This window comes from Schistocerca cancellata, chromosome 1, assembly GCF_023864275.1.
Source record: "Schistocerca cancellata isolate TAMUIC-IGC-003103 chromosome 1, iqSchCanc2.1, whole genome shotgun sequence".
In the NCBI taxonomy this organism is placed as follows: Eukaryota; Metazoa; Arthropoda; class Insecta; order Orthoptera; family Acrididae; genus Schistocerca; species Schistocerca cancellata.
Window position 1 is genome coordinate 1,111,842,780 of NC_064626.1, and position 144,179 is coordinate 1,111,986,958.

At 41.9% G+C, this 144,179-nt stretch overlaps 1 protein-coding gene across 2 annotated transcripts; it reads right to left on the reverse strand.

Annotated features, from left to right (window-relative positions):
- Positions 1-59,331: 59,331 nt before the first annotated feature.
- Positions 59,332-106,621, reverse strand: LOC126163032 (uncharacterized). Of its 2 annotated transcripts, none has more exons than XM_049919909.1 (4): positions 106,518-106,621; positions 77,279-77,372; positions 65,466-65,809; positions 59,332-59,572 (listed from the first exon to the last, which is right to left on the reverse strand). In XM_049919909.1, the coding sequence occupies exons 1-4, from the start codon at positions 106,549-106,551 to the stop codon at positions 59,502-59,504; spliced, it is 543 nt and encodes a 180-aa protein (XP_049775866.1). In that variant the 5' UTR covers positions 106,552-106,621; the 3' UTR covers positions 59,332-59,501. The 2 variants fall into 2 exon arrangements, with proteins under 2 accessions (XP_049775866.1, XP_049775875.1); XM_049919918.1 differs by lacking the exon at positions 77,279-77,372 and adding an exon at positions 82,011-82,104.
- Positions 106,622-144,179: the final 37,558 nt, after the last annotated feature.

Genomic DNA, 144,179 nt, shown 5'->3' on the forward strand with positions numbered 1-144,179 from the left:
AACTGCACGAAATCGCTTCCAAAACTGGACTACAGATCTCTTACGAAAAGACACAGTTTATGAGCACAAAGAAACTCTCATCTCTGAACACAAAGTATGGCACGATTTACAAAACAGCAAACGTCAAATACCTCGGTGAAACACTACAAATGAGTGGACATAACAGAGACTCAAATGAAGAAAGAAAGACTAAACTGGACAAGGCATACAAAGTAGTATGGAATCATTACAACAAGAAGTCTATCTCACAAAAAGCCAAATTACGCCATTACGACACGGTGGTGCTCCCCGAGGCACTATATGCAGCAGAGACCACACTAATCCGAGGGCATACACGTATCAGACAATTAGAAAAAGTAGAACGGAAAATACTTAGGAAAATATTTGGCGCAACTAACAACAATGGAATATGGATCAAGAAACCTACAGAGGAACTGTACAAACATACGGAGACAATCACAGAAAAGATTAGAAAACGCAGACTACAATTCTATGGACACCTATACAGAATGCCATCACACAGGCTGACCAAACAGATCTTTGACTGGGTAACCACTAGAAACAACAAATGGGTGGCAGAGGTAGAAAACGACCTGAACCAGCTCAACATAACAGCAGACACAATAAACGACAGAATAAAGTTCAGAAACATCATTAAGAAAAGTAAACTACATGAGATACAATGCGACAAACGAACAGGCATAAAATGGACCGAAGAACGAAAGCAAGATCACAGCCAGAAGATGAAAGAAATATGGGCAACCAAAAAGGCAATCAAGATGAAGCCGAAGACACGAAGCCGACAAGAAGCATGGACAGAGGACCGGAAACAGAAACACAGCGAGCGAATGAGGGAAGTTTGGGCAGCAAGGAAGGCAGCAAAAGGAACTGGCCATGTAGTTTAGTCCAAATGCGCTCTTTAAGGGCAAAACACCAATAATAATAATAATATATATATATCACAGACGTGCAGAAAATTACTTTCAATTAATAACCATTAACATAAAATGACACATGGCATATGCTAGCTGCGTTGGATCCACGTCTTCCGCTACGCGATACTGACCAAGCTATCTGACAACTTACTCTGTAACGAAATGTCTGCTGCTTCACGAAGTACTCAAGTAATTACATTGCAGTTACAGTAATATTAAATGCTGACTTATGCGAAATATTGATATTAACTACAAAGTACGATAATAATCGTTTGTAATTTTTAAGTACGAGCGTGAAATGCGCCAACTACAACTCAGTGGTTCTGATGTGGCGCCCGTCTCTTTAACCTTCTACAGTTCGGTGCCAGCAATTTCCCCTGCAGATAAGATTTAGTTTCTCTTCCACTTATATTCCATTATGATATTAATAGCTCGTTAACCGATAAATAAGTTCAGGCGGATTCGAGTGCACTATAAACGAAAAAACAAGAAAATAAGAGACTGATCATTAGAATGTTTTGCACTCGTAACATATCGACCACTTCGTATTCGTCTTTAGCACGTTCTTTAACTGTTTCAGAACAAAATCAGTACCGGTTGCGAAATTATTTTAACGTCAATGACGCGTTTCACGCGTATCATCAGATTGTGTGAATGTAGTTGGATACGCGACCCATCAGTCATAAAACTACCTATAATGTAAAATGGGCACCAACGTAACAGAATATATAATCCATCCGTCATGAAACCCCTAAACCATGAAGTGGATCCTGAGTACAACAGCAGACTCCTCCGTGACAGTACAAGATTGGGCCACGCTTACAAAACCGCGGTAAGAGGCGCACACGGCACAATGCGTGTATTCTCGTAGTAACGTTTGTGCGCGTGCCAATATTCCTCCACAGGTACGCGGGCATTGAAAGTGTCCCCAGCAGAGTTCAAGCCGCCATAAAGACGAAGCGTGGACACACCCCATGTTAGTGTCCACTAATAGGCGTCCGATTACTTTTTATCAGATAGTGTGTAGGTGGGTATAACCAGTGGGAAGTAGAGCTGGGGGGGTGGAAGATAGGCAGATATACAAACGTCTCTGGGATGTGGGATGGGACACGGAGTGGAAGAGGGAAAGAGATGGAGGAGTGAATCACTGATGTTGGGTGTTATGTGAGCTGATAAGACGGATAAAAACTGGAGCATATTTCATTGCCTTGGGTAAGGGGGGGGGGAGGGGTTAAAGTTACGTTGAGCTGGTTGGTTGGTTGGTTGATTTGAAGAGGCGGCCAAACAGCGAGATTTATCGGTCGCATCGGATTAGGGAAGGATGGGGAAGGAAGTCGGCCATGCCCTTTCAAAGGAACTATCCTGGCATTTGGCTGAAGCTATTTAGGGAAATCAGGATGGCCGACGCAGGTTTGTACCGTCGCCCTCCCGAATGCGAGTTCAGTGTACTAACCACTGCGCCACCTCACTCGGTCACGTTGGGATAATGTACGGATTGGGTTTAGTTATAGAGACGCTAAGGTGTTTTGTCAGTTTGCCAGGATTGTTGACCACAGAGGAAACAATGCGGTTGTTGGAATGTAATTCGCGGGTAGTGCAGGATTCTAGACCAATGCAGCGTGTTGTTTGAAATGTGTCCATAGCCATTGTAACCGTGAGTGCAAACGTCATGGTTGCAATAAAAACTTGTACGACTAACACAATTAGTACGATAGCACGTCACAAATTCAGACTTACATGTATTACCAGATAGCATCACCCTGAGCTTAAACGCAATGTCCGCCCGTTAGTTAATGAGGCCTGAGGACGCTCTTCAGATACGCCATATTAAAGAGACCTCGATGAAGCCCACATAGCTATTTATGTGAGAGAAATTAGCCTTGGCAGTGTATGTTAAAGAGATAAAAAAAGGGTATGTGACAGTCTTCTTCATGCGCTAAGAATTAGTTGTCTGAATTTAAGAGATTCCTCTCAAGGTGAGTACATGTGGAACCATTCCATAGATAGTTGCATCCTCTCGGATTTACTGTGTGATATCCAAATTACGACAACCGAACACAAAACAGTAGTGAATCATCTTCTTCCTCCACGGCATTATGTTTGCACTTTTGGTTTTGAAATTGCCATGGGCATTCTGTACTCGTTTGTTAACACAACAGGGCTGTGTGACTTATATATCACCGTGCGTAGACAATAGGAGAAGCAGTATTGCCACCATCCGTTAAAACTTACTTTTCTTACGTTTTACGTAAATGCAAACTTCCACGCGTCCACACAGATGGCTTCCGTAGTACGCGCTCACGAATCAAGATGACCACTGCTGCCCTCTGTTCTTAGATATCTCGCAGCAGACTGCTTAGCTATAATGAATTGCTCAACTGATTTATTATACATGTCACGTACAAACATAAGCACAAGCATGACTCATGTCCCTGTATGTAAGCTCCTCTAAGGGGAAATAATATTTCACAGATGATAGCCTTGGTCCTGTAGTGGTAAACATACGGATAATATTTACAGCGAACGATTTCATATGTTTCCCAGTTGGCAGTGGAAGTTCACTAGTGACCGAGTTTTTCGGTTTACAGTAAACAATCCTGTCTTATGAAGATAGCTCAAGGTACCGCAATAATATGTTTTGCTGTCTCCAACACTGTTTGATAGTTTTGGTGTCTAGACCTACCACGTCCTAAGAGAATTAATGGCACTGAGCATGTGACGTCACAAAGGCAGGACGGGGGAAGGCTAGCCATTAGAATTTAGCGCCTCCCCGAGATTGGGATGAGTTGGATAAGAAGTTGAATGTAGTTACTGCATTCACTACCGTTGTAACGCTCTAGCGCAGTATACTCAAATTTGTTAGTATGGGTGTCATATAGAACAAAATATCGTGTCAAATGGCCTTGGGGTCCAATGCTGCAGTTCGAGAGCCATACGCCTCTTATGGATGAATGGTTCAAATGGCTCTGAGCACTATGGGACTTAACATCTATGGTCATCAGTCCCTTAGAACTTAGAACTACTTAAACCTAACTAACCTAAGGACAGCACACGACACCCAGCCATCACGAGGCAGAGAAAATCCCTGACCCCGCCGGGAATCGAACCCGGGAACCCGGGCGTGGGAAGCGAGAACGCTACCGCACGACCACGAGATGCGGGCCTCTTATGGATGATGGACCGTCGAGGCAGCTGAGTGTTAAGGAATGTGCTTACAAGCAGACCTCAGTCCAGGTGGTTGTGCTCCACCAATTGAAAAATGAAATTTTCTGAATTTTCTCACAGCTGAGGAAGAAAAAAGCATACCTATCATATACACACTAAGATAAAAAAAACATGAAGGAATAATCCGAACTGGACGAAAATCTGTAGATGCTATGAAAATATACAGAAGAACAAATGGTTACAATTTCAGTAAAATTAGATGTTTGATTCAAGAGAAAGAGCTTTACAAATCGAGCAAGTCAATAACGCATTGCTCCACCTCTCGCCCTTATTTGGCTTAGCATTGATTGATAGAGTTGTTGCCTGCCCTCCGGAGGGATGTCGTGCCAAATTCTGTCCAATTGGAGCGTTGGATCGTCAAGATCCCGGGCTAGGTGGACGGCCCTGCCCATAATGCTCCAAACACAGCCTTCCGAAATTCCTACACCAAAGAAGACGACGTAAATCCTCTAGAATTCGAATCAAGAACAGCTGCCAACATGACTAACGCAAAAACAGATATCCTCGGAGTAGTGAAGCAACTTAAATCACTTAACAGAAACAAGTCTTCCGGTCAGACTGTACACCAGTTAGGTTCCTTTCAAAGTATGCTTATACAATAGCTTTATACTTAACAATCATATACAGCTCTTCGCTCGACGAAAGATTCGTACCTGAAGATTGAAGAGTTGCACAGGTCACACTACTAATATTCAAAAAAGGTGCTAGGAGCAATTCAGTAAATTACAGGCCCATATCACTAACGTCGATATGCAGCAGGATTTTGGAACATACGGTATATTGTATTCAAACATTATGAATTACCCCGAAGAGAACGGTCTACTGACACACAGTCAATACGGATTTAGAAGTATCGTTCCTGTGAAACACAATTAGCTCTTTACTCATGAAGTGCTGAGTGCTATTGACGAGGGATTTCAAATTGATTCCGTATTTCTAGATTTCCAGAAGGTTTTTGACACAGCGGCTTGTAGTGAAATTGCGTGCTTCTGGAATACCGTCTCAGTTATGTGACTGGATTCGTGATTTCCTATCAGAAAGGTAGTAGTTGACGGAAAGTCATCGAGTAAAACAGATGTGATTTCTCAAGATAGTGTTATAGGCTCTTTGCTGATGTAGGAGAGAATATGAGCAACCGTCTTAGGTTGTTTGCGGATGACACTGTCGTTTATCGACTAATAAAGTCATCCGAAGGTTTAAAAAAATTGCAAAACGATTTAGAAAAGATATCTGTATGGTGCACAAATTGGCAATTGACCCTCAGTAACGAAAAGTGTGAGGTCATCCATATGAGTGCTAAAAGGAATCCGTTAAACATCGGTTACACGATAAATCAGTCAGATCTAAAGGCCGTAAATTCAACTAAATACCTAGGTATTACAATTAAAAACAACTTAAATTGGAAGGAACACATGGAATATGTTGTGGGGAAGGCTAATTAAAGGCTGCGCTTTATTGACAGGACTCTTAGAAAATGTAATAGATCTACTAAAGAGACTGCCTACACTTCGGTTGTCCTTCCTCTTTTAGAATACTGCTGCGCGACATGGGATCCTTAACAGATAGGACTGACGGAGAACATCGAGAAAGTTCAAAGAAGGGCAGCACGTTTTCTATTAGGGCTAAATAGGGGAGAGAGTGTTAGTGAAATGATACAGGATTTGGGGTGGACATTAATAAAACAAAGGTGTTTTTCGTTGCAGGAGAATCTTCTCACGAAATTTCAATCACCAGTTTTTTCCTCCGAATCCGAAAATATTTTATATTGACGCTGACCTATATAGGAAGAAACGATCAACATAATAAAACAAGGGAAATCAGAGCTCGCACGGAATTCCGCGCGCTTTACGAGGTTGGAATAATAGAGAACTATTTTGAAAATGATTCGATGAATCCTCTGCCAGGCACTTGAATGTCATTTGCAGAGCATCCATGCAGAATTGGGGGGAGATCCGGCGACCTTGCTGGCCAAGATAGGATTTGGCAAGCACAAAGACAAGCAGTAGAAACTCCCGCCGTATGTCCCAGGATTGCTTGCCATGGAGGGAAACAAAACAGTGCGTTGAATAGCGTCGACGTACCGCTGTGTTGTAAGGACGCCGCGGATGGAAACCAGAGGGGTCCTACTATAAAATGAAATGGCACCCCAGACCGTCACTCCTGGGTGTCGTGTTGTATGGCGGGCGAATGTCAAATTGGTATCCCATCGCTGCCCGGAGCGTCTCCGAGCCGAATAACTGCTTGTATAAGGGCCAGAGGTGGACCAACGCGTTAATGATTTGTTCAGTTTGTGCAGCCCCTTCACTTGAAAAAAGCATCCATTTTATATGAAATTGTACTCTGTACGCGCACGACACATCTAACACTTTCCTTTCCATTAGTATAATTCCTTCGTAGAGGATCCTTTCGTTTTATAGTTATTCAGGTGTATGATTACTCTAACTCTCTTTTCCGCGAACTCATACTTCTGGGGGAACGCTGCAAAACACATGAAGCTTTGGAGAGTCTGTCTCGTGCTCGACAGTGGTATGTGGCTGCAGTGTTCCTCACATCCTTAAGCTATCGCGGTTTACTTTTCCACTTTAATGAAATGTAGCCGCATCAATGAACACTAAATGTGAAAGGAGATTGTTATCTACCACCAGCTACACTCACTGTTATCACCAGAACGAAGGACTTATTGAATACCATATGATTTGAAAAAAAAAAAGAAAAACGACGCCGTACAACAATCCAAACAGGCATCTGAGGACTGGCTAACTCCTAGCTTGCACGTCAAGTGGACTTAAGTGGACAGAATTTGCAAATTGGTGGTAAGGACTATGGGACTAAGAACGTCCGGTTAGCCGTGCTGTCTAACGCACGTCGGACTTGTGTGGAGGTCCGGTGAGCCGGCCAGTCTGTGGATGGTTTTTAGGCGGTTGTCCATCTGCCACAGCGGATGCGCGCTCGTTCCCCTTATTGCGCCTTATCTACATTATGTCAGCGATTGCTGCGCAAACGAGTTCTCCACGTACGCGTACACCACCATTACCGCGCAAACATAGGGACTACACTCGTCTAGTGTGAGACGTTCCCTGGGGGATCCACCGGGGGCCGAACCGCACAATAACCCTGGGTTCGGTGTGGGGCGGCGGAGGGGTGAAGTGGACTGCGTTGTAGTCCGGTCATTGGCGGATTGTACTCTGCGGCAATCGGCCGAAGCGAAGTCGATATCAGCGCCACCCGTGGCGTAGGTGGAACTCGCACAAGTGGCGAGCCCCTATGGCACTGGCACCACCTAGCGTCTTTGCGGCTATGGTGCTTTAGCCCTGGCCGTGTCTTGTTCGGACGACACAACAGAAACTCCTTACATTCTTTAACCCTACGGTTCTACAAATAATATTTTTCGTCTTTAGTTAGCCTGAAATCGATGTTGCTATGCATAAACAGTTCTTAACTTTTCTATAGAACCATCTTTAGATGTTCTTATAAATGTGTGAAACACATAAATTGTAAGCACTTAAACCCTAATTTTTGTCCTCCTACGTAACAACTCTGTATTATGAGAGTGTTGAATCATGTAGGTAATATCTGAATGAAAAATATTGTGAACAGCATATATTTTGGCGTAAGGTGCGCAGCCACTGTCGTAGTTTGAAATTGCTAATTCTTTCCGATGGTGGAAACGGTTCGTAGTCCACGGTGATAATAGTGTGACTAATCGAATATTGAAACGTGATAGCAAATATTGGTTGTAATGAATAATTGGCATAACCTACATTGAAAGATGCCAACAGCAGCATTAAGAAACGTACGAGGTATCTGAGCGCGCACGTATTCGCTCTTGTATGGAACTGAAAGCCGACGGCAGCAGCCACAGCATGTCTGCTACGGTACAATATTGCCGGAGTACTGCAGTCTCGATTAGGATATAGTCAAATTGTGCTGTAACCGCTCAGTAGCTACGGACACTTTTAATGTCAAACTACAAGTGATTTGAATCAAAATTGTCTTTGTAGCTCAGCGCAGAATTAATTTGTGTAAAACTAGTCTGCATTAACCGTTATCGTTTCTGTATTTGAAGGGTTCTCTTAGAGAAACAGTTACTAAGGGCTTGCACCCATTTTTCTTGTTTCGGAATTAAAAAACTATGTCAATCAAAATGACTTTGCATTTTGCCTAGCAGCTTACATTTGAAATTACGGTATATAGTTCTCATTAACTGCTATACTTACTGCTTCATGTACTTCGGTTTTTTTGATTGTGAAGTGACATTGACGTTGTCCTTGCTTGTACAAATGTATACATTAGGCGTTTCTTCCATCACGTTATGTGATGAAATGTTACTGTATTGTCTGGCAAAAGACTTTACTGACAGGAGTCATAGGGCAAATGTTCAGTAGAGAATATTTTGTCGTATGTTCACTACAGAAGCAAGCCTTCACCACAAAAAATTTAGGAGGACTAGGGAAAGACTGGCTCATCATCTCCAGGCTAGAGAAAGCTTCCTTCCCATCTCCCCCGCCCCCCCCCCGCCCCCCCCCGCCCCCCAACCCCTCGTATCAAAAGCAAGATACGAAATAAAGCTGAAAATTGACAGATGTAGTAAACCTTTCAGGGATGGCGAGTTCATATAAGAGCACACTGTTGGGGCAGGGGGAGCTACAGAAATTTTCCGAAATTAGTCCTTCGAACCAATAATAACTCGCCGCATAGCTGTCAAGGTAGTGGGTGTCCACAGGTGACAATCCCAGCAAGTTCACAGCATTATTGATTGCTTTAGATGTGTCGATCGACATTTCGGACACGGCGCAGCTTGCGATTTATGTTCGTGGAGTCGACAGCAGCTTGCACGTGGCAGAAGAACCGTCGGATCTGGTGTCAAGAACGACACAACGCGAGGGATCGACTTGCTGAAGAGGCAACTGAAGCCGTTGGCCGAATTAGTAGAACGTGTTGGTCTCAGATACGGCCGATGGAGCGTTAGCGATATGAAGGGCACAAAATGGGCTCGTAGCATTGTTGCGCAAAAAACTGCAACTATCAACAGACGATTTGTACGGATGTCAGTATTTCGCACATTAAGAAGCACTTTGTGCAAAATTTTCAAGTATGGAGCATGTCATGAAAGTGATGGTTCGAACAGTAAATTATCTAAGCCACGTGGGTTATTACATCGTCAGTTTAAACTGATTTTGATGGAACTGCAGGAACAGAACAGTGACGTGATTTATTACTCTGACGTACATTGGAAAGATTTTTCAAGTTAGATCTGCTATTGTTCGATTTATGATGAAAAAAGGAAATCAGGAATGGACTGCAGACCTCGCATTTTTCGTTGACTTGACTGCACACTTGAGTACCCTCAATAAGACCTTACGAGATGAGAAGCAATTAGTACCTCATTCATTGGGAAGGGTGGATGCATTTAAAATGAAGGTCACGCTGTGGAAGAGGCAACTTCTGAGAAAGAACTTCGTCCATTTCCATTAGATCTCTGGTGTTAAAGGAAAGACCATTTGCCGTATAAATTGAAAGGGCCCCTATTCATTTTCAGATTGAACTAATCGATCTGTGATGTAATTTCCAATAAAAAGACAAAATCTATTACATTAAAACTGTCCAGGAGTTCTGCGAAGATTTTTCTCAGGAAGAGTTTTCACATCTCCATAATGAGACTGCAAAAGTGATATCTATGTTTGGATCAACTTGTGTGTGGGTGAACGATATTTTTCAATAATTAAAATAATCTAGTCATGATTACATGGTCGTTTGAATGACGACAATCTGATAAACTGCCTGCGCCTGTCAGTATGCCGACGGTTTATATCAGATATCAATTTTATTACGTCTTCAGTGAACAAAAAACAATTAATGATGAAAATTATTTTCTGATATATTTTGTTGAGAATTGTAGCTACAGCACTGTCACTAGAGAAGTGCTAGATAGTATATTTTTTCTTTCACATGCGGTTATGGTCATTTATTCCATCCCTAAGGGCATGCTATAGAGACTATTTGTTTTTGCATCTTTTTATGTATCTAAGCTGAAATGTTGTAAGAATTTTACGTGGAACTAATTGATTCACACAATGTTAGTGATGTAATATTATTGCAAATTCAACTTCATTTTAATTTTTTCATTTTTGTAGTTGTACGCGCTTGTACAAACAGTTAGTGTAATACCGCTCTAGCCGGCCGGAGTGGCCGTGCGGCTCTATGCGCTACAGTCTGGAACCGAGCGACCGCTACGGTCGCAGGTTCGAATCCTGCCTCGGGCATGGATGTGTGTGATGTCCTTAGGTTAGTTAATTTTAAGTAGTTCTAAGTTTTAGGGGACTGATGACCTCCGATGTAAGTCCTATAGTGCTCAGAGCCATTTGAACCATTTTTGTACTTCGACCATCAACAGTTATTTTGCTCCCCAAATAGCAAAACTCATTTACTACTTTAAGTGTCTCATTTCCTAATCTAATTCCCACAGCATCGTCTAACTTAATTCGACTACATTCCATTATCTTCGTTTTGATTTTGTCGATGTTCATCTTATATCCTCCTTTCAAGACACTGTCAATTCCGTTCAACTGCTCTTCCAAGTCCTTTGCTGTCTCTGACAGAATTACAATGCCATCGGCGAACCTCAAAGTTTTTATTTCTTCTCCATTGATTTTAATACCTACTCCGAATTTTTCTTTCGTTTCCTTTACTGCTTGCTCAATATATACAGATTGAGTTCTGAGTTCTAGGCGGCTGATGACCTCAGAAGTTAAGTCGCATAGTGCTCAGAGCCTTTTGAACCAATACCGCTCTTCACGATTCATAGCTTAATTTCTTCGAATTTCCTAATATGCCAAAATATGAAACCGAGACGCATGCAAGCCGATCTGTGCTCAGTATGCGACTGTTAAACCATCTAAGCGGTGCGTCTGCAGTTCCACCGCCGTTCCCGCTGATAGCATAGCGGGGTGGTAGGGGAAACGCGCACTGAGACGAGAGAGGGTGGCCCACGCGCCAAAGGGCCGCCTGCGTGCCGAGTTTCTCGCCACCGCTGGTTTAGATGACAGCAGCAAAGCTTTGACAGATCCTCGGAAAGGACTGTCTGCTACATGCCCACTATAGGTATGTTGTCACTTATGCTGTAGGAGGGAAATTTGGGTGATCCATTCATCCTGTTAACACACTATTTCCCAAAAATCTTGGATAATACACAAAACTTTAAAACTCGGACCCCATTCGTTAGAACGTTACTTAAAATAGGGGACAGACCCAGCGGCAAATCCTACGCGGCCCGCTAATGCTTTGCTGTCTTGTTATGCCGCCGAATAGGATGGAAGAGATTACTATTTTATTATAATCATTTACATTCTGGAACTGTATTCATATAATCGGTGTGTTCATCGGCTTTTGGTTTCGTTCATTCATAGTGGTGGTCCCACTATTTTTGTCTGATGTTGGTAAATGCTCCTTTGAGCGTATTGTTTGGCACTGACATCCTCCTATGCCATTTTTAAGAATTGGATTTGTTTGTATTTTGTATGTGAGATATGTACACTATGTGATCAAAAATATCCGGACAACCTCAAAAACATACGCCTTTCATATTACGTGCATTGTGCTGCCACCTACTGCCAGATACTCCATATCAGCTACCTCAGCACTCCTGAACGTCCAAAGGTCCACTGTTTCCGATGTGAAAGTGGAGTGGAAACGTGAAGGGACAGGTATAGCACAAAAGCGTATAGGCCGATCTCGTCTGTTGACTGACAGAGACCGCCGATAGTTGAAGAGGGTCGTAATGTGTAATAAGCAGTCATCTATTCAGACCATCACACAGGAATTACACACTGCATCAGGGTACACTGCAAGTACTACGACAGTTATGCGAGAGGTGAAACAACTTGGATTTCATGGTCGATCGGATAAGCCACACATCACACCAGTAATCGCGCGACTGCCCCCGTCGGAGGTTCGAGTCCTCCCTTGGTCATGTGTTTGTATGTGTGTGTGTGTGTGTGTGTGTGTGTGTGTGTGTGTGTGTGTGTGTTGTCCTTTGCGTAAGTTTAAGTTTGATTAAGTAGTGTGTAAGCCTAGGGACCGATGACATCAGCAGTTTGGTCACATAGAACTTACCACAAATTTCCATTTCATGCCGGTAAACGCCAAACGACGCCTCGCTTGGTGTAAGGAGCATAAGCATTTGACGATTGAACAGTGGAAAAATGTTGATTAGAATGACGAATCACGGAACACAATGTGGCGATCCGATGGTGGGATTTAGGTATGACGAATTCCTGGTGAACGTCATCTGCTAGCGTGTGTAGTGCCAACAGTAAAATTCGGAGGTGGTGATGTTGTGGTGTGGACCTGTTTTTCATGAGGGAGGGGGGAGGGCTTGCACCCCTTGTTGTTTTGCGTGGCACTATCACAGCATAGGCCTACATTGATGTTTTAAGCACCTTCTTGCTTCCCACTGTTGAAGAGCAATGTGGGGATGGCGATTGCATCTTCCAACACGATCGAGCACCTGTTCATAATGCACGACCTGTGGTGGAGTGATTACACGACAATAACGTCCCTGTAATGGACTGGCCTACACAGAGTCCTGACCTGAATCCTATAACACACTTTGGGATGTTTTGGAAGTGCAGCACTCCGTGAAGAATGGACTGCCATTCCCCAAGAAACCTTCCAGCACCTGATTGAACGTATGCCTGTGAAAGTGGAAGCTGTCATCATGGTTAAGGGTGGGCCAACACCATATTGAATTCCAGCATTACCGATGGAGAGCGCCACGAACTAGTAAGTCATTTTCAGCTAGGTGTCCCGGTACTTTTGATCACATAGTGTATTTACGTACTTTATTTTAATGAATGCTCTTTTTTATCTTAAATTTTTTATATTCAGGAAAACTGGTGAACGAAGAAATTTAACTGCAGTTTCTTTTAAGTAAAAAAAGATATTTTGTGAGCTTCGATGTTTAGAAGACAAGTCTGTTGTGATAGATTAAAAAAACTGTCACTGATGACCTACTGTTGCTATTAAGTTATTGGAATACTTTTTCATTTTACCGTAACTGATTTACATTTTAAATGGGCTTTTCTCCAGCATCACATAGTTATCTGGGCGTTTCCTTTTCATGTTTAAATATCTTGAAAGGTATCTGCATAAGCCACAGCCTTTCATCATCACAAAATATTTACGCTCGTCTGCCGTGCAGTAAATGATCAGGGTGATTGAGCTCTCATTCTGTTTGTGTCGAACACGAGTGTCGAATGTTATACAGTTTGAAAAGAAACGCGCCATTCACAAACCAAGAGAAACTATTATAGCAACTTCTTAGCGGAGAATCCTGAAGGAGCGCGAAGACAACATTTGAGTAGAACGCACAAACGTATCCGAACAGTGTCCAATGAGAATAACAAGTCAGTAAATGTGCATAGAATTGTCAATGGTCGCCCATTGAGATACTACGCGGAGGGTAAGCAACAAGTTTGCTGCGTGTGGAGTAAACGAAACAGATGTACTGGTAACGGTTGCTCATAATCCATATGTTAGCGCGCGACTGCTACGGTCGCAGGTTCGAATCCTGTCTCGGGCATGGATGTGTGTGATGTCCTTAGGTTAGTTAGGTTTAAGTAGTTCTAAGTTCTAGGGGACTGATGACCACAGCTGTTAAGTCCCATAGTGCTCAGAGCCATTTGAACCATATGTTAGCTACAGAGAAACTGTGAGTGCCTCTGGAATAGGTCAGCTCAGCATTGTTCAGATTTTGAACACAAACAGCTTCCATCCCTGTAATGTGGTACTTCACCGGCGGGTTAACCAGCTGAATTGCAGAAGACTCACGGAATTCTGTCGTTCGGATCTGAAGCAACATCAAGGCAATAGGTTCTGTCTTCAAAGAATTATCTTTACTAGCGAAGCTGCCTTCAGAAATCATAGAAAGCTGCATGCATTATTGGTTCGTTGCGAATCTGCAATGGCTGAGGCAGACTGAACGTCAGAGGCAGTGGAACTGGAACGTCTGGTCGTCGTCACATTACTGAAGAAACCTTAACGGTTACAAGCTAAGGGCAGTACCGTAGCGAAGTGCTACCGGCTCTCCTAGGCGAACTACAACTTGAAATATGCAGATGAATGTGGTAACACCACCCCGATGGGAGCCCGGTTCATTACTCGCCTGTGGCTGGATAGCGCACACCAATCTCTCTCCTGGTCGCTGGAGAGAACTTGTTTCGTCAGTTGGCCTGCATGTTCGCCTGATTTGACGCCAGTGGTTTTTTTCCTCTGGGTAAACTCAACGATGAAGTCTATCACAGTTTTCGACGACCCAACAAGATTTAAAACCGCATTGTTGTATCATGTGCACTGATATCGAATGAATCTCTTTCGAAAGCCGTTGTACCAGCGATTGCAGACGTGTACTGCAGTAGACCGTGGGCATTTCGATAACTTTATGGAATTTTAAGGAAGTGTTTGTGACCACATTCTTTTGTGATTCACTTTTTGTTGCTATTGGTGATGTAATTTTGCAATATATATATATATGTAGGCGTTGATATCACACTTATGACGCTGTTATTTAACAATCTTTATACCTCAGTTCCACGTTTTACAAACCCTTTCAGTTTCTGACGTGTAGTTTTCTTTCGAGGCTCTGGCAGAAAAAACAGTATAGTTGTTGCCGTAGTTAACTGGTGAGTCACCCTTGGATATCACTTCGTTTGCCTTCATATTGGTGTGTCGGTCCAAACAAGGTCCGTTGGCCAGTAACTGTTCTGTGCTGCTATTATATGCCCGAGGCCCACGAGAAAGACAGGCCGCGGCGCGTACGTCACGAAGGTGGTCCTGAACTCGCTCGCTCGTTCAGCTCAGCAGACAAAATGCGTTTCTAAACCTGTTAACTCGCGGCTGGGCGTGTAAGTACTAAAGAGAATTGCATCTTCCACTGGAATCTGCTATTATGAAGTCTTACTAATTAACAGTACTACAACAAAATTTAATTTAATATCAATACTCGACGTAAGTTGTAGAACGGCTTATTTATAGCATTTAGTCTCCTCTGGTTAACAGTTTTCATTTCATACAAGAAGTGGTGCGTAATGCAACTGATAATCATGTCCGCATGATTTTAATTTTGTTGTAGCCCAGTAAAGACTTAAGAAATTATAAGTAGGCCTATGTACCACCGATCATTGTAGGAGTAATAAAAGTAAGACTCCATAATAGCGGATTCCAGCAGAAGATGCAATCGTTCGTACGTACACACCTAATTACTAGTTAACAGTGTAGAAACATAGTTTGTCTGCCGAGTTGAGCGAGGGGACGAGCTCTGGCCTATTTTCGTGCCGGCCGGAGTGGCTGAGCGGTTATAGGCGCTACAGTCAGGCACTGCGCGACCGCTACGGTCGCAGGTCCGAATCCTGCCTCGCGCATGGATGTGTGTGATGTCCTTAGTTTGGTTAGGTTTAAGTAGTTGTAAGTTCTCGGGGACTGACGACCTCAGATGTTAAGTCTCATAGTGCTCAGAGCCATTTGAACCTATTTTCGTGACGTACGCGCAGCGGCCTGTCTTTCTCGTAGGCCTCGTTACAAGCCGCTGTGACGTCTGCCTCGTGAACAGTGCTTAAGCATGTGGGCCTAGCATTTATGAAACGTATTTTTTGTAAATTTGTGGTAAGTTCCTATGGGGCCAAACTGCTGAGTCATCGGTCCCTAGGCTTACACACTACTTAAACTTTACTTACGCTAGGGACAACACCCACCCACCCATGCCCGAGGGAGGACTCGAACCTCCGACGGGGGAAGCCGCGCGAACCGTTGCATGGCGCCTTAGACCGCGCGAACCATGGCAAGGCCCCTGAGACCGTGCGGCTACACCACACGGCGCGATGTATTTGTTTTATGTTTTAGTTACTACTGCAATAATGAAATGTAAATTGCCACTATGCTACTACTAGAATATTATTGCTACATTCTGTAAGTTATCGAGCTTTTAAGCAGTCGCTGCTAACTTGAAAAAAAAATCTAATATCTGTAGAATCGAAACATGAAAAGAGCGAGAGAGAGACAGAAATCGTAAAGATAGTCTTTTCTTGTAGTTTAATGTCAAAGGTAAAGGATCCAAACGAGCATGCAATTTTCTAAGCTGACTCTGAAATAAGTTTTATAGAGTAAACAACATATATATGACGCTCATTTTCATTTTGTATTCATCAGAAGTTTAAAAAAACTGCAATTAGTAGGTGTCAGTCTCTTTTTCACACATCAAATATGGAAGTGCATTATTTGTGGAAAGCATTTGAATTAGCTAATCGAACTAAAATTCTTCCTGAGTGACAACTGGAACAGCGGTTTATCTGAGAACGCAAGATTGACAGGGCAAGTAGTCGATATCCAATTTTTTTTCTCTCAAACGACTCGCAAAGCAACCGACCTCAAAATGTCTTCTTCAACCCATAAAACCCGTTTTGACCCCTGAAGCAAAGTTCTGATTTGATTAGGTGAGGCCGACCGGAGTTGCCAAGCGGTTCTAGGCGCTATAGTCTGGAACCGCGCGACCGATAAGGTCAAAGGTTCGAATCCTGCATCGGGAATGGATGCGTATGATGTCCTTAGGTTAGTTAGGTTTAAGTAGTTCTGAGTTCTAGGAGACTGATGACCACAGCAGTTAAGTCCCATAGTGCTCAGAGCCATTTTTTGATTAGGTGAAAATATTTTGTCTAGTATTCATTTAATTTTGCGACACAAAAGTCCATTTACATCGCTTTCTTCATCGTACAAACGTCGTTTCGTTAATGACAACTGACTTCGAAGTTATTTATTACTTGCTCTCAGCTTCATGTATATGGTTGTCACATGTGCATTTCTCCTCTGTAATGCTGCTACGAAAATTTTTAAACTGACATGATTGAATCATTACATACAACGTCATCCGTAAATGTACATTTATGATCACTCTTGTGAAAGATTTTCTAAATTTCCTGTGAGTCTTCTACGAATCCCAAATTAGTTGGAAAGTTCCTTCTTTCCCTCTGTTGTGCTATTAATGGCGCTATTACTATAAGGAAAATTGCATGATGGAAATGCGCCACTGTTAAGTATTCGGTTCCGAGGTAAAATTAGCATTTCCGACCGCAAGCTTCTAACATAATCAGTTTCTTTCCAGTGACGAGAAAATATTCTAGGATTTGCAAAATTCTCAAAGTCTGTTCTGCAGCATTAAGACAGCCAAACCTTTTGCAAACGTGCATCACAGGCATGAAACACTACTTGTGGTCGTTTAGCGTTGCGATTGTGAGAATTGCGGCCAACATCAGCCTAACATGGCATTGCTTGCACACACTGAAAACACTTTTATTTGTAGAACAATCACTGCTTAAAAGTAACTAAGCGAAAAGTCCAGCACTGACACTGACGAAATGAAACAACCTCCAACTGTAAGTTTTCTATTAAAAAAATCGTCTCTATGTGAGAGAAATGAATATATCAATTTCAAAAATCTCTCACAAGCAACTATGAATGAGAAGGTGCACTGTCGTGATGCAAATGCCATGAATTGTTTTTCCATAAATCCGGAAGCTTTTTGCGTATTGTTTCTCGCTAACGGCGCATAACATCAAGGTAATACTCCTTATTGATCGTACGACCTTGAGGCAAAAATCTATGATGGACTACGCCACGGTAACTGAAAAAAAAAACAGTTAGCAAAACTTTGACATTTGATCGAACTTTTCGTGCTTCTTTCGTTCTTGGCTCTCCGGGCTGCTTCCATTGGGACGATTGGACTTTGGTTTCGACGTCATAATAGTAAACCCATGTTCCATCACCAGTTATAACCCTTTTGAGCAAATCAAGATCCTCATTGACGTCATTCAAGAGCTCCTGAGCGATGCTCGTGCGACGGTTCTTCGCTGACACATGTCTCATGCCCAAAACACCCGAAAAAATGCATGACACGAGCCGACCGATATGTCAACATCTTCAGCGACTTCTCTTACGGTAATTCGACGATTTTCCAAAACAATTTTCTTCACAGCTTCGACGTTATCATCTGTTTTGATGTGCTGGGGCGTCCAGAACGAGGTTCGTCATTGGCATCTTCTCGGCCATCTTGGAAGAGCTTTTACCACTCGTAAACATTTTTTGTTACTTGGAGCAGACTCAGCGTATACCACTGTCAACACTTCAGGTGTTTTACAGCACTTGATTCCATTTTTCACTCAATCTTTGGTGCAAATTGTTTGCTCCATTTTTTATAATAATCGAAAATTGCCGAGCACACTAAAACACGTCTAACCTTTCTATCTGGACACTTGAAACTGTGAACATTCGTTCGGGACACGTGTACCAACATAACAAAAAAAAAGTCGGTAGTCGAACGTATTTTGGCCGCGCAATTTGAAAAGTCACTTTACTTTTTGAACAGCCCTCGTATGCGTGGATCAAAAACGGTTAATTTGCTGCTAGGTCTACGGACTGGATTTACAAAATATCGTTGCTTTCTTTGCATGACGGACAGCCGAGACAGGTACTGAAACCAGAATGTACGGTCCACACGCGAGACTCTCCAAGCCGGTAAACCAAATATTGTCAATGATTCAGTTGTCAGTCAAGAAAAAGTAATTTCCCCTCCACTCCATATCAGACTTTGTTTGATTAAACAGTTTATTAAAGCATTAGATATATACTGTTAATGTCTCCAACATATAGTCAGTGCTCTTCCCGGTTTTACCTTGGGAAGATCAAGGCAGGTGTGTTTAATGGACCGCAGGTTTTGACATTTGTACGTGGTAAGGAAATTGTCACAAAGATGAACTTCAAGGGAAGGGCTGCATGGGTGTCATTCGTGTCGTGGCGGTAACGGGAAAGTTTGTTGGTAGTAAAAAAGCTGCTAACTATGCAGGTGTCGCCGGCCGGAGTGGCCGAGCGGTTAAATGCGCTACAGTCTGGAACCGCACGACCGCTACGGTCGCAGGTTCGAATCCTGCCTCGGGCATGGATGTGTGTGATGTCCTTAGGTTAGTTAGGTTTAAGTAGTTCTAAGTTCTAGGGGACTTATGACCACAGCAGTTGAGTCCCATAGTGCTCAGAGCCGTTTTTTTTATGCAGGTGTCACAGCTGATATGCTACCAAGATTTCATGTTTTCCGGTGTAATAAGAGTGTTGAACTCTGTTTCTTCTATAGGCATCATGATAACTTCCCTGACGACTTAGAAGGCATCAATAGCGACCGAGGCGAGCGATTCCGTCATGACATCGAGACTATGGAAGAACGCTATCAAGGGCTATGGGACAAACATATGATGGAAGACTATTGCTGGAGTATGAAGCGAAATCTCCTTGAAGTAGACCACAGGCGGAAGAGCTTGAAACGAAAATTTCTCCCTCAATAGAATGTGTCAGTTATGAGTCACTTTTCTCTAACTGTAGCCTTCTTTGTGATGGAATATTTTTCAACTTTTGTCACTGAATAGATTTAAATTGTGTTTCTACTTAATTTACTTTAATTTGTATCACTCAGGTAAGTTCAAGAGACGTAACGCAAATATTTACCCGCTTTCATTATGGTTTAACGGCAAAAACGAGAAGTATTGACATTTGGCGATTGTAAAAAGAAAACTGGAGCACTCAGGAAAATACCAACCTCAGATCTGAAATCAGCACCCTTAAATTGCTGATAGCAGTGGAGAAAATATTGTTGACCAGTGTTATAGATGCTCAATGTGAGCACCGCTTGTGACACAGGAAATGTAAATACATGCATGCACACAAGTCATTGAAGTCGCTGGGACGCATTGCTTGGGTGGGGGGAGGGGGGGGGGGTGACAGCAGCCCACTTTGAAAATCTTTTTATTCTCTTGCCTGTTGCCTGCCATCAGGCGCGAACTAATTGGACATGACATTACGGAGCGGATGAATGTCTGTACGTTCTGACATGCCTGCCACTGTGCAACTACTCTGTAGCACACATTATGAATTGGTACTTGGAGAGACACTGCACGTGTTATTTTTCGCACAGTCTCTGCTGGATCCGTTGAAGTACTTATGAATAACCCTGTATATTGCACCAGAGAGAGTATAGTGAAGTTGGACATTGTCTGCATTTATTTTGATTTAGAGGCCGTACGTGAAGAGAGAGTTTAGAGAGAAATAATGATACTCTGACAGTTAACGTTTTGTATCGTATTATCGAAAAGCTGGGCCTCTGCTGTGTCCAGCGTGACCAAGAAGCGTGGCCGTTTAGCGTTTCACAGCCGTACCACGTACGCACCACGACCTATGTACAGCATAGGGCCACATTAATTCTGACATCCTACAGATTCTCTGATTGACGATTCGATATAGACGTGCACAACACACGCCACTGATGATGGGCGCTCTGCCTGAATACCGGTCTGTCTGTCAAATATTGTACATGCAGCTCTTGGTGTACAGCAGAATGTATTTTAACAAATACAATCTACGGAGCGCCAAAATCATGAATTTCACGTTTTATTCACATTTCGTACTACTATTCGTTCGCAAACTATTAGTACTTTCGTTTGTAATGTGTGTTATTTCAATTTTCTCGAACTTTTAAAATAGTATTAAATCCAAAACATATATTTTCTACTACTTTTGAAATCTGATATATTAACAATTACCCTTTTCATAACATGATGTGTTCCAGTAGGCCGCTTTTAGAGTTTTATCTCATAAAAACTGGCTCTCTATTACATATTTTAAATGAAGTTTAGAGAGAAATATTTTGGAAAAATTAGAAAGAATAACATTATCACTAGCATTTTTATTGATACTAGAAATAAACACAGATGGTCACTGTTAATGACATAATGTAACTAAAATTCTAATATTTTCGGAAAACGCTTGGAACAAAACTGGTATTACGTCAAAATTATTACTTACATGTTTAATTTTATTTACGTGATTGTAACAAAAAGTTGACTGCGTGGATCAAATAATAGGAATGTTTACGAATGAAACAAAATTATGTAAAAAAATTGAAATGTCGTAAAACACTCACATCATTGGGAGCTCTCGACATACGGAATTTTTTCAAATCAGTTCAAGTCTGGACTCAGTGCAGACAAGATGCTTACGTCAGGAATTGTTTTGAAAAGGAGGAAATTTTGTGAAACAGTCGATGTTAGCATGTCTGAATGTTGTTGGAAAGAATAAAATTTTGGGAACATTTAAAGAGAAAGCCTGAAGTATTTCATTTATGGTGGTAAGGTAACACGTTAAAATCTATTGAATATTTAGCAGCAAGCAATCATTCCTTCGACGACTAAAGTATCAGGAACTACAACTGAATGAGGACGATCCAAAAATTTTCATATGTGTAGGAAGTATTTTCACTTATCTTGATATAATAAGTTTACTGCAGCCAAATAGCCATACAGTTTCAAAGTAAAATGATAACAGTAGACGAAATTAGAAATTTTACATGTTGTGATTTGTATGGTTGCTTATTGACCTTCTCTTTTTGGTACAGAGTCCTATATAGTAACGTTTACATATCTGATGATACAGTTTACACTCACATATTGTGTTTGGTTCATGGTATCGCTTGTTGTTGCAAATAAGGTAGTGAAAACCATGGACTGCTGTTCTGGTGATCACATGTCTCATTTCGAAGTATTCCTTTGTCCATGTTCGGTCAATCATGGCGCCTGTGCTGTAAAATTCTGGAGGTACGTCTTCCCTTTTTTGCTTCAATTTCCGAAGCGCTGGTGTTAGGTAGCATCAGGTTTGTCCGTAGGTCTTCAACGAGGGATAGTTCCCTCGCCACCAGTATACAACCTGGATCATGTTGTTTTGGTCACTCCTGTTGCTTTCTTTGTATAGGTCGCCTTTACTCTTTTAGTGTCTTTAGGTTTTTCACTGTAAGATGTGGTCCGATAAATTTGTTACCATACGTCAGTACTGGGAAGATTTTGGCTCTGAACACTGTCGTTGCTGTCTCTAAGCTGAAGGATCTAATGTATTCTATTTCATGGATTGCCGTTATTGTTTACATTTCTTTCTCTGTTACAAGTTTTGTGAAATATTTTGCAGTTGTTTGTATTAGGACCCCTAGGTACTTGAAGTCTGGTACAATTTTCTGTGTTCCTCCCCTATGAAGATCTCGCCTGATGCAGGTGCTCTTCGCCCAATTTGAAAAGGTATCCAAGTTATATTTCAATATCAAACATTTACCATTGAATTATGTGACAATGTAAATTGGTTTGTCAATCAGCAACAAAGAATTTATTCTGGCAGGTTAGCAGGGATAATTGCTGCAGAGTTGAGTCGTACATGAATTCAAAAAAAATGGTTCAAATGGCTCTGAGCACTATGGGACTCAACTGCTGTGGTCATAAGTCCCCTAGAACTTAGAACTACTTAAACTTAACTAACCTAAGGACATCACACACACCCATGCCCGAGGCAGGATTCGAACCTGCGACCGTAGCGGTCGTGCGGTTCCAGACTGTAGCGCCTTTAACCGCTCGGCCACTCCGGCCGGCGTACATGAATTCCTTGCGAAACTTTTGCGCCTAAAGTTAATGAAGCAGTTTGCATGTTTTATTATACCTATATGTTTGTCTCACAAGGGGACCTTCCATACTGTAAATCACGGATTTTGAAGCCCTTCAAATATGTTGTAGAGGCACTTACCCTGAGCACCTGACTATCCGGTTTTTTAGCGACGGGAGTTCATTGCGAGCTTTCTATATCCATAACTTTAGAACTGTTTCGAGTATGGCAGCGTAGCGCAGCGGTGGAGCTTTATGGCAACCGTGTTGTAGGTACCGTGTTCGAATCCTGCTCGTGTAATTTATTTTTTTTTCAAAATCGACCCAATTTTTCAGTTTTGTTTTAAAAGAATATCAACAAACAGTGTAAGGTGTGCGAAATTATAAAGATGTATTCAGTTATTAATTTTTTCAAATTTCATCCCGTTTGTGTTTCTCATCATATTCTCCCAATTCATCTTCTTCGTTGAAATCTATCAATTCATCATCAATAATGAGCTATCTTTCGGCCAAGAGATCCTGTGTCGCGATACATATCTCATCGCCAATTGCAACGGAATAGGCAGATATCACGCTAGGCGGTGTATTCGTTACGAGATTCAAATCGCGGAGTAGATTTTCGGCGTATTTAATGGAATTTGTGATTTCGCCTTTTCATTCTTCGTTCAACTCCTCTACTTATGGATCTTCTTCTAACTGCACTACTGCAGTAACACTTAGTTCTTCCATTTCACAGAATTTTTCTAACACACGGCACTAGAGACGCTTTGCGAGCAACTGACGCTGTAGTCAGATGCGAACGTAAAGGAATGCAACTCGCATCCTCGTTGTCCTAGGAGCTGGGGTTCCCGTTAGAGCTAACGGTTTTCACGGGAGAGGGGGCGATAATGGGCGGACATCGATTTCAGTTAATACAAGAAGCGACCGTTGTACGAACGTTTGGAACTCCAACTGCGAATCACAAATGGAATGAATATTTGAAAAATTAATAACTGAATACAACTTTATAATTTCGCACACCTTACGCTGTTTGTAGATATTCTTTGAAATAAAATTGAAAAATTCGGTCGATTTTGAAAAAAAAAGTACACGAGCAGGATTCGAACACAGTCACTCCCCAGCCATAAACCTGCACCGCTGCGCTACGCTGACATACTCAAAATATCTCTCATGTTACGGATGTACAAAGCACGCAATGGACTTCAAAATCGATTTTCTCAAAAACCAAGAGGCCCGTCGCTAAATAAACGGATAGCCAGGTAGTCAGGGTAAGTGCCTCTACAACATATTTGAAGCGCATCAAAATCAGTGATTTACACTATGGAGTGTCTCCTTGTCAGTTTAAACCATTATGGGCCTCACTATTAATCACGATGGTGTGCTCGCTGTATCTTAAGTAATTTTATTTTACGCAAACTGTCTAGTTTATTATAGGTATAGTAATTTTTCAGGTCGTGTTAGTAAGGGACCTGTGAGAGGATCAAGACGGTATACTCGCAAACTGATGACTGAATCTGTCCCTCTGAAACAGGTAGCGCGGTGAGCAAACATTCCCCGTATGACACTTTGTTCTCGTAGAGACATTATCGTAATGCATCGCCACGGAAGCGCAGGTGACACGCTAGGAGGGTGGTCGTGGTGGTGTGGGGCCGCCTGTGGAGGGGGCCGGCCGCCGCGCCAGTGTCAACAAGTAGTTGACCCAGCAGGCATGTCTGGGCGTCTCGCGGGCCGCTTGACCCCGCCCAGTGTCAACTGTCAATTGCGGGAAACTCCGGAACGCGACGTCTCGACGCTGTCAATTCCTTCGAGAAATAACTGTGCCATTGCATCAACCGAAGCGTCAGCCATCAGAAATAAAACTGATTCCACGCTCCGCTGCCACTGCCGCCGCAGGATTCCGAGAGCTGTGGCTGCTAAGTGATCATCGCGTCGCGTCGCCGGCGCCTGTTAACCCTGGGGCTGATCAGGCGAGGCAGTGAGCAGTTCCGCGTCGGCCGCCTCGCGCTGGTTAAGCATAGTGGGTGGACAAGAGCTCGCTCTAGGACGAATTCTTGTCATATATTGCAAGGAGCATATACCTGTTTTAATGAGGAGTCAGTTACGAGCAGAGTTGTAAAACTACCGTAGTCTACCGTAGACCATTGTAAGTAAGCGTAGACGACGGTAATTTTCCTGATATATTTGGTCATTTTCGATTGCAGTCGCGTTACGTGTACGTTAGGCGTGTTGCATACCTACTAGGCGTTACCTAATTTCGACCTTTTTGTCTGCGTATGCACTCAGTCTCCTACTAGATTCCCCTAGAAACCGGAAACGGCGAACCATCTAGAAACTAAGCGAGGATATATGAAGGGCCACTTAAACCTACAGAAGCCTGTTACTTAAAAATAAACAGTATTTACAGCAAACTTGTTGATTTGAAATGTGAAACAGAGGAATGTTATAGTAACAATAAAAAATACAGATCTGTCATATGTTGCTAGAAAACGCAGTTTCCTGATTAAAAAGTAAAAATGAAAAAAAACGTGAAAAACAAAAACATAACATTGCTTCAATATTTTGTGAGCTTACTTAAAATATGTTTCTGTTACTGTTACACAACTTTTCCAGTTATGAATGATAAAAGAAAGCCTCTTGCCTTTGATTATGATGAAGAACGTTCTACTGAGTACGATATAACAACAATAAATACAGACATTTTTCTGTTTGTGTATGTAAACAGTACTTGTATCACAAGTATTTACTTTAGTTACATAAAAGTGCAGAATTTACGTGAACAGCTAATTTTTGTAACTTATAAAATACAATTTATACGCAATGGACTAACACTGAATGGTGTGCGGTTCAAACTACAGGCAAAACAAACAAACAAAAAGCAAAATCGTCGGCCCCCGTTTCTTCTCGCAGACATTCATTTATGTTTCTTTTCTTAGCAGTGCTACCAATACTACCGGTAATACTACCATTTAACACGTCATTTATGTACTATACCGAAAGTATTAAGCTGAAGTTTTGGTAGAGCGCAAGTCTAGTTGCGAGAAGCCTGCGCATAACGGGGGCTCCTTAATGGCTGAAATTAGTACAGTAGGTCTCGAATGTAGATCAGAGGTCTCAGTTAACTTGCTTCATTAACATAAGAGGGAAATTATAATCAAATTGATGTTAGACCTTATCTGTAATGTAATTTATCTTTCAGGGAATCGTTTACAATGGAAAGTAACAATGAGAGCTCCGTAGAGGAACACAGATGGAAGATTTCTACATTTTGTATATTGAAGGCGTAGCTTAGAGGAACACAGATGGAAGATTTCTACATTTTGTATATTGAAGGCGTAGCCACTTATGCAAAGTGAAATGTGTTCCTCAAGAATGTTAATACATAACATCAATCCAATGTAGTAAACAAATTATTCGGAGATATTTGTCTACTTTTAAAGACAGTCGGTAGCTATGATTCAACTGAGAAATCTTAATATTTTTCCGCGAACTTTCATCACTGTCCTTCGTAGTTTTTCCGTTAAAATTCCACAGCGAAAATACAACATTAATAAGCAGCATGTTCGAATAAATTGCATCAAACAGTTAGGTAGAAGGGAATGAGAGCTGAATCGTAATATAAAGGGAATTACAGTCTAACTGGACACTTTACCGGCGTACAATACTGCAAATGCTGAAATGGTCTCCATTCAAGCTAAACTATTCATAAAGCAAAAGGAACTGGGAAGGTTTCACAATAAAATGTTCACCGTCTGTGACAGTAAAACACTCCTGCATCCTAGATATCATACTACTTTGAAAAATTTGCCTTCTCAGTTTGCGATCACCCTGTAAAATGCTAATACAGTTTCAAGATTCTAATTTTGCCTTTCCTACATGTAAATGTTCTCAGAGGTCGTTGGTTAACAACTTAGATCTCCCACTTTATTTCGTTGTACACTGTCCTTTCTTCTCTTAACAGACTTTTTTATTTCTTTCTGTGAGTTCCCAGCACTCACTCCCATAGCCTGTTCTTAGTTCAACGATGAATTTGTACACATAAATTTTACCGTTAAACTCATTTTTGAGGACCGTAGTACAGGTTTTAATGTTTGGATAACCACCCTTTCCTGCCTGAACCGTTGTTGCATATCTCTGTCACATCTTCCATCACATGATAGGACACTACCAAGGTACTTAAGCATTTCACATACTGTAATAAAACGTCTGTGAATGTCCACGTTATGTCCCTCTTCTCCGTAACATACATAGTCTTTCTTCTCAAAATTAATTTTCAAATACCACTTTTCATACTCCTCCAACAACTTCCTTAGAACGTAAGATACATCTTCCTCATCAATGAGCTTAGTAGAGAAGTATGGAAACAGCATCAAAGCTGTCTTAATTACCAAAAGAAAAAGAATTTACTCTTGGTTTTTTAGCAAATGAGTTTCATCATTCGCTGTGGCCAAGCGGTTCTAGGCGCTTCAGTTCGGAACCGCGCTGCTGCTACGGTCGCAGGTTCGAATCCTGCCTCGGCCATGGATGTGTGTGATGTCCTTAGGTTAGTTAGGTTTAAGTAGTTCTAAGTCTAGGGGACTGATGATCTCAGATGTTAAGTCCCATAGTGCTTAGAGCCATTTGAATTTAGTTTCATCATTTGAAGCAATACAACATACTACATTACACAGATAGAGATAAAAGGCTACCGTCGACAGACTGATTTGAGGCAGCTCTGTACACCACACCATTCTTCTGTGCAAGCCTCTTCATCTGCAAATAACTGCTTCAGCCTACATCACCTGTACCTGCTTACTGTCTTCATCCCTTTTTCACTCTCACAATTTTTACCCAACGTTTCGCCGTCACCTACACTTCCCTACTTTACCAAGTGACAATTCTACCATGCTTCAGGAAGTGTCCTATTGACTGACCCCCTTATTTAATCAAATTGCGTTATAAATTTGTTTTTTTTTCGATTAAGTTCAGTATCTCCTCATTAGTTGCTCGACTTGCCCATCTAATATTCTGCAGGACCACATTTTATAAGCTTCTGTTATTCTCATCTTGTCTGAACTGCTTATGGTCGACGTCTCACTTTCGTACAAGGCAGCACTCTAGCCAAATACCTTCATAATAGACGTCCTAACAATTAAATATATTATTACATGTTTAAAAATTCGTCTTTTTTCAAAAATGATTTTAGTTATATGGCAAGTCTACATTTCGCATTCTCACTGCTTCCTCCAAATTCAGTTGTTTTGCTGCCAAAATAACAACATTCACCGGCCGTAGTGGCCGAGCGGTTCTAAGCGCTACAGTTTGGAACCGCGCAACCGCTAAGGTCGCAGATTCGAATCCTGCCTCGGGCATGGATGTATGTGACGTCGTTAGGTTAGTTGGGTTTAAGTAGTTCTAAATTGTAGGGGACTGATGACATCAGAAGTTAAGTCCCATAGTGCTTGGAGCCATTTGAACCATAACAACACTCATTACTATTTTCAGTGCCTGATTTCCTAATGAAATTCCTTGAGCATCAGCTGCTTTAATTCTACATCATCCCATTAACCTTGCTTTACTTTTGTTGATGTTCATCTTACAAATTTTTGTCAAGACACTCCCCATTCCACTGACCTTGTGTTCCAGAAACTATGCAATCCCTGACACAATTGCAGTGTCATAGGCAAACCTCAAAGCTTTTCTTTCTTCCTCCTGAACTTTATCTCTTTAGATTTCTCCTTTTTTTTCCTTCACAGCTTATTGAATGCACAGATTTAACGTTGTCTGTCAAGAGACATCGCCTTACGGTAGCAGTGTCCGTGTAGGCGAGGGGGATTGCGTGTTTCAGTTAAGTGGAGGGTACACCGGCGGCGGCGTAGCTGCTGGCGCGGTCTCCCAAGCCGGCCAAGCATCTGCGAAGGAACCGTACGAAGAGTGTCTCACAAGGTCTCATCTTTCCAACATCCAGATCTGTTTTTTCCTTTGTTTTATTTGTTGGACGACCCGAGCTCGAAACCCTGGGAAGGCGGTCACCCTAGGGAAAGGCAACCTCAAATACTGTGCGGTCCTCCACGGTGGGGATAGAAAAGTTGGGACAACTCCCCAGTAGCTGTAAAAAAAAAACATTCCTCGGCTATAGATAGTAGTCAAATGCCTCAGAAAAATAACGGGTTTGGATCACCAAGGAGACGAAAAAGGCTACGGAATAGGACTATTTGTAACTACATGGGAAAGAGAAATATTCCAGGAACTAACGAGGCTGATGGTAGATGAGGGTGTCCTCAGTCAGACTAAGGTGAAGGGGAAGGGAAATGAAAATATAGCAGGTCACATTCATTTTTACAGTGGCGTTAATATGGAGGAAAGGGCCAAGAGAGGAATTTCAACAGCCGTCCACAAGAAGCAGAGACGAGATCTTAAATGCTGGGAGGAAACTGACGAGAGGATCATGACCGCAGAAATCTCCACAATTCGCCGCAAACTGATAACTGTCGAGGCTTATGCACTTAAAAATGACGCTGACAGCAAAGTCAAGTTTTATTAAAAATTAAAAAGAGTGCTAGAGAGCATAAGTGCCCACAAAGAAATGATTTTAATGGGAGATTGTAATGGAAAAGTAATGTTGGTTACTGATAGTGGAGCAGTGGAAAGTTATGGAGATGACACAGTAAATTAACAATGAAGAAAGATTGGTGGATACGTGTGAGATATTGTCCTTGAAGAATTTAAATGATTTCTTTCCTCACAAGCAGATCCACAAGTATGCATGCGAGAGTCCTTTAAGAAATAACAGGTCAGTAATGTAGTTGTTGTGGTCTTCGGCCCAGAGATTGGTTTGATGCAGCTCTCCATGCTACTCCATCCTGTGCAAGCTTCTTCATCTCCCAGTACCTACTGCAACCTACATCCTTCTGAATCTGCTTAGTGTATTCATCTCTTGGTCTCCCCCTACGATTTGTACCCTCCACGCCGCCCTCCAATACTAAATTGGTGATCCCTTGATGCCTCAGAACATGTCCTACCAACCGATCCCTTCTTCTGGTCGAGTTGTGCCACAAACTTCTCTTCTCCCCAATCCTATTCAATACTTCCTCATTAGTTATGTGATTTACCCATCTAATCTTCAGCATTCTTCTGTAGCACCACATTTCAAAAGCCTCTATTCTCTTCTTGTCCAAACTATTTACCGTCCATGTTTCACTTCCATACATGGCTACACTCCATACAAATACTTTCAGAAATGACTTCCTGACACTTAAATCTATACTCGATGTTAACAAATTTCTCTTCTTCAGAAACGCTTTCCTTGCCATTGCCAGTCTACATTTTATATCCTCTCTACTTCGACCATCATCAGTTATTTTGCTCCCCAAATAGCAAAACTCCTTTACTACTTTAAGTGTCTCATTTCCTAATCCAATTCCCTCAGCATCACCCGACTTAATTCGACTACATTCCATTATCCTCGTTTTGCTTTTGTTGATGTTCATCTTATATCCTCCTTTCAAGACACCAGATCAGTAATAGACTCTACAGACACTAGAATGATTTGTTCCCATGTTCAAATTTTTATTTTGAATAAAGTTGTCAGGTCAGTAATAGACAACATTATTCAAATTAAAAATTTGAACACGGGAACAAGTCATTCTAGAGTCTATAGAGGTGCAGAATGTGGTGCAGATCACTTCCTGTTAGGTGCAAAGAATGATAGTAACGTCCAAGAGCCAAAGATGAATTAAAGAGGCAAATATTACCACTAGGACAGTGGATACTAAGAAATGCAACTTAGATAGCTTGAAACAACAGTCTGTACAATTTCTTTATAGTTACGGTTGTCAAACAAACTGTTGCACTTGGAAGAAGAAAAGGGGAAGCATATGTACCAAGGAAATAAAAAATGCATACATGAAGCAGCATTTGAAGCATCGAGGCAGCAAGAGGAAGTAAGAAAGCAGCACCCATATTGGTGGACTCAAAGGTTTGAAGAAAAAGTAAACCTAAAAAAATGTTCTATAATAATTGGTTGAGAACACGGGACAAATATGATGAGTCTTGTATGTTAGAATGAATGATGAAGTAAAAAAGGACACCTGCATCAGAAAAATACGGGGGGGGGGGGGGGGGCACAAAAGTGGCAGCAGCATTGAAAATGATTGCAGGAAAGAGGTAAAAGAAAGTGCAAACTTGCCGATCTCCAGTCTGGTAGAGTGAGACAGGAGTTTTAAAGACATTTTTGCAGAAGAAAGGACAGAATACAAGGAAACAAAGTGGGAGATAGGGGATAACCAGGAAGCTGAAAAGACACTGAAAGTATTGCGAGAGGGGTACAGAAGGCGGCTACAGAAATAGAAATTGGGAAATAACCAGGGCCTGGAAATGTATCAATACAAGTAGTGAGGTATGGCCCTAGTATTCTGTATGAATATCTAAGAAAGTTATTTATGTATGTGGGACGGGAGTAAACTGCAGTAGAGTTGAACTTAGCGTGTCAAAACCTCATGCATAAAAAAGGAAGCAAAAAGGTATGTAGCAATTATGGTGACATAAATGTCACAAGGAGAACTAGCAAGCTGTACGGGGGGATTTTAAAATCAAGTACGGAAAATTTCGTAAATGAAGCGAAAGAATGAAATGGTTTTAGAAAAGGCACGTCATGTGTAGATGACATCTTTACCGTAAGACAGATCACGGAGAAGAAATTGGAAAAGGATCGAAACAATCATTTGGTTTTTATAGATCTTGAGAAAGCATAAGACAGAGTGACACTAAAGCTATTGTTCGAGGTGCTGCAGTCAGGGGACCTGCCAGAACTCTAAGAAGCATCATAAACCTCTAGAAGTTAGCAGACTGTGTCATTAAAGTAGGATAATAAAGCCCTAGAAAGATCTTCAGAACAACTAAATGACTGAAGCAAGGATGTTGTCTGTCTCCCACACTCTTTAAGATGTATGTGGAGACGGAACTGGATCTGTGGTGTAGACCTTGCAGCAAACGATGAAGAAGCTGTAGCTTAACAAGACTGGTAAGTTGTGTGGAGGAGTATGAAAAGCAGGGGTTTGAAAACTAATTTTGAGAAGACGGAATATCTATGTTGCGTAGAAGAGAGAATTAACCTGGACAATGACAGACATCTTATTTCAGTGAGTCAAGAATTTAAGTACGTGGATAGTATCCTATCAAGTGATGAAAGATGTGACAGAGATGAGCAACTCTCCTTCTCTCCCCGTAGGGTTGGGTTTGAGAGAGAGGAATTAGAGTTTTACAAATGTTGACCCAAATATTAATTTTTCCTACAGATTCGGTTAAGTTTGGGTCAACATTTGGAAAACTCTAATTCCTCTCTCTCAAACCCCACCCTATGGGGAGAAAGGGAGAGTTTTAGTTATAGCGAATCAAAATTTACGAAGTAAATAAGTATTTGTTATTTATCCGTAACCATTTTCCACGCAAAAATAAGAACATGGATTTTCTTGAATTACAGCGCCAACTACCAAGAATCAAAACAAATGTTTAAGACAAAATGTAGGTAGTTTTTTTTTATGTAGAATCTGATTCTGCAATAAAAAAATGGGGGTTCTCGTTTGAAATTTTAAAGTTGCCTCCCGCTCCACCCACAGGGGACTGGGGTGACGGGCTAATTTCAGCACCAGCAGATGTCCCCCTAGAAAATAATCATCTTCGGATTCTACACATTTTTTCGTGTGGAGCTCATTTTTCGAGTTATTCTGGTTTGTCACCTTAAAATTTACACTCTGTATAGAACCGTTAGGGTAAATAAAACTAAGCACAATGACTCACGTTCGAATGATGATGGTGTCCCTGGGGTATGCATATAGTCGGGTGGAAACTGCGACAGTGAGGGCTGTTTACTGTTGCATAGATCAAAATGGTTCAAATGGCTCTGAGCACTATGCGACTTAACTTCTGAGGTCATCAGTCATCTAGAACTTAGAACTAATTAAACCTAACTAACCTAAGGACATCACACACATCCATGCCCGAGGCAGGATTCGAACCTGCGACCGTAGCGGTCGCTCGTGTTGCATAGAATAAAAGTATAGTCAGGCACGTAGCAAATTGGAAATTTGTGGTAAGGTCTTATGGGATCCAACTGCTGAGGTCATCGGTCCCTAAGCTTACGTACTACTTAATCTAACTTAAACTAACTTACGCTAAGGAGGACACACACACCCATGCCCGAGGGAGGACTCGAACCTCCGACGGGGGGAGCCGCGCGGACCGTGACAAGACGCCCCAGACCTCGCGGCTACCCAGCGAGGCACGTAGCAATCAGGCAGCTGTAGCTTTATTTGGTTATGGGTTCGGAAAGGATAAATTAAAAGAGCAGCTGAACATTGTGGTAATGCCAATGGGCCACTAGGATGAAACTTGTCTAGGAGGCTAGTTAGGTCTTACAAAGAGGTGAGTTCTTAAGTCTTCATGAAAAGGCATTCTGGTGTTTTCTTTTTATTGTTGTGATTGGTGTATTTAAATCAGTTTGTGACGAGAAGTGTAAGTGTTTGCTTTATCGTGAAGTTAGGAGGTAAGAATGCTTACTTAGGTTGTCACCCACAGATTAGTTGACTTGGATGAGTGGGTAGTGTGGAATAGCATTTCACTCCATTCATTTGCAACATGCCCCGTTACAATATTTGTAATGCTACACGTTTAGATACCAAAATACATAAAGAACGAGCCTAATTATAACGAGTTAAATAGTATGGACGAACAGTATTAACAATAGGAAACTTCTGTATGACCGACGTAAGGACGTCAGGAAGAATATGATGAAAAATATACTAATAATTATATTCACTACAGTATACTTTTGTATGATCCATATAAGGTTTTCAGGTAGAACAATTTTTAACGTACAATAACGTAATTATTTATAGCTTAGCAAATGTTATTAACGTATAAAATTTGTGAAATTCATGTATAGCTTTACTAAAAGTGATTTATCGACCGGGCAGCTCCCTCCCTTTTCTGCAATACCCTTCCTTAGGGCATCTCTCTCTGTATTAAGTTTGCGACACACTGATGACAAGTAACCTAATGTTTGATTACCATCTGTGCACGCACAAGCAGCTTTTGTGTCTAGCCTGAACAGATGGTAGTAGGTCATGCTCGGTTAATATTGTTGTAAGACTAGATGACTGCGGTAACTTTATGGAAAGACTTATGTTGAACAGTCGGAAAAAATCTTTTGTAATTTCAGTCTAAATCGGTGGACAGCCTGCCAGTACGTATTTTATCATATTAGTAAAAAGTCCACCTACACTCACATAACCTGTTTCGATATTTCGATTCAATAATTTACAGGCGTGACTCAGTGATTACCGGCGGCGTATTAGGGAGTCCTGGTGATGGGCGCGGATAAAGAAGCAGCAGATCTACTGAGTTTTTGTATTTCATGACTTTGCCAGAGGGGCAGGAACCTTAGGGAGATAGAACGATTAGGTATGTGAGTAACAGTTGCTTTTTTCAAGGTTTGATGTAGTAGTCAGTTCCAGGTTTTTGTAAAGGGGCAAGCTATCTTCTGATTAGTAGAAAACGTTCCCAGTAGTCGGTCTGGTTGTTGTAATGGTAAACTTTGAGTAGTCTAGAAGAATATTGGAGATAGTGAGCAGTCAAATTTGTTGGTGTGGAATTGGTTACTTTATGACCATTTCTGATTAATTCAAGAACCTATGTCTTTGTGATATTATTACACCAACGGTGGAGGAGCAGGATGGATGTGATAGGGAATAGAGGCTAAGTCTCCTAAGAGGAAGATGATACGATGATGCCACATGTTGCCGTTGTTGTGGGAGTGATTACAGGTATGACGTCAGTGATGATATTGTCGCAGAAGAAGCTAGGTAACACCGTGGTGTAGTGGTTATGATATTAAACTTTTGCATGGAGGGTCGAGAATAATGTCACGTATAAGAAGGTGTAATTAGACGAATGACGAACACTAACTTCGCTTAACGAAGGTTTATTCAACACTTGCACGTATAAGAGCGCGGAGCGAATTGCCTCCGGCCAGAACACATACAGTATATATACAGCTACAGAACATTCCAGTACAATGATTCTTGACATTTGTGGATACTTCTAGAATGCACTCGAATCGAATACAGAAATTAAAATTGTACAGTCCACGTGATTTCTGAACTCACGACCCTCCAGTTTAGTATCATAATCACTACACCACGGTGCTACTCAGCTTCTTCTGCGATATTGCTCCCTCTGTGAGATAACAGCGTCTCGGTGTTACGTCGTCCTAGTCCGGGAACGAGTCATCGGTCCTGCAATTCTTCTGGCGCGGGCGTCATCAAATATCAGCCGCAGTTTCTCGACAATAGCGCACCACATGTCCCTGTCGTCCGCAGTGGAAACATACTGGTTGGTTATCCTCGGTCCTCCAGACGTCAGTCTTCCTTGGTGCCCAAACAGGTTCCTCATACAGCATTGTAGGAACGTAACTCCGCCTGGGTCTCGACTTTTTCACCGTTTTAAAGGGAGGTGAAGGACGAGAGATTGAGTTCAATGTCTGTTCCACTTCCTCCCTTATGACCTCATGAAGAGGTACTGAGATCGATACCCAGCGTCTAATGTCGCAATAGAAGTTGCGTATGCTAAAATTGCCGGCACGGTAACTCAGGGCGTTCGCTCAGAGGGTTAGCTGCCCTCTGCAATAAAAAACTGAGTTAATGGATCAACGACCAACTGAAACGGGTGTCTTGCGACGTCCGCCAGGAGCAGATGCAACGAACGAAAACGAACAAAATGAAAATTTTTTTAAAGAAAAAAGAGAAAAGAATACCTGTTGCATGGAGGGTCGTGAGTTCAAACCTCACCTGGACTGTAGAATTTTAATTCCTATATTCGGTTTGAGTAAATTCTAGAAGTATCCACAAATGTTAAGTATCAGCCCGGTTGAAAAAGAAGGAGGGGGAGGAGTAACACCTCGTTAAAAAAACCTTGGTTCACCTGGCCCGGGTGATAGTATCTCGGGCCCCTAGCCTGGGATATGGTGAAGACTTCAACGGCAGCGAAGGCGGAGAAGATAGACTTTGGTACGGCGGAGCTGGCGGAAGAGGCACCTTTTCTCTTTGGGTACAAAAAGAGTACAAGTAGTGACTGAACCCCAGAGGGGCGGCTACAGACAGCGTCTGACTAATGGTGAGCGGCTGACTTAAGGCTGGCCATCCTACTGCCTATGTGGAAAGTAACGGGAAACTACCACATTACATTCCCAAGCAGTACATGGTATGTCTCTCCATGTGAAAGATTCCGGAGTTAAAACTTCCCCTCATTCTGATCTCCGGGAGGGGAACACATTGAGAGTAGACATATTTGAAAGGAAGAAAGGGACAGTGAAGGGAGGAAAGATACGGATTGGAACATGGAATGTGAGGACACTTCTGCAAGCAGGAAAGCTAGAGAATGCAAAGCAGGAGATGAAAAGGAACAGATTAGATGCCCTCGGTTTGTGTGAAATGATATGGGGAGAGAATGGGGAGATAGAAAGTGGAGATTATAAACTCTTTTACTCAGGGGAAATCAAGAGTGGTGAAAACGGAGTAAAAATATTGATAAGGCAAAAGTTGAAAAATAATGTAATGAAGGTACAATATATTGATGGAAGACTGATGACGATACGACTGAAGGGTAGTTCAAAAGATTTGGTATTAATACAGGTATATATGCCAACCAGCCAGCTCAGAGATGAAGTGGAAGAATATTATGAGAAAATACAACAACTCATCGAGAAAGAAAATAGAAATGCCTGCGTTATCATAATGGGGGACTGGAATGCAGTGGTGGGTGAAGGAAGAGATGAAGATGCAGTAGGAAAATTTGGATTAGGAATAAGAAATGAGAGAGGTGAACGACTAATTAGTTTCTGTACAGAAAAATCATTAGCAGTTGGTAACACGTTATTTGAACACCACAAAAGGAGACGTTACACATGGATATCAAATTGGAATAGGGAAAGATATCAGTCGGACTACATCCTGATACAGAAAAGGTTGAGGAACTGTTTGAAGATTGCTAAAGCTTATCGAGGAGCGGATATAAATTCAGACCACAACCAAGTAATGGGAGAAATACAAGTAAAGTTGAAAAAGGTCTGGAGAGGTAAGGAAAAGCAAAGACTAAATATAGAAAGACTCAAAGAGGTAGGAAAGGCATCAGATTTGGAGGATAGATTTATGGAAAAATGGCAAAGAGGCAGTGTTGATGAAGGTGTTAATGACAAATGGATAAAATTGAGGGAAGGACTCATGGACTCTGCCAAAAAAATACTAGGAATTAGAATATCCCAAAGCACCAGGAACGAATGGATAACAGAAAATATGTTGAAAAAGATGGAAGAGCGGAGAAAGTGGAAAAGTGTAGAAACTGAAGAAGGTAAAAGGAGATAAGGGAAACTGAATAATGAATTAAGAAGAGAAACTGAAGAAGCAAGAGAAAAATGGATGAAACAGAAATGCGATGAAATAGAGAAAATGGAGAAAGAGGGAAAGTATGAAATGATGTATAGACTGGCTAGTGAGATAGTTTTTGAACGTAAGAGAAAGACGAATAACATGGAAATAGAAAGAGCGGATGGTAATCTAGCAGAAGAACCACAGGAGGTTTTGAACAGATGGCAAGAATATATTGACTGTCTGTATAAGGGGGATGAAATGCAAAGCGAAATTAAGGTTGAAGAGGAACAATATGTGCCGGAAGATGGAAAGGGATTTACCATCTTGGAAGCAGAGGTAGGAAAGGCGCTGAAGGAGATGAAGAATAGGAAAGCATGTGGAATTGATGATTTACCAGCAGAACTGTTGAAGGGTCTGGGAAACAAGGCAAGAAAAGAAATAGTCTACCTCTGTAACGAGATAAATGACAAAGGGGAATGGCCTGAGGACTTCCGTGCAACAGTTATGATACAAATAGAGGAAAAGAGAAACACTAGAAAATGTGCAGAGCACCGGACCATCAGTCTAATTTCTCATGCAGCTAAAGTCTTGCTGAGAGTGTTGAATAGAAGGCTATATGGCAAGCTGGATAGAGGGATCGCAGAGGAGCAGTTCGTATTTAGAAGAGGAAAAGGAACAAGAGATGCTATCGGCCTATTAAGAACTATAGTGGAAAGATATATAGGAAAAGGTAGAGAAATCTTTGCTGTTTTTATAGATTTAGAAAAGGCTTTTTACAGAGTTCAGTGGAACAAGTTGGTGGATATTTTGAAGAGGAAAGGAGTAGATTGGAAAGAGAGACGACTGATTCATAATCTATAATTACATCAGAAAGTAAGCATAAGGATTGGAAATGAAATGTCAGAAGGAAGCAGCATTGGACGAGGTGTTAGACAAGGTTGTTGCCTTTCCCTGCTGTTGTTTAACATATACCTTGAAGAGATTATTGCGAAAAGCTTAGATGGGAAAAGAGGAATATGTATTGGTGGAAAGAGAATATATACGATTTGCTGATGACATGGTATTAGTGGCAGAAAGTGAGCGGACAGTGAATAACATGCTGAAAGATCTGAATGAAGCTTGTGTGGAATATGGGATGCAAATAAACACAGCAAAAACAAAGATTATGGTCATCAGTACAAGATGCAGACTGTCCAATATTAAAATAGGACAAGCTACCATTAGCCAAGTAAGTGCATTTAAATATCTTGGAAGCACAATAGCCGGCCGGAGTGACCGAGCGGTTCTAGGCGCCACAGTCTGGAACCGCGCGACCGCTACGGTCGCAGGTTCGAATCCTGTCTCGGGCATGGACGTGTGTGCTGTCCTTAGGTTAGGTAGGTTTAAGTAGTTCTAAGTTCTATGCAACTGATGACCTTAGGAGTTAAATCCCATAGTGTTCAGAGCCATTTGAACCATTTTTGAAGCATAATAACTGAAGACTTGAGGTGTCACCATGACGTGAAAAATCGAATTGCCATAGTGAAGGAGGCATTCAACAGAAAGAGGAGACTCTTATGTGGTAAATTAGATAAAGGACTAAGGAAAAGGCTTGGCAAATGTTTTGTCTGGAGTGTGACACTATATGGGGCGGAAACAATGTCGCTGAGACGTGAGGATGAAAAAAAGTTAGAAGCATTTGATATGTGGATGTGGAGGAGAATGGAGAGAATAAGCTGGATAGAAAGAGTGAGTAATGAAAGAGTATTGGAAAGGTTTGGTGAGAGAAGATGTCTGCTGAAGGTTGTGAGAGAAAGGAAAAAGAACTGGTTGGGACATTCATTGAGTAGGGAGTACTTGCTGGCAGATGCTTTGGAAGGATTGGTTTGTGGGAAAAGACTGAGTGGAAGAAGGAGATACAAGATGTTAGACGACATAAAGGGAAGAGGAAATTATGCAGACCTGAAGAGGATGGCAGAAGACCGGACGGCCTGGAGAACTACCATGTGAAAACCTGCCTTTTGGCAGAACACTGATGATTATGGTGATGATTGTACTGGAATGTTCTGTAGCTGTATATATACTGTATGTGATCTGGCCGAAGGCAGTTCGCTCTGTGCTCTTGTATGTGCAACTGCTGAATAAATCTTCTTTAAGTGAGGTTAGTGTTCGTCATTCATTTACACCTTCTTCTACGTGACATTATTCTAGGGGAGGCGTTGGGTACTGGAACTTGTGATAGCGCACATTATCGACGACACAGTGGCTCCCATCAGGCCACGACAGAGCCGCCGTTTACGTGGCGAGAAACCCGAGTTAGAGCCATATTCAAAAGATCGCACTCTATCGGAGACAGAGGAAGAAGAGGACGTTAGGATGACAGCAACTGTATACCACCACATGAGACAGCCTTCCGGGTTCTCTGGTGACGATGGCCAAGATCCAAACAAGTGGCTGAAGGTATATGAGGGCATAGCCAATTTTAAAAAATTGGATGACACCGTGTGTTTGACTAACGTATTTTTCTACTTGGAGGCCACTGCCAAGCAATGGTACGAGAACGAGGAGAAGTTCACAAGCTCGGAAGTATTCCAGGCGGAACTGCGCAAGTATTTCGGCGACACACAATGACAGAAGTGTAAGGTTGAAATTAAACTAAAGTGCAGGCCACAGCGTCCAGAAAAAACTACAGCATCCTACATTCAAAACGTCTTGGAGCTGTGTAAAATTGTGGATCCTAGAATGAAGGAGGAAGATAAGGTTGCACATCTCATGAAGGGTGTTGCTGAGGACATGTATCAAGCCCTACTCCTGAAGGAGGTTTCGACAGTAGACGACTTCATAAAATGGTGTCAGAATATCGAGACAATGCATCAAAAAAGAATTACACGCAAGAAATTTGAACGGCTTTCAAACTTCGTATCAATGTCTGTGATGGAGGAAGCGACTGATTTCACAAGTGTCCTTCGTCAGATAGTGAGAGAGGAAGTTCAGAAGGCACTTGGGTTGCACGGTGAGCAAAAAACCGAGACGCTTCAAGAGGGCATAAGGGAGGAAGTGGAACAGACGTTGAACCGAATCTGTCGTCCATCATTTCCCTTTTAAACGGTGGAAAAGTCGAGACCCAGGCGGAGTTACGTTCCTACAATGCCGCATGAGGAACCTCTCTGGGCAACAAAGAAGACTGACGTCTGAAAAACCCAGGATAACCAGCCAGTATGTTTCCACTGTGGACCATCGTGCCATGTGATGCACTATTGTAGAGAAAGGCAGCTGATATTTGATGACGCCCGCGCCAGAAGACAGCAGACCGACCTTAGTCGACGCCAATTCCGGGACAACGAAGATGAACAAGAAGTGTGGGTGCAGGACGACGTAGGTCACCATCGCCGCAAGCTAGCCGCTGGAGAGGACGCTCACCATTACGCCGATTAAGGTCTCCATCGCCGTTTAGAAGCTCCAGTAGATCACCTAGCCGCCGCAACCTGGAAAACTAAAGGGTGCGACCTTCCTTGGAGGTGAGGCCGCTGAAGAGAAAAATCCTCCGCCGTCCATCACAACAGAAATGACAGAAAACTACGTCGATATCGTCATGGATGGCCAACCAGTCCAAGCTTTTGTGGAATCTGGAACATCATATTCAGTCATTTCGCCAGTTGCAGAAAACCGTATTCGTCGACAGAAAAACATCTCTGCTGAAGGTGGCTAATGGGAAATATGTAAAACCTACAGGAAGATGTATGATTCGTGTGGGTATAAGTGGACATACTAAGCCCTTAGAATTCATCGTCTTACAAGCGTGTAGTCATGACGTCATTCTAGGATGGGAGATTTTGAAAGTTTTTCGGGCAATTATAGATTGTGGTCGCTCGAAGATTATGCTAGCCGAGATGAGGTACTGTGGACAGGAATATGTGCATCCGAGTGTGTGGAGACTATGAGTGCTGGATGATGTGATCATTCCTGCAGTCAGCGATAGAAAGGTAACTGTATCAACCCATGGATCTTGTAGTGGAATGTAAGAGAAGCATATCACTGAAGAATAACTTGGTCATCCCAGCCTCTGTCGTCTCGTTTAAGAACTTATTCAGTGAATTGTGTATAGTTAACTGTCGCCGAGAACCGAAATTCCTTCCAAGACGCTTGTGCGTAGCAAATGCTGAGCCGTTAATTACAGAACTGCTGAGCGTCATAGAAACCTCCCATGCCGAGTCTGTGGGCGAAATTAGCGCTACCACTACGAGACAAGATCTTCTTCTGAGACAAAATTGTAAGTTGAGAATTATTGCCGCATAGAGGTGAGGCAGTACATAGTGTTACAACTGACGGTTAAAGGGATGACAGAAGGTAATGAAAAGTTATATATAAGGATGGTTTTCAGGTATTCTTTGGCGACTTTGCTTATGACCACAGCGTGATGGTTGACTCTTTGAAGGGACACATGCGGACAGTGCGATAGGGCTCAAGGAAGAATTTCTTTTCATATAAGCTATTTCTGGAGATGCACGTAGTTTTGAGACTACACATAGAATTAGTAGTGATATATTGGGACGTCTATCAGGAATACGGCGCTAAAATGCCCGTCTATTTGAGGCTTGCACAAACAGCAGGCGAAAGTTGGAAGGTTAGAGTTTAACGTCCCTTCCACGTCGTAAAGTCATTTGATCTCGTACACAGATATGAGATAGCAAAGCAGCCGGGATCTTTGCGAAAGAATAATCCTTTTTTCCTGAATAGTTTTAACGATGGTCTGACAGGGCTCTTGGTCTCCACCTTCTCGTTGGCGTATGAAGACTACAATAACCCAAGACTGCAGTGAACAACTCTCATGCCTACATCCTCTCTGACAAATAAGGGGTGTCACTAACAGACGATTAACTAACAATGATCACTTCACCAACTGTGTGCTAACGTTACCGTCATCAGCTGAACAATTTAGGATGACGTACAGAGCTGTTCCGTATCGTGTAATCATAATGCAGCGTCACTGTGTAGTATATATATAGTGTTAGACATCATGGCAGCTTTTGTTTGTACTCGCCTCATAAAAGATACGTTCCATAGATGATTCTACTTAAAATGAAGGAAGGAATATAGCTCAACGTCCCGTCGACATCGAGGTCTTTAGAGACGGAGCACAAAGTCTGATTCGGGAAGTATTGGAAAGCAAATCGGCCTGACCCTATTCAAACGAACCCACTCGGCATTTTTTTAAAACTAACTTAGGGAAATCACCGAAAACCTAAACGTGACTGGTCGGGCGGGTATTTGAGCCGTCGTCCTCCCGAATGTTCTGTTTAAAACGTATTTCATATTAATCTTTTAGTCAATAACAAGTGTCTGTAATACTAACATTACTATAAATTACTAACATAGCTAGAGTTTGTTGATTTTTATTGTATATCACATACTTATTCCTAAATTCACCATCGAAGTGCAAAAGTGTAATTCAAGATCTCACAATTGACATTCACATTTTCTGAATACAGTTTCAGTCGAAAAATAGAAATGCTTCTGTGAACATTTTTAAGCAAAAATAGTAATTTTATACAAAGAAGTGCTAAGAACAAGGTGTTGATAATGTAACTGTAGTGAAGCTACTTCGACCCTCTGGGCGTACGGGGCCGAAAGGGTCAAGCACAGTGAAAGAAACAACTAGAAAGCCAAATAAACAAAGGCGATAACGCCAAAGTATTTTGTGACCAGCTATTATACTTTTTTTCGTTGTTATTAATTTACTCCCTCATACAACGAGGATGGGGCAGCAGCGATACTGCTTACAAATTAAGTTAGCTGCTGAAAAGCATGGAATGAACACAGCAGTTACTGGTTTGGCTGCAAAGTGATAGTCATTAAGCAAAAAGCATTGAAGTACAGGGCAGAAACTGAAGGTACGTAAAAATTTGCAGTAAATCGCGTCTAGAGGAGATGATAGGTAGTTGTCTGAATGTTAACTAACGTAGACGCACGTTTCGCGTATGTAATACCGCCAGCGCGCTCCTGCGGCTGTCTTCATTACCAACTACAGGCGACATGGAGCCGTAGTTGATACAGTCGGCTCTCAGATGGCACTGCCGACCACAGCGTTTACACACAGCTGAGTGTCACAAACGCACAACGCTGATACGCACAACACTTGAGACGCTGGAATCGAGATTAGATCATCGGTTCAGATGTTTTTTAAGATTACGAGAACAGCTGACTAAAGCAAAAATACGTAAACTGTAATCACAGCTTTATGGGACTCTGTGTGGGGTATTACACTTGGGAAACAGGCGAAGTTGGAAACTGAGTTTTAAAGTGAATATTCTTTGAGTTTTCCGTCACGATGTATTGGCATTCTGCATATATTTATTTTGGTTTTCCTTGCTTGCGGAGTTTAGTACTTGAATATTTGTTTGTAGCGAACATCTATTCACTTTTATGGTGAGCTGGAAAGTAACTTTCTCAAAGAATGATATAGTATTCGTTATATCCGGCGTAATTTCATTTTCGTTGTTTTCTCAGCAAACATTATTTAATAGTTAAAGTAACCGATGTGTTATTATACGATGTATGCAACGTTTATTTAGTTCCGCGGTTCCTTCGTTTATTTTCTAGGTTGTATTGTCATGCGAGTACTTTTCTCATAGCATTAACCTGCTATTTACATCTTTGCATAACTATTGGGGTTTTCTGATATTATTTTTGCCTCTTTCATTGTTCCAATACAACTGAATGAAACATACAGCAACATTGAGAAAAGAGATTTTCATTTTTATTCATTATTGCAAGCAGAGACCCCCGCCTTTTCCAGAAAAACTACCTTTCTGCAATTTTTCTGTATAAGTAAAGGAAATTTGTAACCTAGGTTTGATGCAAATGACCGTTACTGAAAAATATTACATAAATGAGCTATGTAGACTAAAAATATTACACATAGCAAATTAAATATTTCATCCTTTGAAGTAAATAAATTACAATTTGTACAAGCTTTCTAAAACAATTTAAATTACAACAAAATCTATGTCTTAATTTTTTGCGGCAGCTACGGTCAAATGATTTTATCATGATGTATAATAAAGAACAGATCTTTTTTGCCCCTATTAAATTATTAATAGTGCATGAATCATTAATAGGAAATGAAACCTACAATTAAGTGTTGGGAACACATTTCTTTCCAAGAATTGTGTTATTATTATTTGACTTTCTAGCTGCTTGTTTTGAGCGCATCAAAATCGTTGATAATGTCACTGAAGTCAAATTTAGGAGCTGTGTCGTACTGTTTCGACGAGACTGAATTTGACAATCTGCTTCACCTATACTCGATATTTAAGTTGCTGAAACTGCACTGAAATTGATATAAATATCCTCAAAACTATTTCAATGTTTCGATAAGCATCGCATATCCCATATTTCAAAGAAAAAAATCAAAATATTCAAATGGGAATCTGTGTCAGTGCTCTTGATCAGCTATATCATAACTAGCTCAGCTGTATCGATGTTTCTGTTATATTTGGTACTAAAATCTGTTGCACATAATTCAGACTAAGATATTGAGCTCCCATTTAACTCTTTCCAGGAAATTAAAGTGAGGTGAAATGTTGTGTTATACGTAAAACCTGTTTCCCATTTCACTCATTATTACATTAAATATTTTGAAGCAGTCCGGCTTACACAGTTTCACTGCATTCCTAGTAGGCGGAAATCGGCAAAAATAGGAATCTTTCTGTTAAACAGCGTATTATTTGCTTCTAGACCCGGTGACTAACCTTGGAGATCCCATTTTGTTGGTGCATAAGTTCGTAGAGTTTTTGTCTTGCATGTTGGTATTCCAGTTGCTATGGGTTTGTTTATCGATTGTAGTTTTTTATTTGTAGTTCACTGTTGCTATCTGAGTTTTCATGTTGTCATTTTGTCATTTGGGATAGTGGGTGGAGCTGTGGACGCTAGAAAATAGAGTTCCAAGTGCAGAAAATGGAACATTTCCATCATATTCTTCTGTTTAAGTTCCGTAGAGGGGTAATAGCAGCAAAGACAGAAACATTTGTGCCGTGTATGGAGATAATACCATTGGACAAAGCGCTACAAGAAAATGGTTTTCTCGTTTTAAGAAGAATCGTTTTGGTACTGGTGGATCTCTACGTTCAGGAAGGATTGTTTTGAACTCATTACTACACAATAATCCACAACAGTGCATTCTCGAGCTGGCAAATGTGATGAATTTTTGTCATTGTTACGTCATACGACATTAACATGTAATGGGGAAGTTTCAAAAATCGAGTGTACGGGTACTTAAAGCTAAGCCAAAATCAAAAAATCACTGGGTGGCTATATGTGCATCTCTGCTTGCTCGTCATAGGTTGAGTCGTAAACAGAACCGATAGTTCACACCCGGTCTCGTTATTGGTGACGAGAAATGGTTTCTTTATGCGAACATAAGGAAAGGAAAGCAATGGTCAAGCCCAAACAAAGCAGCGACTCCTCTTACAAAGACCTGTGCGCATCCACTAAAAATAATGTTTTGCATCTGGCGGAACAGCGACGTTTTGGTGTATTACGAATTGCTTACCAGAGGTGTAACCATCATTGGTGACATTAATTGTCAACAATTGAGACGTCTTGCAGGCGCAGTCCGAGAAAGACGCTCAGGAAGACTACGTGAAGTGATGCTACTTCACACTAATATTCGCCAGCATTCTGCTTGAGTGCAAAAAAAAAATACTGTACAGGACTTGGGTTAGGAAATCATCCAGCATACACCTAATTAACGTGACGCTGCGCCCTCAGATTTCACCTTTTCCGCTCTCTGTCGAACAATATTCAAGGAATTTCCTTTCCGAATAAAAGTACTCTCCAAACATGGCTCGACGAGTTCTACGCTTCAAAACCACGTGATTTCTACAGTCACCGAAAAGTTACCCCAGCGTGGCAGACATTTCCATATAGTGATGGAGAATATACAGGGTGTTACAAAAAGGTACGGCCAAACTTTCAGGAAACATTCCTCACACACAAAGAAAAAAAAAATGTTATGTGGACATGTGTCCGGAAACGCCTACTATCCATGTTAGAGCTCATTTTATTACTTCTCTTCAAATCACATTAATCATGGAATGGAAACACACAGCAACAGAACGTACCAGCGTGACTTCAAACACTTTGTTACAGGAAATGTTCAAAGTGTCCTCCGTTAGCGAGGATACATGCATCCACCCTCCATCGCATGGAATCCCTGATGCGCTGATGCAGCCCTGGAGAATGGCGTATTGTATCACAGCCGTCCACAATACGAGCACGAAGAGTCTCTACATTTGGTACCGGGGTTGCGTAGACAAGAGCTTTCAAATGCCCCCATAAATGAAAGTCAAGATGGTTGAGGTCAGGAGAGCGTGGAGGCCATGGAATTGGTCCGCCTCTACCAATCCATCGGTCACCGAATCTGTTGTTGAGAAGCGTACGAACACTTCGACGGAAATGTGCAGGAGCTCCATCGTGCATGAACCACATGTTGTGTCGTACTTGTAAAGGGTCATGTTCTAGCAGCACAGGTAGAGTATCCCGTATGAAATCATGATAACGTGCTCCATTGAGCATAGGTGGAAGAACATGGGGCCCAATCAAGACATCACCAACAATACCTGCCCAAACGTTCAATCTGTGTTGATGACATGATTGCACAATTGCGTGCGGATTCTCGTCTGCCCACACATGTTGATTGTGAAAATTTACGATTTGATCACGTTGGAATGAAGCCTCATCCGTAAAGAGAACATTTGCACTGAAATGAGGATTGACACATTGTTGGATGAACCATTCGCAGAAGTGTACCCGTGGAGGCCAATCAGCTGCTGATACGTGCCTGCACACGCTGTACATGGTACGGAAACAACTGGTTCTCCCGTAGCACTCTCCATACAGTGACGTGGTCAACGTTACCTTGTACAGCAGCAACTTCTCTGACGCTGACATTAGGGCTATCGTCAACTGCACGAAGAATTGCCTCGTCCATTGCAGGTGTCCTCGTCGTTCTAGGTCTTTCCCAGTCGCGAGTCATAGGATGGAATGTTCCGTGCTCCCTAAGACGTCGAACAATTGCTTCGAACGTCTTCCTGTCGGGACATCTTCGTTCTGGAAATCTGTCTCGATACAAACGTACCGCGCCACGGCTATTGCCCTGTGCTAATCCATACATAAATGGGCATCTGCCAACTCCGCTTTTGTAAACATTGCACTGACTGCAAAGCCACGTTCGTGATTAACACTAACCTGTTGATGCTACGTACTGATGTGCTTGATGCTAGTACTGTAGAGCAAAGAGTCGCATGTGAACACAAGCACCGAAGTCAACATTACCTTCCTTCAATTGGGCCAACTGGCGGTGAATCGAGGAAGTACAGTACATGCTGACGAAACTAAAATGAGCTCTAACATGGAAATTAAGCGTTTCCGGACACATGTCCACATAACATCATTTCTTTATTTGTGTTTGAGGAATGTTTCCTGAAAGTTTGGCCATACCTTTTTGTAACACCCTGTATTATTGATCACTGAAGTCTCCGTCATGTGTCTCTGTTGTGTTTATTAAAAAATTTATGGAAAAACTCTAAGAATTTATGCACCAATCTAATACAATACTGTAGCGGAAGGAGCAGCAAAAACAGCTTTGTTGACACACAGCCCAAGTGACGCATGTTCGGTAGTAGCTATTCCTTTCTGTGCTACTTGAACAAAATGACAGTGACAACAGCGTGCGTTTCTAATCTCGGGCCGACGCTTCCTCTCGCCGGTGGAGCAGGAGAATTCGCGTGCCTCTGCCAGTTAATTTGTTAAGTCGTCTTCCTCATTTTTTTTAACTGGTCAGTGTTTAAGCCCGTGTGCCTGCACCCTTGGCAGGGGCATATCTCGCCATGGCCTCGGTACAGTCCCGATTGCAAGTCAAAAAAGGTGTGGCTGTACGATTACTGCAAGTAAATTAATTTATCTGCACTTAATTTAAGCACAAGTGCTACTCCTGTTTGCTAGACAATATTTATAAATAATATACATTAAATGCAGTATTGTCCATTAAATTCTCTTACGTCTGCCCCATCGACAGTGTTTATTGAATTAGCTACAGCAGATATAGATTCAAGTACAATTCTCTTTTAGAGCCATGAAAAACTGGTATTGTCAGAATTTGGACATAATCTCCAAATCATCACAGAGAGCACCAAAAAGACGTTGATCTTCAAATCTCTCCACTGTTTCCCACGGACTGCGAGAGTCCATCTTGAGTAAAGTGGGAATCGAAGCTGGGACTGATTTTGGTAATTTCCAAGAATGATTGTCTCTCGAAGTCGCGGCGTCCAAACGATACATATCGAACGTGCGATCCTAAACGATCACGCGACTCTGGTGGCGGGCGTTATGAGTATGTTTACGGTAGTCACTACAGCAACGACAAAAGCAGTGCGTAAAGAAAATACTTGTAATTACAAAGGAGACGACTTACCTTGCACGTTGTCGGTGTTGTCGTCATGTGAAAGTCCATGTGATGTGTACGATAAGGGAACAATTCCCTTTTTGCCTTTAATTCGCGGAGGTGTGTAACTTGTAGCAAGCAAGGGAACGACGGAAAACAGATAAAAATGACGATCACAAATAAGTGATGATAACTCCCGCCACCAGAGTCGCGTGATCGATTTAGGATCGTACGTTCGATAAGTATCGTTTGGACCCCGCGACTTCGACAGGCAATCATTCTTGGAAATTACCCTGCTTTTATACCGCTCATTGCTCGGAATGCAACAATGCTCTGTAATTGTTAGACATCATTAAAGCTTACAACGAAATGAAAAGTAGCCGAATGACAATATAACAAACATAATCTAAAACATAGGCACACTTATAGTTGCCGTATAATAATAATACTCGTAAATCTTAAAAGTTAGAAAATAGTATTAGCTTAGGTAACTACACACACCTTTCAACAATCAGTTGTTCATGCCCCCATACTTCTGTGATGAATCAGTTTGATTCCGTGGATGTTTGCTTTCCTTAAAAAGTCATAAAATTCGGAACAGCTGTATTGCAGATTAGCTTTCACCATCAATTATGTTTTCTCCTCTTACGTTTGAGTTTTCTCAGACGTCCATCTCTTAATCATCAAAGAAAAGACACGTTCAACTGCTGCATTTGCACGGGGAAGATATTATGGAAATTCCACAATCTTAGAAATATTTTCAGAAGAAATGTGTTTAAATGTGAAGTGATAGAACATTTGTAACTAACACTTATGAATGACAGTTTTCTATTCTAGGCTGACATTTCTCTGTTTGCTGAAGTGCGACAAATTGCTGCACATTAACACACCCTTAGTACAAGTAATTATCATTAAATTTGAAGTTTTAAAAATAAATAAATAATAATGTGTGAGAGTCTGTTTGTTTAAATTTAATTCAATTAAAAACAGATTTATATTACATTGTTTATCACATTCAATTATGAAACGTAAGTTACCACCCTGAAGTTCCGATTTGAGAATGCAGTGTCGTTTAGGCATTACGGACTTGGTTACAGCCTAAATAAAGTGAAATAAGAACCTATTAGTTGTACTGTACATCTTACAATAGTCACGCCAGCGAAATACATACGAAAGCATCGGGGTTACCGCTAAGCAAATCCAGCACAGTAATACCAAATTCAGCGCAAGTATTACTGAACTCTCTAACTCGAACATATCATCAAGCAGGCTGTGTAAAAGCATTTCATAATGCGGCGCGACATGGCGTCTTAGATTAGGGATGCGATATTGAAATAAACTACAGATACTTTTAACAACGCCCGAAATGTAAAAATATATTTGTTGAAACCTCACATGACCGATAATTTTATTTGATTTCTGAAAGTCGGAACATTTAGGACTCACCGGCGGCATCCAGTGGGGACAGAGGGGACCGGACTCCAAAAAATGGGAGCTGTACCGGGCCAATAGGAACGTGTGGTCACTTGAAGGTGTGGTAAAATCGACGTCTGAAATTTGAGGGGAAGAGGCAATATTCTGGCTCCAGTTTTCATAATTCTGAGCCCTCCTGTATTCTCCAACGTCTTCTTAAGACATTATACAACTTTATGTTCAGTGCTCACTTATAACGATGATGAAATGACAGTAATCTAAAATACGCTGAACATCTGTACTTACATTTATGCACTCGGAAAGCGAGTTTACAATTTCTGGAGAAAAATTCTTCGGATATCAGTACAATTGCCTGCCTTTCCATTCCCATTCGCGAGTAGCGATCGGGTCGAAATACTATCGCTGAGCCAACATATGATCTCGAATTTTTCCGATTTTTCCATCAGACATTTCGTAGGATATATGGCAGAAGAAATGACATATTGATGTACTCTTCTTAAAACTCTCGTTCTCTGAATTTTAATTTCAAACTTCCAAATTTCTCCTTACGACTTCCTGTCCTATCGTGGTTCGAGCGAAAAAAGCCCACCTTCGAAAACTGCGCAAATTACTCAGACAAACAGCTGAGATCCCCTCGCCGATCTAGTAGCGAACAAGATCGTACAATTAGTTAGATGTTGTTGTTCTTGTAGTTTCCACTCCGAAAATTAGTTCGATGCAGCTCTCAACGCTTGGTTTTCATGTACAAGCCTCTCCATCCCTGCACAACCGCTACAACTAGTTAGATTTGAACCTGCTTAAGTTAGGCAAGTTTTGGCCACATCTTCAACAGTTACCCTCCACACTTCCCTCTTGACGCCTAAGGACGTGTTCTGTCAACCGATCCTTTAATTTAGGCAATATGTAACAAAACTTTCTTTCTCCATTTCGTTCCAGTACCTCCTCATTTGTTATTCGATCTACCCACCTGATCTTCATCATTAATGTACCGCACAACATTTCAAAAACTTCTAATCTTGTCTTGTCTGAACTCTTTACCATCCATGTTTCACTTCCATATAAGGCTACAGTCCAGAGAAATATCTTTCTGCACTGTATTTTTATTTGCTCCAGACGGGTTTCGCCTTTTACACAAAGGTATCTCCAGTGAATTTAATCTGGATTGACAAAATCTTGTGCTTATGTGTGAATATGTAGATTAGAAAAAAGTACATGTCAATTTACATGTTCTGAGAGGTGGCACACCACGCTCTACTTATCAGTCAGATTAAAGTTCACATTTTAGGTCATGATTTCCGTGTTCCGCAGTAATACATTTGGTATGTCTGATTTATGACTTTTTTACTTGGGGAAATTGTGGGCAGAATGTTCTTATAGCTGCATGTGCAATATGCAGACCTGATAGCCAATCCAGACACAGCACAGGTTTTCCCACACAGGGGGAGCAAGCCTTCACGTTGAATATCCTAAGAGGAGCCAAACAGTGACTTCTAATCTCTCTCGTGTGAAACTTCTATGCGAGGGGCTGTAGTGAAGATGATGGAGAAGAGGGAGAGAGATGAATGGGGGCCATAAATGCTGAGTTTAGTGACCTGGCTGTGTGGGTGATTCTGCGAAGCAGCACTCAGTGGCCGAAGCATTCACCTCCTTCCATTTAAGGTCAGTCAGAAGGTCTCGCAAAATATTTTACCTGGGCCAAGTGGTAGTCTGTCGCAAAGGTGGCCAGTTGGAGGAAAGTGGGTGGAGGAAACCATTTAAGAGAGAGTGCTGTAAAATGAGCCTTTGTGCAAACGGTGGGAAGGCCACAAAACTCCGTGCATTCTCATGTTAGAAGCTGGCACAATAGCGACAGAGCAGCTGGTGCACGCCAGGAAGTGGCCAGGTTCTTTTAGTCAGTGGCAAAATATTTATTTCATGGGCACGAATGACTATGAAGCTTAAAATTCTTCTTTCAGAAATTGAAAATGGTCAGCCCGGAGAGATTAGATCTCTCCATAAATGAGGTACTGTGGTCCTGTCTAGTTGGATGTCTTTTTTTTTTGTCAAAGCTTGACTATGCTTACCGTGAGAATGACGCATGCCTAGTCTAAGATCTTGTTTTTTCAGACAAGATAAATTTGGAACAGCTGATTGGCTTCTCTCAGGATATGCAAAGTGGAGGCTTGCTCCCCCAAGCGTGGGAAACCCCTTGCTGTGTCTGCATTGGCTACCAGGCCAACAAAATAGTCAAGAGGGGAGATTCAATGACTAGAGGATAGTTTGAGTGGTTTGTGCAATGTGGGAGCGGTTTAGTTTTTGCTACACTCATGCTCATAAATTAATGACAATGCTGATACATGGTGAAACAACGCTCTGATGGGCGGTTTGCGGGTTTAAATCACCTCGGGGTATGACCATGCGGTGCATTTGACCTGCGATCGTCGCACGGTGGCGCTGGCAGCAGTCCACATAGGCAGAGGTGTGTTAGTGCATGTCAGAGTATGGTGCAGTGAGTAAGTGTGCAGATGTTTTCAGACGTGCTAAAAGTGTCTGTGTGTTGAAAATGGCTCAAGAAATACATACTGATGATGTTATGAGGGGAAGAATACTAGGACGACTAGAGGCTGGTCAAACACAGCAGGTCGTAAAACGGGCCCTTCATGTGCCACAAAGTGTGATCTCAAGATTATGGCAACGATTCCAGCAGACAGGAAACGTGTCCACGCGCTACAGTACGGGACGTCCACGGCGTACAACACCACAAGAAGACCGATATCTCACCATCAGTGCCGCAGCCAAGGGAACAATTGTCTCCAGACACACAGTCTATAGACAACTGAACAGACATGGCTTTTTCGCCCGGAGACATGCAAGGTGCATTCCACTGACCCCTGGTCATTGGAACAGTGGTCCCAGGTTATGTTCACGGACGAGTCCAGGTACAGTCTGAACAGTGATTCTCACCGGGTTTTCATCTGGTGTGAACCAGGAACCAGATACAAACCCCTTAATGTCCTTGAAAGGGACCTGTATGGAGGTCGTGGTTTGATGGTGTGGGGTGGGAATATGATTGGTGCATGTACACCATTGCATGTGTTTGACAGAGGAACTGTAACAGGTCAGATGTATCGGGACCTCATTTTGCACCAGTATGTCCGCCTTTTCAGGGGTGCAGTGGGTCCTACCTTCCTCCTGATGGATGATAATGCACGGCCCCACCGAGCTGCCATCATGGAGGAATACCTTGAAACAGAAGATATCAGACGAATGGAATGGCCTGCCTGTTCTCCAGACCTAAACCCCAACGAGCACGTCTGGGATGCTCTCTGTTGACGTATCGCTACACGTCTTCAAACCATTAAGACGCTTCAGGAGCTCCGACATGCACTGGTGCAAGAATGGGAGGCTATACCCTGGCAGCTGCTCAACCACATGACCCAGAGTATTCCAGCCCGTTGCGCGGCATGTGTACGCGTGCATGGTGATCATATCCCATATTGACGTCGGGGTACATGCGCAGGAAACATCGGCGTTTTGTAGCACGTGTGTTTCGGGACGGTTTTCTCAACTTATCACCAATACCGTAGACTTAAAGATCTGTGTCACGTGTGTTCCCTATGTGCCTATTAGCGCCTGTTTTGAGAAGTGCCACGTTGTGTGGTACCACATTCTGCAATTATCCTTAATTTATGAGCATGAGTGTAATTCGGCTCCTGTACTTAGGACTGGTGGAAAGTGGTTGTGATTCTTTGTTTCTTCGTCTTCTGGTCCTCCTCTGGTGGTGGACTTCAGATCTTTCCCTAGTGGGTGAGACTTGTGGTCTGTATCCAGTGGTGGAATAAGAGCCAGTTTACTAGGAGTCTACTGTACTGACAATGGAAGTGCGTATCATCTCGGACACATCACGTGTCACAAGGCTGAACTTATTCTTCCCCAGTCGGCCGTCTGACGTTTGACAATTCCAACACCCACTGTTCTGCCTGTGATCAAATTACCTTGGCCACACTAGCGAACGGGTGCACCTCCCGCTAAATATTCCGGGATTTCAGGGCTCTGATAGAGAAGTTTCCAGCGTTATAATAATCAGAACGCCAGAGTGCGTAATTTGCAGGTTTTCCAGGATGCGTCAGAACATTACAGCTGCCGCGGAGCACTGCTCCTCGCCCAATGTGTGCCGTTTTCTGCTGCCGCCTGAATCAAGATGAAATGCTGAAGTGTTGCTGCACCGTCATAGGGTTGTTAAATGATATTCACAGCTTCCTGTTCTCAAGTGAACCACAGTTAGTGGTATACTCGGTCGTAGTTGACTCCATTTGAACAGAGTTTGGCCCTACAGTGGATTCATGTAAACAAAGTCAGATTTCGTTGTAAAAGGGATTAAATGGCTCTGAACACTATGAGACTTAACTTCTAAAGTCATCAGTCCCTAGAACTTAGAACTACTTAAATCTAACTAACCTAAGGACATCACACACATCCATGCCCGAGGCAGGATTCGAACCTGCGACCGTAGCGGTCGCGCGGTTCCAGACTGTAGCGCCTAGAACCGCTCGACCACCCCGGCCGGCTAAAAGGGGTTAATTCAGGGTAGAATTTGTATAGCTCCCACCCCAATGTTTACATTGCCAATCAAAGACTATTCCTTTTCTGATTTGTGATTGTCATTTTTATGTAAGATTTATCAGTTAGTTGTAGTTACAAAAGGACTAATAAAGCCTGTCATTATTTTGTAAACTCAAATACGTCACTGTTCTCTTTCATATTCCGTCTACTATTCACTGTTTTTCTTTAATTGTGGTGGCACATAGGTACACGAGAAATTTAATGTTCAGTCTTATTCAGTTAGTTAATTTGATTATTAATCTGTGCCATGAATACATTCACTAATACGTACATAAAAATTAAGGGTATAGCTCACGATTTGAAGGTTATTGAGAAGATAATACTTTTCTTCATGTAAACATAATAATATTTAGCATCACTCAGACATATATTTATGATTAAAGCAAGCGATGACTTCCAATATCACATAAAAATTGTATATTTTCGGATTAAATCTTTTGAAGATGGCTAACTGTAATGCGTGTAGAGGAAAAAAAAGGTTGAAAAAATCAGCCTACCAGTTGCAAACCAAAGGTTTATTTAGCCCTTGACCTAGATTTCGATATTTCTAAAAAACACCTTCTTCAGAAGGAGCCGGCCTTGTTACATTACGTGGTGATAAAATACATAAGATGAAGCCGAGCGGCTCCTGTATTATATCAAATGGACATAAAAACAAAACATATATGACAAAAGCCATCGACTTCAGCTAATGTATTTTACCACCACTTAATATGCCCACTCCTTCTGACGAAGATATTTTTAGAAATATCTAAACCTAGGTCAAGGGCTAAATAAACCTTTGGTTTGCAACTGGTTGGCTGATTTTTTCAACCTCTTCAGGTTTATACATTTGCTGAATCGCAGCCATGTTTAGATATTGAACAAAAATTGCAACGACGTTAAGAAAATTTTCTTTTTCAGAAATGCATTTCTTGTTACTGCGAGTCTGCATTTTATATTCTCTCTTCTTCAGCCATCATCAGTTACTTTGTTTCCAAAACAGCAGAAATCTGCGGCTTATAGTGTATCGTTTCCTAGTCCAACTCCCTCAGTATCGCCTGACTTAATGCGACTGCTCTCCATTACCTTGCTTTACTTTTGTTGGTATTAATCTTATGAATTCTTTTCAAGATACTGACCATTGCGTTCAACTGTTCTACCGAGTCATTTGCCGTCTCTGATAGAATTACAAAATCGTCTGCAGGCCTCAAAGTTTCCATATCTTATGTCTGAGCGTTTTTAGGTCCTTTCAAAATTTTTCCTTGGTTTCTTTTGCTACTGCATAATGCATAGATAGAATAACATAGTGGATTTCTGATCAACTATAGTCAGGTTTCCATACAAGTTGTAGACAACATTCTGCCGGCCGGGGTGGCCGAGCGGTTAGTAATGTCCAGGGGACCATCATGCATTGCGGTGACTTCTGTGTGATTATTGTCTTTGAAGAGACGTGTCATTTCTGTTCGTCTTATTGCGTATTTCTTTCAGTTAACTTCTGTTCTATACTGTAGCAATTATTTCTATGTATGGTCCAGGTTCCATCGAGCTATGTTACTTGGCAGTGACACATCACGCATAACTTACTTTCTTCCTTCAGTTTTGCACACCAGTGTATTTGTAAAGTAATGTGCAAGTATAGTATTCGGATCTTTTGTATGAATAAACACTACAAACTGTAATTACGAAACGACAAAATTAATAGTAAATTATAAACCAATTCATGTAAAGTACACTATTTTCAGATTATGCGTATTATTCCATTTCATTATTTCTCATTGCTTTCCTACTTTAGAACTGAGGAAGGCGGCGCAGTGAAAAAGACTCGCCGGCCGAGGTGGCCGAGCGGTTCTAGGCGCTTCAGTCTGGAACCGCAGGACCGCTACGGTCGCCATTTGAACCATTTTTGTAGACAACATTCTGCTCCCTGTATTTTATCCTTACTACCTTCTGAATTTCAGAGTGTATACGTGTTAACACAGTCAAAAGCTTAGTCTCTACGAATACTACACTGGCGGAAAAAGTCGCAACACCAAAAAGTAACTAATCTACAGTAATGAAATTTCTGGAATACGTTTCTTTAGGTAAGATATTTAAGTGATAAGCATTGCATGCTTACAGGTCAATATAAGCGCAGATAAGCCACTGCAAATGTGAAATGGTGGTACATGTATAACAGGTGTAACCGCCAGAATATTGAATGCAAGTATGCAAACGTGTTCGCATTGTGTTGTACAGTTGCCGGATTTCACTTTGTGGGGTGGATATCCATGCCTGTTGCACTTGGTCGGTCAATACTGGCACAGTTAATGTTGCCTGAGGATGACGCTAGGGCTCTTGTCCGATAATGTCCCATATGCTCTCGACTGGAGGCAGATCTGATAAACTAGTAAGAAAAATCAACATCTCGACGTCATCCTGAGTTGCAACATCGGTATGTGGGTGAGCGTTATTCCGATGGAAAACGCCCCCTGGAATGCTGATTATGAACAGCAGCACAACAGGTCGACTAAACAGACTGGCGTACAGTTTTGCAGTCAGAGGTTGTAGGGTAACCACAAGAGTGCTCCTGAAGTCATACGAAATCGTACCCCAGACCATAACTCCGGGCATAGGCAAGCCAAGACGCTCTGTAGAGCATGTTGGGTTACAAACGTGGTATGTGGGCGAGAGTTATCCTGCTGGAAAACACCTCACGAGTGCTTTCATGAAAGGCAGCACAACAGGTCGTAACACGAGACTGACGTACAGATTTGCAGCCAGAAAGCGTGGAATACCCACGAGAGTACTCCTGCTGTCACGTGAAATCGCACACCAGTCCATAACTTCAGGTGTATTTCAGTGTGTCTAGCACGCAGACAGGTTGGTTCCAGGCCCTCAATTGGCCTGCTTCTAACCAACACACGATTATCACTGGCACCGAGACAGAACCTGCTTTCATACCTGCCCTCCAATGAGCTCTCGCTTGCCACCGCTGAAGTCGCAAATGGCGGTGGTTTGGGATCAGTGGAATACACGTTACAGGACGTCTGGCTCAGAGCTGTTGTAACAGCTCGTTGTGACACTATGGAGCCAACTAGTGCACACATAGCTGTGCAGACGCAGTACGATGCGTCAGATCCAAACGCCGAACACGATGGCAATCCCTCTCGATGGTGCCACGAGGCCGTCCAAAGCTCGGTCTTCTTGCGACCGTACATTCCCGTGACCAACGCTGCCAGCAGTCATCTACAGTGGCTACATTCCTGCCAAGTCTTTCTGCAGTATCTCGGAAGGAACCAGCTTCTCGTAGCCCTATTACACGACCTCCGTTCAAACTCAGTGAGCTGTTGATAATGGCGTCTTTATGGCCTAACGGCATTCTTGACTAACATCAAGCCGGCCGTTGTGGCCGAGCGGTTCTAGGCGCTTCAGTCCGGAACCGCGCAGTTGCTACGGTCGCAGGTTCGATCCTACCTCGGGCATGGATGTGTGTGATGTCGTTAGGTTAGTTAGGTTTAAGTAGTTCTAAGTCTAGGGGACTGATGACCTCAGATGTAAAGTCCCACAGTGCTTAGAGCCATTTGAACCATTTGAACTGACATCAACTCACCACGTCCAATCGCAAATGTAACTAACGCTCATGATCGTTACTGCGTGTATTTAGAGCAAACCTGATTTGCATCCTCATGGTGTTGCGACTAACGCTAATCTTTCGTGACTGGCGCGAAAACTGAATCGATACCATCTTTCAGATGTAGAAACACGTCTACAAAATTTACCTTGGCGTCCAATTTCTTTTCCGTCAGTGTGTAGTCACATATTAGTCTTTCTTTGACTAATCTACTAAGTTGTTGATGTTATTTGTTTTATGGGCACTAGGCCGCAGTCCAAGGCATAATTCTCTGCTTGCACAGCTTGTTTGAGCTGTAACCGCTCTCTGAGTCGTTAAAGCCTCTGATCATATCTCCAGCAATGGAAGACAGAGAATTAAGCTTTTGACTAAGGCCTGATGTCCATGAAAAATATCAGCAATAATGCAAAAACCGACCTGCAAGCCTGCATTGACTTCTGAGGTTAGTCATAGGGTCAATATTGCCTCGCGAGTTCAAAAAAAAAAAAAATGGTTCAAATGGATCTGAGCATTATGGGACTTTACATCTGTGGTCATCAGTCCCCTAGAACGTAGAACTACTTAAACCTAACTAACCTAAGGGCATCACACACATCCATGCCCGAGGCAGGATTCGAACCTGCGACCGTAGCGGTCACGCGGTTCCAGACTGAAGCGCCTAGAACCGCACGGCCACACCGGCCGGCTGGCTCGCGAGTTCCTATGTTCTCCAGAATCTGAACTGCTCTTACATGAGATCGGCTCCTACCAGTTTTTTTTCCCCATTCTTCTGGAAATAATTCATATCAATATTCTTCATCTATGACCCATTAAACTGACGGTTCGGTAATAATCGCACCTGTCAGCACCTGTATTCTTTGAAGAAGAATTACTACATTCATCTTGAAGTCTGGCTGCATTTCGCCGGTCTCATATACATTGCATATCAGATGCAACAGTTTTGTTTCTGCGTATTCTCACAAGAATCTTCGTAATTATGATGGAATTTCGTCTACTCCGAGAGTCCTATTTCGACTTAGGTCTTTCACTGGCCTGTCAAAGACGTGTAGTAGTGTCATATCTCCCATTTCAACTTCATTCACTTCCTCTTTCCTTTCTGTAATATTGCCTTTATGTTCGTTTCACTTACACAACCCTCGTAGATTCCTTGCACCTTTCATCCTTACATTGTTTACTAAGATTAGTTATAAATCATGTTTTAAAGAAATTTAAATGTAAATTAAAAGGAAGAATTTTTTTGAAGACTGCAAATAAGAAGTACACAGTGAATCATTACATTATATTTTATATTATAAATACAGAGCAGGCTAATTTTTGCTGCGACCGGGTCTTGCAGCCTGTGGTGTGGGTCGTGTTGCACGACTTGGCGCCTCCGCATGCTATGTACGGCTACCCGCCAGCGCCTCTCGGCTGTGCTGTGGACGTCGTCACGCAGTTACCCATGTGGTAGATCTCCACACCTGGAAACAAACAAAAATCGTTTCAGTCATCTCTGTAATCTCCTACATACAAATAATTTTCATCGGCAACAACCATCACATAATGCATATAATTGTGACATTACACGCGAATGCAGGTTTTCTCGACAAATTTTAGTGATCAAATATTCTAGGGTTATCAGCCCGCTCGTGGCGACATCTCTTCGCAACGTTTCAATTAATTTTCTACAAAAGTTCAAATGGCTCTGAGCACTATGGGACTTAACAAATGGTTCAAATGGCTCTGAGCACTATGAGACTTAACATCTAAGGTCATCAGTCCCCTAGAACTTAAAACTACTTAAACCCAACTAACCTAAGGACATCACACACACATCCATGCCCGAGGCAGGATTCGAACCTGCGACCGTAGTGGTCGCGCGGTTCCAAACTGAAGCGCCTAGAACCGCTCGGCCACACCGGCCGACAAATTTTCTACGCGTCATATTCAAATTCACCTGTGTCGTGACATCGTCCTGTCTCAACATTTCGACAAGTTTCCTACTTGTCATTTTCAGCTGCGCCTGAAGTAGTTGCGTCATTTTGTCGCAACGTTTCGATGAGTTTCTTCCGCGTCATCTTCAGGTTCGCATCAAGTTTTGGCATCGTCTTGTCGCAGTGTTTCTACGAGTTTCCTACTCGTCATCTAGATGTTCGCCTGATGTACTAGTGCCGAAGTGTCGCAACGTTTCCATGGGTTTCCTACTCGTAATGATCAGTTTCACCTGAAGTTTTGGCGTGGTCTTGTCTGACCTTTACAACGTTTTTCCTGCTCATTGTCTTCAGATTCGCATAAAGTCGTGGTGTCCTCTTGTCACTACTTTTCGACGAGTTTCCAACTCAGTCGTGGTGTCGCCCTTTCGCCACGTTTCTAAGAGTTTCCTACGCGTCGTCTTCAGGTAAACCTTCATGTGGTTTTTGTTGACATAAATACTGGGAGCGTAGAGTGTTGTACATAGAGGATAATGTACGTAAGAATGTAAGATTTTTCCCGCTGGGTGTTTCAGTCTAGTGATTGATTTTAGCGTCACATGAGGGAATGTGCACTAGAAACCACTATAAGCAGTTTCCTCCATTCTCTACTGTTTTTGTAGCTGTGAGACGTGAGGTTATGTTTTGTACAGCGTTTGTAAATATTATGAGTTATAAGTATTTAAGTACTGTATAATATAATAAAGCTATTTGGAATATATTGTTAATTCTTCAGTTCCAGAGTTTTATGGTGAGTAAAATTCATTATAATGTATTTTTAAATGTAACTTCATAAAATCTGGAAGGTTGTGCTCTTCATCGGCCATGAACTATGAAGTACATCGAAACGTAAGAAAGTAATTTGTAGTAAATGATAACGAGTAAAACAAATTTACTGGCAAAGACAATACCAGTGAACATCACAAAGAATTTACTAATACCGCAGACAGCTCCATAGACGAATAAGCCAACTACGTAACCATATAACATCGTTGACTATGCTGTCAATTGAAGCTGTCAAACTTACGGAAAATGTTTAATAGGTATTAGCGAATATTGCTTGTCAACAAATTCCACTGCTGAGACATTACTATCTAGAGAATAAAAATTTCATCTGCGCTACTTCTACGATACGCAGCGATCCTGAAGACAATAAGCAGGACAAGTGTCCAAATGGTGAGACAAGACGACGTCAAAACTTCAGGTGAAACTGATCATTACGAGTAGGAAACTCATCGAAACGTTGCGACACTTCGGCGCTACTACATCAGACGAACCGCAAGATGACGAGTAGGAAACTCATAGAAACACTGCGACAAGACGATGCCAAATCTTGATGCGAACCTGAAGATGACGCGGAGGAAACCCATCGAAACGTTGCGACAGCGTTAACAATGTGTTGTAGAGGTAACTACTTCAACAGATATATGCAAAATTGCTATTGGTTATAAACAGATATACATATATGCATTAAGAACTTCATATGCTTGCAGACAGCTTGACAATGGCCATGGAGCCGAAATAAGCTTCTAGCGTCAGAAAATGACATCTTAATAAAAAGTCTTTGAATACAGTAGCGTACTGGCTTATTGTACATATAATGTCCTTACAGGATATCTATAACGCTGCAGTCCCAAAGAGTTAAAATTTTGTAAATTCTTTCACCACCAACGTAAGTGAAGCTATCTTGTGTTTTTTTTTTAATTATTGTCCGTTGGTGTTATCATACATTGTGGAAATAGAATTTTAAGGATAACTACGGGTTATCTTCCTTGATTGTGTTTTGTTGTAAATGTGTATTTTTCTGTTGATAATAAGAAACTACTTTTCTTGGAATGTTGATGTGCATGCCTCTCAACCTCGCACTGGCACTCCCACTTGTAGTCACAATAATACGCAGAACAGTACAGTGGTTTGACTGTTAAATAAGTGTGATCGTCCTCGTAATAGTATTCTGTCAAGCAAAAACACCTAGCTGAAAATGATCTCTTGTTTTCCGGGGGTTCAGCCGTAGAAATTCTTTCTCCTCCTGCCAGAGCCAGATGAGATATATATAAGACTCTACAAAGATTAAGTAAAAGAACTTGCTCCTCTTCCAGCGGTAATTTATCGTATATCACTTGAGCAGCGAAGGGTACCTATCGACTGGAAGAAAGCGCATGTCATTCCCGTTTGTAAGAACGGTCGTAGACCATATGCACACAGTTATAGACCTGTGTCGTTGACGTCAGTCTGTTGTAGAATTATGGAATATGTTTTATGCTCCATAATTATGACCTCTACATTTACATCTACATGGATACTTTGCATATCACATTTAAGTGCATGTCAGAGGGTTCATGGAACCTCCTTCACAATTCTCTATTATTCCAATCTCGTATAGCGCGCGGAAAGAATGAACACCTATATCTTTCCGTACGAGCTCTGATTTCCCTTATTTTATCATGGTTATCGTTCCTCCCTATGTAGGTCGGTGTCAACAAAATATTTTCGCATTCGGAGGAGAAAGCTGGTGATCGGAATTTCGTGAGAAGATTCCGTCGCAACGAAAAACGCCTTTCTTTTAATGATGTCCAGCCCAAATCCTGTATCATTTCTGTGACACTGTCTCCCATATTTCGCGATAATACAAAACGTGCTGCCTTTCTTTGAACTTTTTCTATATACTCCGTCAGTCCCATCTGGTAAGGACACCACACCGCGCAGCAGTATTCTAAAAGAGGACGGACAAACATAGAGTAGGCAGTCTTCTTAGTAGGTCTGTTACATATTCTAAGTGTCCTGCCAAAAAACCGCAGCCTTTAGTTAGCCTTCCCCACAACATTTTCTATGTGTTCCTTCCAATTTAAGTTCTTCGTAATTGTAATGCGTAGGTACTTAGTTGAATTTACAGCTTTTAGATTATACTGATTTATCGTGTAACCGAAGTTTGAGTTCCTTTTAGCACTTATGTGGATCACCTCACACTTTTCGTTATTTAGGGTCAACTGCCACTTTTGCACCATTCAGATATCTTTTCTAAATCGTTCTGCAGTTTGTTTTGATCTTCTGATGACTTTATTAGTCGATAAACTACAGCGTCATCTGCAAATAACCGAAGACGGCTGTTCAGATTGTCTCCCAAATCGTTTATATAGATAAGGAACAGCAAAGGGAGTATATAACACTACCTTGAGGAACGCCAGAAATCACTTCTGTCTTACTCCATGACTTTCCGTCAGTTACTACGAACTGTGACATCTCTGACAAGAAATCACAAATCCAGTCACATAACTGAAACGATATTCCATAAGCACGCAATTTCTCTACGAGCCGCTTCTGTCGTGGACGCTCTTGGAGAAGCAATATCTCATCTATAAAAGTCAACACTGATTTCGCAAGCAGAGATCCTGCGAAATTCAGCTCGCTCTGTTCCTTTGTGAGATCCACAGCGCCGTAGACAATAGCGCCCAAGTTGATGCCGGGTTCCTTGACTTCAGGAAGGCATTGCACATCTTCCCGCACTATCATTTAGTGAGAAATATAGGAGCTCATCAGATATCTGAGCAGATTTGCGATTGCTCTTGCAGACAGAACTCAGCACGTCACTCTTAACGGAACAAAATCGACAGCTGTAAAGGTAGTTTCCGGAGTACCCCAAGGACGTCTGATAGGACCGTTACTGTTTGCAATATATATAAATGATCTAGTGTCGGATTCTCTCTAAAGTTGTTCGCAGATGATGAAGTTGTCAATAACAAAGGAGCAACGCCAAGAAGATAGTATCGATTTGCAGAATGGCCTTCAGAGAATTGAAGCATGTTGCAGGCTTTGGCAGTTGACCTTGAACAATATGTTCAAATGTGTGTGAAATCTTATGGGACTTAACTGCTAAGGTCATCAGTCCCTAAGCTTACACACTACTTAACCTAAATTATCCTAAGGACAAGCACACACACTCATGCCCGATGGAGGACTCGAACCTCCGCCGGGACCAGCCGCACAGTCCATGACTGCAGCGCCTCAGACCGCTCGGCTAATCCCGCGCGGTTGACCTTGAACATTAATCAGTGTAACATACCGCGCATCCACTACCGTATAGCTGCACTATTGCTGACAAACCGCTGAAAACAGTATCTCTCGTAAAATATCAGGGAGACCACATAAAACAAATAGTGGGAAAATGAGCTGCCAGACTCAGATCCATAGGAAGAATCTTAAGGAAATGTAGCTCAGCCACTGAAAAAGTGGCTTATAAGGCGTTTGTTTGACCGTTTCTTGAATATTGTTCATCTGTTTAGAATCCCTACAAGACAGGACTGATAGCAGCGATAAGATCCAACAAAGAACGGCACGTTTCGTCATGGGATAGTGGTACAACAAACTCCATTGGTAGACGTTACAAGAGAGGGGTCGCGCATCACGGAGAGCTTTATTATTGAAATTTAGAGAGAGCACTTTCCGGGAAGAGTCGGACAACATATTACTCCCCCCCCCCTCCCTACACACACGCACACACACACACACACACACACAAACACACACACACACACATACACACACACACACACACACATAGCTCTTGCGTAATGACCATGAGGAGAAAATTAAAGAAATTAGAGCCAGTACAGAGGTTTACCGACAATCATTCTTCCCACGCGCTATTCGCGAATGGAACAGGGTTGGAGGGCTCAGGTAGTGGTACAAAAAGTACCCTCCGCCACACATCATTAGACAGCTTGCATAGGTCGGTCCTCTCCGAATCAGTTAAGAAACTGAGACTGTCTCGCTGACCATAGCCTTTAAACCAGTGGACCCGTTCACGATGCATGGAGCACCAGACGCAAATAGCTCAAGACTTTAACTGGATGCAAAGAGGTTAATACCTCTAACTGATCAATCACACAGCCCGCACTGAGATCCAGAATCGCCGAAGAAAGATACGTCTTCCCGTTCTCTTCAGAGCTGAGCAAAAGAGAGCCTGGATTCACAGAATTATACGGGTTGAAGTCACTATTCCGCTTCATCTAGTCCTGTTCTGGACTAATTTCCACCACCTCTTAAAAACCGATCTCGTAAAAGAAAAAATCCATGAAAAATTCTTGACGCCATCGTCTTTTGTGTAATAACTACTTTCGACACAATGATCTGCTACTTTCAGTCTATAGAGATTAAAACGCGGGTGTACCGCTGATGTTCAGCTTACCTACCGTTAACAGCCCTTGTCTTCTCACAGTACCTAAGCAGTATGGCATCACTCTGTTAGCACAATTGGAACATAGTCCTAAACCTTAGGGCCTAGGCATAACGCCAGAATCTATCGAGAGAGGAGGGAGTTGTAAGGACTACCTAAATGAAGTCTCAAGTATTATTTATTCATTTTATCCAGAGAATGTGTGTCTAGAAGTAGTGGTGACAGACTTACGTTTTCCGCAGTCTCTGGCGCAGTGCAGGCGACCCGGGTTGGGGTAGGAGACCAAGTCGGTGCCACAGACTGGGTTGAACTCGCTGGTGACTGGGCAGTCACACCCTCGGCGCGTCGTTCCACCAGCGGTCGTCGTCGTTGTGGTGGAAGGGCTGCTGGAGGGCTCAGTATCCTCGAAAGGTATGAAGGGGCCATCCGCGTCTAGTGGCGGGGGCGGCGGCAGCGGCGGGGGCGGACGCGGCGGCCAACGTGAGGGGCGGAAGAACGGTGGACGCCCCCACTCCCTGGGGTGCCACCTGTCGCGCCACAGCTCGTTTCCTCGCCAGCCGCCTCCGAACATGTGTCTGGAGGCAAATTGCAGATTAGTTAGTTATCTCTATGTTCTATAGATGATATTCCCGACAAACGTTGTGGTGTGGAACATTTCAAATGTTTTTTATTCCAGTCTCTGATCACAATATCAATTCTTTAGACGATGACCGGTTTCAGTCCGTAATGACCGTCCTCAGATCTAAAATATATAAATATATACATCTAGTGAGCAGTGTGTCTTTCAACATAAAACAGCAATATGTATCACAATATACGGTCGTACAACCAGGGAAATGTACAGATAAAATATGGTATAACGTACCTTTTTTACACCATGTCCTAAAGTGATAAGGCCATAATGGCATCGTCAAAACATATTAATATAATCAGCACAGCATCGTCACATAGATCTAAAATAAGGTGTAGAGTAGGCCATATCGTCCACATAGTGATTATTGCAACTGACTACTGAAATACAGTAGCAACCAGAAACCTTTATTTAATTTTATATGAGTAACTGCATTCATCTTTTAATGTATCAAAATTGGTTTCTATGATAGTCATCAATTTTAGTAAGTCTGCTACATGCATTTCACTTAATGTGTTTTTTTCATATTATGTTTCTTTGCGTAAATGATGACTACATCTAAGTAAGCCCACAGTAGCGACATCTAGGGAGGATGTAGGCAAACAGGTTTCTGGTTGCTACTGTACTTCAGTAGTCAGTTGCAACAATCACTATGTGGACGATATGGCCTATTCTACACGTTATTTTTAGAACTATGTGACGATGCTATGCTGATTATATTTATATGTTTTGACGATGCCATTATGGCCTTATCACTTTAGGACATGGTGTAAAAAAGGTACGTTATACCATATTTTATCTGTACATTTCCCTGGTTGTATGACTATATTGTGATACATATTGCTGTTTAATGTTGAAAGACACACTGCTCACTAGATGTATATATTTTAGATCTGAGGATGGTCATTACGGACTGAAATCGGTCATCGTCTAAAGAATTGACACTGTGATCAGAGGCTGGAATAAAAAACATTTGACAGTAATGAATCACTGTTTGTATAAGCGATTATGTCGCAGTTGGTGGAACATTTCAGTTTAACAAAAGATTGCCATCTCTCTCTCTCTCTTTCTCTCTCTCTCTCTCTCTCTCTCTCTCTCTCTCTCTCCAGATATCGAAAGGAGGTTTTCGGCAAATGATAATACTGTATAGAGTACATACTTTGGCATGTAACAACTTTTGTATCGATGGAGATATTGAAGCAAAAATGATTTTTTGAAATAGGATGATACACCTTTCCAACAGCGCCCGAAAGCGCTTGAAAAGACAAGTAAAATGACATGATGCTTGTCAATTTTGAGAACGAAACCCTCCGGAAAAGAATCCGAGAAATACGAGGGTCGTTGCAAAAGTCATGGCAAATATTTTTTGCCTCAAAAATGGTGATGAACTGAAAAAAATTTGAAATATGCAAATGAAAGGTTATTCCACAAGTAAACAATACATGTTCGGAGATGGATGAACGCACATACAGCCATAAAGATATAGCACAAGAAAAAAGACGGAAAAGGTTTGTCATTGCAAACGTATTTTACTGTCCACTGCAATAGTTCACAATAGTACATTACAAGCTATACACGTTCCATGACATCAGGTTCATAATAGAGCACCTGTTCATAATTCACGGCCTGTGGCGGAGTGGTTACACGGCAATAACATCCTTGTAATTGCCAGGCCAGCACACAGTCCTCACCTGAATCCTACAGAACACCTTCGGGATGTTTTGGAACGCTGACTTCATGCAAGGCCTCACTGACCGACATCGATACCTCTCCTTAGTGCAGCACTCCGTGAGTAATGGGCTGCCATTCCCCAAGAAACCTCCCAGCACCTGACTGAACGTATGCCTGCGAGAGTGGAAGCCGTCATCAAGGTTAAGGGTGGGCCAACACTACATTGAATTCCAGCATTACCGATGGAGGGCGTCAGGAACTTGTAAGTCATTTTGAGCCAGGTATCCAGATCCTTTTGATCACATAGTGTACGTCTGGAGCTACCTTCCTTAACCCTCGCTGTTGCAAACAGATTTTACACCACGACACAGACACAAATTTGAATGCAGTGAACACGTCGTCAGTGACCGGAAGGACAGCTCATAATTTTGCGAGAAAAAAAAAGAGATACGATGGAGATTCGCTCACAGATCTTTCCCTTCGCGCTCCAACACTGCTCTTGAAGCTCGCTCGATGTTGCCCATCTTGAGCTTGGATCGTTCACAGTTTGTCTTTTGCTTTTTTTTTTCATAGTTCATTACATCTCCTTTCTGTTTTTATGCTTGACTTGTGTTCAGTTTTTGACGGCCTATCGACTGGCCCATCTTACCATTAAAACTGAGGAGTGTAGATGGGCCATTCCCTTGTTACTAGAGTAAGTCTGTCTTGCTGCATATAACTACGGAGCCTGGGATGAGGAATCTGCTTGGTGCAATAGCCGACTTTGTCCGCATTGCTTTCCAATTTTAGTGCATTTCCCGGAATCTCTTACGAAAGAATGAGATTTTCACTCTGCAGCGGAGTGTGCGCTGATATGAAACTTCCTGGCAGATTAAAACTGTGTGCCCAACCGAGACTCGAACTCGGGACCTTTGCCTTTCGCGGGCAAGTGCTCTACCAACTGAGCTACCGAAGCACGACTCACGCCCGGTACTCACAGCTTTACTTCTGCCAGTACCTCGTCTCCTACCTTCCAAACTTTACTTTAGAGCTTCTGTAAAGTTTGGAAGGTAGGAGACGAGGTACTGGCAGAAGTAAAGCTGTGAGTATCGGGCGTGAGTCGTGCTTCGGTAGCTCAGTTGGTAGAGCACTTGCCCGCGAAAGGCAAAGGTCCCGAGTTCGAGTCTCGGTTGGGCACACAGTTTTAATCTGCCAGGAAGTTTCTCTTACGAAAGATTTCAACGCCAATACCATAAGGGCTATATCACTGCAACTGTCTTATCAAGAGCTGTTGAATGAAAAGTATATACGGTTCATAAAAAAAAGAAACCATAGTTGTTTCAGTATCTCAGTTGATACCACAGGTCGCAGCATTATTCATACAAAACAATACGTGCCCCCTCAGCATAATATCAACTGTTGAAAACCTCATTACGATATCGGAAACCGTTCAGGAAATATACACTCCTGGAAATTGAAATAAGAACACCGTGAATTCATTGTCCCAGGAAGGGGAAACTTTATTGACACATTCCTGGGGTCAGATACATCACATGATCACACTGACAGAACCACAGGCACATAGACACAGGCAACAGAGCATGCACAATGTCGGCACTAGTACAGTGTATATCCACCTTTCGCAGCAATGCAGGCTGCTATTCTCCCATGGAGACGATCGTAGAGATGCTGGATGTAGTCCTGTGGAACGGCTTGCCATGCCATTTCCACCTGGCGCCTCAGTTGGACCAGCGTTCGTGCTGGACGTGCAGACCGCGTGAGACGACGCTTCATCCAGTCCCAAACATGCTCAATGGGGGACAGATCCGGAGATCTTGCTGGCCAGGGTAGTTGACTTACACCTTCTAGAGCACGTCGGGTGGCACGGGATACATGCGGACGTGCATTGTCCTGTTGGAACAGCAAGTTCCCTTGCCGGTCTAGGAATGGTAGAACGATGGGTTCGATGACGGTTTGGATGTACCGTGCACTATTCAGTGTCCCCTCGACGATCACCAGTGGTGTACGGCCAGTGTAGGAGATCGCTCCCCACACCATGTGCCGGGTGTTGGCCCTGTGTGCCTCGGTCGTATGCAGTCCTGATTGTGGCGCTCACCTGCACGGCGCCAAACACGCATACGACCATCATTGGCACCAAGGCAGAAGCGACTCTCATCGCTGAAGACGACACGTCTCCATTCGTCCCTCCATTCACGCCTGTCGCGACACCACTGGAGGCGGGCTGCACGATGTTGGGGCGTGTGCGGAAGACGGCCTAACGGTGTGCGGGACCGTAGCCCAGCTTCATGGAGACGGTTGCGAATGGTCCTCGCCGATACCCCAGGAGCAACAGTGTCCCTAATTTGCTGGGAAGTGGCGGTTGCGGTCCCCTACGGCACTGCGTAGGATCCTACGGTCTTGGCGTGCATCCGTGCGTCGCTGCGGTCCGGTCCCAGGTCGACGGGCACGTGCACCTTCCGCCGACCACTGGCGACAACATCGATGTACTGTGGAGACCTCACGCCCCACGTGTTGAGCAATTCGGCGGTACGTCCACCCGGCCTCCCGCATGCCCACTATACGCCCTCGCTCAAAGTCCGTCAACTGCACATACGGTTCACGTCCACGCTGTCGCGGCATGCTACCAGTGTTAAAGACTGCGATGGAGCTTCGTATGCCACGGCAAACTGGCTGACACTGACGGCGGCGGTGCACAAATGCTGCGCAGCTAGCGCCATTCGACGGCCAACACCGCGGTTCCTGGTGTGTCCGCTGTGCCGTGCGTGTGATCATTGCTTGTACAGCCCTCTAGCAGTGTCCGGAGCAAGTATGGTGGGTCTGACACACCGGTGTCAATGTGTTCTTTTTTACATTTCCAGGAGTGTATATCAAAAACAGTTTTGCATCACCCAGGTTCCCAGAACTCCTGAAGACAGACTTTGACTGGGGATATTGTGTCACAGACACAATCCCTTTGACTGTTCAGAGATGTCACTAAACCCGCCCAAAGATGTAAACAACCATGCATGAGCAGCGCCTATTAGACGGAGAGGTCCGACGGCCGATCAGTTCCAGTCGTTCCACCAGGAAGGAGGTACACGGCTCTTGTTGTCTGTAATTCAACCATGCCTAGACGGTCAATACCGCGGTTCAATCGCGTCCGCATTGTTACTATGTGCCAGGAAGGGCTCTCAACAAGGGAAGTGCCCAGGCGTCTCGGAGTGAACCAAAGCGATGTTGTTGGGACATGGAGGAGATATAGTGAGACAGGAACTGTCGCTGACATGCCTCGCTCAGGCCACCCAAGGCTATTACTGCAGTGGATGACCACTACCTACAGATTATGGTTCGGAAGATCCCCGACAGCAACGACACCATGTTAAATAATGCACTCAGACTGTGCGCAATAGGCTGCATGATGCGCAACTTCACTCCCGACGTCCATGGCGAGGTCCATGTTTGCAACCACGCCATGCAGGGCGGTACAGATAGGCCCAACAACATGCCAAATGGGCCGCTCAGGACTGGCATCACGTTCTCTTCACCGACGAGTATCGCATATGCGTTCAACCAGACAATCGTCGGAGACGGGTTTGGAGGCAACCCGGTCAGGCTGAACGGCTTAGACACGGTATCCGGCGAGTGCTGCAAGGTGGAGGTTCCCTGCTGTTTTGGGGTGGCGTTATGTGTGGCCGACGTACGCCGCTGGTGGTCATGGAAGGCGCCGTAACGGCTATGCGATACATGAATGTCATTCTCCGACCGAGAGTGTTGCCATATCGGTAACGTATTGGAGAGGCATTCTTCTTCATGGACGACAATTCGCACCCCATCTTGTGAATGACTTCCTTCAGAATAACGACATCGCTGGACTAGAGCGGCCAACATGTTCTCTAGACATGAACCCTATCGAACATGCCTGGGATAGATTGAAAAGGGCTGTTTATAAACTATGTGACCCACCAACCACTCTGAGGGATCTACCCCGAATGGCCGTCTAGGTATGGGACAATTTGGACCAACAGTGCCTTGATGAACTTGTGGATAGTATGCCACGATGAATACAGGCATGCATCAACACAAGACGACGTGCTGGTGGGTATTAGAGGTACCGGTGTGTACAGCAATGTGGGCCACCACCTCTGAAGGTCTTGCTGTTTGGTGGTACAACATGCAATGTGTGGTCATGAGCAATAAAAAGAGGGAAATGATATTTATGTTAATCTCTATTCCATTTTTCTGTACATGTTCCGGAACTCTCGAAACCAAGATGATGTACAACTTATATACAGTATATATTCGTTAAACTGAAGTGTTCCACATCACGTATAGGGGTTGGACAAAATAATCGAAATAACGCGGGAAATCCATGTCTGAACATAAATGTAGATGCTAGCGAAGCCTACAGGTAGCTATTCAACCACGAACAGCACCTCTGCAATGTACTCAATACGTTGCATCAGTTGCGGTCAGAATAGTACTTGCAAGCGGATTTTGTCGGAGATAAGTGAAGATGAATTTGGGCAAATTGCTGGTGCTCGTTTGGTGGGTGCTTCCGTAAGCAAGGGAGCCGAAATGTTTGGTGTTTCAAAAGGCACCCCATCGACGATTTATAACACATGCGAGGAACGCAGAATCACCTCGCAGGTGAAAATGCGCGATGAGCATTCGTGAAGAGTGGTCATTGAACAGGATTTTGACGAAAAGTAGGACGAAAGCTGGAAAATTCGCTACAAAACTGAACGTCGCACACAAGAACCCCGTCAGCACCAGAACAACGCGGAGAGAGCTGGGAATTGCGGGGCGAGATGGAATTTCCAAAAGTACACATCAGTCATGCAAGTGGCCGTAGCTGTAAAACGTGATTCCAATCCAAAAAACCTGGACTTTGAGCATTGTAAGAATGTAATTTGGTCGGATGAGTCTTGCTTCACACTGTTTCCAACTTCTGGTCGAGTTAAAGTTCCAAGAGTGGGGTTGGGTTGTTTTGGGGAAGACCAGACAGCGAGGTCATCGGTCTCATCGGACTAGGGAAGGACGGGGAAGGAAGTCGGCCGTGCCCTTTGAAAGGAACCAATCCGGCATTTGCCTGGAGCGATTTAGGGAAATCACGGAAAACCTAAATCAGGATGGCCGGACGCGGGATTGAACCGTCGTCCTCCCGAATGCGAGTCCAGTGTTTCCAAGAGTGAAACGTGGCTATGGCTTGGCCCCATGGTTACTCTGCAAGGTCGCACGACTGCCAAAGATTATGTGACCATTTTGGCTGATTCCGTGACCAATGTTTGTTCCCCAATGGTGATGCAGTGTCCAAGACGACTGGCCCAATGTTCACACAGCTCACATAGTCCACAACCGAATTTGTGAAGACGAAGACGAAACATCGCATCTCCCTTGGGCACGACAGTCACCAGATTTCAATATTATTGAGCCTTTGTGTGGTAGTTTGAAGAAAAGGGTGTGTCATCGCTATCCACTTCCATCATCTTTACCTGCACTTGCTGCTATTTTGCAGGAAGAATGGTATGAGATTACCTAGAAACCATATAGGAGGCGCGTTTATCCATTCCGAGACGTCTGTTAAATGCTTTGAACACTAATGGTTTTCGTATACTTATTTCGCATGGTAATATATTGTGTTTGTCATGGTTCCATATTTTTGTTCATCCCCTGTATATATATTGTCCTGTTTATCTTTTGTCAAACTGAAGTTTTCCACATCAAATAGAATGAGTTGCTAAGGAGAAACAGCTTTAATCTTAATGTCGAACACTACTGTTGCTTCAGACAGTGCATTTCAAGGGCAAATTATCAAAGCGTTTTATAGCTGGGTGTTGTCTTTCTTTCTATGCAAAAGTTATTTATTCATTACAGAGAAACGCAGATAATTTTTTTCCTTCTAATATTGTATTCGTGAACATCTCTATTAGTCTCTGAAAGCACGTAAGGCTTCGTTTAGGCGAGTTCTACCTAGGAAACAGCAGGAAGAAAAGGAAGAGCACAAATCAGTAGCGTGCATCCCATTTGTCGGCATTACTTCCATAAAAGTCAGCAAAATTTTGGAGTGTCTCAATCTCTAATGTGTATTGCGCCCATTCCCTAAGAGTTTAACACTATTAGGTTCAGTAAAAACTGAAAAAAGGTCTTTACAGTCCACGGATACCAAAAACATTCCCAATCGGGATTGGGATATGCTGGGAAAACTGTACGCCAGGTAGAAGACGTGTGTGATGTACACAAACGCCACACGGAACTACACCAGAACACCAAATCAGCAGTGACCGACCACAGTATGAAAATTGGTCATAGTACGGATTACGACAAAACCAAAATACGAAGAGCGTTCAATAAGTAATGCAACACATTTCTTTGTAGACCAATTTTGGTTGAAAAAATGCGAAATTTGTTGTAGGACATGGTGGTAATTTAGACATACCGCGCCACAGGTTAGCAAGAACAAGAAATTACCACAAAGTTAACCCACTCAAAATGTTCAATAAACTGCCAATTCATGTTCACTCTATGGATATATATATATATTTTTTTATTTAAGTGGTACAGCTGGCTGTCAGATCATCCATTCTATGACATTAAAGAATTCTTTGAGATGCCTGAGCAGGATATTAGCATTTAAAAGTTGTCTGTAGTTAAACATATTATTGTGTGCTGTGGTTAATCGTGTGTAATTATATATTGTATGCAATAAACAATACAATAGTATATTATATTAGATTATATTGTAGCTTATTGCATTAACTTTTAGGAGCTATCCTGGTGTAATTGGTACAATGCGATGCTTGAAATGTATTCTATAATGTACTGACACTTGTTTATTTTATTATTCTGTATGTACTAGTGCATCCTGTATGACGAAGCCAATATCATTCTTAAATGATCCATGGTGAATAAAATTCTTGATTCTTGGAGTATTTTCGCTTCAGCCCATATAGTTTCATGACTTACCGACAGGTGTCAGCGCTATACTTGGCCTTCAAAATGGCGTCTGTGATGGAGGTGCGTTTCAAGCAGAGAGCTGACATTGAATTTCCTTTGGCGGAAAACCAGAGCATCGCATATATTTGTAGGTGCTTGTAGAATGTCAACAGAGACCTGGCAGTGAACCAAATCACGATGAGTCTTCGGGCGTAGCGTCTGCCATCTTCGCAACAAGATGGCGCAAACCTGCCCGATCTGAAATGTATTGCGCTGTCCTCACGAAATTGAAGAAACGACTTCAGCGTGATCGTCGCTACAAAAATGCAAACGAACTTCTCCTCCTCCATGCCAACGCAATGCCTCACATTAGTCGGCGCCTCCCGAGAGAAGCTCCCAAAACGTCATTGTACTACTCTTCCTCATCCGCCCTGCAGCCCTAATCTCGCACCTTCCTACCTCCATCTGTTTGGCCCAATGAAGGATGCACTGCGCGGGCAGCAGTGCGTGGGCGATGGGAGGTTACTGATGCAGCAAAACTGCGGCTTTAACGTCGATCAGTAGTGTGGTACCGTGCGGGTCCATTAGTAAGGTCGTGTAAGGCCGTTGCATTAACGACAATTATGACGAAAGATAGGATTTTGTAGTGGAGAATAATATGGTGTATTGGAATCCTGAATAAAACTAATCTGTTCTCAGAAAAAAACGAGTTGCGTTAGTTACTGAACGCCCTTGTAAATAGCCAATCTTTCTCCTTCTGCGTTTGCGCGATTAGAGAAGGCATTGAAATTGGGTTCAAATGGTCTGATTAACGAATATAGCAGCCTACAACCAATCAGGGATGGAAGCTGCACTGAGCATGTAGCAAAGCGTTCCCATACAATGAGATCCGCACTCGATGACAGTAAGAGGGAAACTGGAGACGGCAGTTCACAGCTGGGCGCGCCACCCACTCCATTGCTACCAATCATAGCGGCCACGGTGCGAATATTGACAGGAGTAGAGTGTTGGAGGAGCTAACAGCCAACGTATGTAGAGCGCCGAACAGAGCAGAGGAGCAGTCATAAGATGCCCCCGAGTCTTTCTACTGAAATATCATGGAGAACTTGTGACGTGACCCAGGCCAACACCCGAGAATTCTGGACGTTAGAAATACGACGGGAAAACATTGAGTCGTATGTGCAGTAAATTGTTTACCACAAATTTCATGAGTGAATAAAAGTACTTAGAGCCTGTGTCTAAAGTTCCCAGTTTTTTTAACAGGTGATTACGTTATGTATATGTGTGAACTAAACATACAATTCTAATTACTTTCTTTTCTGCAATGAATATTTTTTGGCTAAGTGAGGAGTTACATCAAAATATTATCACATAGGACATTAATGAATGAAAAATATGTTAAACGTAGCTTATTGATTTCTATGTCCCCAAGATTGCCAAATATTCTTATGATAAAAGTAGCTGAACTTCAACATTTTAGTAAGTTTTTGTATGGCTTTTCTAATTTAAGTTTTCATCACTATGGATACACAAGAACTTAGAACATTCTATCCTCTTTATTATTTTTTGTTAGTAAACTATATTTATTGCTGTATCAATTGTTAAATGGAACAGACTATGGAGAAATAATCTAATTACGTCATATAGGTACATATAATCAAAACCATAATTAGTGAGTGGGTATCAGTTGTGAATTGATCTCTGTCATATGCGTGCCGACTAAAGTGACTTTCATGTGGTGCTGTACCTACTGTTGACATACAGGGGGTGAGGAAAGAGTCACGCTACGGTCGCAGGTTCGAATCCTGCCTCGGGCATGGATGTATGTGATGTCCTTGGATTAGTTAGGTTTAAGTAGTTGGCTGGTTCAAATGGCTCTGAGCAATATGGGACTTAACATCTGTGGTCATCAGTCCCCTAGAACTTAGAACTACTTAAACCTAACTAACCTAAGGACATCACGCAACACCCAGTCATCACGTTTAAGTAGTTCTAAGTGCTGGGGGACTGATGACCTCAGATGTTAAGTTCCATATTGCTCAGAGCCATTTGAACCATTTGAAAGAATCACGGGAGAAAGCTAGAATCTGGCAAAGTTTGATGCTAGTTGGTGGCGGAGTTTTACTTTCGATGGAGTGAAGTTCACGTTTGGTATGCGTAAGCTAGGTAGACAAAACTGTGAATGAAATTTTACGCACCAAAAAAGTTACAGTGTTGTTCTTTTTGGACTTTGACACTGGATACAGCTGTCATTTAAATCTCTGTGGCGTCAATAGAAATATGGCGACAGTTTTTGTCTGTGTTATTTTTTCCAAGGACCAGTGTTTTCTAGTAAATGTAGCTGGAGAAACTACCAACACGACAGACAGATGATACCAAGTTTGGAATCTCTTTCCAAAACTGAGACGATGTAATGGTAAGCTGGCTCTCTTTGGGTACTACAGTGTACACGATCTGGGAAGGATACTGTGTCATAGTATCGTCCTCTCTCATCTTTCTTGTAACAGATTCTTGAACATAATGCATCCAACATCTGCCTGCTCATAGTTTTAGTCAATTTAGGTAATTTTAACTGGCCAATAGACTCTATGTTAAACATGTTTTCACTCATTTCCGGCTGCCAATAAATTCATATGTTTCCTAACAGAATATTAGCTCTGTGTATCTCCATTTTAGCTGGCGAAATACATAAAAAATTACAGAAATGCAGACTCGTGTTTTCACTTCCAGATAGAAGGAAGCCCTTATAGAAAGTTGATTCTGGTCTCATTCTGCAACAAGATTAGGAGCACCATGCCAGCACTCAATCTGAACACTAGCATGAACTTACCTGGGGCCGATATCGTCATCGTCTGTGTCCGATGTGGTATCTGGTTCTCTGCCCAGCTGCGGGTATGGTGACACCAGAGGCAGTAACAGCGCCGCTGAAACAGGTATCGCATTAATTTCACACCTGAACACACAAGGGGAAGGATGTACTGTAATACACATATTTCACACATGGCTTGGCCCCATGGTTACTCTGCAAGGTCGCACGACTGCCAAAGATTATGTGACCATTTTGGCTGATTCCGTGACCAATGTTTGTTCCCCAATGGTGATGCAGTGTCCAAGACGACTGGCCCAATGTTCACACAGCTCACATAGTCCACAACCGAATTTGTGAAGACGAAGACGAAACATCGCATCTCCCTTGGGCACGACAGTCACCAGATTTCAATATTATTGAGCCTTTGTGTGGTAGTTTGAAGAAAAGGGTGTGTCATCGCTATCCACTTCCATCATCTTTACCTGCACTTGCTGCTATTTTGCAGGAAGAATGGTATGAGATTACCTAGAAACCATATAGGAGGCGCGTTTATCCATTCCGAGACGTCTGTTAAATGCTTTGAACACTAATGGTTTTCGTATACTTATTTCGCATGGTAATATATTGTGTTTGTCATGGTTCCATATTTTTGTTCATCCCCTGTATATATATTGTCCTGTTTATCTTTTGTCAAACTGAAGTTTTCCACATCAAATAGAATGAGTTGCTAAGGAGAAACAGCTTTAATCTTAATGTCGAACACTACTGTTGCTTCAGACAGTGCATTTCAAGGGCAAATTATCAAAGCGTTTTATAGCTGGGTGTTGTCTTTCTTTCTATGCAAAAGTTATTTATTCATTACAGAGAAACGCAGATAATTTTTTTCCTTCTAATATTGTATTCGTGAACATCTCTATTAGTCTCTGAAAGCACGTAAGGCTTCGTTTAGGCGAGTTCTACCTAGGAAACAGCAGGAAGAAAAGGAAGAGCACAAATCAGTAGCGTGCATCCCATTTGTCGGCATTACTTCCATAAAAGTCAGCAAAATTTTGGAGTGTCTCAATCTCTAATGTGTATTGCGCCCATTCCCTAAGAGTTTAACACTATTAGGTTCAGTAAAAACTGAAAAAAGGTCTTTACAGTCCACGGATACCAAAAACATTCCCAATCGGGATTGGGATATGCTGGGAAAACTGTACGCCAGGTAGAAGACGTGTGTGATGTACACAAACGCCACACGGAACTACACCAGAACACCAAATCAGCAGTGACCGACCACAGTATGAAAATTGGTCATAGTACGGATTACGACAAAACCAAAATACGAAGAGCGTTCAATAAGTAATGCAACACATTTCTTTGTAGACCAATTTTGGTTGAAAAAATGCGAAATTTGTTGTAGGACATGGTGGTAATTTAGACATACCGCGCCACAGGTTAGCAAGAACAAGAAATTACCACAAAGTTAACCCACTCAAAATGTTCAATAAACTGCCAATTCATGTTCACTCTATGGATATATATATATATTTTTTTATTTAAGTGGTACAGCTGGCTGTCAGATCATCCATTCTATGACATTAAAGAATTCTTTGAGATGCCTGAGCAGGATATTAGCATTTAAAAGTTGTCTGTAGTTAAACATATTATTGTGTGCTGTGGTTAATCGTGTGTAATTATATATTGTATGCAATAAACAATACAATAGTATATTATATTAGATTATATTGTAGCTTATTGCATTAACTTTTAGGAGCTATCCTGGTGTAATTGGTACAATGCGATGCTTGAAATGTATTCTATAATGTACTGACACTTGTTTATTTTATTATTCTGTATGTACTAGTGCATCCTGTATGACGAAGCCAATATCATTCTTAAATGATCCATGGTGAATAAAATTCTTGATTCTTGGAGTATTTTCGCTTCAGCCCATATAGTTTCATGACTTACCGACAGGTGTCAGCGCTATACTTGGCCTTCAAAATGGCGTCTGTGATGGAGGTGCGTTTCAAGCAGAGAGCTGACATTGAATTTCCTTTGGCGGAAAACCAGAGCATCGCATATATTTGTAGGTGCTTGTAGAATGTCAACAGAGACCTGGCAGTGAACCAAATCACGATGAGTCTTCGGGCGTAGCGTCTGCCATCTTCGCAACAAGATGGCGCAAACCTGCCCGATCTGAAATGTATTGCGCTGTCCTCACGAAATTGAAGAAACGACTTCAGCGTGATCGTCGCTACAAAAATGCAAACGAACTTCTCCTCCTCCATGCCAACGCAATGCCTCACATTAGTCGGCGCCTCCCGAGAGAAGCTCCCAAAACGTCATTGTACTACTCTTCCTCATCCGCCCTGCAGCCCTAATCTCGCACCTTCCTACCTCCATCTGTTTGGCCCAATGAAGGATGCACTGCGCGGGCAGCAGTGCGTGGGCGATGGGAGGTTACTGATGCAGCAAAACTGCGGCTTTAACGTCGATCAGTAGTGTGGTACCGTGCGGGTCCATTAGTAAGGTCGTGTAAGGCCGTTGCATTAACGACAATTATGACGAAAGATAGGATTTTGTAGTGGAGAATAATATGGTGTATTGGAATCCTGAATAAAACTAATCTGTTCTCAGAAAAAAACGAGTTGCGTTAGTTACTGAACGCCCTTGTAAATAGCCAATCTTTCTCCTTCTGCGTTTGCGCGATTAGAGAAGGCATTGAAATTGGGTTCAAATGGTCTGATTAACGAATATAGCAGCCTACAACCAATCAGGGATGGAAGCTGCACTGAGCATGTAGCAAAGCGTTCCCATACAATGAGATCCGCACTCGATGACAGTAAGAGGGAAACTGGAGACGGCAGTTCACAGCTGGGCGCGCCACCCACTCCATTGCTACCAATCATAGCGGCCACGGTGCGAATATTGACAGGAGTAGAGTGTTGGAGGAGCTAACAGCCAACGTATGTAGAGCGCCGAACAGAGCAGAGGAGCAGTCATAAGATGCCCCCGAGTCTTTCTACTGAAATATCATGGAGAACTTGTGACGTGACCCAGGCCAACACCCGAGAATTCTGGACGTTAGAAATACGACGGGAAAACATTGAGTCGTATGTGCAGTAAATTGTTTACCACAAATTTCATGAGTGAATAAAAGTACTTAGAGCCTGTGTCTAAAGTTCCCAGTTTTTTTAACAGGTGATTACGTTATGTATATGTGTGAACTAAACATACAATTCTAATTACTTTCTTTTCTGCAATGAATATTTTTTGGCTAAGTGAGGAGTTACATCAAAATATTATCACATAGGACATTAATGAATGAAAAATATGTTAAACGTAGCTTATTGATTTCTATGTCCCCAAGATTGCCAAATATTCTTATGATAAAAGTAGCTGAACTTCAACATTTTAGTAAGTTTTTGTATGGCTTTTCTAATTTAAGTTTTCATCACTATGGATACACAAGAACTTAGAACATTCTATCCTCTTTATTATTTTTTGTTAGTAAACTATATTTATTGCTGTATCAATTGTTAAATGGAACAGACTATGGAGAAATAATCTAATTACGTCATATAGGTACATATAATCAAAACCATAATTAGTGAGTGGGTATCAGTTGTGAACTGATCTCTGTCATATGCGTGCCGACTAAAGTGACTTTCATGTGGTGCTGTACCTACTGTTGACATACAGGGGGTGAGGAAAGAGTCACGCTACGGTCGCAGGTTCGAATCCTGCCTCGGGCATGGATGTATGTGATGTCCTTGGATTAGTTAGGTTTAAGTAGTTGGCTGGTTCAAATGGCTCTGAGCAATATGGGACTTAACATCTGTGGTCATCAGTCCCCTAGAACTTAGAACTACTTAAACCTAACTAACCTAAGGACATCACGCAACACCCAGTCATCACGTTTAAGTAGTTCTAAGTGCTGGGGGACTGATGACCTCAGATGTTAAGTTCCATATTGCTCAGAGCCATTTGAACCATTTGAAAGAATCACGGGAGAAAGCTAGAATCTGGCAAAGTTTGATGCTAGTTGGTGGCGGAGTTTTACTTTCGATGGAGTGAAGTTCACGTTTGGTATGCGTAAGCTAGGTAGACAAAACTGTGAATGAAATTTTACGCACCAAAAAAGTTACAGTGTTGTTCTTTTTGGACTTTGACACTGGATACAGCTGTCATTTAAATCTCTGTGGCGTCAATAGAAATATGGCGACAGTTTTTGTCTGTGTTATTTTTTCCAAGGACCAGTGTTTTCTAGTAAATGTAGCTGGAGAAACTACCAACACGACAGACAGATGATACCAAGTTTGGAATCTCTTTCCAAAACTGAGACGATGTAATGGTAAGCTGGCTCTCTTTGGGTACTACAGTGTACACGATCTGGGAAGGATACTGTGTCATAGTATCGTCCTCTCTCATCTTTCTTGTAACAGATTCTTGAACATAATGCATCCAACATCTGCCTGCTCATAGTTTTAGTCAATTTAGGTAATTTTAACTGGCCAATAGACTCTATGTTAAACATGTTTTCACTCATTTCCGGCTGCCAATAAATTCATATGTTTCCTAACAGAATATTAGCTCTGTGTATCTCCATTTTAGCTGGCGAAATACATAAAAAATTACAGAAATGCAGACTCGTGTTTTCACTTCCAGATAGAAGGAAGCCCTTATAGAAAGTTGATTCTGGTCTCATTCTGCAACAAGATTAGGAGCACCATGCCAGCACTCAATCTGAACACTAGCATGAACTTACCTGGGGCCGATATCGTCATCGTCTGTGTCCGATGTGGTATCTGGTTCTCTGCCCAGCTGCGGGTATGGTGACACCAGAGGCAGTAACAGCGCCGCTGAAACAGGTATCGCATTAATTTCACACCTGAACACACAAGGGGAAGGATGTACTGTAATACACATATTTCCTCGATCGTAAGCAATGTGTGACTCGGCCGAGGATTCGGATGTCGTTGGCGTTTACAGAATAGACAATTTTCATAAATGGTTCAAATGGCTCTGAGCACTATGCGACTGAACTTCTGAGGTCATCAATCGCCTAGAACTTAGAACTACTTAAACCTAACTAACCTAAGGACATCACACACATTCATGCCCGAGGCAGTATTCGAACCTGCGACCGTAGCGGTAGCTCGGTTCCAGACTGTAGCGCCTAGAACCACACGGCCACTCCAGCCGGCAGACAATTTTAATTATAGGATGTTTGTAATAATACACGGTGTTCCCGTGACAACATAAACTGCCAGGAAAGATTGAGTAGAGTAAGTGTATTAATTTGGGGTAGGGAACCTTGATGCGCAAACTAATGAGTCTTAGCAGAAAATTTCAGATTTGTCTTTGGTATACTGATGGTGTGGTGTCAGATTCTATGCAGGCATGATGTCATCCTACAAAGCAGTTAAGAATTTGTTGAAAAAATTGGTGTTATTGTAACTTGGCAGAAGAACCCTTTACGGTCAATAAGTGTCTTATATGCAACCCTTTTCAGATCCCTATAAGCAGATATCAGTGTGGTCAGATGATGTTTTCTTTCGGCACTAGTGGTGAGCTATGATTCCATCATGTTGGAACCAAGTACGTGCACAAACATCAAATTGAATATCACCAACAACGTGGAAATTACTCGTATGCACAAAGGCAAGGAGCAAGAATTGGATATGAGCGTATTAACCAGTCACTAACTATGTCTGTCCACAAGTTCACTGCAACTGAGTGTCGATGACTCTTCCCAACTAAAACGTGAGGTGTCTCATCGACCCAAAAACGACTACTGCCATTATTGAGCATTCCGCCTCTTCTAAAACGGATTCATCTGAGGAAAGTTCATAGATAGTTAGTTTCAAGATAGTTGAAATAAGCAGTTCTCACAATATGCAAAGATCAGCACATTCCTCAAACTGGGGAACTATCAAGAATGGGGTTCCACAAGGGTCGGTCTTGGGTCCATTTTTGTTCTTAATGTATATTAATGACTTGCCATTCTATATTCATGAAGAGGAAAAGTTAGTTCTCTTTGTTGATGATACAAGTATAGTAATCACACCTGACAAACAAGAATTAACTGATGAAATTGTCAATAATGTCTTTCAGAAAATTACTAAGTGGTTCCTTGTAAACGGACTCTCACTGAATTTTGATAAGACAGTACATACAGTTCCATACCGTAAATAGTATGATGCCATTAATAAATATAGAGCTTAATCAGAAGCATATAGCTAAGGTAGAATATTCAAAATTTTTAGGTGTGTCCATTGATGAGAGATTAAATTGGAAGAAACACAGTGATGATCTGCTGAAACGTTTGAGTTCAGCTACTTATGCAATAAGGGTCATTGCAAATTTTGGTGATAAACATCTTAGTAAATTAGCTTACTATGCCTATTTTCACTCATTGCTTGCATATGGCATCATATTTTGGGGTAATTCATCACTGAGGAATAAAGTATTTATTGCACAAAAGCGTGTAATCAGATTAATAGCTGGAGTCCACCCAAGATCATCCTGCATACATTTATTTAAGGATCTATGGATATTCACAGTAGCTTCTCAGTATATATACTCTCTTATGAAATTTTTTATTAACAGCCAAACCCAATTCAAAAGTAATAGCAGTGTGTATAACTACAATACTAGTAGAAAGGATGATCTTCACTATTCAAGATTAAATCTAACTTTGGTACAGAAAGGGATGAATTACACTGCCACTAAAGTCTTTGGTCACTTACCAAATAGTATCAAAAGTCTGAAGGTAACCAAAGAGTATTTAAGAAGAAATTAAAAAATTCCTGAATGACAACTCCTTCTATTCCATAGAGGAATTTTTAGATATAAATTAAGAAAATAAAAAATAAAAAAAATAAAAATAAAAAAGTTGTTATGTTAACTTAATCATGTTGTTAAATTAACTTAATTATGTCATGTATTGGAAAATTTGACTCGTTCCACATCATTACGAAATATCATATTCATGATCCATGGAACTAATATTAATCTAATCTAATCTAATCTCTAATCTAATCTAGATAGGAAAGGGAAGATCAAACTAAAGAGATGCACCAACTATCGGGTCAACGTGTCAGAAGGAGTTAAACATTGTATGTCCTGTGAATCTTTAGGCCGTAGTTCCCGTTACTGTATTACTTTCCGCAAGCACAACCACTCCACGTTCAATTGCTCTAGTGCAGATTGAATTGTTTCTGTCCACTGGGACCGACACTAAGTTTTACAAATCATAGATCCGTACACGTTATTCACACTGGTTCTTAAAAGCTTTGCCATCATGGATACAACTGCCATCGCTCGTTAACGAAAGTTACCAACGTCGGGCCAAGTTGGAACTTGGATGGGTGACCGCCTCAGAACACTGGGTGCCGCTGGGTAACACACACAGAAGTCGCCGAAATAGTGTCCAACTGAAAGATTTGCGCCAGGCTATTGGGCCATGCAACATTATTAAGTCGAGTCTGGTGATCTATTGGTGAAGCTTGGAACCCGAAAGGTGGGCTGGACTGAATTCCAGTCGAACCATGGAAATATTCAGTCTCCCTTTATTCTGACTTTCACCTCTCCACAATGTGAGGAATCGCCAGGAATGTAGATTAGGGTCGCACAAGTCATCAAATTGGCGTCCAATTGAAAGACCAGCACACGGCCAATGATCTGAACGAAATTATTATTAACTTGGACGTTTTGTTGTGATATCACTTGTACCATTTCCTTTAATCTTATGAACAGTCGTGGAAATAAACTGTACGTCGGAATTTTCCAGCTTTTTACGTAATCTTTCACTCATGAAACACGAAGGAATGTTCGAACCATTGTCTCTAAAAAGGATTGTAGGGTAAATGAGTTCACGGAATTATACAGCAAATTTTTTTCGGCCGAATGCGTTGACACTAAGACCTGATACTGGAAGAAAACTGAAGCCAGATGGCCTGTTACCAATTCCTGATTTCATTTAAAGGAAAAGGAGTAAGCCATCAGATCAGACAAATACGTAAAAATTGTTATCTGAATGAGAAAACAGAGTGCAAGACGCATTTCATTTGTTTTCTGTCGACGTTACTGTATAGAAAATTGTTATGGATAACATTCAATCACTTACACGTGTAGCACAGTATATGACTTTGAAATCCCATCCTCTCGCCTTCCCCCCCCCCCCTCTCCTCCTTCCCTTCTCCATCCTTCCCCATCTCCCCTAAGAAGTGCCTGTTTCCACTCTCCCCTCCCTTTCCCTTCCCCCATTCCTATGCCATAACAGTCCCCTTCCCACCTCCCCTGACTCTCCCAAGCTACACCCCTTTCTAAGAAGTAGTCATCTAAAGCTAGAACTCTTATTCAGGTCCTCCAATGAACAGCTTAATGTTTAAATGCTCAATCACATTTCTCAACTTCTTTTTAAGCCACGCCCCTATATTGAAATTAGGCCAATCAGAGAGCTTCCAAGCCAATATACGCAGTTACGTATCACAATCGCAGTATTTTAATGTCCAATCACATTTTTCATCTTCTTCCTAAGCCACACACCTTTATTTGAAACAGGCCAATCAGAGGGCTTCCAGTGACAATGATAGACTGGGCATGACGTCATTCTCATCCAGTGGTGTTGACAATTGCGTGATTGCAGTTCATAGGGGGCAGAACAGACATATACTTCGCTTGTTTGCACATAGCTAAGTCCTTACACATGCAGTGTCTTACAAACTGAGCGTGAACCATTGCTGGGAAGCTGTCATGTGATATAATCTACGTAGTCTTCCACATGTATGAAGAAGATGGAATATTCAGTCTGCCCTGTAGGTTCAAACAGACATGATAGACACAGTAAAAGCACTGACATATGTAGTCCCTAATAAACATTGACAGAAAAAAATTGCAACACGATATAGGAGTTGTCCGACTTAAACGAAAGTTAGTAGGAGTGTTTATACATCTGAAAGATGATGTCTATTCACATTTCGCACCAGTCGCATAAGAGTGGCTCTAGTAGTGCCACTATGAGGAAGCAAGTCAGGTTTGCTTTAAATACACGCTGAAACGGTGATTATCGTTAGTTACCTTTAAATTGGAAGTGGTGAGCCGATGTTATTCAAGAACGCCTTTAAGGTGACAAAGACGCAATGATTAACACTCCACTGAGTTTCAGCGAGGTCGTGTACTAGGCCTATGAGAAGCTGAATGTTCCTTCTGTGATGTTGCAGAAAGAGTTGGCAGGAAAGTAACCACTGTAAATGGCTGTTGGCAGCGGTGGTCAGGAGAATGTACAGTCGCAAGAAGACCGAGCTCTGGAGGGCTACATGGCACTACCGTGATGGAAGACCATCGTGTTCGGCGTATGGCTCTGGCGCATTGTACTGTATTTGGAACAGCATTCTGAGCAGCGGTTGGCACTACAGTGAATCAACGAACTGTTACAAATCGGTTACTTCAAGGACATCTCCGAGCCAGACGTCTTGTAGCGTGCATTCCACTGACTCCAAACGATCGCCATTTGCAACGTCGGTGGTGTCCAACGAGAGCTCACTAGAGGGCAAGATGAGCTTTGAAACTTCCTGGCAGATTAAAACTGTGTGCCCGACCGAGACTCGAACTCGGGACCTTTGCCTTTCGCGGGCAAGTGCTCTACCAACTGAGCTACCGAAGCACGACTCAGGCCCGGTACTCACAGCTTTACTTCTGCCAGTACCTCGTCTCCTACCTTCCAAACTTTACAGAAGCTCTCCTGCGAACCCGCAGGAGACGAGGTACTGGCAGAAGTAAAGCTGTGAGTACCGGGCCTGAGTCGTGCTTCGGTAGCTCAGTTGGTAGAGCACTTGCCCGCGAAAGGCAAAGGTCCCGAGTTCGAGTCACGGTCGGGCACACAGTTTTAATCTGCCAGGAAGTTTCATATCAGCGCACACTCCGCTGCAGAGTGAAAATCTCATTCTTCAAGATGAGCTTTGTTATGTTATCTGATGAAAGCTGGTCCTGCCTCGGATTCACTGATGGGTGTGTGTTGGTTAGAAGGAGGCCAGGCGAGGGCCTGTACCCAGCCTGTCTGTTGCCTAGACGAACTAGACCCATGCCTGGAGTTATGGTCTGGGGTGTGATTTCGTATGACTACAGGAGTACTCCCGTGGTTATCCTACGCACAGCGACTGCAAATTTGTAGGTCAGTCTGTTGACCCAAACTGTTGTGCTGCCGTTCATGAGCAACATTCCAGGCGGTGTTTTCCATCAGGATAACACTCACCCACAAATCGCTGTTGTAGCCCGACACGCTCTATAGAAGGTCGACATGTTTACTTTTCTTACTAGATTATAAGATCTGTCTCCGGTTGAGCATATGTGGGCCATCATCGGACAACAACTCCAGCGTCGTCCACAAACACATTAACCGTCGCTTTATTGACTGACCAAGTGCAAGAGGCAGGGAACTTTATCCTATAAACTGACATCCGGCACCTGTACAACGCAGTGCATGCATGTTTTCACGCTTGCGTTCAGCATTCTGGTGGTTACACCGGCTGTTAATGTACCAGCATTTCACATTTGTAATGGCTTATCTTGCACTTATATTAACCTGTGATCTTGCAGTGTTAATCTCTTAAATATGTTACCCAGTCAAATGTATCCCCAAAATTTCATTACACTACGGTAATTATATTTTGGTGATCCCATATTTCTCGTCAATGTACTATGGAACATTAAATTGCCATTTTAAATCAAAAACCGGACATCTACAACACATAGATTACAGTTTCAATTCACATCTTTTTTAGGCCTACGATATGTAGTCTGCAATTTCAGTACATTACATTCAGACTCGTAAGTTTCACTACTAAATCAATTTTAGGTCATTTTCTGTTGTGCACACAGCTGTTGATTTGCCTGTCTTCTCAAAAATGGTCCCTGCAACAGTGCTCACTTTATAATCAAGAATGAATCGTTTACCATATTTTCTTCGGTAACGCCAATTTACATTGCTTTATATTGGAAACTGTACGGGGGCTGGATCAAATTTCATACTGAACGATTTATTTATCATCATCATTCAGGAACACACATTCTCTGTAATCATCAATACTTAGTTCCATAACTGATGAGCTTCTCACAAATTTCGTTGTAAGTATTACGCATTCTGTTTCAGTTGCAAGAGTACATTTTTCGTCTCATTCTTTTGAATTTTATAGTAGTGCCCCTGATAATTCATATTTCATGAAACCCACATTCTTTTTACTAGCACATGGGATTTTGTAAATATTATTGGGATAAATTGAAGTGTCAGATCACCTATGCTCATCCATCGTAATATCATCATGAATATATGAAGTAGTTGGTGATGTATGCAGCAATCTGTGGCAGTAAAACAGGTTTAACATTCGCTGCCTCAAATTTCTTCAACATATAGCATAACGGTAATATACAAGAATCGTCTTAGCAATATCTAAATTAGCCCTTCCCACAGCTATTAGTTTAACAGAACCAGTGTTAAGTTTACTCAATTCAGTACCAGCAATTTCTCCTTAAAAACAACACTGTGCTAAACACTGTCATTCGTAACTTTTTTTAAAAAATATTTTCTAATTCTTTTTTTACACTCATGCGTTACTGAGTATTGATATCAATATATGGCCTCATCGAGGCAGCTTGACGAAATGGTGCTGTCTAGTGACGTTTACTTCGAATAAGATTATTATTTAGGCACTACTTTCAATTTCTGTGGTGACTTAATTTTTCTATCGTATCACGTGGACATCAGCTTGTTTGGAATTCCTGGCTTGTTGATGGTGGTGGTACCGATTTCTCTCGGCATAACGGTAGATCGGAATGCAGTTCATGGCTATTTTCCGGATACTCCAGATGTAATTCTAACACGTGACATATGTCTGAAGCATCTGGTATGCTCATTACAATGAAACTGTCTACAGGTAGTCATAGCCATGCAAAATCAGAGAATGGTAGGTATTGCCCCATTGCCCAGCTGTAAAGACCATTAAAATCGCGATTATAATATAAGATTCATTATTATTTTCACACACATTACACAGAAATCTGGAAAGACATCGGTCAATAGCGATCCATCAGTTTTCAAATACAAGTTGGAGTAATTTTCTAATGCCGTGCATTTAAATAAATACCACACCTTGAATGCTATTTATATTCATATTCTTTGATGGTTGTTTCACTAGTCAGCAAGCTTCTGAACGCTTCAATCGATGTCATCTGTACACCCAAGAAAACGGATTCACCAAATACACACTTGTATGGAAACATGAGTTTATCATTAATGAGATAAGTTTGTTCTCCGTCGGGGAGATATTTTTTTGTTATTTTCAGTTCCTCAAGCACTTAATATGAGACAAATTTTCAGCTGATCATGGCACAAAATTTAAATACTATGTCAAAAGATATTTTCTATCGTGATGATTTTTCATTGCAATTATTCTAGTAAATGTTTTATACTTTTCCATGTTTGTTACAATCACAGAAAGATTAACGCGATTTATTTTCAATTTCTTACAACTGTTCGCAAGGGTTCATAATTGTGAAATGAGCATCATAATTCATCAGACTCTGAAATCCTACTGCCACTGTAATATTAGATCTATAATTTAAACTACAGCTAGCATGTGCAGCTTCTAGGAATCTGCCAGTAAAGTGGCAACGATCCCTATATTTAATAAATGAATTTTCTGCGTTCCTTGATTATGTAATAAATTACTGCTGTTCAAAACGCCTTTTCCTCATCACGGCCAATATTCAAGAGTTTGATTCAGAATAAGTAATTTTTTAAGCACTCAACTATCAGATGCAGCTGTTTGCTAAACCATTCCGTACAGTTAGCAATTTGGTACAGCTGAAATTCTGAACATTCCTCACTGTAACTAAAATGCATGCAGAAAGCAATACTGTATGGTTTATGCGTATCAATTTCGTCACTAACACTTGGTTGCAGCAAGCATTCAATATGCGCATATGTATATGGATACCATACATTCACATTAATGCGTACTCTTCCCAATTTTGGACATTTAATTTAGCGTCCGCATACACTTTTTACAATTTTTTCTAACGTCCACATTGTTTAGTTTTGGAAATTATGATCTTTTGAATTTTGTTTTGATCTCTTATCTTCAACAATTTATAATCTTATTACTTCGATTACTGAGTTACATCAATTGTTATTTGCTTGCAATCGATCTGTTATTCTAGTAAAACCATTCCTCCATGAATAAAACCTAAAGCATCGATCTACATTTATTAGAATCGATGTTTCGATATTTTGGGTTACGTTAGAGATAGCTGTGATGTCTACATTCTGTGGCTATGGTAGGCTCGCAACAGTTTACTTTTGTGCAATACACGTCTTTTTAGTGATCTAGTGTATTCACCTAGACGTATCTTCTTTAAATTTCGTAGTAGGTAAGTTGAAACAACAGTTTCCTGATTTTCAAAATATAGCCTATGGCACGGAAACATTATATTAAGATTTTGTTGTAGCTGAACAATGCGTTTTGTTTGATCTTTTTTTTTTTCTTTCATATGTATTATATCCATTTGACAACATAAAATTGATGTAATAAGATCAATTTCTATAGGAAAATGACAGATCACTCTCTTGCGGCAATCGTACTTCCTTATGTAAAATCAAAAATCATGCCAACCTAGCACCTATTACGTTGGGCTATGCTACATGTAAGAGGTGTAGCAAACATACCCACTTTATAAAAAGAAAAAAGAAAACATTTTAGCACCGCTATATACGATGCGATGTCAGAAAACTTTACCTTACCCTAACCTCTTATCGAGATCTGCCCTAAAAGCGTGTTGTCAATTACATTAAGGATGTTCTCATTTAGGGGTTTCAGAATATGTTTTTAAGTACAGTATCTCACATTTTGTTCTTATCTTTAACTAATCTAATAAAGAATGTGAGGAAAGATATTTAACTTCATAGTACATGTTTCCCATTAAAATTTAAGTAGTCACGGTCTTGTTTTCATTAGCAATCGATCTAATATCGTCTTTTTAAATACATTATCTCAGCTTTTTCTCTTTTCTTTAACAGTACTAAGCCTCACTAAAGATGGAGGTGATGATGAGAGTTTGATTATCTTGAATAGATTTTGAAACAGAGCGCTGATCGCTGGTGCAACCAATAATGTGTGTAATATTATAAATAATAAATGATATACAGTAGTATTTTTTGTTACTGAAAATCTATGTTTGGTGAACAGATTATTAACGTACTTCTAACTTTTCATGAGAACACTGTAGACAATATATTCATGTACTTGTTACGAAGCCATCAGGTTTTGTCACATACATGGAGCACCCTCTGTGTTTGTGAAGGTGGGATAAACTTTTATATGAAGCAGGACTCAATGCCATCTACAGTTGTTAGTTTGGGAAATGAAGGCTTGTTGAAAAACTTCCAAAAAACATCAGGTGATTAAAGTTCCATTTTTATACCCATAGTTCCTTGAACATTATTTGCAATAACATGTAGACTCTCGTCACAACGCAGGCAACACTATCATCAAAATTCATCACGTTTTATCTGGAACAGTGCAATACTGTACTCTGTACTAAGTACCGGCAAATGAACTGTTTAACATTATGCTCACAAAACTTTCAAATATAGCAAAACAAAAATATTTTATTGGATTAGCTGTGGAATTGGTTATACCGTCAAATCTTTTTTCTTGCAAAATGCTAATGTTAAAACAGGAAGTACAGGCAACTACATTGTTATGTTAGCACCCGTTTGCGACGCCTACACACATATATTTAGACACATACTGCCCTCTGAAATATACGTATGAAGCTATCAACGCAAAAAAAGGATGTTGCGGGCTACCAATGCTTATGAACAAAACTATCTCTTCTGCAGAGCAGTAAATTCCAACCGAGGCTGCAAGTATGCCACTACTGTTCAGCCTGAAATAGGTGTAGGATCATCACTGAGAGGTGAAGAAATACATATTGGCATTGGAATGTACAGACATGGTGAGAACGAAATTTAAATTGACGTTAAAGATTGGAAGAAGCCTCCAACGAACCATCAGCACATATCGACTGTCGCCAGTGCAATAACCCAAATGAATTGGTAGAGTGATTACTTCTCTTGCTAGCATCTAAATGAACATGATAATGACATAATATTTATTAGAGACGGAATTCGAGAAACTGCACTTATTGCTTGAAGTTTAAGATGGCTGCGGAAAATGAAGTGAAAGACTGAATTGCAGAACAGGAAAAACTTCCTATTAGATGGAAAACAACCAGAGATTGTGCTATTCACACATTTAAAAGGTGACATCGTTCTGTTACAGTTTGCATATACAAACTTTGAGCTTGGGAGGATATAGGCAGAGATCTAGAGCCGGTACTACAAACTCATCACGGAAGATGAATGCAGGTAAGTGCGAGTATGTAAGTTTTCTAAACGAAAGTCGGTCTTCATGTGTGTCTGGCCAACACGTGCCAGCTGAGCTGCATGTAGGCGTGCCTGCTTTAACTTGCCTAGCGTTGGACGACTATACAATGTCCGAAGGAGTGTTACATGGAACTATACAGACACTGTAAAATACAGACACTGCCCTCCTGTATTTCATGCCAGAGCAAGGCAGTCTGACGAGCAAAACAAACTCTCTCCCTGTGCAGGAATCATACATTTGTATGTGAGCACTATCGGACGTAGACACTATAATATACGGAAGTTTGGGTTGATCCTGCAGACGTGATAGGATGGCCGAGGCTGGTAAAGCGAGCACTCGCGTAAAGCGGGAAATCCGGTTTCGAGTCCCGGTCTGACGCAAATTTTGACATTTTACTAGTAAATCGTGTTACAGATGTACAATCGTATTCGCAATTTGCCAATGCATTTCATAATTTAATACGGCTGTCAGTGGTTAGCAGTGTCGGTTCTTTAGACATGCATGTATGTCCAAAGAAACATTGCATCAAACTATAGCCTACAGACACTGTAAAATACAGACATTGCCTTCTTGAATTATGCATTTGTCATCACCACTGGACGAGAACTTTGTCACGGCCACCACTCACAAAACGTAACACCCTGGTTATAGATCTATTGTGAAAACTGTAAGGTCTCTTGATTATTTTTGGTATTCAGTGAAGGTGATCTGAGCTCTCTTTTTATTCGCTGTGACATACTTCATATCTGTACAATGAATATTTTTCAAACAGAAATTTTCAACAGTCGGTACGTTACGTCACAGAGGTTTGGTGTACGAGCAGTGTGATCTTTGGCCGTCATTAGCATTGCTGTTGCCTGTGTAGCATTTAGTGAGAAGTAATTGAAAGAGCAGTCTGAATATAACTAGCATAACACAGAGACGCAAAATCAGAGGATGTTGCGTTTGGAAATGTGATTTTGTAAAGACTAATTTGAAAAGTGTGAAGATATTCAGGTAATGTTGTCACTGGGTTGCTTGCTCGCACGTAATTTATGGTGAAGTTGAGAAAGAATTTTTCATTGTTGATGTGGGTCAGTTAGTCCAGACGCGATTAGGCAAGGTTATCTGCTCACATAGCTTCCACTCAGTCATGATTTCTCCACTTACCGTGTCATCAGTGTCTTTATTTTTTAAGAAGTGAATTTTGTGAAGACAGTAGTAATTGTTAAAAAATGATCATCATAATTCACATTTCAGTTTTTTTAATGCTAGTCTTATTTTAGTTACTCATAAAGTTTAATTTTATCCACCTTTTCCTCACGTGTAGCCACACTGCACTTAGCCAGACACAATTTCTCAAAACATAAATCATGATGTGCTTAGCATAGCTGCTTTTCCTTGTACTGCAAGGTCACTTTAAAATGACAATGAGGTGATAAAAGTCACAGGATACCTCATAACAAAGCGTCGGACCTTCTTTGGCCTGGCATAGTGTAGCATCTCGTCGGTATGGACTCAAAAAGTCGTTGGAAGTCCTCTGCAGACATATTGAGCCATACTACCTCATGGAAGTCCATAATTGTGAAACATTCGCCGATGCAAGATTTTGTGCATGAACTGAATATGTCCCATGAATGTCGTGCTTTTTAGCAAAAGCACTAGCTTCGGTCGTCTGCTGCCATAGCATATAAAGGCAAATTTGTCCGCTCTGTCCTAACGGATACGTTCGTCGTTGGTACCACGTTGGTTTCTGCGGTTGTTTCACGCACTGTTGCCTGTCTGCTATACTGACATCTCTACGCAAGCGCTGCTGCCTCAGTCGTTAAGTGAAAGTCGTCGGGGATTGCGTTGTCCGCGGTGAGAGGTAAAGCCTGAAGTTCGACATTCTCGGCAAACTCTTGACGCTGTGGGTCTCGGAAAACTGAATCTCCTAACGATTTCCGAAATGGAAAGGTTCCTTGAGTCTAGCTCCAGCTATCATTACGCGTTAAAAGTCTGTTAATTTCTGACGTGCGGCCATAATCACTTCGGAAACCTTTCCATATGAATCACCTGAATAAAAATGCCATCTCCGCCAACGCACTGTCCTTCTATGCCTAGTGCTGGCAATACTACCGCCATCTGTATTTTGTGTATCGCTACCCTAGCACTTTTGTCACGTCAGCGTAGTCATAACACAATAACACTACTCAAGCTAAGCATTTCATTTCAAAATTGTCATCAGCGTCAGTTCAGGTGGAGTTCAGTTCAGACATCATTTCTTATGCATGCATACCTGCTAAGCGTGCAGTGTTACATTCGTGTGTACATCATTTACAGTAGTTTACCCACTTCCCGTACATAGATTTGCAAGATATTTTCACAGAAGCATTTTACCTGTAATTCATTCTAAGTTTGGTCTGTAATTTTAAGTAGAATTTTTATTCAGTTAGTTCCGTGTGTTGGAATTGCAAATGGTTCAAATGGCTCTGAGCACTATGGGACTTAACATCTGAGGTCATCAGTCCCCTAGAACTTAGAACTACTTAAACCTAACTAACCTAAGGACATCACACACATCCATGCCCGAGGCAGGATTCGAACCTGCGACCGTAGCGGTCGCGCGGTTCCAGACTGAAGCGCCTACAACCGCTCGGCCACACCAGCCGGCTTTGGAATTGCAAGTCACGTACTGTGACTTCACGTATTGTAGCCGTGTTCACTGAACTGCATAATACAGAATTTCGCAGAACAGTTTCTTCTTCAGTATGAATATTCACGTTTTCCAATTAATTTTGGTAAAAGTTAATTGCAATAGTTTCAGATGGATTTGGTAGCTGTTTTTATCAGATAGGTTTACTTAAGCGCACCATTTGCATTTTCAGATTCACGGTACAACATAGATACAAATGAAACTTTGAAGACCCGTTCACATTCACACCCAAGAGAAGTAAACAGACAGTTAGAAAATGTAATTGTAGCCTTGATGTTATAGATGTATTATGATGATGAAAATCTATGACAGTGGTTGTAAATGGATTATTCAAATGTAATTTCAGCACACTGGTTTTAGATGTAGCAAATGCCACTGATGTGTTTTGAAAATTTTACGAAAAACTTCCAGACTTTGTTCCGAGCTACAAGTGTCATCATTTTCTAGGGATGTATGGTTATCAGGCATGTTTGAACCTGCGTAGCAGACAGACAAGCAATGTATGTATGTGTCAGTTTCAGTTTTCGAAGTGGACAATTACGCAATTGTCATCACCACTGTATGAGAACGATGTCATGTTCCCTCTTCTGTCCTTACTGCAGGAAGCTTTCTGACTGTCTGTTTCATTTTTATGGCAATAAAATACTGGCGTGTTACTGGGAGACCTAAATATATATGGCACAATTGGCTTAGAAGCACTCTGAGTGGGCTATTTCAAAGAAAGCGGTGTGGCTTAGGAAGGGTTGAAACTTGAGAGTGCTATAACATTCTTTTGGCAGTAAAATACTGAAACGTTATTGGGAGGGCTAAATATCCGTAACAAAACTAGTGACTTGGTGAAATGATGTGGCAGTAAAGTACTGAATTTTTATTGGGAGAGCTAAATATGTGCGTTGGCTTAGAATCTGTCTGACATGTTTCCAAACAAGTAGTGTGGCTTAAATGGGGACTGAGAAAGGTGGTTTTACAATACTGAGCTGCTATTGGGGGAGATAAATATGTGTTTCGAGTTAGACACTCCCTCATTAGCCTATTTCCAAGAAACGGATGTGGCTCAGGAGAGAGGAGGGGTGGGGAGAGGAGGGGAACGCGAGTCGATTAGGAGGAATGTGAGAGGGGAGGGGGTGGTGGAGTAGAGAGGGATGGTGAGATGAAGGAGGAGGTTGCTGGGAGAGGGGAGAGAGCTGAAGAGCAAGAGGAGCAGGTAGTTGAAGGGGAGTTTATAGTCATATTTTATAGAATGAGTACTGTGCTCTCCTACTTTCTTCCTGTCTTAAACTGTAGTTAAGTGAAATTTAGTTTGTATAAACATCTTCGGAAAGCGCCCAGGTAAGTGTTGTATAAGAACTGCCATTAGCAAATCACTCATTAATAGTTTAGGTACCAAGTTCAAAACTTACATAACAGAATGTGTTTTATAAACTTACAGATATTAGTACTAAAATGATAATTTGTGTTCAGAAGGCCTGTAAGAAATTAGATCAACACAGCATAACATACCTGCTGGATTCTTTGAGTCACAGACAACTGATAAAGGTTCTGTTTACAGCATCATGATGGTCGCATCCGTGTTTGCCGACATCGCTGTGAACGCACATTGGAAGCGTGTATTGGTCATCGCCATACTGGCGTATCACCCGGCGTGATGGTATGGGGTTCCATTGGTTACACGTCCCGGTCACCGCTTGTTCGCATTGACGGCACTCTGAACAGTGGACGTTACATTTCAGATGTTTTACGACCCGTGGCTCTACCCTTCATTCGATCCCTGCGAAAACCTAGATTTCAGCAGGATAATGCACGACCGCGTGTTGCAGGTCATGTACGGGCCTTTCTGGATACAAAAAAATGTTCGACTGCTGCTCTGGCCAGTACATTCTCCAGATCTCTCACCAATTGAAAACATCTGGTCAATGGTGGCCGAGCAACTGGTTCGTCACAATACGGCAGTCACTACTCTTGATGAACTGTGGTATCGTGTTGAAGCTGTATGGGCAGCTGTACCTGTACACGCCATCCAAGCTCTGTTTGACACAATGCCCAGGCGTATCAAGGTCGTTATTACGGCCAGAGGTGGTTGTTCTGGGTACTGATTTCTCAGGATCTATGCACCCAAATTGCGTGAAAATGTAATAACATGTCAGTTCTAGTATAATATATTTGTCCAATGAATACCCGTTTATCATCTGCATTTCTTCTTGGTGTAGCAATTTTAATGGCCAGTAGTGTATATTTCAATATTGGGAATGTCACAAAAAGTACATTAGTTGCAGTAACACATGTGTAATGATTATATAAAAAGTAGCTAAATCAACTGTCAGCTCTACTTCGAATAGTGTGCATGAGGGAAACTCTACCTAGTTTCACATGTCGTAGTGTCTTCGTGTTGGTTTCTGAACTGAAAATGACAAAAATAAGGACCTGTGTGGTCTATTTAACGATGACGAGACACATCGCATGAGTGACGTATCAGAGCAAGTGACGGGGGAAGAATTTGCTGCTGGGATTGCCCGCCTTCACTTCCCCCACGCAGCCTTGACCGTGACGAAGCGGTGCCCGTGTTTGCCACGTCACGTGAGACGTATTCCGCCCGTCACTCATTGAAACAGGATGCAGTGCTCGTAATTTACAACTTTTAGTGGACGTCTTTTTTTCCGGCATTAGTCTTTCGACTAGTTTTACGCAGTACCGTTCTCTCATATCCTATGTAAACTCTCCATCTTTGAAAACATACCTACCTAACATCCTCAATAGTCTGTAGGTTCTTATACTTTTTTTAGGATTACCGTTTGTTCTCTGTTACAGTTTTTCATATTTTCGCATGCATCGGGTATATTTTTAAAATCAGTTAACTTAATTACTCAATGTCAGATGCAGGTCTCATTATGAAGGAGAATCTCCACCGATATAGATCAATAGAAAGTATATATTAAAAAAGTGAATGAAGTAAGTGAACTACGAAAGAGTCCAAATCGAAAATATCGTAAATTTTACACCGTAACTGTACGTTAGTCTTCTTACCGTTAATACTATAAACAGCGTCATTAGAGGTACAAAAATGTAGAATACCGAAAGGTTTGTAACACCATACCTCCCATGAATAAGTCGGCAGACGATGGTTGAAGTGATGGCTATAGCAAACAAACATCTGCTAATACCAGTATTGCTGGCTCCTGTTTTCACCAGAACCGAGGTGGAATCTTCCGACACGTCGGTTAGGGGCCTGAAGATGGCGTAGTAAATCGCCGAAACTGGTTGCCAAATAAAATAAATTTGGAAACCAGACGGCTGAAAGGTGCTTGATTTGACATCCCGTATCGAACAGCCGAGTCCCGCAACCGTATCGGAAAAGAAATGGATATGAAGAGGGAAGTTTCATTTCCTCCTACCTTTCTGGATATTTCACAATTTTGGCAGGCATATATATTATTTTTTCGTTCGTATCTTTTGCAAATCGATTAGGCACTCGCTTGAGCAAAACACGTTTCTGTCGATAAATTTTCGCTTGTCACTAATGAAAGAACAAAAAAAAAAAAAAAAAACGCAAAATATTGTGGTCTCTCTCTTGTCTGTTTGTAGTCGTATCTAGTGGACACGAATTTAAAATAGCACTTGTATTTGTAAAACTTTTTGATTTAATGTACTCCAAATTCTTGAACAAATGCATTGGCTACATTCTTTGGAGATTTTTTGAGATTATTCTTTAACGTTGTCTGTGTTCGAATAAATTTCGCTACGTCCAACTCAGAAGCTCAAAAGCACACACGACGAATTAGAATGGAAAGAAGTTTTATGCATATTACACTGTAAATTGTGATATCTATGCAATTGCTACTATATTGTGTGTAGACTCTGTCGCATGATGGTTAATGAACTCATTGGTGTTTATATTACGCTGATTCTACGGCGTAAACATTGTGGTGTGTAAAATGAAAAATCTTTTAAAATATGTAACAATGATATTATCAACAAGATACACTGGTTCTAAATTATGTGTGACATAAATGGATGGAACAATGACAGCTTTTTAATAACATAGTGACACTGCGAAATTGATATTGACCGCCACAGACGAATATACTTATCATTATGAAATAATTTTGTGATTAAATGAAGAACAGAGAGGGTGCACAAATCAAATGTGTAATACCGTGCCGTATGCTTCAATTTAACTTGTTTTATTATTCTACATGATACGATAATATATTCTGTTTAGCTTCGTTTCGTTATTTTCCAGAGTAGTGTGGACGTCTGTCAATAGGTCAATAGCTTTCCAGCAGTGAGGCGTATAGACCAGGGTATCACCCAACATACATCCCGACTTTATTCATTCGAGAGCATCTACTAAGAAAAATAAACAAAGAAAATGTTATCACAAGAAAGAACCAAAACTACTTCACAGATCTCTCTGCAACTGCTCTAAATTACAACTTTTGTATTAATATGAATATGTATGATTGTAGCAACGGTGCACAATACCTGAAGACAAATACGACAATTTTGTCGAAGAAGCAATAAAAGTTAATTCTAATTTCAGTAGCATGATACTGAGCAGTTCGCAGCCTAATGTACAGTATATCAGTAATGTTGCAAGCTTGTCATATTCCTCTTACGTGAAGGCAATGGAGACTTGAGGAAGACACTATTCTGAAAACATTAACTGTGACACTCTGAGGGTGCTGCTACAATAATAAGAGCGGAGAAGTGCATCTATTCCGTTGTAAACAGGTCTTCGTCGTAAACAACTAAAGTGCTACAAAGTATTCCTGTTTACAGACGCAAAACTAAACACAGAAAATCTAACAGAAAATCCACTTATTTCACAGTTATATTAAATATATTCCATCTAGGCGAGTACAATAACATTTAGAACGGGAGACTAGTTACGTGCACAGTGTAAGAAAAACAGGTTTATGAAGAGAACTGCCACTTGCGACGCATCCAATGGGAAAAGTCTGTTGTTGAACGCAGATAACGCGATAGACTGAAGACGAACTGACTACTAAAGAACGTATAACTTTCTTTTGAATTAACAGGTTGAATTAACAGGTTTTTCCTAGTCCTTTGATTTGGGGCAGATTATGACCTTCACACCAGAGTATAGAACCCAGTTCCGAAAGTAGCCAAGGTATCTTGTATTACAGTTTTCTAAATCACAATTCAATTGAAAATGTGTTCTTTTATTATTAGCAGCAGATACAGTTAACTATTAAATGGAAAAGGTCCCGAGTTCGAGTCTCGGTCGGGCACACAGTTTTAATCTGCCAGGAAGTTTCTTATTAAATGGAATGCTTAATACGACTGAAGAAGCCTCTGGTGAGTGTGTGGGTATTTACATTGCACTTTCTTCTTATGTCTTGCTTTCACAGACGAAACAGTCCGCCCCGATAGCTGACTGGCCACCGTGACGGATAGCCGACCTACGTTCGAGCCCGGGTTGTATTCCCGGCTGGGTAGGGGATTTTCTCCGCCCGGGACTGGGTGTTGTGCTGTCTTCATCATCATTTCATCCCCATCCCGCGCGCAGGTCGCCCAATGTGGCGTCGAATGTAATAAGACCTGCACCAAGGCGGCCAGACTTGCCCCGCAAGGGTCCTCCCTGCCAATGACGCCAAACGCTCATTTCCATTACCGACGAAACAGTTGCTTTGCTTTATCTCCACTACTCTACAAAAATATTGCAGAAACTAATATGAAGTTGTACTTTTTGCCTAGTTTGTTTCTTCGTTTGTTGTCCTCTGTGTCGACATACTGGCTGAAAAATAAGGGGTGGACGTGCAGTACTGTCTACTGTAAATTATGTAGCCGACAGATGCACAGCTGCGATTCACAGTCTTTTACTTTCACTTTTCACAAACTCCCAATGTTACACAGTTGTATATGGCCAGTGTACTATTGTTCTAACTTCCCATAAGCCTCATTAATAGTTATCAGACGAAAATCCACATACTGCTACAATAGTTTATTGTTGAACATCTGCGAGCAGTAAAAGCCTAGTCAAAAAGTTCACAGTTCTTGAGAATAGAAAGGTAGGTGTGGAGCGGACACTCTCACTGTTTTAACACACGGTCTAATTGTGTAACACTTATTAAATTGTTAAGTTGATCCATTGTTGTCATTCTAACCAACACAGATTACTCGTCTGAAACTCAGCAATGGACTGACTGCCTCGTGACCAAAAACTGGGCTCTTATATATGCTCACAATAACAGGTACTGAACTTAAACATTGTTCGCAGTTAAATTTACAGAAATTACAATTAAAACTTAACTCTTTAAATTAACTGAATACATCGAAAAATTTCGTCTCTTTAACAGTTTCTTCTGCTAGAAGAGTTTGGGCGAATAATTTTTTAAATCGTGAAATTAACGCATGTAGTTACGCAAACAATACTTTTGACAAAACTATTAATTACTTTGGAATTAATTAAGGGCTGGATTTCCGAATAGAGCCAAATATATAAGATTCGTCTTCCAAATGATTATACGTCAACAATAGAATTTAAGTTACGAAACAATTACAGATTTCGCCCTATAACAAAAGATACTAACTAGACATAGTCAAAATAAATTACATACATAAAACTAAGCTCAAAATTAGGTCTGGTGTTATATTCTTTAAAACTGAGGGCCAACCTATCTTTTCTTTTTCTTTTTTTTTTTTAAAAAGAAAATGTAGGTTATATTCACATATGTTAATGGTAATTAGTTAAAAGTAAAAAAAAAAAAATTCTAAGGAGGCAGATGGCAAAACAAGAGGAGAAGTAAAATTATCCCGGCTTTCTTCGCCACCAAGTGACAGTGTGTTACATAACTCAGCTCCCTGATCTTCAAGCAACACGATGATAGATTATTTTACATTTATGACATTTGTGTTTGTTGACTTCTTTTTAACTAGTTAATCTAGGTAGTTTTCACAGAGTTTCATTTAGTATGGTATCATTAACATCCATTTCCGGAACCAGAAGGTTTATATTATGTGTTATAAATTGAATAATTTGAGATCTGTGAGATTAATACCTAATTCTTTTATTGCGGTCTATCTGCAGTCCTGATCACCAGTCATCAAAACTGAAGCTGATATGAACTGAGTTTGTGCTCTTTATTATTATTCTTCTGTCATCAGCAAACGCTAATGCTTTTGAACATTCCATTAAATTCATTGGAAGGTCATTGTTGTGTGCTAGAAACAGGAATGGGCCCAGTGCGGTTCAACATTTTATGTTTTCCTCTGTGAACTTAGCTTTATTTTTGTGGTTCGGCTTGCAAATATCATGATGTTTTCAGTTATAAAAGTAGGACCCCATTGGTGTAACAGGCATTTCATTAATACCATAACATCTTAGCTTCGCAAATAAGTGTCATTGATCCATAGCATAGTTTTTATTGTAAAGGTCGAATGTAACGGGATTAAAAGGAAATATTCTCTTGCGTGTGTGTGTTGAACCCCTTTTTCCTCTTCTATTGACCAATCATAGAACACGTGTATCTTGAGATATCAGGGCATTGACGAGTGTCGCAACTCAGGATGAAATAAGGAGAACAGGAGTTTATTTGTCAAGATGGATACCTAACCATACTGGCTGCAATACCTGATTCAGTAGCTATAGCATCGACTTGGTCGCCGTTGCCCGTGGGAAATACTTCCCATATTGCAACCTCTCTCCCGATAGCACTCCGAGGACGGTTTCTTTGCGTTTTGTCAACATTTACATTACTCCAATGACACCGACGTAAATAAATTATGACAGTCACTGAGAACTACACATTAAACGTAAAGGAGAGAATTTGTCGAGAATGGAAGTATGTCCTGGATGTACATTGTAGTATAAGTGGGACGCATGTCAAAAAGTCTAAGGTTCGTGTTACAACTTTAGATTTTTCTATTTCATATAGACTGTGTGTTTATGTCCGGTGTAGATGAAAATATAGCCTTTTGAAACAGTCCAATAATTTAAAATAATCCTTTACTTCAGCCGAAAGGGATTCAGAAGTCTGCGGCAGTGCTATATTTCTCAGAAAATTATTATTCCAGAAGTTCTGAGAATTGTTTTTAAAATAAGCCCCTGATATCAAATTTCGCACATAAAATAAATTCAAGTAGGGGTAATGTAGAATTACTCTCTTTTATTACATGTCTGCCGTTTGCATACGATGCCTTCAATATATGTTACATATAACCAGCACATACAATCCCACTTATACTTTTTTAATAAACAGGGTTCTCTGTTTTTGTTACCTGTGAATATGTGGGAAAAGAATAATATATGCATCTCCATACATTTATACTTACTGATTTCTCATGAGAGTATAATTTTATCGTGCCTAATTTGGTACTTACGAGATATAACTACTAACACTGGCTTCACAGAGCGCTGAAGTCAGGTGGGCGAAAGAGGCTGGGGCTGTTTACAGGTGAATCATCTAGTAATTGGCAACTACTCTCTCTGATCAGAGAAGTGATCTCATCCTTTTCTCGGAAATCCAGGCGCACGTGAACTCTTCTACCTATTGGTAGGAATTAAATTATATTTTCAGATGACGTCATATGCAGATAAAAACGGATAGTAAGCAAATAGTCGTGTAACGGTAATGAAATGGCCAATATTAGCGTCATCTTATTCAATATTGCTTGTTTAAGTTACTGAAAATTTGATTCTGAAACCTTAAACCTGTCATTATAGCATTTCAAGTAGCAAGTCAATGCCATCAGTAACTTACTTGGAAAATTAGATACTAAAACGCATCCCATAAACGATAAACTTGTTTGTCATACTGACTCACTATTTAAATAGCTTTCTTTGAAATACGACTTATTTCCTAACGGGGATCATATTATCCCTATGTGTTGAAACATTGAGTACTACGATTCGGTTTTCGTGTCTTGATTTAACAAAGAAATTGTTGCTCTGATCGTTTTATGAGTTCAGTTTAAATAAGAACCAATATTTCAGCTGAGTTCATAGAACGCTACTGAAAGTATTCCGAAGAAGATCCTATGCAAAGATTTACATTCGAAAATTAATATTCCAAAGAGATTCCTTCTGCGAAATTACGTGATTTTCATATCACAGAGGATAGCCAATAGTTGAAAGACCTGGAGTTTCCACGGACACGTAAGTTCACAGTTCTCGAGGGAGGCACTAGACAGCGCTTTGACACATTATATTTGTAGTCTTCTTACGAAATCAAGGCATCATTTTTACTAGATTTCAGGTACTGTATTAGTTCCTTGTTTTGAGTGTTAACGACTGGATACAGTTCGCGTAAGATGCCGAATGATATGCGAGATTCTAAACTTATATCTTCATATGTGGCCATGGTGACTTAAGTTTTATTACTGCCTAAATGTGACTCCGTATGTGTGCAAGAGTAGCCGTGGAATTATCCACTGAAAGCATCTCAGGAAAAATGCAACGAGAGCAGCTAAGTTATCTTGGTATTGTAGTTATGAACCGTTGAGATAAGATGATAAAAATCGTCTAAATGTCTATTTGCTCCCTTTTCTTATTTAGTACTACTCCCAACGTTAATGGCCTCAGATGGGTAACGTTTTTCGCTACATGCATCATTTGATGGATTTGTACAATGCAAATTTCATTAAGACGGTTTTGTACTTTCAAGTGGGGCACCGTTAGAAGTTATACGTTGCCTGATTGTATGAAATACGTACGGACTGTGAACAGCAGTCAAATATGTTTTACGTTGCTTTGTTGTCTATGAGGAAAGTTATTTGAAGTACGAAGAATAGATATTTGCAGTACGTTAACTGGGATCTGTAGCACATCAAGATTATCTAAGAGTTATAGGTATTAGTCAGATATGTCACTTTTTTCCATCTGACCAAATACTGAACTGTGAATTACTGTGTTGCTGCTATCTGTATTCATTACGTGTGAAGAACTGTCGCCGTCTTCTGTGAAGCCTTATAATGTCTAATTTTATGCATGTGGGCTATACGTAGAACACACTACTGTTATGCGCTCCTATTTGCAAGATAAGTCACTTACGCAGCTTATATAGTTACATGTACTCTGTAAAGAGTAAAACAGAAAACGACATTTCGACCAATTTGCAGCGGTCCTCTCCCGTGCGAATAAACTACCGCTAAAAGTCAAATAAGATTCTTTTGTTTTGTTTTGTAGTTCATATTGAGCTTTTAGAATGATGTGCTGGTGTACCATAATGCCAAAGAAATTTCCTTCAAGCTGACATTTGCTGCAGAAGCACGTTTTTTATATATTTGTACTACCTGAACACATACAGAATCCGAAATGCATTACGTGAACTAAAAAAATGTACTTTTAAAAACGAGGAGTGTTATCGTTTTATTTTCTTGTGGAAATGACAATCACTTGGAGAATGAAGCTTTGCAGGGTGTTTCAAAAATACACGCACGACACACCAAACCAAGAAAAAAATGTCTATTGAACAAGGACTCTAAAATGAATACTATAAGAGCTATGAGTACTTGTTCTCCTTCGACACTATGAAACACATTTCTTCTGCTGCAAGCTCTTTACATATTTTGGGAGGAGGTAGCTAGTACGCACTAAAACAAAACAAAAAAATAATAATCCACGGAACTTGGACTATTAAGGGCTAAGAGCTATGAGCACTTTTTCAATAGAAGAGATGTAGATCACATCAGCGAAGATGAAAAAGTGTTCATTGCTCTTAAGATATGCATTTTAGAGCCAATGTTTACTGGACATTTTTCATGTTTTGGTCCATACCGAAGAGTTAACTGGCAACGGATGTAGACCTCTGTTCTGTCTCCACTCCACTACACAATTTTTACTTCAGCTGTAGAACATCATATTGACTGTCAAGAAGTGTCGTTATTAGCATTTTTCCTTCCTTTCCAGTCCAGCAACAAACCGACATTAGTTTAGGAAAGTTCAATAAGTCGTAGACTACTACCATTGACAGGCTTATTTATGAACATGTACCTCAAGAATCATACACGCCGTTTCTCCGGTTACTATGGCCCCGAAACTATCCATAATAGATGCGATCACATTCTCACAGCAAAAAGTTTAAGAGTGTGTCAGGAGAAACACTATATTTGTGTAGAGCTGTGCATCTAATCACACTGTATATGCCCCTTAAACCTGGACTCGAGAAGTGACAGTATATATTTGTGAACTGACCTGCGAGAAGGCCGGCGGCTGCTGCCTGTTGCATCGCGATGTCCTGGAGACGTGTGGCGCGGCTGCATCAGCGGCTCTTATAGGCAACACTACCGCCAAGGTCGCCACCACCGTTCGCCGCCAGGTGAGCCGTCCAGAGACGCTCCCGCGTGTAGGCGACACCGCAGATTTCCTGCGCTTTTTGCTGTCGGTGAGCGCAGAATGACTCTGCTACCATTACTGTTAATCCTTTACAAGTGCAAATGGCAGTGGGAAAGTTCTGCGGTACAGTTCCATTTATTTTAGTTTCACGAAACGACTCTCGCAACTACACTCAGCTTGTCTCTTCATCCTTAAGAACTGCTCACGTGTACATCTGCAATCCCTGACAAACCTCACCTGCTTCTGGATTTCTATCAACACATTCCACCTTCTCTGCAGCTCCAAACACTCCATGTCATTCCCCCTCACTGACCGCGATCCCAGCCCTGAAATCAATATTTCCATCCAAGCCAAATATAACCTACCATTGTCAGTGTATCCCAAATGAAGTCTCCGAGTCGCTCTTTCTATACCTGGTACCCATTCATATCGTAACACACACACATCCAACATGTCACATACACTACCTGACCAAACGTTTCCGGACATCTACTTGTGGACACTAATATTGGATGTGTCCAGTCTTCGCCTTTATACTGAGGTGACAAAAGTCATGTGTTACCTCCTAGTACTGTGTCGGACCTACTTTTACCCGGCGTAGTGCAGCAACTCGACGAGGCATGGACTCTATGGCAGAAATGTTGAGCCATGCTGTCTCCATAGCCGTCCATAATAGCGAAAACGTTGCGTTGTAGAATTTTGTGCACAAACTGACCTCTCGATTATGTTCCATAAATGTTTGACGGGATTCGTGTGGGGTGATGTGGGTGGCCAAATCACTCGAACTGTCCAGAATGTTCTTCAAACTAATCGCGAACAATTGTGGCCCAACGACGTGCCGCATTGTCATCCACACAAATTCCATCGATGTTTAGGAACATGAAGTCCATGAATTGCTGGAAATGGTCTCCAAGTAGCCGAAGATAACCATTTCCAGACAATAACCGATTCAGCTGGACCAAAAGATCCAGTCCATTCCGTGTAAACACGACCCACACTATTATGGAAACACCACAGACTTACATAATGCCTTGTTGACAGTTTGTATCCATGGTTCGTGGTGTCTGCACCACACTCGAACGCTACCATCAGCTCGTAGCGATTGAAATCGGGACTCATCTGACCCGTATAGTTGTCTAGGGTCCAAATGATATCGTCAAGAGCCCAGAAGAGACGATGCAGGCGATGTTGCGCTGTTAACAAAGGAACGCGCGTCGGTCGTCTGCTGCCATAGCCCATTAACGTCAAATTTCGCCTCACTATCCTAACGGACACGTTCGTTGTACGTTGCAAATTTTTTCCCAGCAGTGTACGATCACCTGTTTTACCTACAAAATGTTTTAATATCGTAATTGTGTAACATGTAATGACCGAACACGGTCGACAATCTGTAGCGCATTTGGGATTACAACATCGTTATGTGAGCGAGACTTACCCTATTGGGAAACACCCCTGGAGTACTGGAGGCTTACCACAATCATTCTTCTCGTGAACTATTTGTGACTGGAACAGGAGAGGGCCAAGTGACAGTGCCACACAAAGTAACCTTCCCTACACATCACAAGGTAGCTGACAGAATATAGATACAAATGTAGATCTGTAATTCGCAAATCGCCTTCTAGTGGGTGGTCGAGGATGCATAGTGCACCAGTACTATTTTTCCGTTTGCTGTTTCACTCGTGGATGCTACGTGGGAAGAAAGACGGTGGGTACCCTTCTGCATGAGCAACAATTCCTTAATTTTAGTTTCGTGTTAATCACACCAGCCCGCCCATGAATAACATTGTGGGGTACATTTCGCTAAATCCTCTGATACGGTAAAACTGCGGTGGTTCCGTAAAATAATAAAGAAATAATTTCTTAGCAACCTTTAGTTATTGGATCGATAGAGATGGTGCAGCTTGCACTCCATCCCTAATTATGTCATCCTCGACTTGATGTTAAGCCCTAGTCTTCCTTCCTTTTTCGGTAGTTAGATATACTGTAGGTACATACGGCAGAACAATGGAAGAACTGGTAGAAGCCGACCTTGAGGAAGATCGGGTTGGATTGCATAGAATTGTTGGAACATGAGAGGCAATACTGACTGTACGATTTATCTTAGAAGATAGGTTAAGGAAATGCAAACCTAGAATTTTTAGACTTAGGAAAAGCTTTTGACAATGTTGACTGGAATACTGTCTTTCAAATTCTGAAGGTGGCAGGCGTAAAATACAGGGAGCGAAAAGCTGTTTACAATTTGTACAGAAACCAGATGGCAGTTATAAGGGGGCGTGAGAGGGAAGCAGCGGTTCAGAAGGGAGATAGATAGGGCTGTAGCCTATCCCCGACGTTATTCAATCTGTATACTGAGCAAGCAGTAATGGAAACAAAAGAAAAATTTGGAGTAGGAATTAAAATCCATGGAGAAGAAATAAAAACTTCGAGGTTTGCCGACGATGTTGTAGTTCTGCCAGAGACAGCTAAGGACCTGGAAGAGCAGTGAACGGAATGGACAGGATTTAAGATTAACACCAACAAAAGACGACGCTCAGGGAATTAAATTAGGAAATGAGACACTTAAAGTAGTAAATGAGTTTTGCTATATAGGGAGCAAAATAAGTAGAGAGGATACAGAATGTAGACTGACTATGTCGAGGAAAGTGTTTCTGAAGAAGAGAAATTCATTAACATCGATATAGATTTAAGTGACAGATGGTGTGTAGCTATGTATGGAAGTGAAACATGGACGATAAAGAGTAAATACAAGAAGAAAATAGAAGCTTTCGAAATGTGATGCTACAGAAGAATGCTGAAGATTGGATGCGTAGATCACGTAACTAATGAGGAGGTACTGAATAGTATTGGGGAAAAGAGGAATTTGAAGCACAACTTGGCTAGAATAAGGAATCGGTAGGTAGGACACGTTCTGAGGCCTCAAGGGATCACCAGTTTAGTAGTGGAGGGAGGGTAAAAATCGTAGAGGTAGACCAAGAGATGAGTATCTAAGCAGATTCAGAAGGTTGCAGGTTGTAGTAGTTACTAGGAGGTGAAGAATCTAGCACAGGACAGAGTAGAGCTGCATCAAATCAGTCTCAGGACTAAAGACCATAACAACAACAACAACAACATACGGCAGAAAGTATTAGTGGGTTCCAAAAATGTTTTCTGACAAGATTTTTGTTTCTTATGGTGGTATATCGTTGTACAGCCCTATACATACAGCATTGCTCCATGTCACTGCTTTTCCCCACAGAACACTGTAGTGACTTTTGCCAGTAGGTTCTGCATTACACAAAAGTGAAACATTTATAACATGTTATTCACCATATTCAAGTTTACGTCTTTACAGCCACCTTCACAACGATTACTACGACTGCAAACACGATCCTGAAAACAGAAATATTGAAATAAGGTATCTACCAAGTTTTTAAAGCTATGTAAACTAGCTTGTTCAATTCAATGCAACAGAATTTCGCAATATTTTATGTGTAATTACTCAGTACCCTATAACTGCCCTTATTCACCACTATTTATGCTTTTAATTTTTAAAATTATACACCTAACGCGTTTCAGTCAGAGCCACCGTTGAAACAATCAGATAAACGGAACAAATGAGAAAAATGGCTTTGAGCACTATGGGACTTAACATCTATGGTCATCAGTCCCCTAGAACTTAGAACTACTTAAACCTAACTAACCTAAGGGCAGCACACAACACCCAGCCATCACGAGGCAGAGAAAATCTCTGACCCCGCCGGGAATTGAACCCGGGGAACCCGGGCGTGGGAAGCGAGAACGCTACCGCACGACCACGAGATGCGGGCAACAAAAGAGATGTAATGTTTCTACAAGTATTACTGTAATACGTTTATAGAATAAAACAAAAACGTACCACATTTAAAATCTCGTGACTCTGTATGTTGACACTTCACATGTGTATTTCTGACATAGAGTAATGCTGTTTAATGTGGAAGTATACCTCAATTAACAATATATTGCCATTAGGTGGCGTTAAATACAATTGCATTTACCGTGTCAAAACTAAGCATACAGTCATTCCATAAAAATATCTATAAAAATAATAAAATGGAAAAAGGAATTAGAAGAAATGCAGATTGAAGAAACCTTACTGAACAGAGACAACTTTAGAAAAGAAGTCAAGAAATTCAAAGGTTTTCAGGAAGCTAAAACTAACAGGAGACAACTGCTGTCAAATGGTCACATGAGAGGAAAAGCGCTCATTGTGAGAAAATTGAAGAGTATGAACACTGTGATGTACATACAGTTGTACTGCAACCCCTTTTTCTTTTTGTAAAATGAGAATATGAAACATAATTATTTGATTATTAAAATATTTACCAATCGCATGAAAATATTGACATAAAAAACTGAACTGTAGACTTCGGTATGGTCGCTATGTCGCATTGTTGTGTTTAGTTTTAATTTTGGCGCTGCAGACGTGGCCACATCTGCTGCTGCACGTGCCCCGAGAGTTGGAAACACGTACTGCAACCAGGAACATTGCGAACATTGTCGTTTTGATTTTACGGCGTGGGGAGTATAGTCGCTCAATCCATTTGGTAGGTTATTAATATTGTTTGTAGTCAATACAAAAGTCAGAAGAGAGAAAGGGCGAATAAAATGAAGAGATGAATGACGAAAATCGAGAAGCTTATGTTGTAGGCCTATATTTAACATGATAACGCGCGACCGTGGAAAGACAATCAGTTTTGTGGGACAGAATTAACTTCCCAATGAAATGAGGCTTATAAATCGGTTTGAACTTCGTTATCCCGTAATTAAATGAAAATTGGTTCGTTTTCTGGGACGTGCTGTGACCACTTAAGGCTCCGACAATGGCGGCCGATCTGTTGCATCATCATACACTCCTGGAAATTGAAATAAGAACACCGTGAATTCATTGTCCCAGGAAGGGGAAACTTTATTGACACATTCCTGGGGTCAGATACATCACATGATCACACTGACAGAACCACAGGCACATAGACACAGGCAACAGAGCATGCACAATGTCGGCACTAGTACAGTGTATATCCACCTTTCGCAGCAATGCAGGCTGCTATTCTCCCATGGAGACGATCGTAGAGATGCTGGATGTAGTCCTGTGGAACGGCTTGCCATGCCATTTCCACCTGGCGCCTCAGTTGGACCAGCGTTCATGCTGGACGTGCAGACCGCGTGAGACGACGCTTCATCCAGTCCCAAACATGCTCAATGGGGGACAGATCCGGAGATCTTGCTGGCCAGGGTAGTTGACTTACACCTTCTAGAGCACGTTGGGTGGCACGGGATACATGCGGACGTGTATTGCCCTGTTGGAACAGCAAGTTACCTTGCCGGTCTAGGAATGGTAGAACGATGGGTTCGATGACGGTTTGGATGTACCGTGCACTATTCAGTGTCCCCTCGACGATCACCAGTGGTGTACGGCCAGTGTAGGAGTTCGCCCCCCCCCCCCCCACCATGATGCCCTGAGTTGGCCCTGTGTGCCTCGGTCGTATGCAGTCCTGATTGTGGCGCTCACCTGCACGGCGCCAAACACGCATACGACCATCATTGGCACCAAGGCAGAAGCGACTCTCATCGCTGAAGACGACACGTCTCCATTCGTCCCTCCATTCACGCCTGTCGCGACACCACTGGAGGCGGGCTGCACGATGTTGGGGCGTGAGCGGAAGACGGCCTAACGGTGTGCGGGACCGTAGCCCAGCTTCATGGAGACGGTTGCGAATGGTCCTCGCCGATACCCCAGGAGAAACAGTGTCGCTAATTTGCTGGGAAGTGGCGGTGCGGTCCCCTACGGCACTGCGTAGGATCCTACGGTCTTGGCGTGCATCCGTGCGTCGCTGCGGTCCGGTCCCAGGTCGACGGGCACGTGCACCTTCCGCCGACCACTGGCGACAACATCGATGTACTGTGGAGACCTCACGCCCCACGTGTTGAGCAATTCGGCGGTACGTCCACCCGGCCTCCCGCATGCCCACTATACGCCCTCGCTCAAAGTCCGTCAACTGCACATACGGTTCACGTCCACGCTGTCGCGGCATGCTACCAGTGTTAAAGACTGCGATGGAGCTCCGTATGCCACGGCAAACTGGCTGACACTGACGGCGGCGGTGCACAAATGCTGCGCAGCTAGCGCCATTCGACGGCCAACACCGCGGTTCCTGGTGTGTCCGCTGTGCCGTGCGTGTGATCATTGCTTGTACAGCCCTCTCGCAGTGTCCGGAGCAAGTGTGGTGGGTCTGACACACCGGTGTCAATGTGTTCTTTTTTCCATTTCCAGGAGTGTATTAAGACGAATGCCAACGAATATTGGCTGAAAAACATTAAAAATTGTTATATGCAGACAAGGAGTGAATTCAATAATACAAAGGTATAAAGTAAATCTTTATGTTTTTGTAATTCAATCAGTCGAAATTAACATAGTAAGACACAACATTTTATTGCATTCGTTCACTAAGACGCCTATGATAGAAGAGAGCGAGCTTAAGACAGTTTTGAGGCGCTAGCATTTCTCATGAAAAGAATAACGTATCGTAAACAAGTCATAAAACATATCTTTGAGATGGGGAAACTGTGTAATATGAATTTTGGGATTACAGGAGGCACAATGTTGCATGGGCGTACTGACCTCCAAATCTTTGAACACGGTACACTCACCGGTCAACGTTATTGTAAAACTGTACTCCTTCCCCAGGTACGTCTTTTCGGGGGTGCATTCGGCCCCAATTACATTTTTATGACTGACAGTGCGCGACCACATCGAACAACGCAGGTGGAATAGCTCTTGAAATGAGAGCATATTCGGCGAATCTGAAATGCTATCGAGCACGTGTGGGGTACATTGTGGAATATTGCGCCAACAACCCTCCAGCAGCTGTTAATCACGGTGGTGGAGGAATGGAACGCCCTACCACAAAAACGTACCAACCTTGTGGCCAGCATGGGAGCAAGTTGCAGAATATAGATTACCATTCGTGGTGAGCACACACCCTCTTAAGAACTGCGTCCCGCCGTTGGCAATGTCCAGGGCACCATCGTGAACCGCGATGCTGTCAGCGTATTTATTCACTTTGAATAAAGCAGTCATGTTTTGTTCGTCTGTTTCTTTAATGCCTTGTTTACTATACTGTAGCAGTTACATCTATGCATGGTCTAAGTTTAATTGAACTACATTAGTTGCCAGTGACTCACTATGCAAAAGTTATTCTCGTTCTTAAATTTTGCGCAGCGGTCTACACTAAAATATCTTGCACTAATGATCGACCGGAAATTAACACGAAAACCTCACCTATTAAGCACCTAGCAGTAATCTCCACAATAGATTAAAATTACTAACTGGCAGAACGCGTGATGGCAGCACTACAATGTATTGCACATCTACAAAACGTTAATTTGCGCCATCCTCTCTTACGCCAGTGCTGATCGGATATCCACTCCATCAAGTTCTTTTGCTTCCTGCAAATTTACTGTGGTGACAAAAGTCAAGGGATACCTCCTAATATGGTGTCGGACCTCCTTTTGTCCGGAGTAGTACAGCAAGTCGACGTGACATGGACTCAACATATCGCTGAAAGTCCTCTGCGGGAACAATGAGCCATACTGCCTTTACAGCCGTCCATAATTACGAAAGTGTTTTTGGTATAGTATTTTGTGCACGAAGTGACCTTTTGATTAAGGGGCTCCGGAAAGGCTCAAAATCATGAAAAGTTCAATTTTTAATTTTTTGCGTTTTCTGAATCTGCAGACTACTACCTTTTAATAGATATATAATTTATTCAATTCCGAAGACTACAACTATTTTTAAATTTTTTTTGAAATGTGTTCTACATGGGCGTGATCCACTGTGGCGCTGTGCGATATGTTAATTACCTTGGTGACGGTGATTCTAAAAGTTTCAAACATGTTCAAGGACTGAAGCCCTATGGTGATGATGTTGTAGTGCAGAAATTTGAGTGTGTTGGACACGTGCAGAAGCGAATGGGAACAAGACTTCGGCGACTGAAAGCTTCGTACAAAAAACAAAAACTCAGTGATGGTAAAGGGTTGGATGGGAAGGGAAGGTTAACTGACAGTGTAATTGACAAAATACAGAACTATTATGGAATGGCTATTAGGCAAAATACACAAAGTGTCGACGAAATGAAGAAGGCTGTTTGGGCTCTTTTTTTTTCATACTTCTTCAACCGATGAAAATCCCCAACATAGCTTGTGTCCCAAAGAAGAAGACAGTTGGTGTAAATATAACAAAGGATTGCTAACTGGTGAAGTGTACACTCATAAGCATAGTCTGTCTCATGCAATAATGGAGGTGATAAAACCTATTTTCAGAGACTTAGCAGCACCTGAACTGTTGAAAAAGTGTATTCACGGAAAAACTCAAAACCCCAATGAAAGTGCAAATAGTGTTATATGGTCGAGAATCCCCAAGACTGTATTTGTTGGAATAGAAACACTTTACTTTGGTGTGTATGATGCTGTTGCGACTTTCAATGATGGCAACATTGTAAGGTGCAAGGTATTTAGAAATATGGGAATGAAGATAGGTTCTAACATGGTACGAGCGATGCTTGCTTTAGACAAGGAACGCCTTCGGGCTGCAGACAGGGCTGTAAAGAGTCTAGAAATACAAGCAAGAGTAAACAGGAGGAGGAACAAGAGGAAGCTCGAGGAGGAGTTTGCAGAGGATGAAGATAATCCATCCTATGGACATGGAATGCACTAAAAAGTTAATCCAATCTTTGTCGCTCGATTCCCAAAACTTTTATTTTCTCATACTAGTTACATGTTTTCTAAGGATCTTCCAAACATATTTGTTTCAAACTTTCAGTAAATGTTACACAGTACCTTCTGCATAATTTAACACAGCCTTTTTCCAAAAAACTGTATATTTTTGAATATATAAATAAAAAATTGCAAAAAAATGTGAATTTTCATTACAATTGAAAAAAAATCTTTAATAACTGAACTAAAATTTTGTAAAATCCCTGTGTTAAGTTGTAGCCCATATTACAATAAATAATCTGTAAAAGTTCAACTTCCTACCTCAAATACTTTGTGAGGAAAGATGTAATTTATAAGCGTTATTTTAACATTGCAAGTATAGGGCGTTCCGGAGCCCCTTAAGTCCCATAAGTGTTCGATGCGATTCCTTTCGGGCGATCTGGGTTGCCAAATAATTTGCTAGAACTGTCCAGAATGAGTTACAAATGAATTGCGAACGATTGTGGCCCGATGACATCGCGCATTGTCATGCATCAAAATTCTATCTTTTGGGAGCATGAAGTCCATGAATGGCTGCAGATAGTCTCCAAGTAGTCGAACATAAGCAGGACCTAGTCCATTCCATGTGAACACAACACACTATTATGCAGCCACCACCAGCTTTCACAGTGCCTTGTTGATAACTTGCGACCATGGCTTCGCTGCGTCTGTGCCACACTCGAACCCTACCATCAACTCTTACCAACGGAAATCGGGTCTTACCTGTCCAGACCGCTGTTTTCCAGTCGTCTAGGGTCCAACCGATATGGTCACGAGCCCGGGAGAGGCGCTACAGTCGACGTGCTGGTAGCAACGGCACTCGGGTCTCTCTTTTGCTTCCATTGCCCATTAAAACCAAATTTCCCCGCACTGTCCTAACGGATATGTTCGTTGTACGTCCCACACTGATTTCTACTGTTAGGTCACGCAGTGTTGCCTGTCTGTTAGCGCTGACAACTCTGCGCAAAAGCCACTGCTCTCGGTCGTTAATTGAAGGCCGTCGGCCACTGCGTTGTCCGTGGTGAGAGATAATGCATGAAATTTGGTATTCTCGGCACGCTCTTGACACCGTGGATCTCGGAATATTAAATTCCATAACGACTTTCGAAATGGAATATCCCATGATCTACCGTACCATTACGCGTCCAAAGTCTGTTAGTTTTCATCGCGCGGGCACAAGAAAATCGGAAACATTTTCATATGAGTCACCTGAGTACAAATGCCACCGCCACCAATGCACTGCCTTTCGTAAACTGTATACTCGGTTATACTGCCATCTGTATAAGTGCATATCACTATCCCATAACTCTTGCCACTGCAGTATAAATCTGTAGTTTAATCATGTAGTTTGTGAGTATTCATAGGACTAGGTAAATGTAACTGCAGACACGTTCTTCGTGATGACCTTAATAATCGGTTTACATCTGTTAATACTGATTTAGTAGAGGAAGATTTGATTATATACAGCTTTGAGTTATTTCACGAATTTAAGTTCCACTTTAAGAATTGGAGCTCACAGTGTAACATGGTGTAACATCGATAGACAACTTCTTAAGCACGACCACCTACTGTCAGTGAGATGTGAATGCAATAGTAAATGGTTTATCTGATCACGATAGGCTAGTACTGACGTAAAGGAATGCCAAACGGTTAGGTTATGAAACGTCCCCTTAGAACAATTATACATGACTGTGCTTAAACTGACACACAATATTTTTAGCGCAACGCAATCTGACTTTCAGAAATCCCTACAAAAGAATGGCCCTGACTAACATTAACCTATGCGTTTCACAAATCGCTTACCTCACAAAAATCTTGGTTACTCGAACTACTGCAATACAGCGAGCGCCACTACTGCCAGCTAAATAAAAGATTCAAACTACGGAAGGCACTAACTACTGATAGGCATAGTTAGCAAATGAAAGATTTTGATAGAGAACAAACAATGTATTTACCTTAATAGTGTTGAAAAATCATAATATACATAGCGCTTCATAATATCCAGTATTACAAATTTCAAAACTCCGCCATCTCTCTCCCCACATCCACCACTGCTGGCGGCTCACCTCCAACTGCGCAACGCTACGCGCTGCTCACATCCAGCTGCCCAACACTACAATGGCAGACAACAATGCAAACTAGCCACAGACTGCACATAGCACAGCCAGTGATTTTCATACAGAGTGCTACGTAACGTTGCCCATAAGAAAACCTAAACAGCCTACTTACAAGGTTACTACATTAACAGAAATTCGAGTGTACGTCGAGCGCCATGCACGCTGCCTTGCTTGCTGAATTTTTTTACCATCCCCTACATAGATGTCCTATCTTCTTATCACGTTCCCAGCTCTCGCCTCCTACTTTGATCACCACTACACACCCTACACATTCCACTAACTGGATTCCAACAGTCCACTTGTTTGTCCACTGATTATCAATCTTGTTTCGCTGCCGCGCCAGTATCAACACATCCCACTGCCCCTACAACCACACACACTGCATACACTATCCCAACCGAACTTCAACCGACTCCCCCTCAGTGATATCTGCACCCTATTGACTACTCTTACAACCATAGCACTACATGTGATCCCTCATTTTGTTTGGTTAAGAAGAGGAAGAAGGCACCCTGAAACCATAACGAACTGACATCGGGGGCAGGCAGAGCACAAGTGGACATGTCTCCAGCACAGGTCTTTGGTCGCGAACCGAGGACGAGCAGGGAGTCATAGAGGGGAAGAAGTGATGAGGCGGTCAGTTCATCAGAGCTCCCGATAATGGCATCGTGGTCGTTTGTGATCTAGTGTGCTGGTTGAGAATCGAGATCAGGCTTTACACCTGTCATTTTTTTCTTATTCTGTCGTTCATGAATGTTATTGAATACTCTTTAAATCTGAAGGATTTATAAATTTTTCGAATCGTTATAAAATTAATGTTGTACTTTCAGTATGATAACTATATAAGAAATGTAAGATGTACTGCTGACCTAGTCCAATTAGAGTAACGCTCTACCCAAATTACGGTTCCGTAGTTTTGATGAGGGAGGAGGAGATTAGTGTTTAACGTCCCATCGACAACGAGGCTATTAGGGACGGAGCAGAAGCTCGGATTAGGGAAAGGTGGGGAAGGAAATCGGCCGTGCCCTGTCAAGGGACCCATCCTGGCATTTCCCTGAACTGATTTAGGGAAATTACGAAAAATCTAAATCAGGATGGCCGAACGTGGGTTTGAACCGTCGTCATTCGGAATGCGAGACTGTAGTTTTGCTACACTACATAAATGACCTACTAAGTGGTAGAATTTCCAGTAGTATTGGTAGAAGTAGTTGGGACAGAAACATAATTGAATGTTTAAGAGAGAAGGAGCCGACGACTTCCCTGTGTTTGTTTCTTTGTTTGGTTGTTTGTTTGTTTTGCACGTGATTAGAATTGCACATCATTCAGTTTAGTCCGCTGCGTATTTTTTGTCCTTACAGAATATAAATTGCATTTTTAAGTAATGAACATTAGTTGATCGCCATTTTATGTAACTGAAGCAATTATTTTTGAAGCAAGTACAGTTTACATGGGCAAACAAAAAAATATAATTATTGTCATTAGTTTCTACTCAATAGAACATTCTTCAGTATAATCAAAGGCAACAATTTCCTATTATTATTGACAAATACGAAAGTTCTTCACGAATAACAGAAAATTGTTTTACGTAATTTGGGCGCAGTGTCGAAGCGATGTATGATATATTTTTGTTTTGTGGTTTTCTTTATTTAACGTTCTTGTTGAGGAAGTTGCGTTTTCTTTACTTTTACTACAACAGCCCTCTGTTTCGCATAACAGATCAAGTTTCGAATAAAACCTGAATTAAATATTGATAATTTCAGTTGAGCTATGGTATAACAACTTTTTGTTTCTTACGTAACAGACAGAAGGTTGACTATGTATAAAAATGTTTCGCAGGTTACCCAACTATTTATATATCCTTACTCAGTTTCTAGACATTTCAATGATCCCAGTTTTTAGGAGAATCTAGTAAGTCATTGATCGCTTACGAAAAGAAAGGGATTGTTATGAGGTAACGCCCCACAGGTATGCAACACACCCGACATGTAAGTAATGCAGGTACGACCATGACTGACTAAAGCTACTAAAAAGCTACCGTGCTCTATGCTTACTTATGGTAATCTACCGAAGCCTACAGTAGTTTTGCAACTCTGAGTCCAACGCTTATCAAGTACATTACTGGGAGAATAGTAAGCCAGCAGCTACAATTTTTTTGAAGTTGCTACCAAAATATCAGTATTACTTGGGCAGTAAATTTGAAACCACGGACATGATGTTGTGAAGACTTGAACGAAACTAAACGAAAAACTGCGATTTTAGGCTTTGATTAAAGCCTTTTTAAGGCATGTCCCTTATTAGGTGGTCCAAAGCTATATGGTTTGACGTTCCATCATAGTAAATGTATTGGCTGGTTACCGTGAACAATGACGAGCACACCGGTACCGTCAAATGTGATGTACAAGTTCATATAGAAAAGAAGTCAAACTGCATCGATTTTGCTTTCATCTATCAAGTAATAACGAGAGTAAGCTTGTTTAGGTACTTAAAGACAGTTCCCTGCGATGTATGAGGGTACTAGTGGAGCGTATGCAACAAGTTTTCTGATACTTTTCCCTCTCAGTTACTTTTACAGACTTAACTCCTTCCATGTCTAACCGCAGGCGACGCAAAGTTACATGGGGATTCCTACCCAGCTGACGCAGTGCGGTTTATTTGATGATTAAGAGGTACGTTTGCCACACTGGTCTGGCTGTGACAAACAAAGTGTTTGTTCAATCTTATTGACCACAAAGCCCAGGAAAGAACATTTCCCTGACTTCAGAGATTCAGTGATCTGCGTCATGGAATAATAAAGATTTAAGGATTCAAATAATTTCGTAGTGATGTTCAGTGAGATTAACTACTAGAGATGATAACACCGTATCTAGGGAAACAGTTGTCATAATTTCAGCTACAGTAATATTTAATACCTACACTTTCAAATTTAAGATGTAGCAATTTTGTACTCCTGAGACAGAAATTCGTGTATGTAGTGGTAAATGTAGAAGTAAAGTGATTTGATATACATGCCTGTGATGTTATTCCATACCCCGTCAGTCCGAGAAGTTTCGAGATTAAATTACTAAAAAATGGAGAAAAGTTAATGCTTCAGGTATTCTTTGTAGACTCCACCCCCTCCCTCCCCTCCCGAATACAACGCACAGAACGTTCATACAACCAGGTGAAACTGTCAGGTACGTCCTTATTTGAGATTTGTTCAAATCGCGCGCCTTATTGGCTTCAATGTCGGTTATGTCGTCAAAGCGTTAAGCTTCGTGTGAATTTCTGCACTCTGTCGGTTTGCCGTAGTTTCCTATTGATAACACCAAGTCTTATCATCGGTAGTGATTTTTCCCAGAAAATAACTGTCCACGCATACCACGCAGCGCATATCAGTCAAGTTGTAGCACGCGTCAGCTTTATTGGGAAGTCAGGGCGTGTTCGACAACTTTGAACACACTTTCCTGTTCTTCTAAACTTCTTGAAGAATGTCATGAACACCTATTTTAGACTTGTTCTTCCATTGCGATATAGGACACAACAACAATGACGCTATGGTTACACGCCCACTACTTAACACTGCCTGTTCACAACTGACTGTTGGAATAGGTTTCAGTTGTTATTGGACTGGTGCAAAATTCGTAGTGCTTATCCATAAGTTTAACAAACGCAACAGATAACATAAAAGAGACTTTGGTTGTAATAATATATTCGCCTTCATTATTTACAGTCCGCAGCTCGTGGTCTCGCGGTAGCATTCGAGCACGGGGTCCCGGGTTCGATTCCCGGCGGGGTCAGCGATTTTCACCTGAAACGCGATGACTGGGTATTGTTGGGGGCTGTTTTTAGGAGAGCAGACCAGACACCGAGGTCATCGGTCTTATCGGAGTAGGGAAAGAAGAGGAAGGAAGTCGGCCGTGCCCTTTCAAAGGAACCATCCCGGCATTTGCCTGGAGCTGTTTAGGGAAATCATGGGAAACCTAAATCAGGATGGCCGGACGCGGGATTGAACCGCCGTCCTCCCGAATGCGAGTCCAGTGTGCTAGCCACTGCGCCACCTCGCTCGGTGACTGGGTATTGTGTCGTCTTCATCATCATCATTCATCCCCATTACGGTCGGAGGAAGGCAATGGCAAATCACCTCCGCTAGGACCTTGCCTAGTACGGCGGTGCGGGTCTCCCGCATCGTCCCCTACTCTCTGTCAAGGAGTAAGGGACTTCATCATTATTTACAACAGTCTGTCAATGCTGGGTTAACTTTTTGGTTCCGCGACTGTAGAAATCACGTGGTTTTGAGTTGAAGAACTCGTCGAAGCATGTTCTAAGCGCATTTTCATCCGGGAAGGAAGTTCCTTGAAGGTTGTTCGACAGAGAACGGAAAAGGTGCAATATGAAGTGAATAAGATGGGCGCGGAATGCCTTTCCAGCTCCCGTATAGTGATTTTTGTCAGTCTAGCAGAATGCGGGCGGGCGTTATCGTGGATTAACATCACTTCATGCAGTTTCACTGGGTGTCGTTCTTGGATCTCGGTTGTTGATAATAAATGTCAGCAGTAATGGTTACACCTCGGGGAAGCACTTCGTAGCACACCACACCGTCGCTGTTCCACCAGATGTAGAACATTATCTTTTTTTGACGCACGTAGGTTTTTGTACGGGGAGTTTCTGCCTTATTTGGGCTCAACATTTCCTTCCCTTTCCTTATGTTACAATAAAGACATCATTTCTCGTCAGCAGCAACGATACAGAATAGGAATGATCGGTGTTTGCCACGAAACAATGATGAAGAGCAAACAGAGAAGCATGTATGGCCACACGCTGATGTTTGTAGTTTTAGCTTAGAGCATGCGGTACCAATACAACCGATTTTTGAACCTCCCCCGTTGCTTGCAAATGTAGCACGATGGTGGAATGATCATATTTCATCACATTTGCCAGTTCTCGAGTACACCGTTGACTATTGTGGATAAATATGTTTAAACGGTCTTCATCGAAGCCCAAAAGTCTTCGTGAACGTGGAGAAACGTCGAAACGATCCTGCTTAGAACGAGAAAACCGTTTTCTAGCGGCGCTCTGTCCAATGGCATTATCCCCACACACAGCTCAAATGTTTCTGGCTGCCTCTGCTGCTCTACTGAATTCAGACAAAAGAATACGTCTGAAAAGTTCCGTTTATTCGATTTGGTACTCTCGTTTCAAGCTTCCACAGCTCCGCTCGCTATCTCCAAATAACAAAATGACAATAAGTAAACTCAAATAGCGAGAGTGAACCACAAAGTCTACGAAATTTTGCACCAAACTAATAGCTACCACAGTAGTTACTGCACTGACGTCGCTTACACGCCAGGAATAAAATCAGTCTCGGAGATTTTTGGATGGAAGGTGTACACATTTTTTAGACAATGTGTAGGGTTCAGCCCACTACAGAAATTGAAACTTCCGTCCAGCAGTCTGTCTGCAGATGGCACGGCATAATCTCGTTAGTCCTAGGCTAGTCGCTTTTAGGAAATGTCCGACCCTGAAGAACGACAATACCAACTACATTAAAGACGTCGCTGGTAAACGAAGTGGTATGGAAAAGTGGTAGTCTTAGAAGGAACACACATATGACGAGGAGCATATTACAGCCAAATACAGAAATTCAATTCGTAACGTGTTTATGGGAAAATTTGTTTGGCATATGAACAAAGTAGTAACAAGAGGACTTCATGAAACCCACGAGTTTTTAAAGCCACGTCCCACTGGAAGGAGATCGTACAAGGGTCAAGTCATTTAGAGTGACCAATTAAACTAGGAGAGCAACCGAACGGAAACACTTTGGGAGACTGTTCTGTGTAGATCGAGTATTGGAGAACACTTGGAGACAGAAGCCTTGGGTGAATCGTTGCTGTTTCTAGCTGCGAGTGACTGCCACTGCCACTCGGTCGGCACTGACCTGCTGGCAGCGGCGTGGGTCTTCCTGGCCTGATGATCACGAGATCCGCCGCACCTGCTTCTCGCCAGTACCTGTAAGGCGTCATCGGCCAGTCTCGGAAGGCGGTAGTCCTTGACCTTCTCTTAAGCGTTGTCTCGCAGCATACAAGAACTTGCTATCCCATATAACATATGACTAGTATATCCCAGGCAAAACGTCCTGTGATAATCTACCTGTAATACACTCATGCTCATAAATTAAGGATAATGCTGATACATGGTGAAACAACGCTCTGGTGGGTGGTTTGCGTGTTTAAATCACCTCTGCGTATGACAATGCGGTGCAATTGACATTCGTCGCACGGTGGCGCTGGCAGCAGTCCACATACGCAGAGGTGTGTTAGTGCATTCCAGAGTACGGTGCAGCAAGTAACTGTGCAGACGTTGTCAGGAGTGCTAATGGTCACAGTGTGTTGAAAATGGCTCAAAGAACACGTATTGATGACGTTATGAGGGGTAAATACTAGGGCGACTGAAGGGTGGTCAAACACAGCAGGTCATAGCATGGGCTCTCCGTGAGCCACAAAGTGTGAGATCTCAAGATTATGGCTACGATTCCAGCAGACAGGAAACGTGTCCAGGCGCTACAGTACGGGACGTCCACAGTGTGCAACACCACAAGAAGACCGATATCTCACCATCAGTGCCCGCAGACAGGCACGGAGCACTGCAGCTAGCCTTACTCGGGACCTTACAGCAGCCACTGGAACAGTTGTCTCCAGACACACAGTCTACAGACGACTGAACAGACATGGTTTATTCGCCAGGAGACCTGCAACGTGCATTCCACTGACCCCTGATCACAGGAAAGCCCGTAAAGCCGGGTGTCAAGAACACAGTACATGGTCATTGGAACAGTGGTCCCAGGTTACGTTCACGGATGAGTCCAGGTATAGTCTGAACAGTTATTCTCACGGGGTTTTCATCTGGCGTGATTCAGGAACCAGATACCAACCCCTTAATGTGCTTGAGTGGGGTGGAATTATGATTGGTGCAAGTACACCCCTGCATGTCTTTGACAGAGGAACTGTAACAGGTCAGGTGTATCGGGACGTCATTTTGCACCAGTATTCCACCTTTTCAGGGTGCAGTGGGTCCCACCTTCCTCCTGATGGATGACAACGCACGCGCCACCCAGCTGCAATCGTGGAGGAGTACATTGAAACGTAAGATATCAGGCGAATGGAGTGGCCTACCTGTTCTCCAGACCTAAACCCCATCGAGCACGTCTGAGATGCTCTCGGTCGACGAATCGCTGCACGTCTTCAAACCCCTAGGATACTTCAGGAGCTCCGACAGGCATTGGTGCAAGAATGGGAGGCTGTACCCCAGCAGCTGCTCGACCACCTGATCCAGAGTATGCCAACCCGCTGTGTGGCCTGTGTACGTGAGCATGGTGATCATATCCCATATTGATATCGGGGTACATGCGCAGGAAACAGTGGTGTTTTGTAGCACATGTGTTTCGGGGTGGTTTTCTCAACTTATCACCAATACCGTGGACTTACATATCTGTGTCGTGTGTGTTCCCTATGTGCCTATGCTATTAGAGCCAGTTTTGTGTAGTGCCACGATGTGTGGTACCACATTCTTCAATTATACTAAATTTATGATCATGAGTGTAGTAGCCGGTAAATAGCTGTTATCCTCAGTCCGTCAATCGAAGTTAAATATTTTTTCATGTTGTGTACGCTCATTTGCAACGTCTACATGCATCTAATTACTGACGTTAATGTTTCATTGCCTGATATCCTACAGTTCAGTATAACACACATTCCTAGTATCTCTCTTTGATGGCTGTATGCGCATTATGCCGAGGTGCAGTTACTTGTTTCATGGCTTCCTGTGTCACCAGACTGAGAGGACTTGCTTGATCCTCCTTGATTTTATGTATCAGAGAAAGGGAGGTTTTGGGTTTAATCGTGTCCAATGGAAAGTACAGAAAAATATGGAAACAGAGGTTAGGGTTTAACGACCCATCGATAAATATAAACTTCGCATCTGAATCAGCAGGTAATTGTGCTGTTTGCGAACAATAATTGAATCGTTTCTGTCGTTACGTATGGGTACAATAAGCAAAAGGGAAAACCATACTTATTGCCATTGACGTTCTGGATCAAAAATCTCAAATTTCGAGTTGCTTACATCCAGCGGCACTGGCTTAATAGACGGATTTTGCATGGTGCCAAGGACAGCAAAAATCGTCACAGGCTCGTTTGACCCGTATGAGAGCGTAGCGGAGGTACTGGAAGACGTGAACTGGCAAGTTCTTGAAGCCATACGCAAACTATCCTGAGAAGGTCTACTATGAAAGTTTCAAGAAACCACTTTAAATGATAACTTAGGGAAATATCACACCCTCCTACATGTCGCTTCTGTGGGGGAACAAGGACAAAATTAGGTTAGTTACAATGCGCACAGAAATGTTAAAAAGTCATCCTACCGAGGCTCAATAAGTGATTGGAAACGTATCCCTAATAACTGGCAGAAAACTGGTCCAATGGGACATACCACCTGCCATGCACTTTACAGTGGTTTCCAGAGTATGGATGTAGAGATAGGTAGATGATGAGAAGTGTTGGCCCTTATCCCTACAGCTGGGCGACCTGACGATCAAAAATCAAATTTTATGGAGACTGCCCATTACATTCCTACAAGTACAAACCTTCAAGAATTTGTCTGCAGTGATTTAAGGCGAGACAACTACGAAAATCTAACCGTGGGTAAGGCAGATGTCACATTCAGATCTACTGGAAGATTGAATAAAACGAATGAGATCGCTCTATGAAACCCTCATTCAACCAATTAATGAGAATCCATCGTCAGACGACAAACCTAATCCAGAAGGACGAACGAAGAATATGAAAAAATGTTCAAATAAAAACTTCCCGATTCGTTACAGTTATGTTCAGGCAGCGTGAGAGTATCGCAGAAGTGTCTAATAAACTACAGAGGGAGACGTTACAAGAAAGTTGTCTTTCCGCTCAGAAAGCATTACTCCGAAATTTTCAAGAGACCATGTTACAAAACGAGTCAAAAGATTTAACACTCCTATGCTGGTGTCCCTAAACTCACACGGATGCTGTGATATCCATTCACTCAAATTAACAATATTTTAAAAATATCACGTATAGATGAGATCCAGGATCGTGTAAGGTATTACATATACTTTTCATAATTTTTGTTAGAGATTTATTTCGTAAACATACGACGTAGAAATAAGGAACTACGCTTGGAAAAATATAATGTTCACGAAATATTTTGCATGGTATGTACGACATACAAAGTCCTGAAAAGCAACTTACTACTAAAAATGTAAGAAATAAGAGACGTTTTCATATTTCTTCTGGAGGAGCACCCAATTCACATCCTTCGCGGCAAACAAAATCACAGTGTTGTAGACACAGATATTGTCCGCACAATTTACACGAGTATTTCGTGAGTTGTCTTGTACTAGCTGTGAGGCAGGGTTTGCAACGAACGCTTCCTTCCTCCTTGTTGGTGTCGGCCTTGTCGGCTCTCTCACCAACAAGTCCTAAAGGTCGGCGATTTTGCAGCAGAATTTCAATAATGCGTGTAGTAAGAGTCCGAGGTAGATTCGAAAGCAAGCTTCGTTTTACCAACTGACCTTCCAAGAGTTCCCATTCTAGCTCACGAAGAAACACCCATCGGCGGAGATTTTAATTGCCATTTCCCATATAAATTATCTGAGAATTTATACCAGCAACATTCAGCATCGAATAAAACACGACCATGGGCCATCGTTGTGAACTCCTCTGATCGTTGTAGGCAGAGCATAATTTGTCAACCATGTCAGCTACAATTTTGTGTGTCTTATAATAAGTTATCATAATAGGTTTTCTTTTTATCTCCTGTGTTTTCGTCAATTTCAGCGCCTTAATGCATACTTGCGATAAATAAGACACTATTTTGTTATTATTATTTTGTGGGACGTAAGAAACGATCGTACCTTCTTTTCTGTAAGCAAATATGCTAGAGTTTGCAGTCCTGATTTTCACATCCTTCATTTCTTTCGTTATCTACCATTTATTTATTTATTTATTTTCATTGTTCCAACATACGACAGCCAGTGCTTCACTGACAAATCACGGAGCAGATTTACATCACTGAACCAGTTGTCAACACAGACATTGCATTCTGAATTAGCCAGAGGGTCCACCAAACGTTCAACCACGTCACTGCTTTTATTACTAAACTGAAAAGGGCCAGCCGGCCTGTGTGGGCGAGCAGTACTGGGCGCTTTAGTCTGGAACCGCGCGACCGCTACGGTCGCAGGTTCGAATCCTGCCTCGGGCATGGATGTGTGTGATGTCCTTAAGTTAGTTTGGTTTAAGTAGTTCTAAGTTCTATGGGACTGATGACCTCCGATGTTAAGTCCAATAGCGCTCAGAGCCATTTGAACCATTTGAAAAAGGGCATCTGGCTGTCTGCCAGCATAGACCTCCATGTTGGATGTGTAAAACAGTTTGGAATCGACTGTAGCAAATATTTTTATACCATATTTTGCCGGCTTCGACGGTTTGTATTGGATAAAAGAGCAACGTCCTCTGAAGGCCTCAGGTTCCTCGTCAGTGGTGACGTTTGGGCGTACAATGTAACAAGATTGGCAGTTCTTCACAAACATTTGAAATAATTCTCGAATTGGCGCCAGGTGGTCCACTACGTTCACTACGTGATTGCCTGTCGTCAAATCGCAGAGCTTGTAACAGAAAATGAAACCTGTACTCACTCATGGTCAACTGAAATATCTCGATTCTGAACCCCTTGTAATCCCACAAATTTTGAAGACTTTTCCTTCCTGCCTTGTGCATTCCAGCTATGTATAGAAGTCCTATGAAGGCTTTTATTATCTCGACTATGTCCGTTGGGCGAGTGTTTCGTTCAAGCTGGCAATTGCTTCGGATAATTTCAATGTACTGGTTCGTGTACTTTACAATAATTTCCATCATTTCCTGGTCAAATAAGCATTCCCATTTTTTTGAAATTCCTTCAATATTTTTTGCTTTCCCAGTGATACCAGGGAGCCTTATTCGGAGAACGTTGTGTTTTTGGGTTTTCCTGCGATTTGTGTCATGTAACAACGATACACATCGCCATCTTCCTCACCTGAACTTCTATGCTTTCTGAGGCATCAGTATCGATCGCTTCGTCTCCCAGATCGAGAATAGGAGCCCTGTGTGCAGCATGTTCACCCTCGTCATCGCTGTCATCAAAGAAATTTTGTTGAAAATCCGTAACGTCTGGATTGTGTGTATCCCGAATTTCATTTGAGCCCATGTACAGACAAACAACAGACCTGTAAACAATGTTAACATTCTATACTTGCAAAACAAAATAAAAATTAAGAGATTAGTTGAGACCAGTGTAAAGGAACGAGGAAGACTAGAACGTAAATGCTGGTGCTGGATCGAAGAGATCCAGTACCACTTTCTATTATGTAAGTGCACAATAATAAATTCCACTTCACATACAGAATGTTTGAATGTAAAGCATGAAGAGACATTACGTTGAGGAAAATTCAAAGGATCAAGAATACTTACGGGGATCCGGCGTGGTATCTGTGCGATCCGTCGATCCTCTGAAGCTAAGGTGTTGCTCTTGTGGAAGCAATTACACTATTGCCTGTTGTGAATGCCCGAGTTAGGAGGATAGACGAGAGGGGGTAAATAACACCGCAGGCGTTGAGACGTAGGCACAGAAACACTACCCAGTGGATCTGTGCGATACACCGCGCCAGCATCGGAGCGTTAAGAAAACCTTCTTGGGCTTCCAGCCACATTAGGTGGTTGAAATCCCACGAGCTTTCGTCTGAGCTCTCCTCAGCCGTTATCAAGTGCTAAGTGACAGCCATGTCGTCATGGCCTCGCCGCTATATGGCCGTGCTACGCCGCTGGCTGGTGCGCTCTTCCTTGATCCCACGTCCGTCGCGCCCGTTTCAGCCTCGCGATGGGCGGGTCCCACGCTTTGTGAGCTGCAGAACGCCGTCCTTGTTGATGGTGTTTTGGGTTCATAAATATTTTATTTTATCTGTTATTACTTTTATGTTGTAATTTCATCTACTGACACGTTTCCTTACTTGGAGATTTGCTCCTCAGTTTGGTCCTACTGAACTAGACGTGTAGATAATTTTTTTTTTTAAATTTCCACCGCTTCTTTTGCGATGCTATCCCAAAATCCCTTCGTCCTCCTAACGGCATATGTTACGTCGAACAGAATTTGATGTCGATTTTCTAAGGCTTGTTCTGTCAAGGTTAATTTCTCAGGATAGGGGTGACATAAGCACCCCTCGTATTCCGTCCGGCGTTGCCCCACAATGCGTACTGTTTGGTCGATGTGGTTTATTCCTAGCGGCAGATTTTTAGCGTATGAGACGATTTCAGCACGGTGGACGAGGGTGTTCAGAACGCCACGCTTTTATGCTGGATAGTGGTTGCTAAGTGGTTGCAAATAACGATCCATGTGTGTAGGTTTCATGTACACATTGTGGCTGAAGTGTCTGTTGGTTTTCCAGTGAAGAGGACGTCAAGGAATATCAATGCACCATATATCTCTACTTCCATCGTAAATCTAATGTCATCGTCAAAACTGTTCAGGTGTCCCAGGAAATCTGCCAGTTTTTCAAGTCTGTGGGGCCAGATGATAAAAGTGTCTCCGACGTACTGCTAAAAGCAACTTAATTTATCTAGAGCTGTGTCCAAAGTGATGTTTTAAAATTTCTCCATAAGAAGGTTGACAATGGATGAAGCTAACGGACTTACTGTTTCCTCCAACATTGTCTCAGATAATGACCACGATGCCAAAATTACAGAAATTCTGCTTCATCCAGAGTGGTAACGACAGTTTCCCGTCACATTCATTATCTACCCTTGGCTCAGCACACCCATCGTACAGTGACTGAACGAGAAAAAAATACAGATGTAGACGTAGGTTGAATCCGAAGAAAATGGACAGACTTTTGCAACACAAGCCGAGAGGGCCACAAGAAAAGAAGACGTGAAGGAGTTTTATCAGACCACAGGACAACAGGCGGGAACCCAACTTGCAAATGAAATTGAAAAATTGGAAAAATGGTGTTGAATAGAGACGTAGAGATAGAGTAAGAACATCAGGTGGTAGAAGTGCTGGAAAATGTAGTCGAAGATGAGAATGTGGATGAATATAACTGCAAGACTCAAGAGTGCAGTACCTGTCAGAGAGGCCAGCCGGAGTGGCCGAGCGGTTCTAGGCGCTTCAGTCTGGAACCGCGCGACCGCTACGATCGCAGGTTGAAATCCTGCCTCGGCATGAATGTGTGTGATGTCATTAGGTTAGTTAGGTTTAAGTAGTTCTACGTTCTAGGGGACTGATGACCTCAGCTGTTAAGTCCCATAATGCTCAGAGCCGTTTGAACCATTTGGCAGAGAGAAGATCAGAGTAGTCCTAAGGCAAATGGGATGTGGTAATGGCCCTTCGCTAGACATTATTCCACCATAACTGCTGAAAGAAGACCTGTCAACGACAGTACACTTATATGCTCTGTTCGAGAAGACCTGGAGCAGGAAAGACGAACTAGAAAAGTAAAACTTCCAAAGAAGGGAGACTCGACAAAATGCAGTAGCTGGAGATGCTGTCTATGCCTAGCAACGTGCTGCCACATACCATCCTAAGAAGAAATCTTGGGGAAAAGGTGACATTGGTACGAACTGATACTGCGTAGGTCAGATTAAAACTCTGAGGGTCATCCTTGAATAACACATGAAATATATGGCTAATCTATATATTGTATTCATAGACTCTGAAAAGACGTTTCATTCAGTGACAAGAAGAAGCATGTGGAAAACCATGTCAATTTACGGCATACCTGGTCAGACCAGCAAGATAATGAGTAAATGTGTAACGGATACTCCTCCAGAGTAATGCATGCAGGGAAACTGATATCACTTATTAGCGTGAAGAAAGGGGTAAAACAGGGATGTGTTCTCCCTCCGCCTATCTTCTTAAACGTTTTGGGCGAATTGATGAGAAAGCCAAATGAAGGCAAAGAAGGGGAATAAGTTGCAGCATCACAGACCAACTAGAAGACATTGATTTTGCCGGTGACCTATGTCTCCTCTCTCAAAACTTTAGGTACATGAAAAACAAACTAAAAGATCTGCAGGAACAGGCGGAGAGAGGTGCGATAATCAGTGAATGATTTCATGTGTCTACTTCGTTTCACTCTTACTACGCTGAGATGACAAAAGTGAAAGGGTGCCTCCTAATATCATGTCAGACCTCCATTTGCCTGGCGTAATGCAACAACTCGACGTGGCATGGACTCAGGTCGTTGCAAGCCCCTGCAGAAATATTGAGCCACACTGGCTCTAGAGCCGTCCATAATTGCGATGCACGAATTGGTCTCTCGATTATGTTCCACAAATGCTCGATGGGATTCATGTCGGGTGATGTGGGTGGTCAGATCATTCGCTCTAACTGTCCAGAATGGCCCAGTGACTTGGCGCACTGTCATTCATAAAAATTCCATCTTTGTTTGGGAAGTCCATGAATAGCTACAAATGGTCTCCAAGTATCCGAACACAACCTTCTACAGTCAATGAATGCTTCAGCTGGAACAGCGGACCCAGTCTGTTCCATGTAAACACAGCCCAACCCATTACAGAGCCGCCACCTCAGTAGCTTGTTGAGAACTTGGGTCTATGGCTTCGAGGGGTCTGCGCCACACCCGAACAGTAGCATCAGCTCTTACCAACCGAAATCAGGACTCATCTGACCAGGCCACGGTTTTCCAGTCGTCTAGGGTCCAGCCGATATGGTCAGGAGTGGCGCTGCAGTCGATGTGCTGTTAGCAAAGGTACTCGTGTCTGTCATCTGCTGCCATAGCCCATTAAGGTCTAATTTCGTCGCACTGTCCTAATGGATATATTCGTCGCACGTCCTACATTGATTTCTGCGGTTATTTCAAGCAGTGTTGCTTTTCTGTTAGCACTGACATCTCTACGGAAACCCCGCTGCTCTCGGTCGTTAAGTGAAGGCCGTCGGACACGGCGTTGTTGTGGTGAAAGTTAATGCCTAAAATCTGGTATTCTCGGCGCACTCTTGACACTGTGGATTTCGGAATATTTAATTTCATAACAATTTCAGAAATTGAATGTTCCTTGTATCTAGCTAGCTCCGACTACAATTCCGCGTTCAAAGTCTGTTAATTCCCGTCTTGCGGCCATAATAACGTCGGAAACGTTTTCACGTGAATCACCTGAGTAAAAATAAATCCTCCGGCAATGCACTGCCCTTTTATATCTCGTGTACGCGATGCTACAGCCGTCTGTACGTGTGCAAATCGCGATCTCACGACTTTTGTTCCCACAGTGTATGTCCGCAATACTTTATACTTTATAAAAATTACATACATCGCTCTGCATTATATCTCTGACCGTTATCTGTGTCCTGTCAAAATGAACATTTATTTCGAAAAATTGTAATGGATCGTGCCAAGATAAGATGGAGTTACGAAGTTGCAGTATTTGTGAATCATTGTGTGTGGGCAAAACATTCCAACCAACGTAAAAACAGGTGACTGTGTTTGTAGTTGGTGATACGTACTGCCTAAGCAGTTGCGTTTTACAGATGTAGCTGAGAAAACTCATTACATCCATACGAGAGTACTTATAATAGCACTTTGTGTCCACAGGTGGAAGCACAAGCGGCCAAAGACACTGCTAGCTAGGGCATAGCCACCTATGGTAAACTAACATACGCAAACAGCGACAAACGTCGGTAAGCCCCTGCATATCAGCAACACTGACTGGCAACTACCAGCTGCTATTAGAGCCGACCAACAGGCCACAGCAGGGACACCGACGAGCTCGCCCACAGACGCACAAACAATCTGCCAACATTCCCTCACACTGTGCTTCCGGTATATGACCTATCGGACACAAGATCGATAACAAACCTAACTGTTGCAGGTTGCTGACGCTGAACGAGGACTCTGTCTCTTGCCTTGGCACTTTTTTTCCTCTGCCCTTCAAACCGCTACCCTTCGTCCGATTTCGACCAATCTATCTCCAGATGAGCGCGTATTAATGGTTAACCCTAACCAGACGTACGCAAACATCGCAGTACCAACATCCTACGACACCTCACTTTAGTGAATACTAACCCTTATGCAGAGATGGCAGTAGACCTTTTGTGTTGGCCATCATGCCGGCGTGGGCGTGGAGGGGCTCCACCTCTTATTAAAAAAAAATCCATGGAAGTAGGGTATCAGTATGAAAACAAACACTAAATTAAACCGCTGGAGACAAACTAAGAGAGACACAATTAGCGATAGGATTGTGAAACATATTAGAGAATTGATGTAATTGGGTTAGGGTCATAACTGCTAGAGTCGTTCACCAGTGTGACTAACAATTACAGGAAGAAACTTCACGTTATTTACACCGCACTAAAAATATAGGCGAATATGTTACAAGTTGCTCAGACATTCACGTTTCTGCACTCTCTCCGTACCTATGAAAATTATAGAATACATTAATTCGAACACGGAACAATGTGCTAAGCAAGTGAGTTGAAAAATAGAAGTTTATTTTTCCCTTAATTTAGCAATGTTAATGAATGGACAAGCAAATTACCACTTTTCTCAAAAGTTCCAACAAAATGCGCACCAACAGTCCGTTATTAACAGATTTAACCTATGTTAGTACAGTGAAGAAGAAATATATTAACGATGCAACTTAGATTACATCGTGAGAGTGGGAAATTAAAGATTGAAAGGGGAATCCTGCAAGAAAATTCCGTATCATTTAAGATATTCTCAGCAGCCTTCAAAGGGCTTTTGAGTTTAACATCTCGTCGACAGTGAGGTCATAAGAAACAGCACAAGCTCGGAATATTGCAAGGGTGGGGAAGGGAATCAACCGTGCTCTTTCAAAGGAAATTTGCCTGGAGCGATTTATTGAAATCACGGAAAACCTAAATATGGATAGCTGGATGCGGATTTGAACCGTCGTCCGCCCGAATACGAGTCCAGCAGCGCTTAGGAAAATTTTTCGATCTATGAAAATGATAAAATAGTTAGTGACATATGTTATTTGAATATACCTAAACCATTTTTATTTTGCTGGCGGTATTGAACTGCCTACCTCTGTTTCAGATCCAATAGAAGACTTTAACAGAGCACTTTCGCGGTTGAAAATTATTTACATTGCGATTTTTTTTTTCTTTATTGAATTTCAATTCCCCCCGAAGGGGGCAGGCTGGCAGCAGCTTAGTATGCCGCTCTTCAGCCTACAGACTTTGTTAGAAAGATGAAGAGAATAAATAATAAAAGCAGGCGATAAAATCGGAGACTTAAAGAGTATCACGGTGAAAAGAAATCCTGGAACTTAAAACAAAGAACAGAGGGATGATGATGCTAATAAAATACATACGAAGCAGACAGGTAAAACAATAGACAGACAATTAAAAAACCACCGCGACAGTCTGGTTTCTGTTCGCAAAAGACATAAAATTCACACCTAGCGACAGCATGGTTTCTGTTCGCAACACGAGAAATACGAACAACACTGAATAGTCACTGGAACACTGCATTAAAAAGTTGGCAAATGTGACATACCACAGCCGAGAGCAGGTGGGGGGAAACTGGACAGATGATGGGAAAATAAAAAAGGGGGGAAAGGAGAGTAAAAGCGAAGGGGGGGGGGAGCCGGGAAAGGAGCTGATGGAGGATGAGGACCCATAAGAGGGGTGGGGGGCGCTGGGCAGACGTGATAGGGAGTGGGGTAGGCAGAGGAGGGGAATACGAAAGGACTCGGGGGGGGGGGAGAAGGGAAATAGGGAGAGGTTTAGTGGGGAAAAAACAGGACGGAAGGGGGGGAAGAGGGAGCCCAGGGAAAGGACAGAGGAAAGGAGGGGGAGTGAGGATCAGAGTTGATAGGAGGGATAAATGGAGGGAGAGAGGGCATCATCCGGGAGGGGGAGTTGATGGAAGCCACCTTGGGAAAGGAGATGTAGGGTGCAGAGGTGGAGGTTAGGGGGGACACAACGGTGAAAACGTGGCAGGGGGCGGGGATGGGAGAGGAGAGGAGCAACCAGGGCGTGAGGGGGTTCAAGACGGCGGGAGGTGTAGAGGATGCAGATATGTTCGAGGAATAGGAGCAGATGGGGGAAAGGAATGAGATCATAGAGGATCCGCATGGGGGACGGGAGGCGTATACGGAAGGCGAGGCAGAGTGCATGACGCTCAAGGATCTGGAGGGACTTATAGAATTTGGGGGGGGGGGGCAGATATCCAGGCAGGACTGGCATAACAGAGGATGGGACGGATTAAGGATTTGTAGGTGTGGAGGATGGTAGAGGGGTGCGACCCCCATGTCCGGCCAGAGAGGAGTTTGAGGAGTCGGAGGCGGTTGTGGGCTTTGGATTGGATGGAGCGGAGATGAGGGATCCAGGTGAGGTGACGGTCAATGGTGAGGTCAAGGTAGGTGAGGGTGGGGATAAGGCGGACAGGACGGGCGCAGACAGTAAGGGAGAAATCCAGGAGCCGGAAGGAGCGTGTGGTACGACCTACGATGATGGCCTGGATCTTGGAAGGGTTGAGTTTCAGGAGCCACTGGTTACATTCTGACTGCAGTAGTGGCCTTATATAGCTCAAAGACTGCTTCTGATTGGTCGGTAATTACGTCAAGCTGTCGTAGATGTTGTCAACGCCTTCGCTGGTGACGCCACCACCCCGCCGTAGTGTAAACATTGTGACGAATATCTCTGGATCTTCTCTGCATCGAGCGCACACTTCCATGCAGCGCTAAGATTATATCCGCTGTCACAGTTGAAGATTTTCTCACACATTCTTGTTTCTACAGCCTCTTTAATTACAGAATCCCAGTATGTAGCAGCATGGGACAGAACTTTTCTTTCGTCAGACGGTATTTTGTGTTTGTCTACGGGGCTGTGCTCAGCAACTGCACATCTCTCCAGTCGTCGATTTTTAATATGTCGTTGATGTTATGCACATTAGTCGGAAACTTGCAGAGGAACTCGTCGATGCAATTGCTACCGCACTCACAAGGGATGTTGTAAATCCCAGGGATCCTGAGGCCGAGACTGCACCGTGTAGCACCTCTTTTATCTTCTTATGAGGTCGGAAAATAGATATTCCCAGGACTCTGTCTGTCGCGAAAGACTTCTTTCCAGATTACTTAAGATATTTCAAATCCGTCATTGCAACTATTAAAATGTGCTTATTTCTTTTACAGCACGCGTTACTTTTCATTCATTTAAATCATCACTGATGCCATATTTTGTCTGATTTCCACTTAAATCTGGAAGCACATTTTCCTGATATTCCTGCGTTTGACACTTCAGTTCCTTTCCTAACTTTCCATTGCCTAGCTGCGCCATATATCTTGACGTAAAAGACGACAAAATATTGCACCTCTAGCACTTACTTCGTTCTCCTGACTCTTACCGACAAAACTGTAATACCAAGAACGTCAATAAATGTTTTGTCTCGGTTTATGTCAAGAAATGCGTAGTTCTGCAACAAAGTGTGAAATTACGCCACAAACACACCAGTAACAAATGTAAGACTACCTGGCAAATTTGCTTGCAGAGGACACTATAAACAGAAATCTGACAGGATGCTACCATTGACGATGTTTCAAATGAATAAAACGAAACTTATATGGTAAATGAAACACGCGTTTTCATTAGTTGCGAAGAGAATTTGATACCTCTCAAAGAATTGTACATCAACTACGGACACTAAGGTTAGATAAATGAAGAAACTGAAATCAAGAAGACGGGAAATGGAATGTAGCAGCTTTTGCGAACTAGATACAAATTGTGAAACTAATTTTGGAAAGTGTCTGGAACGAAACATTTTCAGTATGTTATGATTTTAGGTTTATGGGAGTAAGCCATAAAGTTTTAACTAGTCAAAATAGGAACGTTGCTCAAGAAGAAATGGTGAGAAGCGTATTGGGAATCTCTAGATTAGAAATGAAAACTAGATGGATCAGCGAAGAAAATGTAGTGAAAGAGGTAATTATGAACGTAACAAAAATGAAACAGAGCTGGATGAGACAGTCTGGCGAATTCCAGAGGAGGTCCAGGGAAGTACGTTTCTGGATTCTAAGAAATAAGACTGGAACAGTGACAGAATAGAAAGTGGATAGATGGCACTAGAAACATTCAAAACAGCAACAAGGATGCGTGTAACTGGAGACCGTAATGCATGGACAAGACTGGAGGAGATGTTTGTCCAACAACGGATATCAGCAGACTGACGGTGATGAAGAAGGGGAGGCATGACCCATTACTTCGCAAGTTTTTGGTAGTTTCGTGGCTAAACAGGAGTTGGAAAAAATATGTAAACACCGCGAGGAATGCATTCTTGAACATAGAGGCAGACGGTAGCCAAGTCTGCAGGTTGTGCTGTTGTATTTGACCACGAACGGCATCTGCGCAGCGTCTTCAACACGTTGCAAGGGTCAGTCGTGATCAGGAAAGTGTTCTACGTGGTTGTGAATGCATTACAGGTAGGTCGGAGCTACGTGAAGTCGAAGGTGGGGAAAATGGTTGGTTGTCGTGGTGTAATGGTCGCCTAGTCGTAGATATAGCTAATTGCTATAATCGCACTATTTCACTCCCATTTACGGAGCTTGTTAGCACTTGATGTTAGGTTGTCGACATTAAAATGCATTGTGTTGTGGTAATCGCTGCTACTTGCTGGATCGCTGCTGTGTCTCGATGCTGATGCTGGCTCTAAATCTGGTTGTCTAGGGTTAAAAACATGAGGTCCCGTGTTTTTTATGTGCTTTTGATGATAAAGAACGAGCGAAACCAACAAATATGTAAACATCAATTATTTATTACTCTGGTGGCCATCTTAATTCCACAGTCCACCAAAGACCATGACACAACACAAAGTAGTACTTCCTTTAAATGTTCTCTGCATTGTTTATCCACCTCAAACAATAACACACAAACACACTTTACCAAAGTGACATTCCGACTGCCTCCCGACCCTTCTTGCTGCTTGTATTTATAACATTGTCAAAGAACTACTAAAAAGAGATATAGTTTATAAGTCACATGTACATCTGTTATCATAATTTGTGCAGAAAAGTTATTAATTTGCATCGAGTGACATAATTTAACATGTTATTAAAATGACAGACAGATTTGTTGACTTGACAGAATAATTCTTTGTTACAAAAAGGCCGTTTTTTAGAAGTTTGTCAATTGACTTCTCTAATTTGCATAAATAAGTAAATAACATGAATTATTAAGAATTACATTGGTTTTCATCTAAAATAGGATTGATTTCGTGAATACTGAGTGAAATCGCTCCTAGTGAACAAATAGGTTTCACTGGGTGATTTTTATTTAAGGAGATCCAAAATACCTAAGTTGGCCACTATTTTTCGTACTTCATATTAATTATTTAATATGAACTTAGTGTTTTTACATGATGACATTTGCTGTATCAGTGATCAAGTGATATAAAGTTTTGTGTGGGTCAGTTATTCAGTATAATTTAATGGGTTGACTGTTTATGGAGACATGTTATGCAATCATTGTTAACATACACAATAACTTTTCTATAATCATAAATACTCGTTAAACTACTTGAATTTGGAGGGTATCGCATATTTCGGTACAGTAAAGCCTTTAATATGTTCCGTTACAGTGGTTCCGTAACCAGGGCAGCCGAAGTGTTTGGTGTTTCAAGATACATCGTCTCGAAGATTTGTGCCGCATGTTGTGAAAGCCGAAACGCATCATCCGCTACGTCACAACGCGGACGAAAGTGCGTGCTCAGTGGTCGCGGCGGATGCTCATTGAAGAGGACTGTCACGACGGCGGTTGCAGAAGTCACTGCAGAAATGGACGTCGCACACGCGAACCCTGACGGCAACAAAACAACACGAAGGAAGCTGTAAAAGCTAGCAATTGCGGAGCGAGGGGGAATTCCGAAACCACACGTAAGTTATGCAAAAACCGGAAACAGGAAAACGTGCTGCCTAAGCTATTAAACCTGGACTATGGAGCTATGGCAGAATGTCATTTAGTCGCATGAGTCTTGTCTCACGCTGTTTCCAACTTCTGGCAGAATTTACGTCCCAAGAGCGACACATCGCGGAGTTTGGTGATGATTTCGGCAGCCTTATCGTGGTATTCCATGGGCCCATTGCTACTCTCCAAGGCCGCATTACTGACAAGGGTTATGTGACTAGTTTGGCTCATCAGGTTCATTTCATGGCACAGCTTTTGTTCCCCAATGACAGTGCTATGTTCCAAAATGACAGGACTCTTGTCCACTGAGCTCGCAACATCCATGACTGGTTTGTTGAGCTCTAGGATGAACTGTCGCATCTCCCATGGCCACAACAGTCACCAAATTTCAGTTGTATTTAGCATTTGTTGTCTACTTTGGAGAGAAGGGTGAGAGTTCGCTACCCACCTCCATCGCCGTTACCTGGACTTGCTACTGTTTTGCAGGAAGAATGGTATACAATTCTCTGGGAACCTACACAGGATGAGTATTTACGCATTCCGAGACAACTGGAAGCAGTTCTGAATGTCAACGATTTTTCTATACCGTATTAATGTGTTGTGTTTTTGGTGTTTCCATGTCTTCGTCCTCGCCCCTGTTCCACCCCCCCCCCTCCTCCCCCTCAATCCCGCAACGGAATTTTAAGCTCTCTTTTTGTGCTTGCAGAAAAAAATGCTCAGCACATCTAACAATCCAACAGCAAAGAAAGAGACCAGTCTCAGATACCTCCAACACGGACTGAACGAAATTAAAATGGATAAAGATGACTGCACACAATAATTAAACATAATAAGACACATTTTCACAAACAATGGTTGTAAAATAGAGTAGAAAAATTAAACCAAGAAGTAAGAAAAACTAAAACAAAACACGCACCACAATATTACTGCACAACACACCAGTAAGGATCACATCACACGATAGAGAATAAAGAAAGCACACTAGATGGATAACAGCACAAACAGTTACAGTGGATAAAAATAACTAAACAGAATAAGTAAGCATAATCAGAGACTTTTTAACAAAGTATAGTTATACAATACAGTGAGAAAAAGATGAAAAAGCCGATACAAAACACACACAACAATATTGCAACGTAGAACACCAGTAATTATCACACAATAGACACTACATAAGTACACTAGATGGAATAAACCACAAACAAGAGGAAAAGACGGCACTCTGAAGTTTGACAACAAAATAACCAACAGAATACGAAACATTATGAGAAAACAAGGAATACGTGTGGCTACAGAACAAACAATGCACTACAGAAAATATTAAAAACATGCGACACCACCGTATACAAATCCAGTTAACCTGCAAACCTGGAGGGACTGTTAGAAATTTCAGAGTAAGACACTCAGAACATTTAAGAGCACTGAAAAGTGACAACACACAATTGTGAAACAAGTGACAGTCAAGAGCGCACCTCAGACGTTAATTGTGTAATGAAATATATGTCTAACACACAGAAACATAATAAGATTCAGGACACCAATGAGCTGGAGAAAACGTAAGTAAACGCAGTTAAAATACGCAACACAGTCTATGAATAACAAGCCATACCAAATAATTCTCCATACCAAAGCCTCACAATTTTTTTACCGTTGTCCACAGGCCATTCTAATAATATAAACAGCTACAAAAATACGTTTACTGGGCAAATAAAAATCAAGTACATCTGAGAAACAGTCAAATACAGCAATGGTAAACGCAAGAAAAGGGACATTCGCCATAATCTGACAGGAATATGTGGTTTGGAGGTTGTATTCCAAACACGATGCCGTCAACATCCCAATATTGCAAATGGCATTGTGTATTAATTCAGACTTGTGGCTGATTTCTTTTGGCAGCCACAGGGCACACATAATGTAAAAAAAAGGTGAGGTATGTATGTAATTTAATCAGCGACAATACTGTTATAGCATATTCCTAACCTACATAAAAATTTGTTCGTATATATAAAACAATAAAAGGAAAACGCCCACAGAGAATGCCACAACTGTGGTGACCCTCTTTAATTAATTATCACACTTATACAGACTAGTGTCCTTAAAATTTGCTAGTATCGCGCTGATCTTTTACTATTACTTGTAAATTTAATAACAATATCTCACTCCACGACGATCAGTAATATTATAGATCCTCTTTTCCCAACAGTGCTGTTATAAGCTTCCTCCCTCAAACGATTTAAGACGACAGTGATTTAAAAATTTCAAATAACAGTCTTGAAAGAATTCACAATAAAAAATTGATAGCCTGTTAATTATTATAATTCTCTCTCAAACACACATTCATAGTGTTAAACCTTTGGTAAAGCTAGCGTAAGACAAAATTAAGACTTTTTTCTGCTGCTTTCTAAGACAAGTTTTTTTTTAATCTGCCAGGAAGCTCAGAATTTCATTAAACTAGTACATTCAGTAATGACATAGTCTGTGGAAAATATAAGCAAGATTGTGTCTCTATGGTATTGTTTTATAAATTTTATGGCATGTGGTCGGATATGGACCCGAGAAATTTGTGCGCGAAACATAGCTGACAGTGCTGTAAGGTGCAGAGTGGACATATGAGATGCAGCTGTGGACGCTTGAGTCATCTAGTGGCCAAAGTCGAAACTGAAGCCGGCTGCAGCACTGCACACGGATGCGGGAGGAAACTGTCGTATAGATGATGTTTTACTTCTAAAGTAAATAGCTTCACCGCGCGATAACTCAGCAGGCGTATTAACAAAACAAAACAGATTTGTCAGATATTGTCCCAATCTGTATGAGTTCTAGCAGAAATGACCTGTCTAATATTTTGAAGATATTAAAATGTCAATATTTATTCTGCTCTAGGAGCAGCTATAGCGAAAAAAAGAGTGTGTTTGGGTGGGGAGGAGAGGGGGGGGGGTACATTGTAGCTATGTTACCTGCACTTGTAAGTTTTGTAATTGCGTTGTGTGAATCAAGAAACGTAATAACCAGCGTGAAGACTGTGCAAGTACTTGAGGAATACAATACATTAGCATTAATTTTTGAGGAGGAAGAGCCTAATTTCACTGGCCACTTCTATTTGGAGTATAAAATTTGGGTAATGAGAGGAGCCGTAATATTTAGAGATTAAACCTAAAAGATTTTGAAGTGTTGTTCTCTGTTTATTAAACAGGACAAATCATATGTCAATGACTAACGAATTTCCTCATGATGATCAGATATTTTCCTGTGCTAACTGATTTGTGTGCATTGACAGCTCATTTCAAAAATTTAGCAATACTGTTTAAGCCACTACTTAGTTTACAGACAATGACTTGTTAATATTGAGAATAATGTGCGAAACGTGGTTCAAGATGAATAATGAAGATACAATTCAGCTGTCTAAGAACATTATAAAAACTGAGAAAATAATTACATTATTGCTGGTAAACCATATAAGTCATTAATTAGTCTTTTAACGAACTAATTTAAGGTCAAAATCAAATGCCATCATGTACTATTTTATCTCTGATATTGTACCATTCTAGCGCATACTCTGCTAGGGAGTGAGAGATTTACTGTGAAACTAAACTTGTCCTTGATGTTAACCAGTGAACTGGTTAGTACGGAATTTATAAGTATACTTATTGTATTTGCTTCCCTGTAATTGCAAATTAAGTTTGTTCACCACAAGCTTTAACGTGTTATTTCGTTACCTTTTTTGCGAATGAACCTAGATCAACAAAACAACCATCTCTAATCCAGTTAACTACAGGCTTGCCATGTGAATTTCATCCATCAACAGAGATATAAAAAGTGACAGGAATAAAACATGAGGTAACACTTTTTACTGACGTTCAGTTGTCATACAATGTCAAGCAGTAATTCTCTTTCAGAAACACAGACGCCATCCTTTTAAATCACGACGCTAGTTCCTTTTAACTGAAACCACATCTGTTACGCAATCACGAAATTGATGTTGCGATCTTGGATGACGAATTAAGGCAGTACTAGTTTTCCCACTAAGTGAAAGGTCTGAATCTTAAAAAAAAAAAAAAAAGAATAGTCCCGTACTTCACAGACGTTAGGATTCTGATTTCACATTCATTAACTGTATATTGCAAGGAATTATGACGAATGTATCACTTACAACTCGGAAGACCGTGAAAAATCTACTTTCATGGTTAAACGTCCGTCAACTGTCTGTACTGCTGTTTTTTTATTTACGACGTACAAAAGATTTTTTCGTACATCATAATTAATTTAGAGAGATCCGCTTCAGCTGTACTAATATTTATTCAAACCACGAACAGTTAAGGGATTTTAAAAATCCCATCATCAGGTGTATCAAACTGTAAGATACAAAGGAGAGGACGGAATAAAGATGTGTAAAAACCAAGAAAAGCAGTCTGCCAAAACAAGCCGATTTACTTATCGTGTTTATTAACGCATAACATGCGGTCTTGCGAGTCAGTGCAAGAGCTCCAATCACTGCATATTGGCTGAACTGGAAGCGTTTGTGCAGCAGCTTTTTATAAAATTGCAAAAATTAGTCAGGAAAGTCAAGTTTCTCCCAAATATGAAAACATGTTGTAGTGTTCAACATAGCCAATATTCTAATGAAATTTAAAACCATTGCGATCGACAAAATCTCGTCGATACTGTATCT

Bases quoted from the DNA above. Each gene is read 5' to 3' on its own strand.
- LOC126163032 (XM_049919909.1), bottom strand. From the start codon at position 106,551: ATGCAACAGGCAGCAGCCGCCGGCCTTCTCGCAG. The intron at 77,373-106,517 runs GTCAGTTCACAA...TACCTGTTTCAG, and splicing joins AGCCGCCGGCCTTCTCGCAG to CGGCGCTGTTACTGCCTCTG. The intron at 59,573-65,465 runs GTAAGTCTGTCA...GTTTGTTTCCAG, and splicing joins CGCCAGAGACTGCGGAAAAC to GTGTGGAGATCTACCACATG.